The 142747-nt window shown below is 37.1% G+C and overlaps 12 protein-coding genes and 1 long non-coding RNA gene across 16 annotated transcripts; 5 read left to right on the forward strand and 8 right to left on the reverse strand.

The window, feature by feature from the left end:
- Window positions 1-291: 291 nt before the first annotated feature.
- On the reverse strand, window positions 292-3610 carry LOC149690733 (uncharacterized). Its single transcript, XM_089870835.1, has 5 exons — window positions 3371-3610; window positions 3041-3292; window positions 2713-2975; window positions 574-804; window positions 292-507 (listed from the first exon to the last, which is right to left on the reverse strand). Exons 1-5 carry the CDS (start codon window positions 3371-3373, stop codon window positions 327-329), a joined length of 930 nt encoding a protein of 309 aa, XP_089726961.1. The 5' UTR covers window positions 3374-3610; the 3' UTR covers window positions 292-326.
- Window positions 3611-6389: 2779 nt separating this feature from the next.
- On the reverse strand, window positions 6390-12508 carry LOC149690734 (polycystin-2-like protein 1). Its single transcript, XM_089870345.1, has 16 exons — window positions 11015-12508; window positions 10704-10817; window positions 10007-10134; window positions 9694-9944; window positions 9405-9629; window positions 9178-9340; window positions 9046-9111; window positions 8753-8983; window positions 8573-8694; window positions 8385-8505; window positions 8209-8307; window positions 8012-8142; window positions 7713-7943; window positions 7502-7649; window positions 7327-7437; window positions 6390-7273 (listed from the first exon to the last, which is right to left on the reverse strand). Exons 1-16 carry the CDS (start codon window positions 11274-11276, stop codon window positions 7250-7252), a joined length of 2427 nt encoding a protein of 808 aa, XP_089726471.1. The 5' UTR covers window positions 11277-12508; the 3' UTR covers window positions 6390-7249.
- Window positions 12509-12719: 211 nt separating this feature from the next.
- Window positions 12720-18067, forward strand: LOC149690735 (uncharacterized). Of its 2 annotated transcripts, none has more exons than XM_089870343.1 (7): window positions 12720-13014; window positions 14398-14510; window positions 14572-16336; window positions 16400-16574; window positions 16641-16927; window positions 16982-17159; window positions 17219-18067. In XM_089870343.1, the coding sequence occupies exons 1-7, from the start codon at window positions 12872-12874 to the stop codon at window positions 17660-17662; spliced, it is 3105 nt and encodes a 1034-aa protein (XP_089726469.1). In that variant the 5' UTR covers window positions 12720-12871; the 3' UTR covers window positions 17663-18067. The 2 variants fall into 2 exon arrangements, with proteins under 2 accessions (XP_089726469.1, XP_089726470.1); XM_089870344.1 differs by lacking the exon at window positions 12720-13014 and adding an exon at window positions 13408-13697.
- On the reverse strand, window positions 18052-22040 carry LOC149690736 (beta-catenin-like protein 1). Its single transcript, XM_089870346.1, has 13 exons — window positions 21994-22040; window positions 21878-21926; window positions 21268-21617; window positions 20965-21202; window positions 20647-20905; window positions 20502-20560; window positions 20284-20432; window positions 20043-20224; window positions 19889-19986; window positions 18615-18695; window positions 18401-18538; window positions 18271-18343; window positions 18052-18204 (listed from the first exon to the last, which is right to left on the reverse strand). The coding sequence occupies exons 2-13, from the start codon at window positions 21905-21907 to the stop codon at window positions 18116-18118; spliced, it is 1746 nt and encodes a 581-aa protein (XP_089726472.1). The 5' UTR covers window positions 21908-21926; window positions 21994-22040; the 3' UTR covers window positions 18052-18115.
- Window positions 22011-23824, forward strand: LOC149690737 (caspase-1-like). 3 transcript variants are annotated; one of them, XM_089870347.1, is made up of 5 exons: window positions 22011-22137; window positions 22528-22647; window positions 22719-22981; window positions 23053-23352; window positions 23415-23824. In XM_089870347.1, exons 2-5 carry the CDS (start codon window positions 22556-22558, stop codon window positions 23666-23668), a joined length of 909 nt encoding a protein of 302 aa, XP_089726473.1. In that variant the 5' UTR covers window positions 22011-22137; window positions 22528-22555; the 3' UTR covers window positions 23669-23824. The 3 variants fall into 3 exon arrangements, with proteins under 3 accessions (XP_089726473.1, XP_089726475.1, XP_089726474.1); XM_089870349.1 differs by having other exon boundaries at window positions 22012-22137; window positions 23430-23824; XM_089870348.1 differs by having other exon boundaries at window positions 22018-22154.
- A 2523-nt stretch (window positions 23825-26347) lies between these two features.
- Window positions 26348-29778, forward strand: LOC149690738 (plasma kallikrein-like). Its single transcript, XM_089870351.1, has 4 exons — window positions 26348-26638; window positions 27854-28403; window positions 28475-28611; window positions 28672-29778. The coding sequence occupies exons 1-4, from the start codon at window positions 26525-26527 to the stop codon at window positions 29323-29325; spliced, it is 1455 nt and encodes a 484-aa protein (XP_089726477.1). The 5' UTR covers window positions 26348-26524; the 3' UTR covers window positions 29326-29778.
- A 520-nt stretch (window positions 29779-30298) lies between these two features.
- Window positions 30299-32777, reverse strand: LOC149690739 (synaptotagmin-7-like). Its single transcript, XM_089870536.1, has 3 exons — window positions 31887-32777; window positions 30690-30807; window positions 30299-30621 (listed from the first exon to the last, which is right to left on the reverse strand). Exons 1-3 carry the CDS (start codon window positions 32775-32777, stop codon window positions 30299-30301), a joined length of 1332 nt encoding a protein of 443 aa, XP_089726662.1.
- Window positions 32778-34726: 1949 nt separating this feature from the next.
- Window positions 34727-37736, forward strand: LOC149690740 (synaptotagmin-7-like). The gene is made up of 6 exons (XM_089870707.1): window positions 34727-34890; window positions 36048-36221; window positions 36348-36615; window positions 36683-37013; window positions 37089-37236; window positions 37313-37736. Exons 1-6 carry the CDS (start codon window positions 34857-34859, stop codon window positions 37630-37632), a joined length of 1275 nt encoding a protein of 424 aa, XP_089726833.1. The 5' UTR covers window positions 34727-34856; the 3' UTR covers window positions 37633-37736.
- A 30-nt stretch (window positions 37737-37766) lies between these two features.
- LOC149690741 (synaptotagmin-15-like) lies at window positions 37767-58569 on the reverse strand. Its single transcript, XM_089870687.1, has 9 exons — window positions 58168-58569; window positions 44218-44395; window positions 43335-43507; window positions 41661-41877; window positions 40096-40189; window positions 39849-40019; window positions 39653-39773; window positions 38957-39139; window positions 37767-38891 (listed from the first exon to the last, which is right to left on the reverse strand). Exons 1-9 carry the CDS (start codon window positions 58316-58318, stop codon window positions 38767-38769), a joined length of 1413 nt encoding a protein of 470 aa, XP_089726813.1. The 5' UTR covers window positions 58319-58569; the 3' UTR covers window positions 37767-38766.
- Window positions 58570-58865: 296 nt separating this feature from the next.
- Window positions 58866-60993, forward strand: LOC149690742 (NEDD8 ultimate buster 1-like). Its single transcript, XM_089870658.1, has one exon. The coding sequence runs from the start codon at window positions 59034-59036 to the stop codon at window positions 60819-60821; it is 1788 nt and encodes a 595-aa protein (XP_089726784.1). The 5' UTR covers window positions 58866-59033; the 3' UTR covers window positions 60822-60993.
- On the reverse strand, window positions 60976-62609 carry LOC149690743 (uncharacterized). The gene is made up of 2 exons (XM_089870727.1): window positions 62504-62609; window positions 60976-62103 (listed from the first exon to the last, which is right to left on the reverse strand). Exon 2 carries the CDS (start codon window positions 62093-62095, stop codon window positions 61088-61090), a length of 1008 nt encoding a protein of 335 aa, XP_089726853.1. The 5' UTR covers window positions 62096-62103; window positions 62504-62609; the 3' UTR covers window positions 60976-61087.
- An 11292-nt stretch (window positions 62610-73901) lies between these two features.
- LOC149690744 (lewis-type alpha-(1,3)-fucosyltransferase-like) lies at window positions 73902-75346 on the reverse strand. Its single transcript, XM_089870537.1, has 2 exons — window positions 74630-75346; window positions 73902-74398 (listed from the first exon to the last, which is right to left on the reverse strand). The coding sequence occupies exons 1-2, from the start codon at window positions 75344-75346 to the stop codon at window positions 73904-73906; spliced, it is 1212 nt and encodes a 403-aa protein (XP_089726663.1). The 3' UTR covers window positions 73902-73903.
- Window positions 75347-109405: 34059 nt separating this feature from the next.
- On the reverse strand, window positions 109406-112042 carry LOC149690745 (uncharacterized). The gene is made up of 2 exons (XR_016383826.1): window positions 110364-112042; window positions 109406-110288 (listed from the first exon to the last, which is right to left on the reverse strand). It is a non-coding gene; the product is annotated as an uncharacterized LOC149690745 (long non-coding RNA).
- Window positions 112043-142747: the final 30705 nt, after the last annotated feature.

The following is a 142747-nucleotide window of genomic DNA, read 5'->3' on the forward strand; positions in this document are numbered from 1 at the left end:
ATTATTCGCGGTCTGCGAGAATTGATATTCGATAATTTATGTATGGCAAGATGTATTTGACGTATCTTCCAGTGCCTAAAGACTTAAGTACAATTTCCCACGATGGGGAGAAAAATTCCCACGCTTTAACATCTGTCGTTTTCAGAAAACAATATTGTAGGTGTGCATATTAAAAAGACTTAAATAGTACCCTAGCCGTTCGCAACGATTTTATTAGTTTTTTCATTTAAATAATATTTATTTATTTATTTATTATTATAAATAGTTTAAATTTTTAAAAATTCGGTGGTGGTGATGATGAAGCCTTTTTGTTTCTTCTTTGAAGTTTAAACTTTAACCGTGTTGGGAATATGACATACGCAACAAGATGGAAAGATGAACTGCGACATAAATGGACCTTTGTACGGGTTGATGGGGTCAACTACCAATAAAAATTGGGTGTTGTACCGCTGTTGACAAGTGGCGTGGTAACATGGTGGAATGAAATTGCAAAATGCCCCGTCGTACCTTAAGATTTAAATCGATTTATTAATAACGAAGAATAGTACTTAAAGGCTAATTGCATTTCGTTACCTGCAAACAATTTCTGTGACGTATTGTTGGTACTGTTCCGTATTGATTACCACGAGCCATTTTCCATTGGTATTCTTAGCCCAACCGGGCCTAATTACCCTCGTTAATGAATCGCAGACCAAAGTTCCTTGAGATGATTCCGCCATTTTGGGTAGTTTGGACGTTTTTAAGTCGCGAAATAGCTTCTCCAGGGGCCATTTTAAGTACTTGGTCACTTGGGTCACGACGTCCCTGAAAAGAATTGATTTTTAACATCAAACATTTATTTAAATATAAGAGAATAAGATAGAACATTCTACGGTTTTCAAGTTCAAATTGACCTTTAGAATACAGAAATTTAAATATTCCAATCACGTTGGTAGATGCAAAGTGACACAAGATTTTGGCTAAATTTTAATTTATTTTTTCCTGGTATCTATTTGAGCGTGTAGTTGCTAGCATATGGTTAGGCCTAAGTCCGTGACATCTAATAATAATGTTGTTTTTACACCGTGAAGATTGTACTTTTCGCCAGTCGATAAGCCCCAGTTAACGCGCTCGCTTATACGCTTAAAGTCAGCGAGTTACAAGCTTCGATTATTCCAAACACGATTTTTGACGTGCAAGCATTTAGGGTTACGGTTTTGATTTATTCGGAGCAGCCCTAATTAAAGAATTAGAAAATGCATCGTTTTTGATGTTTTTTCTTCTAGTTCTTTCAAAGTCAGAAGGTAAAAGAGGGTTAGATAGTCTCTGAGCGGCGTTGAAAATATAATTTTGGGATAAACCGCTGACTGAGTATATCTATAATCATAAGTTTATAAGTGATATGTTCCTTCCACAAGTATGACACTTCCTATGCTTAGTAATGATAGAGATTTACAGCTCGAGCTAGTTCTAGTAGAAAAGACGGAAGCGAGAATTGAAGTCCTACACTCGGTTAATTAATTTTGCAGTCCATCTCCCCCTATTTAGTATAAGTACTAAGCCTTTGACTGCTATAAAACCAGGCCTCCCTCGCTTTATCTCGAATCTATGACCTACTTCATGCACTTCATAACAAGCTCCAGTTTCTAAGTTACCAGTGACAAACTTATGGAACATATCTTATGCTATAATATATCAAATAATTAAATTATATTTAATCGCTTTTTTGATAGAATTCGCTGAATTAATTATTTTTAATCTGATTATAATCCGTTTATTTATAACTCTTTGGTTATTTTTTTTATTATTATTTTTCTATAAATATAAATATATCGATTAGTTTGGGAAACCGTTTTTCCTAACCCTATTGTTATTATTATTATTACTACTACCAGAAGAAAATATTTTCTTCTGCTACTACTTTTTTCTGAGTATTGTTATCGAAATTCAATAGAGGTATATAAAAACAGAACCGCTTTATAAATAAAATATTTTACATTCCTTAATCATCTGCATGCGGGGAAGGTTTGGCACGCTATTCCCTATACACGTAAACGATTTGACTTGATTGATTTTGCCTTTAGAGTCCGTTCATAACTGACTTCCCGCCCCTTCCCCCGGGCCCCGAAATGAGAAAATTACCTTAAAACTTTCTCAAGAACCTATAGATCTTCATTTTTGAAAATGTCAGAACATTGATAAGAAATAAATTGCAAGAAAAAGAATGAAAAAATACTCTAGAACTAGTTTGCGGTTCGAAATAGCTTTTTTTCGGAATCAGCTGACCATCACGTTCGAACTCTAGCACCGCCCTGGACTATTTTATCAATACCTCTCATGTCATTAGGAGAGAGAGAGAGAGACTTGTTGTTTGCAATTGTCTATCGGTTCCTCGCGGTAAAAATGACTTCAGGAACCGATAGTTCCATTTAGGTATTTGTTTTTGCCAGTAATACATAGAGCTACTAGGAAGCATCACGTAGACATTTTCTCAACGTATCTAGGCGGGTTTATGGGTAACTTTACCTCGCGAATAATCTAACGTTGCACCTTGCGCGCGCGTGACCTCGCGTTGATATCAACTAATGAAATCGCGTCTAGAAAGACGTCAGAGTTGTGAGGCATGACGTGTAGGTCTGTAGCCCGGCCCACAAAACCCGCGTAGATGTTAACTAGGGAGATATGGGGGCACAAATATACCTATTCGATGTATGAATTCTTGGTTTTACTTACTGTGGGTAGTCCTCCTTGTAACTGCAGTAGTACCGCCCTGATTCGGCGCATCTGGGTGGTTTAAACGAACCAGCCGTACTTGATTCCTCCTCGTAGCTATGTTCGGGTGAATCTGGTCCTACTTCTTCACTAGCTAAGGCAGCTGCTTGGGGTAAAGGTAACTGAGGGGGCGGAGGAGGGTTATGCGCTATGCGAGGGACAGTGTACTTTGGTCCTGGACGGCCATTCTGCTCTTCCTCCATCTTGCTGCTCCATTCCGTCACCTAGGGAATGGAAGGAAGAAAGGTCAAGAGGTGATCCCTCAAAATAGTTGTAGGGTCAAATTTACTTTGAATAATTGTTGCTGTTTTCTCTCGTCGACGCTGGTTGGGTGATGGGTTGAACCGGCCGTCCAATGTTCGTCCCAATCGCTGCTACTAATTTTAGGGGAATATACGGTGGCACTTCGGGGCATCATGGTGCCATTTGGGAAGTAATTATGGTTGGGATGGACGCTACGATGTTGTTGTTGACTTTGACCAGGGCTTGAGATTATGGCCACTAAGGAAGCCACCCCGCAAATGAACAAGGGTTGCCGAAACTAATAAGGGAATCATAATTACAACTAATGAACATATAATCTTTAAGATTTACAAATCCCATTTGGGCTATAACTTACCATAACGAAACGTCTTGTGAAAAGTATAAGAAATCCTTAAAAAGCACACGCAATTGAAGTTAAATCCTTTTTTCCAATCAAAACTTTCGCATTTCTTTGACGATAAATATTAATCCAACAGTGTTCCTAAAATACCTCAGATGTAAATTAATAAATCCGACTTGTCGTCCCGAAATCTTCCGGAGAAATGAATCTCGGAACGTCTTCCCTCTCTACCTAAGTACAAACTTATCTTTTCCTTCTATAGAAAACTAGAATTAGTTTTAACTTCCCCATCCCTACCTGTAGGCCCTATAGTTCCGCCTATACCCGTAGTCGCGGTCACGTGACTCTTTAAGAGGAACCACCGTGAATTAACGAGAATTATACAAAACTCCTTGGGCGCTCTCTCGCTTCTCGCATCAGTGGTCACTCAAAAGATTCCCCCGAATGAGATTGATTCGATTTTGAAGGACGGAGAATCACCCTTGATTAATTTTAATGAGGTAGACCGCGTATGAATACCTAAATAAATTTTGTAACGGGCCTCATTCTGAATGGTTATTCAACCGGCAAGTACTGTACTTTTTTAAAGTGTTAGAAAACGGATCTATCCAACGAATTATTCGATTTAATTTTGTAATTCTTCATAATAAATTTATATGGGAAATTAGGACGATTGGAGGTTTTTTTTATATAAAATGGGTTGATTTTAAATATTGTATTATTAAACTTAATTCGTATCCTGAAGTTAATTTTAGTTTAATTTTATTGTATTGAAATAATAACCTCTTGAAGATACTACGATAATTTACTTTATTTGATATAAAATTGGGTGCTATTGAATTTTAAATATTTTTATTAGATAACTTCTGGAAGATTCAGGTATAATTTATTTCTGTTTTTATTATAGGAAGGTCAAAATTATACACATTTTTAAAAACAAAAATGGGTTAGCTATTTTGATTGTTTGTTAACAACTGCTTTTGGATACAATTTTTGATTGTTTATAACAACAATTTTGTTTGCAGTAATTCTATTTATTCAGAAAATATTAGAATACATATTTTTTGTTGTAATAATTAAGTTGTCGTAAATCAAGGTTAGTAGGGCCTTTTTCATTCAAGGTGATTTATTGGTTGATATTCTTCGAGAGAAAACCGAATATGTGCTCTTTAATTTCCTCTTAGATGAAAAACATTGTGGTGGTTCTTTACGAAGGAAGCGGTGCTGCGGGTATCTGTCATATTTCCGTGACCACAGTCCTTTTAAATCATCCTTGCATGTCCCCGCTATTACGAAGACCTTTTCTCTCCTGGTCTAAAACAAAATGGATTTTCAATGACAACCTTGCCCTTAATCTCTTTACGTCTAAGCCCTTCTGTATATCATTACTACGTCTATTTTTATAGACTCAAATTTCATTAATTAGCATGGGTGCGACTCACTTGTGTTTACAGTTTATAGAGTCCCAATTAAGCATTGAATAAAATTGAGGAGTTTCAGGGTTGTAGCCTGGACTATAGGGTTGTATTAAAGCTGGGAGTCCCTGGGTTGTGGGACTGCACGATTGTATAAAAGTTGGTTGGGGGGTCCCAGGTAGGTTGGATTGCAAGATTATTTAAAAGTTGGTTGGGGGTCCCAGGTAGGTTGGATTGCAGGATTGTATAAAAGTTGGTTGGGGGTCCCAGGGATTTAGGACAGCGGGATTGAATTGAAGTTGGGGGTTCCAGGGATTTAGTGCTATAGGATTAAATAAATGTCGGGGGTCCATGGGAATTATTAATTCTGTTGGGGAACTCGTGGGAATAGCTGATTGCGTCAAAGTTTCTCACGTAACTCTATCCTGAATCCCGGCTTGATTTTCTTTAAGGTGTTTTACGATCAACACTTAAAATTACACCTATTCAAGCGTATCATTTAGAATGGGTTAAAGTTGTTAAACTTTTAATTGAGACTAATAGTTTTAAGCGCTAGAAAATTACTTGATATCCGTATACCATAAATAACGAAAATATTTTGTACCAGGAAGAGATCTTATTTTTTAGGTCTAATCCTCGACAAAGATCTAAACTTGAAAGTCAAGCCGATATCGTTTATAGAATTTACAACATGTCAAGTATAAAAATTAAGAACAGGTTTTATCATGGAAAGGCCCGACGTAATTCTTTCAATCTTATTTGGAACTTACTTTTAAAAGCTTAAAAGCCTCGTTTAGATCCTTTCCTAGATTGCGAGTTAGTTTAACTTTAGCTTTAGCATACATAAACGCTTGGCTAAACACTTTAAAATATCAACGTTAAAACAAGTTTATTAGAAAATTAAAACTTTGAAATTAAAAAATAAAAAATAAAAAATAAATTTATTTTTTCAATTAAGTTAAAAAAAAAAGAAATATTTATGGAAATAATGTCCCATATTTAAGTTATATTATTAAATAATAATTTGTTTACTACGCTTAACATAACAAAAGGGTTAAGTATTTGTTAAACGTTAATGTTTTGTTTGTTTGAGTTTTCGATAAATATAGATTTTCGCAAAACAAAAAGAAAATAAAAATTATTTTAGGGGGATGTAAATATTACTCGCGCGCAATTCCAAGTTCCGTTTGGAGGGAATAAACCACTGATTCGTTCCTCCTAAGCGGAACAGTAATTTTCGGTGTTAAGAGATATAAAAAACAATCGCCAAAAATTATTTCTGTGTCAAACGTAACGTAACGCTAACCATCGATTAACAAAGCGTGAAGATGCGGCTGCTAATTTGGGGCTATCGAGAAAGTTTCGTTGAGATCATTTTATTCTCTTAGATTTCACTAAAAAAAATAAGATCGTGTAGTCTTTAAGTAGCTTGATTTGCCCTAAATTAGATACCTTTATAGTCTTTAAGCGGCTTGCAGTTAGCGAGAAAAATAACTTTAAGATCGTGTAGTCTTTAAGTACCTTGGTTTTGCTCTAAATTATTAAATACCTTTATAGTATCTGAGCGGATTGTAGATTCCTAAGAAAAATAACTTACTGAACTTTGAAAGATAAGGCCATTTAATTTTTTTAAGTTTTATTTTTAATTGAATCACACTAATTACATCGTATCTCGAAAAAAAAACTTTAAATTTATGGTGAGATTACATTTACAATATCGGTTGTTTTTAAATTACAATAAATTGTTTTTTTTTTGAAAAAAATAATATAACATTTTTTTTTAAATAGTATCTTTAATGTTAAAAAATATTTGGGTCGAAAATAATGACAATTAGTTTTTTTTTTAATTTTCTTATTGATAGTTATGAGATTCGCAATTTATTTATTTATTTATTTTTATACAACACTAATTTACGTGATATCTAAATCTCGAGATTCCAGTTTTTGATATTCGTTTAAATTCACAAAATATTGTTTAAACAATAAAGAGGATTGATTATAGCAAAATTCTCACGCAAACTTTGAATCAAAAAAATATTAATTTAAAATCAAGTTCGTATTATTGTTTTGTTTTGACTAGCATATAAATATTTCAAACTCGTGACCAAAGTTAATACTTTAATCAAACTCAAAAATATAATATAATATAAAAATAATAAATTACTAAGGACCTAGTTTAAAACAACACAGTGACGTACGGTTTGGTCCCTTCTTAGCTTGCAACGGAGAATATCTCCAAGTGCACGTATTACATATTTCTTTAAGTATTCGCCACATAATATCACGTTTTAGTTATAACTATAGTTTATATTTGAGATTTAACAAGAGAAAAATATCTATATTTGAACCCTTATTTTTAAGCTACCGGTTTAATTTTGTACATTTATTCTACAATTAGCTACTGTAAGGGTTTTGTCTTTAATCTATTTAAGTCTAGCACCAAATTGAATTAATGTTCAACAAATGAATTAGGTTTAGTTTATGTTCCACTGTGAGGGAGTTTCTGAAAAGGGGTTTATTTAGATTTAATCGTTGAAGGTCAAAAGGTTATCTTACCATTAGAGCTTGGGGTGAATTAAGAGATGCCTCCGAATCCCATCTTTGCAACTCCTCTCTGACCCTCTTCTCCATTTCTTGACGTTTCCCCCTGTCATCTAGGCCATTGTTCTGTTACAAAGGTCAAACGGTCAGATTATAAGTCTTATAGATCTAGGGATATTGAGTACTTTACCTGGTTGACGCTATCCAAAATCTTATTCATGTTATCGCGGCGTTTAGTTTTGGCCCTTTCCATGGCTTCCATCTTGACCAGGACGGCGTCAATCTTGGAGACGATACTCCCGATGGAATGTTCCATACGATCCACGCGTCTTGATAAGCTGTTAAAGGATAATTACTTAAACGCAATTACATATCCTTTACGTTTTAATGCCGTTACTTACACGTTGAAATCGTCAAGGGACACTCCGGGTCCGCTATGATGTTCTTCGGCGGCCGAATCGGGTCTGTCGAACTGTCCAGTTCCTTCTTTCTTTATTTCCCAGTCCAGTTTATTGCGTTCGCCTTCCAAATCGGAGAACATTTGTTGCATTTCATTTTCATCCAGTTCCAAATTGCCGTCCAAGTCGTACTTGGCGAAGACCATGTCGATTTCCATGTCCGAAAAGTTTTGCCTGAAATTTAATTTAAAGTAGATTTAAAAAACTCGTGGCATTCTGAGTATGTTGACAGTTTTACTTACTCCTTCAGCTTCTTTCTGACTTCGTCGTAAGTTAGTTTCTTATCACCATCGGAATCAGCCATCTTCAAGGCGTTTTCCATGTTCTTGAGATGGTCTCTTTTGCCCAGTTTCGTCAGAATGTTATTGTATCCCTAAAAATGAATGAAACGAATGACCATCATTAAGTCATACCGGAAATTAATTTATTCAATCAATACCTTCTTGAAATAATCGCCAATTTCGAACTCATTCTTTTGGTTGGCAATCTCTTCTTTGACCTCGGCGTAAGTGTCGTTGATAATTGCCAAGAACATGTTCTACGATTTGAAACAGCCCCCAATGTAATCGTGCTAACCAATTAAAGAATACTAATTTCAGACCTGCCATTACTTACCATCAAAACGAAAAATACGAAGAACACAAAACTAAGGAAATACAAAGGTCCCAAAACTCTGTTGGCCGCTTCCAAATCAGTGAAACTGAAGTCACCCAAGATCAGTCGTAACAGCGTGAAACTGTCGGGTGTAATTGCACGCGATTAGGACAGTTCTCGAGCAGGTATTTTTTGAGTACCATTCTTACATAGTGCGAGTAAATGATCGGTAATCGTTTATTTGGGTCCCGAAGAGCAAGTAGCCCAGTTGGGCAAAGGCGAAGAACACAATGAAGAACATAACGGCGAAACCAGCCACGTCTTTGGAACACTGAAAGGTAATTTAAGTACTTAGTTAATGTTTAAAGCGACTGAAGTAATCGCTTTACCCTGGATAATGTTGAGGAGAGTTGCGTCATAGTTTTGTTGAAACTAATATATTTGAAAATCTTAACCCAAGCGAAGAAAACGGCAATTGCAACCATGTTATTAAATTGCGTTTGCCAAAAACCTAAAAACTCAAAATCAGCGAAAATGTCCGGATTTTCCAGTAAACCCCGAAGTAAGCTATCGACCATCATGGTTCGATAAACGCTAAAACATATGCAGATCAAAGAAATCTAAAAATAGATCATCAAAGGTCAAAGGTGCGTCAGCCTAAAATAACTCTATCAATCCTTACGAAAATAACTGTCAGATCCAAGATATTCCAGACGGATTTAAAGTAGGAACATTTGTTGTTTCTAATCTGGATTAAAATAATGAATTAACTTCGTTTTACCTAGATTGCACTAGAGGGACACTCCCGAGATACCTCAATTGCTTCTTCAATGCAGTAATAAATAATGAACAAAACGAATAGCCCCTCGCAACCCATGACGAAGAAGTCCATGGTGGTGACGTAACGAATTAGTTTAACGGTACGGAATGTCCAAGAGGTTAACATGCCGCCCGTTGCTGGAAACTCGAACAAAATTCTGAAATATCCAAAAAAGGTAATTTTGTTATAAATATCAAATTGTTTTGCTTAATTAAGCGTACTTGACGATGCAAAATAGATTTAAGTTCGCGTTGTAAGTGGTAAAGTCGAGGAAGACGGCCCTGGTAGCTCTGGACACCCATAAATTGTCGTATAATTCTTTCACTCTTTCTTTGGCAACCGCTTTCGTGATTCCCAGGTCCATAAAGGACCCGGCTCCGCTGTAACTGGCTAATAAACCCCAATGGTTCGAGCCGTTCATCTGCTTTTCGGTGTGGTAAAACCATCTAGGGTTGAAGTTACCAGTCTTAGAGTTAGTTCTCCTTACGTTGATACTTGTTTCAATCTTACGCGGAGCCATTCATGAGTCCAAATGGACTCGGGTCTTCAATATGAGGGGAATAGTGATTGTAACACTGGGCGATGGCGCGTTTGAAATCCTCGTGTACTTTGCAAGAATCATTCAGGACCCTAAGTTGTCTCAACCTGGGCGAGCCCAGAAGTCGGTTCTCGAATAGAATGTTCCTGTCGTCCGGGGTAGTTACGTTGCTGTTGTACCAGTGTTCCCAGTATAGCCCGTCCACCATGGCTGATTGGGCGAACTGGTAGGCACGATACGTATAGGTTAATAGAGGTCACGGGTCAAGAGTAAAGTGTCACGTACCCCCCAGAAATCGTTCATTTGCGTCGATGTTTTGACGGATGCGCCGTTCGGAAAGGTTGAATCGAGGAAGAGTTCGCTCAGCACTTTCGTTTGATAGTACATGTTTGGACTTGCCATTCCAAACGTTACTAATTGCATTAAGTTTATTAATTAAAGTTCGAAAGAACATTTCATCAAGTCACTCATAAACTATAATTTATATCTTTTTTAAATATGGAATGGGAATCCATTAAAACCAATTGCATCACAAAATTGGTAAAAGTATTTAAATACGTGACGTACTTAAGGCTAATTAAACTTTCATATTTGGCACAGATTTCGAACTCCATTAGCTAATTATACTTGTGGTCAACAAGCGTGACCGAAACTCTAATCAGTACATTGTTACATTTTCTATATATAGCTAATTTACTTGACCATGGTCAGATTTATTGGGGATAAAACTGACCACACCCAAGTTAATCGCTGACCAAAAATAATGCCAAGGACTACCGTTTGCGCAGTTTTCACGCTCCAGTAGTCTGACCAACGGAGTGGTCACGCTTGGACACGCTAAGCTGAACTTTTAGATATCCCGAAATATCTTCTTCATTAAATTAATTTCTCTTATTTGAGAGATTAATCGAAGAAGTCCATTAATGGAAGTATGATAGGACATAGTTTAATTACGGGATTCTTTGTTGTCGCAAATACTTACGAACGCACAGGATGGTCAGGAACACGGAGTAAACTAGAAGTTCCCTCAGTGTTGTCCTGACTATCCATTCTCTGTCCTCGATTCCTTTTTTCATTTGACGTGTTGACCAGAGCCCTGCGATCATTACAAATACCACCAATTACTCTACAATAAGGTTTCCTAACCTCCAGGGTATTTGTGCCATACAAATTTAGGTGTAGGTACATACAACAATGCGTCAGACTTTTTAAAAAACCACCCCAAGCAATTTTTGAAGGGTATAACCAACCTATTATGGTTTGGGTAGCCTTAAGTAATAAAGACATATTTACCCCGAATTCCTCTGGTGAAAGAGTGCCAACATCCAGATCTTTCTGGTTCGGGTACGACATCAGATTGGGCGTTTGTCGCAAACTGGACATCGTCCCTTTCGAAAGCTTCCAAATCCCTGACGCTACCATCAGGGACATTCTCATCAGCGGTGGTCCAAGCTGTTGGTGTTCTCCTACCCATTTGACTCCCGCGTCCGCTTAAGACGCTGATGGGTCTTCCACTCTGCGCCCGTTCCGCCAAGTTACTCGCTGGGTTACTCATGATAACGACTGACTCGTCAATGAAGTTGTTTTTTTCGTTTTCGTTTAGTTTAATTTCGATTAAATTAAGTAAGGATGAAACTTAAATAGATATACTCGAGAGAGAAACAATGGTTTCAAAAGTCTTTTCAAACTTAAACCCGCATCTTTACTCGCAAGTCGGTTGGTTAATTTCAGGAGTTGTTAGCGGTTTGGTTCCGAAAAACGGAATGACAATCCGCAGCGTTGGGTTTGGTGCCTTTCTGCTCAGAGTCGTAGTGGTGCGGTGTCAAGTTACCCAATGTTCCCGTCCCCTTTCTCCCCCCTTCTCTCTCTGTGTAATATATCCAAGCTCATATCGTTGTATCAATCCCAATTCCAGTATGCAATGAGTACTTGTATTGTCTCCGGCAAAGATATTACGAGGAGTGTTTAGAACAATCTAGGTTGTGTTGAGGGTTCATTATGAGATGGACTCGCTAGAGTATGGGAGTCTAGGGAGATTTCAAGGGAAAGTGACACCAAAGTTTGTTTAATTAATAATATCAGAAGTACTTCCTGAAAATTCTTAAAATTTAATAACAAAATAACAAACAAATTTCCAGTATCTCGGGATCCTATTAATTAATACAGAACATTCTATTCAAGTATTGGTAACGAAAACCCAGTTTTTATACTATCCCTTTAATGGCTATAACACCCACGCATGTTTCCGACCAGAAGTTTTTTAACTTCCCCTTTTATTATGTCCCCCCTTGGTTCCTTCCAGGCGGAACACGAATGTCCCCTACTTAAACTCCGCCCGAATTCTTCGCCGGAACTAACTCTCTCTACAAGTACATACACACACACACACAAATGTCCTCTCAATAATCAGAATAAAATATAAACGCGAGATACATTCACTTTCCATCATCGATTTGCTTCATAAAAGCCTAAATTTTAGGGTCATAGTTTCAGATTTTTCATTTGTTTTCGATACAAATTAAGTACTTGTAAAATACTTCCATCGGAAATATCTAGCGTGTGCCGGAAGTTTCTTGTGTCCGGTTTAAGAAAATCGTTACCCTCCTCCTTAACCCAGGACACTGGTCAAGTACCTGATGACCCGATTGACCTTAATGTTTTTGTTAAACCACAATGGTTTTTTTAAAACGCCCATTGACGTGACTTGAATTTGGTCATTGACCATCGACTAATGACCACTCAGTAATGGGGCGGGAGCAATATTGGCTTCAGGTCGCAACCCCTGGTGAAATAAACGCGCGTTATCACGAGGCTTAATTGATGTGCGCCCACGTGCCTTCGGGCTCTCGTATTACGCAATCTCTTTAAATCTCGCGCGCCAAATTTTTCCACGTGGTATTTGCACGTGGGTTTGTCTTATCTAAAAAATAGTTCCCGCTATGATAGAAAAATATGAAATTTGAATCTTCTTCAATTCAATCTCGTTCAGTGAAGGACGAGTCGCGATTATTAATCGCCGAGCACCGCTTCTATCTGGCGCTGCCGACGAAAGACGGACAAACGACCTTGTTTCAATGTCGATGAAATATTAAACGGACTTTGTATTACTGCCCATAGATTCCCGGGATTTTGTAGCGCCAAGATCGAGTTATGCAAAATGGTACCGAGCCACTTCCTCTTGGAGGAACTGATGGACCAGGTAGTGTCGGTGGTACACCTGTACTGGAACCCTCTTTAAACACCGTTACCACTGAAGGATCAACCATCCTTCCGGAAACTGCCGTCGAAACCAGGTAAAACCAAGTCAGGTTTTTGGCATAAAGATGATTATTGTTATTTTTAGTCTTTTTAACTTTGAACCTCATTTCATCGTGGTTTTCAATGAAAAGTTAAATCTCTATGGGACGGACGGGAACTTATAAATTTATCTACAATTATTTTCGTCTCTTATCATGACCGGATAAAGTGTTCCTTAAGTAGTAAACAACATTTTAGGAACCCGACTTAAGAAAACCTTACCCACCCACCCCCGTTTGTCCCCCCCCCCCAGGCGTTTTCGTTATAAGAACTTCGAGGGGTGCCTAGTTTTTTTCTCTGGAAAATTTGACCTCTTTGACCCCCGATCTCCCTTAGTTCCTCGGGTGTTGGGGTTTCGTGTATTATAACCATAGACGTCAATTCTCTATCAGAACAGTTCTGGCTACTAGACTAGTACAGTGTACATCTAACGGATGGGTTCGTCCTTGACTATACGTTTGAGAAATAAACCGCTATCCAAGGTTCTTTAAGTTGAAAATCGAAGTAAACCATAACGCAAAGAAATGCCGCATGTGTAGCCATGAAACTTTGCTTGAGTTTTGTTTAATGAATTATTTTAAGCAGTTTTTTCGGTTTATTTAGTGTTAATTAGTATTTAAAACACGTGCGAGGTAATTAGACGTACGGAATAACGGGTGATTACAATTTTTATTGAAAGGTAAATTGATTTTCGATTTTTTGAACGCGTAAAAATTGGAGTCACGATGAAATTTTGGGTAAAAGTGCATGGTTATTTAGTTGAAGAAGCCGGTAGAAGATTATAATCTTTAAATTCAATTTATTCCTACCTTTATTTTATTTTTTATGTATACAATTTTAAACTAGAGAGAAAAATACTAAAGTCGATTTAAAAATATAAATATGTCTATTTTAGTCAAGCTAACTTAAATAGGTGTAACATAATATTTATGATAAACGTACCACCACCCTGGCCAATAAGCCTCCAACATTTTGACCTAAAAATGACCTAATAATCACAACTCCCTAATAATTTGTAAAACCCGATAAAAATCCGAGATATATTAATCGAAAAGTACATTCGAACCACCGTTAAAAACTTCTGAAGTGTGTAGTTAATGAAAGAAAAAACGAAGAAAGATAATTTTTTCAAGGCTCATGTTAAAAACATCAATTCTAGATAAGAAAACATTTCTCTCTCGGTCTTTAAGATAAGACCGTTTTTAGAGGGTGGTGCTTTAAAATCGGCCTATCGTCTTCAAGGTTCGGAAAAAAACTATTTAAAATTGATCCGAGAAATAATTTACAAGGCTAATTTTTAATAAGATGTAGTAGATATTACGAAAAACACTGGGCGGCCTTGTTTGCGTCATAATTTTAAGTCGGGTTTCTTTCTTAAGCATGGAAGTTCCCGTCATATCGGCTCCAACTGCGAAAACATCGGCTTCAGTCTCAATTACGTCGAAGGAATCAAGCGCGACAACATCGAAATTGGATGAAAAACGTCTTAATGGTAAGTTGCGCTAAAATCGGGGTAATTGCGAGCTAGGGCTTAAGTTTGTACCATAATGAAGGTCCCCCTAAAAAATCAACCGATGCTATGAGTGACGCGGCCGCTAAAAAATCGTCCAAGGTCAGTTCGAAAAAGGCTTCCCCGAAGAAGAAGTCGGCGCCTTCTACTTCCGGGAAGGATATTGCGGAAGTTATGGATAAAGCGGAAGTTACTAACGCTACTAAAACGGCAGCTAAGACTAATACTACGAAAGATGATCCTAAAGCTACGCGTAAAAGCAAAAAGGACGATCCTAACACCAATTCAAAATCCTCGAAGAAGATCACGGCATCGAAATCAAATGAAGTACCACCACCATCTTCAACCGTCAATAACGTTGCTTCGGTGGCTTCTACGGTCCCCCCAGGGGTGGCGGAGGTCAGGGAATCCCCGCCTAAAGAAGTTTCTGTTACCCCACCTGTCATCGTAGCTGAAAATGCTAAGCCTAAATCGACGTCCCAACCAGTTAGTCCTGCAAAGACGGCTGACCCTTCCGTTCCACTTGTTAACCTGCCAGTAGTTCATCCAATTGAGAAGGGGACCACGTTAAGAATGATGAGGAATCGACAAAGGGTTCCTAGGACAGCCCAACGCGCCATCAGCACTAGTAACAGCGTTCAGAATGTCCTTCAACAAATGGTGGGTGGACCTCAACGTACAGGGGTGCCTTGCGGGCGTTGCGATTGTTGTAAGAGTTTGTTGACTTACGTGACGGTGTTACGTAACTTCATGGACCATATTGTGTCCGGGATGGCTCAAGGCGCGACTGTTGAAGAGGAAGCGGCGAAATTACCACCTCCGCCTTGTACACTGTGCGAAGTTCAACACGTAGAGCACGTGGATCATACGCCCAAGGTCACGGGACAACCAAATCAAGATACTCCGGTTATGGAAAGGCCAGCGACTTTGCAGCAAGTACAACAGGTTCAACAAAACGGGGAAGCTGGACAAGATCAAAGTCCACCAACATCAACACAACTTCAGCAGAAGTCAGGTTACGCTCCCGGTCAAACTCACCAGTTCCCTCATCACAACCAAAACAATTGGCAACAAAATCAAGGTGGGCATCCCCAAAGTCACGGCACTGGGCAACCATCATCTCAAGGTCAATATCAGTCGTCTTCTCAAGGTCAATCTTCGACCCAACAACAACACCAACAAACGCAACAATCTTCACAAGGACAATCTTGGATTCAGCCCCGGTCTCAACCTCAATCAAGCAATGTCCCACAACACGCGCACCAACAAGGTCAGCAACAAGGTCAACATCATCAGTCTTCAACAAGTCCTCAGAATCAACAACAATCTCAAAGTACGGCACCTCCTGTAGGAACTTCTACGAGTAATGGTACTTCTAGCAATGAATCCGTTGAAGCAGTTAATAGTTGGAGCACTTTTACGGACGCGAACGCACCCAAAGTACCTCAACAACCCCAACAACGTCGTCCGAGAAGAATGGAAAATGTGGCTTGGGGCGCGAGTCAAAGACAAACATCCCAAGTGGAAGACAATAATATGAATTCAGAAATGCCAATATCGGAAACAACGCAGTACCCGACTGGTTCTCCAACCAAGGGACACGTTGAACAGTACGAGGAAAGCTACTTTGAGGACGATTATGAGGATGAAGAATACGACGACATTGAAACTAACCATGCCTACGTTACTTTGGCAACTGATAACGAAACCGCCATGCTATGCATGGTACTTGGCAATTCACTTTTGCTTAGTGGAACTACCAAAACCTTGGTTGTACTAGTCACTGAGGATGTTAGTCCACATATGAGGTGAGGTCCTTGTTTCAAGTCAAGTCCGAAATAAGATCTTCAAAATTTTTTCAACTGTTATAGATATTTGTTATCGACAATTTACAACAATGTTGAGAACGTGGACATGATGCAGTCCCCTGGTACTACAAGCTTGGCGCTTTTGGAACAGCCCGATTTAGGAGTGTCTTTCACCAAACTGTTAATTTGGGGAATCGAAAACTTCGATAAAGGTGTTTTCTTGGATCCAAATACTATAGTAAGTTCACGGTCAGCTTCCTCTCTGACGTGATTAGACCTTGAGGAATATGTTGTATTCTTGTAGGTTGTACAAAATTGCGACGAACTCTTTGAAAGGGAAGAACTATCCGCCGTTCCCGATATCGGCTGGCCCGATTGCTTTAACAGCGACGTCTTTGTCTACAAACCATCCATGGAAACTTTCTGGAGTCTGTTAGGTTGCGCCGAAGGCCAGGATAGTTTCGACGGTGGCGAACAAGGAGTTCTTAACATGTACTTTAGAGATTGGTCCCGTAATATTTCCAAGAAACTACCATTCTTGTACAACTTGATGGCTAACGTCAGTTATACTTACAAACCGGCTTTCAAACAGTAAGTAATTGTGTACTTTATCTATACACCAATTTAACAATGATAAATCCATAGATTTGGAAGTCAGGTCAAAATAGTCAATTTCTTCGGTTCCTATAAGCCCCTTAATGTCCAGTTTCATTCTTCCACTGGTCAAATGGCTCCTGATTCCAATGTCCATCCAACTTACGCTCAGTTCGTTTATTATTGGTTGGAAATCTTCACTAAACGCGTCCTACCATTATTCTCTCAGGTTAGTTGATTAATCTTTATGCTTCAACAACAACTGCAACAATCTTTAAACCGAACCAGGAAATCCATGACTTTGTCAACAAACAAGAATACACTTCGGCCAACGACGTCCTGAAATTCTTCCCATCAAACTCGCGCAAGAGGAAGGAATCCTTACCCATGCCTCCGTCATTCCGCGTCTACGCCGACGCCAACCTGGACAGACCGAGGAGAAGGTCCGCTGTCCAGATGAACCCGGATGATTTGGTGATATCTGATGAGCAGGTAGGCTTAGCGACGCATGATCAGATACCGCAAGAGGAAGGGGTCAATCCAACGACTGATAAGGTTGAGGAGGCGGCTCCTGTCGTACCACTAACCATTCCTGGGTCCGAGATTGGTAATTACCAGGATATGAGCGCTTGGGAACATGGTCGCATGGATTATTTGGGGACTCATAGCTCCGATAATATTATGGCTAGGTTATCATATTTTATGAACAAACCTACTGCCCCTAAACCTTAATTAATTAATTAATTATTAATAATTATAGTTAAAAATCCCATGACAAGTATTAGAGAGTTCGGGGAATATAGCTTAATATATTCTAATAAATTAGGCTTAGAAACTTGAAAGCGTGGCTAAGCCTAATTTATGCAATTGCGCAACAATGTTCAATCTTGATATGGGGCGACATTTTCATAGCAAACGATGCTTCTTTATGATAATCAAGACCCTTTTAAGATTGGTCGCAAAACTCTCTATTTAAATAACAGTTAAGACATCGTTTAATATTAACTAAATTAATGTTTCTATTGATTAATTAACACATTTTTTTAACACGTTATGTTTTTTTACTTTCCCTCCCTCCCAAACAAACTGAAATAATTAACATTAAATAAATTAGAATAAAATTTTTCAAATGAAAAACGTCTTTAATTCAAAAAATATACAACACAATTGATTTGGTTTTATTAATTAAAATCTATCAACTAATTGCAAAATGCGCTGCTGCTCTGTTTCCTTTGTTACATCATCTTTGGCGTCACCCAAATTACCGGCGTATTCTATAATTAAAGTTAATTTAAGGACTTATTAACGGAATTAATTAGTTTTATAATTAGTTTAATTACCCCTCATTATGTTTCTAATAGTTTTAATGGAACCTCCGCGCAAATTTAGGATTTGAAGGACGCGTTGTTTAATCTAAAAAGGAATTAGAATTAAATTAAGTTCAATTAAAGTTAAAATTATTAATCTTACTGTTGGTGGTCCTGAACTGCAAACATCTAACATAATAAAATCCACCAATTGCAATGAGAATAATCCATTTTCTAAACGTCTTAAATAATATTCTTCTTCTTGTTCAGGATCAACATCTTGATCATTATCATTAGCTTCCTAAATTAATTAATTAATTAATTAATTTAAAACAAATTAACTTTATTTTAAAGCCAATTAAACTTAATTAACATACAGCTTTTTCTTTCTCAATTTGCATATCAACTAAATGAACTTTCTCCAGATATTTAAAATGAAGTTCCATTAAACGATCAACCTAATTAAATTAATTAATTATTGGGAATTAATTTAATTAATTATTGGGAATTAATTTAATTAATTATTGGGAATTAATTTAATTAATTATTGGGAATTAATTTAATTAATTATTGGGAATTAATTTAATTAATTATTGGGAATTAATTTAATTAATTATTGGGAATTAATTTAATTAATTATTGGGAATTAATTAATTATTGGGAATTAATTTAATTAATTATTGGGAATTAATTTAATTAATTATTGGGAATTAATTTAATTAATTATTGGGAATTAATTTAATTAATTATTGGGAATTAATTTAATTAATTATTGGGAATTAATTTAATTAATTATTGGGAATTAATTTAATTAATTATTGGGAATTAATTTAATTAATTATTGGGAATTAATTTAATTAATTATTGGGAATTAATTTAATTAATTATTGGGAATTAATTTAATTAATTATTGGGAATTAATTTAATTAATTATTGGGAATTAATTTAATTAATTAATTATTGGGAATTAATTTAATTAATTATAAATTGGGAATTAATTTAATTAATTATAAATTGGGAATTAATTTAATTAATTATTAATTGGGAATTAATTTAATTAATTATCAATTGGGAATTAATTTAATTAATTATTAATTGGGAATTAGTAATTAATTTAATTAATTATTAATTGGGAATTAGTAATTAATTTAATTAATTATTAATTGGGAATTAGTAATTAATTTAATTAATTATTAATTGGGAATTAGTAATTAATTTAATTAATTATTAATTGGGAATTAGTAATTAATTTAATTAATTATTAATTGGGAATTAGTAATTAATTTAATTAATTATTAATTGGGAATTAGTAATTAATTTAATTAATTATTAATTGGGAATTAGTAATTAATTTAATTAATTAATTATTGGGAATTAGTAATTAATTTAATTAATTAATTATTGGGAATTAATTTAATTAATTATTAATTGGGAATTAATTTAATTAATTATTAATTGGGAATTAATTTAATTAATTATCAATTGGGAATTAATTTAATTAATTATCAATTGGGAATTAATTTAATTAATTATTAATTGGGAATTAGTAATTAATTTAATTAATTATTAATTGGGAATTAGTAATTAATTTAATTAATTAATTATTAATTGGGAATTAGTAATTAACTTAAAAAATAGATGATTATTTCACCTTCTCATGATCCCCTTCTGTAAATTTATTTAGTAAACGTTGTCTTTGAGTTCCCTTGCAATTTTTAAGCATGGAACCAATAATTGAACAAACATGTTCTAAAGATTGAAGTAATTAGTTTCAATTATATTAATTAAATAGAAATGAATGGAACCTTCGTGTTCTTCAACTGTAATAGTTTTTCTACGATTCTTTTTGGGTGTTTTCATGAACAAAGGGAAAATTGTCCTCAACCCAAGAATATCAACAAATTTGTTGCAATTATCCGTTCCTTCAGGGTTATTTAAGGCGTGATCCAAGACCTTCAAGGCGCCATTACGGGATAATTTCTTTTCCCTGCATTACATACTTCGTATTATAAACTTCTAACAAACATTAAGAGTTGTAGAACACACCTTAACATCAAATTCATCAGTTGAACACCTTCCCCTTTTAAAAACTTCTCTCTATTTGGTGCGTACATCAAAACGGAACACAATGTATCAAATAAATTTTCCATCATTTCTAATTCCTCGGAATCAGAAGGATCATGGCGTTTAAAGTACTAGGGATTAAATATTAAACTTAAATTTAATTTCTTTCCTTAATCTAACTTAAACTAGTTAATAATTACAGCTAATTGTTGTAAAAGTACATCAACTCCTTCTAACTCTCCGAGAAGTTTATGGTTCTCTAATTAAATCAAAATAAAATAAATTAATTAATTAATAGGTACTTAAATTTAATAATATTAATTAATTAATTAATTTAATATTTACCTTCTTGATTTTGTAAAAGAATTGATAAAATCTCGCTGCAATATAATTTATTAGCGTCAAAGGGCATTTTAGCCTTTAATCTTTTAAGGATCCATAACAACAAGCCTTGTTGAGCCGCTTCTACTGATATTTCCGGTTTGAATTCGGTCAAATTTTCAATAATTCCCAATGTATTATGAACCCCTTCACTCTCTTCTTTCACAGTTTCGTCTAAACGTTCCAAATTTTGGACCAAAAGCGCCACAATTTGACCCTCAAGCTAAATCGAAAATTTTTGTAAATTTACCGTTAACTTTTCAAAAAGTCAAGAAATCTTACTAAAGCATCCACTAAGGTATCTGCTCCGTCCTGGCTTTCATTTAAGGTATCAACATCAGTCATTTCTTGTAGTAAATCAACAATTGCAATTGAAATATCAGTGTTTTCGTGGCTAAGTAACCCCAAGATGCTGGTAATTGCGTTTAATTCAACGGCAATGTGATACAAATCAGGTTGGGTTGCAATTATATGGAGTTCTTGTATGGCATCATTTAGTTCTATTTCAGAATCCATGAATCTTAAAATATAATCAATGTTAGTTAAATTAATTATTAGGCTAAATAATTAGTTTAGTTTAATTACTTTTCAGGGGTATCTGTAAACTTAATTCTAAGTTCTTGGTTCTTTAATATCTTCTTTTCAAATGAAAGAATGAGTTTCTTAAGGACTGTTTCGTCTAATACGTCAACTTCAGGGGCTTCAGTTTCTAAGACAAACTCGGGAGTGACTGTTTCAATTGGTTTTTCAACAACAACAACGGGTGATGGTTTTCTGTTGCTTTTCTTTTCATCTGAGAGGATGCTTTTAATTCTTGGTTCTGATTGGGGGACTTTCATGATGCGCTCTCTTTTAGGTTTTGGTTTGGTCAGTCTGGAGGATTCATCTTCTTCATCTTCCTCATCAGAATGAGCTCTTTTTGGTTCCCTCGAAGGCTAGATGTAGGAATAAGCCTTACTTCTTAAAAACTCTCTTTATACTATGAAATAATTATGTACTTTGTAGGAATTAACATCTATATACTGTCTATAATTATTGGAAATTAATTTAAAAGCTTCATAATAACAGTAAACACGTTAATACCATGCTTATTTACAATGTAAACAAACATTTCGAAGTTTACACTTCACACATGTTCTTAAGCCTTGGCTAAAATGATGTAAAATAGATTTAAAAACAATAGGTTTATATTTACCTTGTAGTTTAATAGTTCATCCACATTCATTTTGATCCTGTTTTTAATTCTGCACAAATTTTAAGACAATGCAGCCGTATTTAACATTAATTTTAATCGTTAATTAGGTAACTTACGATCTCTCGGAAAGTGATGTGTAGAATTGTCGTCTGCTTATACCATAATGAACCACGTGACATTTAAAACAAAGGGAAGAGGTAGACTTAACTTCTAAGAAAGAACAAATCGAACGTTTTAAATAAGAATTACGTCAATTTTAAGTAAGATTTAATTTCAATTACACTATAAGTAACAAACAAATATATTTTATTTAAATTTAATGTTCAATAAGCCAAACTTTAAATGGAATAGGAGATTTAATTTTGAAATATGCTAAGCCTTGGCCTCATTAATAACCTAAAAAAAAATATATTTGCGGGAATTTTAAATCGTTTTTCTTATAATTTCTTCAGATAAAATTTATAATAATGTTATATCTAACCCTAATTATGAATAATACAATAATTAATAACCTAATTATTCGCGAGTTAAGATTATAGTGATAAACAGGTGTTTTAGTTGGGTAACTTGGGTTGCTATGGGATGATGTAACAAAGGTACATAAATTTCCGCTTTCTTATCTCTGACAAACAAATTACCTATAATTTTAGCTCGTAAACTAAGCCTTAACGCTCAAAAATGGCTGAAATGGACTTGGATAATGATAATAAACCAAATTCAAGTGATGTTAATGGCTCTGGAGATAAAGTGGATGCTTTAACATTATTTGAGTGAGACTGAGATTAAAAATAATTAAAATATTAACAAGTTATTAACAAAAATCATTAAAATTAACCAATAGCCGAGCATTTGGTAGAACCACTAGATTTATAACAACTAGTCCAGTCTCAAAGGAGAGCAATATTTATTACATGAAACACAAAAATCGGGGAAAATGCTTGATATTTAATCATAAAGAGTTTGACAAACATACTGGCTTGAATGTAAGAAACGGAACTGACTTAGATGCGGAAAAACTGTATCATCGTTTTAGGGAATTAGATTTTGATGTTCATTTGCATTATAACTTGAAAGCCAGTCAGGTTTTGGAAATTGTCAAAGAAGGTAATTAGTTAGGGTTTTAGTTATTTATTTTAATTGAATGTAAATTAAATCAAATCAAATTCTTACTTCAGTTTCGGAAGAAAATCATTCTGATAATGATTGTCTAGTTGTGTGTTTCTTATCACACGGAGAAGAAGGGATTATTTATGCTAGAGATAATAAAATATCGACTGAAATGCTTTTTGGGCCATTCCGAGGGGATGTTTGTCCCACATTAGCTGGAAAACCGAAATTGTTCTTTATCCAAGCTTGTCAAGGTGATAAATTAGACAAAGGACATTATATTAAACACGGAGAAAGAGTTGTCTCTGATTCAGTTTGCAAAATTCCAACACACGCTGATTTTTTTGTGGCTTATTCCACAGTCCCTGGTTAGTTTTTAAATATTAAATAGTAAATACCAATAATTTATGTTAAATTAAATAAATTATAGTAAATTGGATTTCAGGGTTTTATTCTTGGAGAAATACTTCAAATGGTTCCTGGTTTGTTCAGGGTTTATGTCAAGCTTTGGAACAATATGGCGCCTCTTGTGATTTATTGGAAATTATGACCGTTGTTAATAGATTTGTAGCTTATGGCTTTGAATCTTGCGTCCCATCTGACGCCAACATGGATAAAAAGAAACAAGTGCCATATATTACCTATACTTTGACTAGGAAAGTCTATTTTCCACCTAAACCTTGAAAAAAAAAATGTTTTCTACTTTAATTTCATTTCATTTTTCTTTTTTAATTAGTAAATCTTGCCAATTTTTATGATATGATACTATTTTTAATTACTATACTGAAATGTAAATCAAACTTATTTTTGAATAAAATATGAATTTTGTTTTTGAAATAATTTTTTGGGAGGGGTTTATTCATTGCGTCTATATGCGACTACTTGTTTCTTCTCGAGCGGTTTTTTCAAAATATGAAAGGTAAATATCTTAAATGATGCGTAGTTTTTGCCAATAATATAATTATAATGTTAAACGAATTAAAACATATAATTATATATGCTTAAGTACAATTTTTACTAAAAGCTCATTAACTGACCCATAGAGGACTTTGAACTTGTTTCTTAGTTACCCATCCATTCAAGCATTGTACAAGTAGCCACCGCTACAGTAGGAACCATTCCATTTCATTATCTGTACTTTCACCTCCTCTTTTCACTATTCGGGAACCCACTAAGTTGGCCCACCATGGTGGCTCATTCCACGTGGACCGAGCTGTCAACGACTATTCATTATTATTCGATACAGATCTTTTATTCCATACCCCATACGAAGACGACCGTACGTACGTTTCTTTCACCTGTTATAAGAAGCTAGGTAGTGTCCCTGGCCTCACGTGTCAAACCCACGCCACACCCATAGTCTGAGTCCAGAGACTGCTTGGCGCCAAGAAATGGCTCGACCACGTCTATTGACTCCAAAGATAAACTTTCCTTCTACTGGGATAGTCAGATTGGCGCGATGAAAAGTGACATGGTCGAATTATATAAGATTATCCTGACAGAAAGGCGGGAAAACGGTTAGGACTGTCATTTCGCGCCTTATTCTTACGGTAGTTTTTCTAAAGTGGTAGTTGCACGTGGTTTATTCAAGTGATAGTTGCACGTGGTTTATTCAAGTGATAGTTGCACAATATTTCTTCAATTAATAGACATCGTTCACTAAATGGGCTAGATAAATTTTTTTTTTTTTTTTTTTATTAGGAGAGAAAGGCCAATAGGGAAGTATTCCGCGGGCCCGAGCTAGATAAATTTCCTCACCCTTTTCTTAATTAACTTTAACCGCATGCGCTTCATGGTTGCCAGTAAATTGCGGGAGCATCTCCTGCATGTATGGAACTGAATCAAACCGAATTATACAAGATTTTCAGTCTGTTGTAGATAGCGTTTGAATCGCACTCACAAATGACTGGAAGCATTACATAAACATAATTAAGTTGAAACAAAACTTAAAGAATGTCCTTCCAAAATTAAGTCTAAAAATTGGCTTTAAATATAATTAAGAGGACATTTGAAAAATATTTGTTAAGGGGGGGACCATTTTCTTCATGTATTCAGGTGTAGGTATATCTGGGGCTCGTTGTATGTACCTATGGATGTGTAGGTACCATTAAGATATGTTGGTGTACAAAAGCCACGTTTCGACACGTGCACTTTGCTTTTGTGTGAACCGTTAACGCCTCTTTCTTCTTCTTCTCGACTCTCTCGCTGCTCTGCTCTTCGTGGCTTTTCATTTTTATTCCAACTTCTTTTTAAGAGCTTTGGAAGATAGTTTGTTTGCTTACATCCCCTTAGATTTCGAGAAACCTTTTATTCCCATCCCTGGAACATCCAATTCCAATTCTAGATGGAATTTTTTTTATGTTTAAGAATCTTACCAAAAATCTAATATAAATACATTTGTTTTGAAATACAATTTTGTAAACTTTTTTTTTTTTTTGGAGATTTCAGCAGTTTAAGTCTGGCGTATATCAAACTGGTTCATTCTGGATCAGTTATCATTGGTTAAACAAAATTACTGTCGTAATATATTGCGTTAAATTTGATTATATCGAATTGATATCGAATTTCCAGTACGACCTTAACGTCTTAAGGTCATTCTCGTGGAATGCTTCTAAGTTTCAAGTAGTAATTGGTGAGGTGTTTTCCTTATAAATATAAAGATGCATGGTGGATTGTATTGTACTGTTTTCGCACCTGATGGGGGAATAGGGAAGGACAACACTGATTGGTTGATTCGCACGTGTCGCGTATTAATTTTAAAACCTATGAGCAAACATTGAGGAATAGTGTGACCCTTAAAGTGTAAGGACGTGTGATTTCTTCATCCTTGGCTTGTTGATAGTTAGATGCCAATTTGATTTATGGCTATTCCTCCTCCTACATTAGCTTTTTAACTTAAAACATTCCCAAGAAGGCGTCGGACACTTGAAAGGATCAATACTCGTAAGAGGGGTTAGTCACTTATAATTAATAGTCAATTTCTTCGGATGAATTCTTAATTTCTCTAATTACAGTTTTAACACCGATAAATTAACCCTGAAATCTCACAAGATTTTTTCCACGAAATAAACGGTGAACAGCTGATTTCATGGAATTCACCCTAGAGCAAACTTTAACTATTCTTTCCACGGGATTTCACAATACTCAACAAAATCTAAAATTATCTTCCCACTCGTGTCCGATTCCACACATTCCTTTGGTCAAACTTCATCTCTGCATCCACCTGTACAGCGCAAATTCTTAGCGAAAAATCCGATGTATCAAAATGAAATCCCGCCCCAGTCCGTGAAATCTTATGGGAGGAGATTTTTTGGGGCTACATACCCCTTGTAACCCCCTGTCAGGCTCTGTTAGAAGTGTGGCCCATTTTTTCTTCTTGGCCCATCCTTCTTTCTTCAAGAATCAAGATCTTAGACCCGGGGACGGAATAGAGTTAGTTGATGGCATTTCATCTCTTCGTAGTACAGCGCTCTGTCATCTTAAGATAGTCCTCCTCGTTCCAAATTTTTAAATATTAATATTAATATTAATTTAATTATAATGAATCGATCAGTTTTAATTACCATTTTATTAATCGTCTTAATTATAAATATTTCTTTGTGTCAATCGCGTAAGATTAGAGGAAGAAATCATGGGAAAAATAAGAACCGAGAGGTTGGTAGTGTTATAATTATTATTAAATTAAATTTAATTAGAAATATATATAGGCGTAACCGTTTAATTAATTTTTTTTCTTGCGCAATTATTTTATCGTTTTTCTACCGATCGACCATTTTTATTCGATTAAATCTAATCTATAATTTGTTAAATTAATTTAATTACTATAGTCCGTGATTTTAGCCTTCCATAATTGTAACAGAAATGTCCTTTATCCTGAGGATACCCTCATAAATAACATTTTTTCATCTCTTCTTTATCTTTAATCCCGTCTGGATCTTTTCCCATAGCAACCCCCAGTTACACATTTTTGTTGCAAACCATATGACTTCTAAATATGTTATCTCTGCAAGAAAAATATATATATATAGTTTCCCGGATTTCTTTGGACGGGCCATGACACCAAAAGATGTTCAGTATAAGATTATTTTACTATAGTGTCAAAAATAAGTAACTTTATAAAGATAGCCTTTAGAGATACGTCATATTTGCTGTTAGATTTTAGTGGGTTTGTTAATGGCATTTGCAAAATTTTCTGGTTGAGTTTAGTTTAATCAAAGGCAGGGTTCTGCCATCATGTTTATTTTTACGAGGGGCAAATCACTATTCAGTTAATTTAATATTACTTCTTGAGTGATTGTGATACTTTCCCTTTTTTTATTTTCAATCTTATTTCGTGAAATTGCATAAAAATTTCGCGAGATGAAATTGTTTACTGCAAAACTAGGCCTCCAAATATTTCAATTAATTATTTTGTACGCTATAGTGATTTGCCCCGTACTCTTATTTTCCACAAAAACATATTTTTACGCGCTTGTACCGTTAGCGCATGCGTCATAGCAACAGGTGTTTTGGGGATGTGGTAAACACTAGTACCCAAATATTTATTTCTTTACAATACATTTTATTATTATTATGTTTCGTAACTAACTAACAATGGTAACTATTAAGGGGTCAAAAACCTTAATTTTAATGTAATTAGCAACTAAGAATAATCACTACTTGCAAACTTTTAAAGAAAAGAAATATCAACCATATTAAATCAATTTTAAACCTTAATTTGAAAATTACCCATGAGTATCCGTTACTATAGATAAGACCTTACACGCTCGGGATCCAATTGTACAATTTGTCTTGGGTAGCCATGACCGTCACGGATTATATAACACCATACCTCTACGTTTTATTAACAATTTCTTAAATAAATTGCAGTTAAAACGTGATGGTTTGGTCGCTATTGGCGTACCGAAAAAATTGGAAGAAATCGCGCCGTTATCGTCCCATTTGGACCAACGTAATTTGAACAATATCTACGGGGACTGGTCACAATGGGGTCGTTGCACTCGGCGTTGCAAACAAGTACGTTGGCGGCAATGCGTCTCGGAGGTTTGCGGCGAAAGTATACTGAAAGAGGAACGACCATGTCGCGGCGAACGGTGTCCTTTGCAACCCGACCCGGTTATTCTGGAGAACACCTCGGTCGTCATTCAAAAAGGACGGACACCGGCTGACCTTCAAGAGATCTTTAGGATGAGATCCGTTGTTTACAGTTCCTGGTCCGAATGGTCACCTTGCAGTAAGAATTGCCGGACTAAGAGACGCAAGACGTGCGAGTTCGAAGGAATTTGCGGCAATAGTGCCATTGAAGAGGACGCATTTTGTTACGATCGTGGTAGCCAATGCGAAGATATTTTTAACGATAAGAAAAGAAGACCCACTGAGCAGCCATCTCCGAGAAAGCCCAAGTCCGTCAAGTCAGTCGGTAGGTTTACCAATTTTTTTTATATCCAAAAGCCGCTTTTTATTTAATCATAAATTAAATCATTGTTATAGCAAACACCAATACTGATAACTTGGACCCATTGGAACCGTACCATTCCACATGTGGTGTATCATCAATTCCCGATTCTGAAATGTCCTTAAGAATAATTGGTGGACGGGAAACGACAAAGGGACGATGGCCATGGCAGGTACTTATCCACAATCCCTTTCAGTATTTTCTTACTGAACTAACCCATTTATGACCTAAGGTCATCATTCTAAACCGGTACAAGGAAGCCTTTTGCGGTGGCACCATTATCTCTCCCAACTGGATCTTAACCGCTGCCCATTGCGTTAGAAAACGCCTTTTCATTCGCGCCGGTGAACATGACTTGGTCGAAAACGATGGTACCGAGCAAGAAATCCGCGTTGACGAATCCATCCCCCACCCGGACTACGACGCCGATACGGTTGACAACGATATCGCCCTACTTCGCTTGCGTCACCCTTTGACCTTTAATGATTACGTCAAACCGGCTTGTCTACCGGAAACAGGAAGCGAAATGCCCTTACAGACTCGAGCCTTCATCTTAGGATGGGGTAAGCGACGTAACACCGCCTTGTACGGTACCGATGTCCTCCACGAAGCCGAGGTTCCCGTTGTGGATTTGGAAGATTGTAAACAAGTCTACAAGGACTACTTTATCAGTGACAATATGCTGTGTGCCGGATATAAACGAGGTCGGGTTGATTCTTGCGCCGGGGATAGTGGAGGACCGTTGTTATACCGCGAAGACAAGAAGTGGGCCATTTACGGAGTCACCAGTTTCGGGGAAGGTTGCGGGAAGAAAGGTAAATTCGGCATATACGCCAAAGTGTCCAATTTTGTGGATTGGATTCACGAAACGATGGAAACGGAGTGAGGTGATTACTTTGAACAGTGACACTAGAAATGACTTGGAAGTGTTCCTTATTTACCAATGCAATAAGTTAAATGAACACTGAATGGTACGACAGTCAGACCGCACGAGCGTATGACTTCCGGGTCATATACGTCACCGTAATAATAAGCCGCCATTATACTTGGTACTGAAAATCTTGCGTAATTGCGTTTTGCTTGTTGTATGATCGGCTGGGTTGAACGCGACACAAACTAGCGTTGTTAAGTGGGAGTGTATTGCGCATGTGCTGCCCTTCCGTGTACTGTATAAGGGAGTTTACCGAAACCAGTGTACTGAAAACTTATCAAACATATTTTTGTACCGGTTTATGAAATGTTTGCCCAGGAGAAATTTATTTATATATATTAAGTACAACATGGTACAAATTTTATACCAGTAATTATTTGGGAGTAAATATATGCAAAATTAAAAAAATTATAGATGTGAATTTTAGTTTTAAATTCATGGCGAAATAAATTAATTTGAATGGGGTTTTTTCAAGAACAAATGTATTATCATTCGGGTTGGACCAAATTAATTAATGATTTTTATAGGTCATTTGGTATTTGAGCGGGATGGTTTGCCTCAATTGCTCAGGTGTATTTTAGGCCTAAAAATTGACGAATTCAAAGTTTTTAAAAATAGGCAATATTTTTATTTTAATATCTAATAGATTTTTTTTTTTCAATTTATTTTTTCTTCACAATTTCGTATAAAAACTTTTCAGATAGAGTAGAAAATATTATAAATATATATAAATATTAAATTATTGCTTAGAAATAATCTAATTAGGCTTAACTCATTAATTAACACTCCGCCTTTTTCATTAAGATAGGTAAATAACTACCCATCCTCGAATGACAACGATTTAAAAATGAATGCTTGAAACTTCAGTGGCAATTACGTTGGAACAAATTGCCAAGAGTTTCGATATTATTGTTAGGTATCAATCAGTTTATGTCTCTGATAACGCGTGCCATTGAGCCGCTGTACTTTTCAAACTAGCTAACATATCTTGCCAGTGTAATTTCCCCGAATCTTTGGTGCAATCGGCTCCGACTTGGGTACGCCCCAAGACGCGTTTGCCTCCGACACCACGAGCTGTGGTTTTGCCGCATAAGGTCACCACTAAATCAACGTCAGTCAGGGCTGAGGATGGTAAGACAATGTTGAAGGTATCGCCGAATTCCACTTCGGTCGGCAGGTACTTTTTGGGTCCAGTTTTTCTGGTGCGCACAAGTCTTTTACGAACATACAGAGAAACTTTGACGTATAAATCTAATAAAAGAATTAAAATATTAATTAATTAATAAGAATGAAATGGTTAATTAGTTAATTAGACTTACTGTTAATTTTTTCGCCAACTTCCTCGACATTTTTCGCTTTTAAAATGTGTACCGTCAATGTCGTTGACTCTGGGTTGTAGCACAATGAAAATAACAGCTCTCCTTGCCCCGATTTAGCCTTTAAATTAGATTAAAATAATACGAAAAATTAATATGATTTTAATTAGGTACGTATTTCGCAATCGTATGAAATATCCGGAGTATTTACGTCATCATATCACGTTTTTATCACAGATGTTAGTTCGAAACAACGCGCGTTTACAAACACGTGATTTTTAGGCTAGAAATATGTATCCCTCAGCAGAAGTAGATATGTTCTAAATTATCAAACGAATCGTATTTTCTAAGGTATCATTTGTCAACTTTCGTTTAATTCGATGGAGTGGTATTAATCTGAAGCACAACTACAATGGCGTACGTTTTAATGTAGGAAGAAGTCACGTGCCTTTTTGTCATGCGGGAAACATAATTTTCATTTACAATAGTATTGTAATATTTTCCATATATTGTCTACCCTGTTACATGGTTAGATATATTTACTTCGAAACAATGGGTGTTTAGGACGCCGTGCATATAAAATATTCTATTGGCACCACCATGTCTTTAAAATTATAACCTCAACTAATTTCCCAAGTGAACTGTACCATCATTGCATTGAACTAGCGATGCTAAAATATTCTACCATAAATCTAGGCCCAGAGTAGGCATTAAACTAAATACACAAAAACCCGGAAATAGCAGTACAGGCGAACCTATTTAGGGCAACACCGTTAACACCAAAAATTCGAGGGGTAAACCACACCTGTTTTGGGAGTGTACTGTAAATTTAACCGCGACAGAGGATGAACAGAGTGAGGGCCCCCTCGATAACGCTAGCTTATCTAATACTAAATAACTTTAGTATGGGATTAGTGACCCCCCCCCCACAAATAACTATCTCAATCTTAATCCCTTAAAGATTATGTCACGAGTTAATTACGAAATTCAGTTTTAATCATTCTCTTGTCATTAAATTAGAACCCGGGATTAGGTTGTTGGTTTGTTTGTCCTATTTGTTGACCTATTTGCTTTTGAACTAACCAAGTACATGACATGCTTTTGCGTATATGAAAAGTATAGTCGTACTCGAGTCCGTTCAACCACAGTTAGCTTAGGTTTTTTATCAGAAGTAAATAAATAGTGAAGTATATGACTTACATCTTCCATTTCGAGGCTCAAGTCACTCCAGATATCCCCGGTATTTAAATCGTCGAACGTATTCGCGTTGATGCCCGTGTCTTTAAGTTGATATCGGACGTAACCAATCAGGACTTTACGATTAAATTTATCTTGATCGAAAACGCTTATTTTGATCTCTTTTCCGTCTACGGAATCTTTCTTCAACGGGAACGCGAAGACCTCGTTGAACGTTGGGTTGACCGTATGACGCTGTACCTTGGTTAAGAACTTTGGGTTCTTGTCCGGTAGTAATACCACCTTCGCGAAAGGATTGGCGGTATCCTTAGCGAAAGCGCTGGGTAATTGAGTAGCGCCGATTAACCGAACGCATAGTAATTGTCTCTGAACGTTGTAATGAACCGAGAAGCCAACCCGACCGAGTCCGGCCAATAAGGAACGTTTCTTGACCGGTTTCTCTTCTTCTTGGACGTACATTCCCTTCTCGATCTCATCTGGACTTATGAAGAAGTTGACCGAACTTCTCTTCCTAAATCTGGAATCCCTATCTGATCTGTTATAAAGATTGTCCGATTCCGAGACTGATTCCTCGGTGGTCTCCGCGCAGGACATAGTATTGGGTACCACAAACTCAATGGGTTGTTCGGCCAATACCCCGGTTAACCACGGATCGGTCGTTTTGGTACTTAAGACGCTCGTCTTTTTCATCAAAGCGTCATGATGGTTGCGTCGACGTTTCCTGGCCAAACAGGTACATAAAATTACCATGCATAGACTCATGATTGCTAGGATGACTCCGAGAGTTACTGATAGAAAAATTGTCCCTTCTGTACTTGAAGTAATCCAGTTTCGGGTGGTGGTGGTGGTACTGGTGGTAGTGGAAGTATTATTGGAAGATGTCTCGACGTTCATTAGTACACATTGGACATGATTCCTTCAAAGTAATTTGATTCTCTTAAGGAATATGTACCGTTTCTCGGTACTTGGAGCTTTGCTTCGGTACTACCACCCCAGGGAATGAATTCCTGCTGAAGTACTTAACTATGGAATAGTTTACCGGGGTATATATCCCAGTCGTTTCTCGCGTGACGCGTGAAGGGAGGCCACAATACGCGTATAACTCTGCTTTGGAAACGCGTTGGTTTAGCGAGGCCGACTGTGACGTTGGAGTTTGAATACTCGGCTTACCGCTTTTAATTCACCTGTGCCTTAGGTATTTTTGCGCGCTTTATCCCGTACAGGCAAAAACTGTTTATCTAATCCGCGCCTGCGCTGTAAAGGAAGCGTTATAGTAATCCTGGGAAATTTTGCGATAGTATCTTACTAGGATAGAGGTGTAATTTTAATTGTAATTAATTACGCTTTTCCGGGTTAATGTTTTCAAGTACTTGGGGACTTAGTTTAGGGAGCAGTGGAGGTTTTAGAACAAGTAACTATTGAGTTTACTCCACTTGGTCTTAAAGGTTACCAACCCCTCGCGTCATATGGTCTATGGTTACTAGATTAAACCCACCCATAATTTTACTCCAATTTTTCCCAAGTAGATTATTTACAATCTTGGAAGGAGTCAGCTTAACAATGAAAAAGTGATGTTTTAATAAAGAAATTTGAATCATTCTAAGCTCCACTACTGTTGTCATGTATATATGTTATTATTTGTAACATAAACAACTGCCAGAAGTACGTTATTACGGTTAATAAATACACTTGGAATACCCAGCTTAGCAGCTCAAATATCTATACTAAATTACAATAGAGATAAACATTTATTCCAAGCGTAAATATGCATTGGATTTCTAGTCAAATTCATTTATTATTTCACCTGATAATTTGTTCAAATAACCCGTAAAAAAGGAAAGTGATAACCCATATAACCTGTCAGTATTATAAAGCGATTATTTATACTTTGAAATAACTTTGTCTTCAATGCAAAGTAAAACTTGTCGACGTCGTGGTCTATTATTCATTTTACGTAATGAACCGTTTGTATTTTTAGTAAGCAGGTGTGTAAACTGATAAGCCCTCAAAATGGTTAATTTCTAAATATTTTATTTTTCAGTCCTCTGAACAAAGAGACGTATAATAATAATAATAATAATAATAATACAAGATGATGGTTTTATCTACGCGATGCCCAACCTGGTTGTCTTACAATCCGAAGATTTATATAAAGGACCCTTCCTTGGATATCATTCATTTAATTCCTAGGTACGTAGGTAATATTTGACTTATAGCACGTGGCTAAAATTCGTGATGAAACTATAAAGGTATCGACGTCATTCGATACCATTGTCTGAACTGAATTATGATTTAGCTCAACTTTAAATTATTCCAAGGACGTTAATTTACATTTGACAATTTATTTTTCTTTTTTTACATGGAATAATTTTATTGGAGTCGCAATGAATATTTCTCCATGGTGACGGGATTTTCTAGCAGCCAATAGAAAACAGCGTAAGTTTGATTACATATTAATTGTTTTTAATTTATATTTGACCCTAATGACCCCGATTTAAATTACACTTAGCAAATCAACAATCACGTTTGACTTTCTTCCCGAAACAAATATAAAAAAATATGGTAAGTTACTTCAAATTTATTAACTTCTAATTTAAAACAAAATAAATAATCAATATAATACGGGTTTATGCGGGTACTATATCGATGTCTGTCTTTTTTTTTTCAATTGCAAATTTTTTCCGCCGCACAAATATTTGGAGCTACTGTACGGTGTTCAATCCGGTTTGGTGATCATATTCTAAATCGACACGAAATTCAACTCGTTTCCGTTCGTCATTGTCATACGATGATGACTTGATTCATCATAGAACGATGTTAATTAGGATCAAGGTAATCTCCAATTATGTCAAAAGTATAATTAATCCATAACGAGAAAACTCAAATATTTAAACAAACAAAATGGCGGCTTTGAATCCCTTCTGACGTCACATGAAAACGCCTCTTTGAAATTCAACTAAAACCCAATTTGGAATGAATTTCATTCTTTCTACAATATTTAATCAAGGTAAGTTAAGGTAAATACTTTTATTTAGCAAATATCTTTTTTTAAATGTACAGTTTTATAATTTTTACCTATGTATTTATTTCTTAGTATTAAGGTAGATTTTTTTTATTATTATTTGAATTCTTCTCGAATAACGCAACAGGTGTGTTTTATCCGACTAGTTCAGTTTTTCGGCTATAAAATACCGTGTAGTCGTGAACAGCTTGTACAGGCTGATTATTATAAATCATTTTATGATATAAAACCGTTTTTTAACGCATGCGCATAACGCCTTGTTCCCCCCAAGTAACACTACTCAAAGTATTGTACGTTTGTTAAACGCAGGAAATAGAACACCGGCGTTATTTTTTAAATTGAAATTTGATTAGTTTTGAAAATTAAATTAGCAATATTTGAAGGTAAGTTTTCCATTTTTCAATCCCTCGCGACTTACTTTTATCACAAAAATATAAACTTGCTGTAAAAGAATCTTATCTTAAATAATTAAAATTCATGACCTAATTATTCAGATTTTGTTATCTGATCTTGAAAAAGTTATTTATTTATTTATTTATTTATTCCAAATATATTTAATAACACACTCTTCCATATTTCTTTCAGTTCATTTATTTATTATCAATTGTTTAGTTGTTCAGCTGTAAATAATTGAAGGGGTTGGATAATAACAACCGAAAATATCGCCTCCTTTGTCAAAATAATTATATAGTAAAAACCAGAACCAACTTACGAAGTAGTACAATTTATCATAGAAATTTTTTTTTTCATAAAAATTACTAGTTATAAGTTTGAATTATATAGAACTTCCTTTTACCAACAAAATTTTAATTACGGCAACTGTTAGACCCATTGTCTTTGCGTCATGGACTTCGAGGTGAAGTTCAAGCGGGTCATAATTTAATCCTTTAATTTTAAAGGGAATGTCACCAATTATTATTACACGAATCAAAATAGCGAAATACATTTTTGTCAAAGGCCATCTAAAGCTTGCGTGACGATAGACGAATCGCGTATGTTGCCTATACTTGCGTCGTAGTTAAACAACATGCAACGTCATAAATCAGGCTTAGCTTTAAAACAACAGCTTTGGATGGTTGCATTTGCGCGTAACATTTTCAGTTAGATTCCATAAACGTAACGCAATTATTTTTATTGCGTAGGTAAGGTAATAATGTGGTGCTGCAAATGTTGTCAGAACTGTCCTCCTGATAAAACACCCTTAACTTGGACTGAGACCAATGATCACGGTAAACGCGTGGGTAGATTGTCCGAGGACATCGCAGCCAGGGAATTCATCGTACCCAAGTCCAGGAGATCGTCCTTTAAGATGCAAAGTATTTAGCCTTGTTTTCGAATTAACCTTGACCCAAGAAAGAACGGGCCGTTTCCTCTATGTCTTCGGGGTCGTTGGTTTGCATCATTAAGGGGTCAGTTTAGTTCTACAAGTCCTTGTTGTTTAGATTCCTTTGACTTAACGCAAGACGACACGGGGTACCAAAACGAGCGTAAGGAATCAACGTCTTCCATGTTATCAGACGCCTCATCATCGTACGGTCACCACATGTTCGGTGACGTGGCCAGTGTCTTAGAGACACTCCAAGAAGGCGATACCAGTCAAGACGAAGCCCTTGATTCCATACCGGATGATAAGGAACCCGGTGTCCCCGAAAGGGAACCCCACAATGGACATTTGATCTTTTCCTTATCTTACTCGGAAAAAGATTGCAGGCAAGCCAAACTTTATTCTTCATGGAGTTTAAGAGTACTTAATAAGTAGGCCTACTTGTCGCGTTAGGTTTTGCGTCTTTCTGGAGAGAGCCGCGGATTTACCGGTTCGAAGCGCTAAGAAATCTTTTGACAGTTTCGTCAAAGTTTGTTTACTTCCTTCAAAAACCAATCGTCTTTCAAGGACAATTAAAAACGCCAATAATCCTAATTTCCAAGAAGAATTTAGTTTCCAATTTCATAAAAAGAAACAGTTACAGAAAAGGGTTTTGCGACTATCCCTTTACGATTACGAAAGACAAGGGAGACACGATGCGGTTGGACATGTCCTACTTCCGTTAACGGACGTCAAACTGAACGATAATAAAAGATACAATCTTCCATTACTTCCCATGTCCTTGGTAAGTTATTAACTTCCTTTTAAAATTTAATTATTTGATTGTAAATTAATTTGGTTTTAATTAATTGGGATTAAGCCTATTTCAAATTTGGGGAAGATCTTGGTGTCCTTGTTTTATTTGCCCGAGAAGGACAGGTTAACGGTAACCATTTACCGAGCTGTTAATCTCAGATTAGACCAAACCGCTCTGAATCCATTGAAAATACCTATGGCAGTAAACACGGGTAAGTGTATACTCGCGTGCTCGGTACTCCCCGAATACCGAATATTAGTTAACAACAGACTTACGCTACGTCTTAGACAACTTTCAAACGTACGTCAAAATCACGTTAATGTGCAGCGGAGAAAAAGTTAAAACAGAGCGAACTGCCGCCGTTTCTCATTGCCAAACGCCAGTTTATAACCAATCGTACCATTTCATCGTTCCTCAAGCGTATCTTGAAGATACTAGCATCGTAGTGACCGTACTGGCTAAAGGACACTTGAAACAGGACGCTGTCATCGGACGAGTCGTCTCGGGTCCTTATACCGCGTCATATGGCCATGGACAAACCACGCATTGGGGTGAAATGGTTCATGAACGGAAACCAGCTTTAAAATGGAGGACATTGTATCTCTAAGAGGTAAATTGTGTCCCGATGACCATTAGGCTTAAGACTCTTTACTATCTTTTATTTTATTTAATTTATTTAAGTTGTAAGTAGGTAATAAACTTTTAATATTGTAGGATTTTTTTAATTTAAATGTTCAACTATTTTTCAACCTAACATGTATTTATTTATTTATGATTTCATATATTTACAATTCTATTAATTTATAATTGCTGGTTTTTCGATACATGATTTATTACGTTTACAGTCTTCAAATGGTTGAACTTCCATGCAAAAACATTTATTTCTTACCCGGAAATCGGTCCATTTTAAGACTGCAATTATCATTTTATATATTTGATCTATTATAGCTCGTACACAAAATTCTATTTATTTTCTACAACCTTTATTAACGACCCCCCATCTTCATCTTCAACTCTTATCGCACGCTTCCAAATTTTCTAATTAAATCATTACTAATTAATCTAATTACATCATTCTATTAAAATTCCTCAAAATTTAATATTAATTTTGTTTTTTCTAATTTAATTTTTCAATTGGGGTTCCTTAATATATATATGTATATTTTTTTTGGTTTTTGTGTAGACATTTATTTCAAAATATTCTGCCCCCAAATTATTTGGTTTAATTGGTTAATTTTAAATTTTAATTTCGATCATCTCTGATAAATTTCGCAATTACACAAATAGGGTTACATCGAAAATACTTTGATTTTAGGGAGAAATATCATCTAGAAAACCCATTTTTATATATTATTTATATTTTCGTATTGCGCTAGTAGACGAAATTACGTCATAATTTCTCTCCAAAAATTCCTTCTATCTCTTTTAACAGTATCCGTCCGTGTTACGGTCAACGTGGCTCTTTCGCTAAGCCTAACTCGTATCGTGTTCAATTCAAACGTGAAGATCAAGTTTCGCGGATTTAATTACTTTAATCGCGATTATTTAATAGCGATTAAGGTAGCGGCCTGGATTCCTTTTAGAAAACGAAAATTAAAACCAAATGAAAAAATCGGAATCCAAAAAGATGGGTATAAGAAAGCTTTCGTTAAGCCTGGTGACCTTTTTTAATTCAAAATGCATCTCGGTATACGTAATTACGAACGCCGCGTACCCCCCCGAGAGGGTCAAAAGGTCGCGATTACGATAATTTATGCCAATGACGTATTTGACGGTGTCCCGCGGACATGACTTCGTTCCAATGAAAATTGGCCTTCCCGCGTGCGAACATGTAAGAGCCTAGCACCACTCTTCCAAGGACTTTATCTAATAAAGGTAACGGACGGTAATTAATAGGTCATTTGAATAAAATTAGGCTTAGCTACGCGTACCTTTTCCGTTAGCCTTGGCCACAGTGACTTGCAAAATGACGCTGGCATTATGTATGCCATCCGCGGTGACCCGGAAGTTAAATGACTCGTTGTATTTGGGATCGGACCTGCGTTTCGTTACGGCCGTCTTCTTACTCTTGACCGCTTTGTTCTCCATCATGAAGGTCACCTTGACGTACGTATCTGTAAGTACCATCCCACCCTTTTCATTTAAGTACTTAATTAAGAGATCGCGAGCTTGAAAGATAAGAAAATTTTGGTGGGTGACGTATATGATTTATTAGATGACCTAAAAATTTGCGTAAGATATTTGTCAAAGAGATGTCCAATGGACTTTTTTGAATGACGGGGGGATCTTCTTTAAGGGTCTTCTTTGATGTCAATTTATACTTAAAGAAAGTGCTCGAAAAATAAGGTTCCTTCTTTTTGACAGTTATTCGATATCATACTATAGAATGAATTTATTTCACTCAAATTTCTCTATGAATATTGCACTAAACACCACTGCGAAATTTGATAGTTATCCCTTATCATAAATAATAACTACTTATATATTTATTCTGACTTGGAAAACGGGGGGGGGGGCGCTTTGACCTATTGACCCCGACGAAATTCGATAACGTCATAGAATATATTTCTACCTAAGCCTAACTCGATTAAATATGATATTTGTCTTTCGCTCACGGAGTTACTTACCGAGTGGTGGCGTGTTATCAGGAAACCTGAGATGTCTGGCCTCGAAAACGGTGACGGTCAGTCTTTCCAGGTTCTGATTGTAGCACAAACTGACCAGTAGTTCGCCCAGATCGGAGGGAGTCTGCAATAACCAAAAAAAAAAATACATTTTAGTAGGGACTTAAACTTCCAATTATGGCATCTTAGAATAGATTACTTCTTGAACTTCGAACTCCAAATCCCTCCATATATCGATGCTTTCATTGGATGTCAAATCCAAATCTTTAAGAGGGAATAACGCGTGTCCAATGACGTTGTGACGTTTCCCTCTATCGTTGTCGTAAACCGATAGTTTAAGAGTTCGTTCCTCCATAGCTTTGACTGGAATCTTTAGATTAGATTTAAGTAATTAAATCGTGGGTTAATTAATTTTAAACGTCACCTAATGTTGCCCTTAAACTAACCTGAAACACGAATGTTTCGTCAAATTTTGGGTTACAATTCTTTTTCTTCGTTTTAGACTGTAAATAACGTCTTTCGTCGGGAATCAAAGACAACCTGTAGTAAGACAAATAAAATAAGGAATCCAATCCCCTAAATATATTTTAGAAAAGGATCAACTTAAAATAAAATTTCTTCAAGCCCATTCTTAAAGAAAACAGTAAATCTGTTACTTCAAAAAACAACATTACATTGTTGTCCCACTCCCATACTAAATTCATTTTTAATGGATTCAAGGTGCACGTAGAGCTGAGCGTAACTACCTTAGAAACACAGGATTCTAACCCTTTACTCGATGAAATATTTACTCGTTTCAAGATTGAATTTTCTCCTAGACATATATATTTTTTTTAAATTGGATAAAAGGATTCGTAATGTTATGTTTTCTCTCTGGTAAATTTCATCTAATGCGAATTTTATAACGTTGTCTGTCCAGCTAGTAGACAGCGAAATTTGCATACAGAATTAATGCCCCTTAGGTAATTTGAATTTTAAACCTTAACCAATGACCTTTGACACGAAGTTCAACGCCTTTTAAAAGATGTTAATTTTAAAAGTCGTTCCATCTTCTATGGAACAGGAAAGATGAGTGGCCTACATATAGCTATAGAGCATCTTATACTAGTGTCACTTGTCACTACTACCAAAGGCTAGTTAACCCTTTCTTTTCACTGATCGTAGTCTCGGGTACTCGCATACTTTAAGTCGGTGTACCTATCGATCATAGCGTACCGTTAGAGCCCGCTTTTGGCAAGTGTCGAGGACATTTTATCCCACGGAATATCTCTTGAAGCAGCGGCGAGCGCACTCTTAGTTTTATAATAAATTGGAGTAGCCGTTAGCGAGCCTGGCAGTAAAGGGTTATTGTGTTGGGGGCCCCATCGTGACCATCTGTTGAGAATGCGGAAACGCTTGACCGGTAATTGCGTATGAAAAGTGGGAGGGGCTATTGTAATATTTAGCTTGAAGGAGTTTGGCGTTTAGGGTTAAAACTATTAATCTTCGAAAGCAGACCTATTTTTTTCCTTACGTAATTATAGTTTCATAATTAACGAAGCGTAACTTTTTAAACACCCCTTAAAATTATGTCCCCAAGGTTCTAATTAGTTTAAGGGTGTTAATTAGACCTCATTACCACCCTAAAGATGCTTACAAGTATTTTTTAATATTAAATTTTAATATTTATTTTTTTGAGGAACAGAATGACGTCAATACTTAGAGGTTATTTTTAAATACTTTACGTCATACTTTGTACTTATTTCAAACTCTGGAAGGTTCGAAAGAAAGAAACGCGACCATCATTAGGGTTGAAAGAAAAAAGGAGGTCGTTAGGAACTCTATTTAGTTACAATCAGTAAAGAATATATGTTTTGAAGGCTTCCGAATTAGGTTCCTATATGGTTCATCAATAAGGTCAAACCATTGAATTAAAGATGTATTGAAAGCAAATGGAACGAGGGGCAAATCACCCCGAGTCCTTCCGGGAGTTCAAACCGGAAGTGAATTTAAGTATTAGCGTCTTAAATACCTGACGAAAGGATCGCAGTTATTGACTGATCCGCAAGTCCTCGAGGGTAGATTCTTAGCCTTGAAGACCTTAACGGAAAGTCGTTCGGAAGCCGGATCGTAGTGCAAACTGAGCCATAATCGTCCTTTGTGGCCATCCGGAAATGTATTCTCTTCTTCCGGTTCATCCATTCCTACTCTGTACAGTTCCGGGTTAATGCCACCTAAAACGGACAAGCCTCGAAAGCGCGAGACACGAAAGAAAAATTATTTATATTCCGTATAATATATAGTCATCAATAGAGTCTGGCCCTCGTGGGAAGTCCCTGTTGCCAAATACTACATAACACCATAAGTTTATAAGATATCTTCCATAAGTATGCTACTTATGTTAGAGACTTACTGAGAGATAGTTCGGGATCGACAAGCTATAAAATTGAAGTCCTACACTCGGTGTTAATTTTGCAGGACTTCCAGTTTGTAACCAGTGACAAACTTATACGAATATCTTATGAACTTATGATAATACGCTATAGTTTCGTACGTAAACTTGGTTGTCTATCTTTCAGGGATGTTTCTATATAGCTCTTAGTTGCAGGGAGACTAAAGAAGTACGGGTACGTGAGAGGTCATTGTCTGACCAATCTCACCTATTAGGCCTTGGATGGTTTTCTATCTCACTCCCTCAACTCAAGCTCCTTTTTTTGTTGAGGAATTTGATCTAAACTAAATAAGTTGCCCAACTCTTTTTGACCCTGTCTCGAAGACATCCTCGCGATCTTCAACTGTCCTCAATCGAAACGTCTGAAAATAGCTTAAATGGTCAAGGACTCCGGGAACTTTTGAATAATACTTGCAGATATTTATATAACCGTGGGGAAACAAGTATTGGGAAGTAAATTGGTCACTTGTAAGTGACAATATGCGTGGTTTCGTCCTTCCTGTTTCTGTCATTTCATTCGAATGGAATAAATCCAACAAGGAAGGGTCTTTATTACATAATAGAATCCTAATTCTGGGTCGCGTAAACCGAATGTAATTGCGTCCTTTATGGGGAAAAAATCTTTCTTTCTTACGTTTCATTGAGTTTATGTGTTCACTTTATAAGAGATAATTAAAGTACAATTATTGCTATGTCAACATCGTGAATACCCCTTAACACTCAACGCATTCAATCATTGAAGTTGAACAATTTGGGTATTATTGTTATTGTTATCACCAGGAATACATACAGCTACTAGGAATGATTATGTAGCCTTGTATTTTCACTCATCGTATCTAGGCGTATTTAGTTAGCATCATTATGCATAACGAATTTTACCTCGCGAATAATCTATCACGTTGAACCCCTAGCCACCAATCAATGAAATGGCAGTTAGAAAGACCTCAGAATTATGAGACGTGACTGATAGTAAGTTCTCAGGCCCGACCCGCAATGGTTCCTAGTACCTGTATGTATTCCTGTTCTTACTGATGTTTACTCAAAGCTATTGAGAATACGATGGAAATTTATTTTAAATCTATCGCGGTTCAAAGTAGTCTATAAAGTCTTTATTATTAGGTAATAAAAACCGACCAATTCAGAATTGCAATCGTCAGAAGTTTATAAGTTAAAACAACTCCCATTTTGTCATTAAAGCAAGATAGGGAGGGGTCAAGGCAAATTGTCGGGTGTTGATTGCCTTCATTAACTCACCGGGTAGCACGAGCGACGATTGACTTCCGGTATTGTCTAGTAGCGCCAATTTAGCCCATAGCGGGATGTCCGTCGAAGATCCCGATGAAAGTGAGAGGGAATCTTGAGGACTGGAAATGGGCGCCATAGCTGTCTGTATATTGGGCACCACAAAATCGATCACTCGATTTTGCCTGCAAAACCCAGAAACCAAAAATTTTATTTCAAAATTGGTAAGGGAGAAAAAAAGGGGCGTTCCTTCAAAAGTAGGCCTACCGTGGGGCTATTTCCTTATTTCCTTTGAAGAAATATTCTATTCAAGTTTTTCACGTTTAGAAATTCACCTCAAGGCTTCTAAAAAATGCTTTCTTCTTTTTCTTTTCTAAATTTACTGCTATCTCTTGCCCTTTTATCGCGTTTCAATACATTCGGGGTAGAATTAAACCGATTCATGTTGGTGCCGGCTTTTTATGTCATAGGACTATCGCTCTCGTCAAAAAGGATCAGATGTTTTTTTCATTTCATAAGAAGAAAAAAAGATGGTATGAAAGTTATCTTCTTAATGGAGAAAAGATGTTCTAGAGCAACAACTACTTGAACGGCCGTCTTTATACTAAGGTTTTGTTAAGAATTTAGGCTAGTTTTTTATTTTTGTTAGTTCTTAGTGGACCCCTCAAAAGGGTCTTTATTATTTCCCCGGTGATAAAAACGGAACCGCCAAAAGAAATAGCTTCTAAACTTCAAAGGTTTAATATTTCTTTTCTTGTAAAACGAGAGATCTTCGTCTAGGGCTCTAAAGGGTTATCTGTTGCGGCTTTCAATTTCAACGTTTGTCTGTTTATTTTTATGAAACAGAAACAAGTCTGCGTTTGTTGTTGTATACTTCGAGTAATTTTGTACTTACGCGTAGAGCGTTGGGTCATTCGGTTTCATACTGGACTTCCGGCTACGATTTCCTTCCTCTGGTACTTCCTCGTATAGTTTCTTGCGTTTACCGTTGCGTCGATAAGCAACAAAAATTCCGGAACCCAAAATTGCCAATAGAATTGCAGCAACTGCGGCGAAAGCTATCAAAGACTCGCCTGTAGAACGAAAACAACGCCGAAATATTAAAGTTTTAAGTAATATATAGCTTTAATATATGCATTAATTATTTAAATCTTATTCCCCCGTGACCCTGGATCAATAACCCAGGGTGAAAAAAATTAACCCTTTTAAATTAAATTAGGGGTTTTCTGAACCTTTTATCCGGATATTTTGGGACCTCTTCAAATGATAAAGACAAAGAAATCGGATCAGTCGACTTTTAGTTCAACTTATCCCCGTTAATAGTTAACCTCGAGGGAAATGGAAAAACCGGGCGCGGTTAGTATATTAAAATCAATTGAATTATAGCTTCGCACGCGTTAAACTTTATTGATTGAATAAATAAAGCCCTTAAATGAAAATGCACGTGACAGCTTTTGTTCGCGCGCGGAATCATTTTAATTAAGATGCTCTAGCCTAATTTTACTTGTCAGTGAAGTAAAGGGTATAGTGTGGTTATTAACGCGTTGAATTTAGAGTCAAGTGTTAATGTACGTAAAAGTTTGTCCCGGAACAAAAGGATGGCGTCCGAATTTCGGGAGACACTTACTAATTTGAATGAATGCCTTATACCATGCACCCCAATCCGTGAAAAGCGTTGGTCATTTAACTTTACGATTACGTCTATCTTTGTAAGTGTCGTAACTTTGGAATTATATTAATTTGGATTTGCATTTACATAATGATTTCCACTTTATTTGACCCAATTTTTCTTAATTTTTATTCGCAGATGTTTGAAGGATAATTATATTAATTAGTTATGAGAATCTTTCAGTATAATTAGTTTTGTGTTTTGTAAAAGATTTATTTCCGGGGGAATCGTCAAAATATCTTAAGAATTTATAATATTATTTTTACTTCAACAGCGAGTAAAAATAATATTATTCCAGGGCGGGGACGCAAAGAAGCTTTTGATGTTAAAAATTAACGAAGGGACTTTGATTTAGGAGCTTGTTTTCGTAGGACGCTCGTAAATTTAGAACCAAAGCCTTTCACATAAAAGTTGACCCCCGCTTTTTAGAAATGAGAAAATCGCGTTAATTTTTAACTACTTTTCCAACAAGGAAAGTGTTTCAAATTATATAAAAGTTAATTTGATAAACCTAGACGCATACGTAATTTAAAAAATTAATTATAATAGAGTAGGCCTAATGTTTTGAATTTTGAATTCGTGAAAATATTCTTTAAGCCTTTGTTTTTGATTTCTTTAAATTGCACGCGCTTTTTGGAAAATTTATACAATGTCACGTGGTTAGGAAATAGTCTCGCTCGTGAATAATAGATTATTTCTCGCGCTCTTTTGTGAATATTCTTTAAGCCTTTGTTTTTGATTTCTTTAAATTGCACGCGCTTTTGAAATTTTTTGTATAAAATGTCACGTGTTTAGGGAATGGTGTCGCTCGTGAATATTAGATTATTATATCCATAACGTAAATTCGTAAAACAATCTAGGCCTAGCACTCCACACTCCGGCCGGGTTGTTTGAACCCTTGAAGTTCTTCAAGACGGTCTTGGGAATCAAAGTACACCTTTCCTCGCCAGCGCTATAATATTGATCAAAATCCCAGCGAAAAAATCCTGGCTGGGATTGCGAAAAAAAGTTCTGGGATTTTTTTTCTTGATCCTCACTCAGTTTGCGTAGCAAAAATCTTGAGACCCGCACAGAACATCTCTTGGGAAATAGAGAAGGAAAAAAATCCCCTCGCACTTTGGCTATAAGATGACAGTGTAAAAAATATTACCCAGAGTGCACTCAGTGCCTTCCGTAAAAAATTAGAGAAGGTAAATGAAATAGTTTGACAGGTTATGAAAGAATTTCTTATAATTATTTGATTATACTATTAAATTTATTAATTTAATCAAATAAATATATATGATGGGCAGCCCACTTACAGGGGTAAACAACCCCATGTTAATCCTATGGCCCCTGAAGAACCCGCAATACACTGATGTTCAGGGGTGAAGCTAACTTTACTTTTTTTCGAATAATAATTTACAACTGACTCGAAAAAATATATTTAAGCCTTTTTTGAATTTGAAATTTATAATTGCCTCGGGAAATTATTTCTAAAATATGTCTCGTGCTTTGTGAATATATAATTACCCGTTAAGCCTTTGCGTCAATTTATGAACCAGTAATCGCGGGGTAATAAAGTAAACTAGGCATATAGTAATATTAGCTATAACCTTTGACCTTTTGTGTGATTTAATAGCCATCCATAGCGGGGTGGTTAAAGCACTTTTGTTTCCGTTCATAGAAAGAGCTTTCTCCTGCTATGATGACGTACCTTCGTTTTAGGAGGTACCAGAAGGGAATTATAATAATTCCCTTCTGGAGGTACTTATAGTAGATTGGTTGAAAAAAAATAAAGAATGAAAAAAATAAAGGGGACGGCGTGCTTTTGGGAGCCCATCACTTAAGATCGATGGAATCCATCGGTCTTCTCTATAGATACTCGAATGGGAAAAGGCCAAGGCTTAATCTCTAGCCCATTAAGAGGCTAGTATAGAAATTTGTACAAAAGAGGCCGAGTTTTGCTGCCAAATCGCGACCTTCCAATTTCAGCGGATTAATCTTTCAGACGAAACGTCTGTCAATGTGCGGTCAAGTTGATAACAGTTACTTTATTTCGTTTATAATATAAATTAAATTGAATTCCGTGTGGGACGGTTGTTAAGCCTATTTTACAAATTAGTCTTAACGTATTTAAAAGGTCGTACAGAGTCACTCGAATTATAAGTATGTGACCTTTGCCCCCTTAATTAATACAGACCCAAACGGCTCCTAAGCCTATTTGTTCAAACTAGGCTTAGTTCAAAACATTTTAGAATATAAATTATGTAACAAAGTATACAGCAACTTGTATAATGATTAATCATAAATAAACGCGTAACCTTTGACCCCTAAATTAATACAGACCCGTAACGATTCCCTGGGCTCTCCATAACCTGTCAACGTATAGCGGTTATATCATGGGAAGCATCATTTAATGGAAAGGAAGTACAGTTTCCCATTTTCTCATTATGAGGTTTCACCCGGAGATTACAACATAACGCAAAGCTATATTTAGAATATATATATATAAGTTAGGTCTAAATGCATTGCATATTACGATTGAATCGTTCACTGTGAGTGTAGCGCGCGCTGTATAGATGACAACTCGTGTAAGCTCGGTGAAGTCAAGTCCAATTTCCCGCCATAATTTGGCGCCTTTTCTCTTGGAGAGTTTCGGCAGCTGTTGTGTATTTTACCCTTAGAATATACTATTAACCAAGGCGGGAATAGGACCTATTTTAATTATATAAAAAAGACTTGGTTTGCCCAAGCCTTAAAAACAAAACGATAAGAGTTTTTCCAGTTGTCTGAAGCGCGGATATTTTTTTTTTCTATTGAATTTTAAAGACAATCCGTATTTTACTACTCTTTAGAATTTAATTCAATCACCTGATTTTACTGCTAATGGATTAGTTTCCTATAAATTAATTGAAATAAAAAATTACTTATCTCAGATTTTTCAAGAACAGTTCCATTTTCCTGAAACATTTTATCATGAAATTTTTTCTTTTCAATGGAGAACGTACTTTAATTTTCAATTAATATTCTCATTAATAATGTATTATATGCGGTCTTTTCGAATACAAAAGGGGGCTGTATCACCTTTCTTATATTTGATAAACGTGTTCGTTTCTTCTTTAAGCACAGTCACAATTATTCAACTGTGTATATCAGTACTTGTGGGGAAGATTTTAGAATTGTTGGTTGAGTTGCTATTTAGTTGACAACATTATGAAAACTTGATGTGTTTAAAACCTTTTGAAAGGAAAATTTTCGGAAATTAAAAAAGAAAGAGTCAATTAGATTAAATTTACACGATATCCCTCAAAATAATTAATGCATGATAAAATGTTTCAGGAAAATGGAATTGTTGTTGAAAAATCTGAGATAAGTAATTTTTTATTTCAATTAATTTATAGGAAACTAATCCATTAGCAGTAAAATCAGGTGATTGAATTAAATTCTAAAGAGTAGTAAAATACGGATTGTCTTTAAAATTCAATAGAAAAAAAAAATATCCGCGCTTCAGACAACTGGAAAAACTCTTATCGTTTTGTTTTTAAGGCTTGGGCAAACCAAGTCTTTTTTATATAATATCTGTTCCTTCAGCCTTAATTTGTATTAATCTGTTATAAAAATAATAATATGCTTGTCAAACGTCATTAATTCGATGTTCCAGTAAGATGTTCGTGAGCATATTGGCTCACTCCAAGTGCCTCTCTTTGTTTTATGGGAAAGATTAAAATTTTAAATCATTTGGCAGGGGAGTGGTAAATTAATTCACAATTTTTAGGCGGGTGGTTAATTAATTCACCATAGATAGGCGGGTGGTAACTTATTTCATATAAAATGGCGGTTGGTGAATCAATTAAGTTTAGTTGACCTTTTTGTATAGATTTAAAAAAAAAAGTTATTTCTAAACCACGCGCCAGCACGCGCACATTTCATTGAAAGTTTGTTATTTAAGAATTTTCCCTTATATATACTAAGATTCTTCATCAAAAATAGATAACGAGCTTTCCAAGACTCGAACCTGCAATGTTTTGCCTCGAATGCAAACGCGTCATCCATTACGCCACAAGCCCGGACTTCTAACAAAAAATTATCCAAACGTTGTATTTATAGGATTATTTCATTTATGTTGAATAAAAGATCTGTAAAAATGAACACCGAGCTTGCCAGGACTCGAACCTGCAATCTTCTGCTACATAGGCAGACGCGTTATCCTATGCGCCACAAACCCGATGGAGGCTGAACAAAATGCTATGAAAACAGTGTAATATATGTAACGGTTTTACCATGATTTATAAATTAATTAAAATAAAATACTTAGACTAAATTGTTCTTAATCAAACTTCAGAAGTTCAACATTCAATAGTTGCTTGATAATTCAAAAGTGTTCCGAACCTTAACTTCGCAGTGGTTTCTGAGTTATTCGATGGAGTGGACCACCAAAAATCCTATGCTTTTTCTATGGGAAGCTAAGCCTAAAATCTGTGAATTATTTCTTTAACATTACGGGAGGGTGTGGGTTCTTATCTAGAAGGGCCTACCGGCCCTCTAGAATAGAAGGGCCTACCGGCCCTCTAGAATTATACCGGGTACTTTTTTAAAGTTAAAAAAAATCACGAGACAATAATTTTTACCCGTAGGACTACAACAGAAAAAAGTGTAAGATTTTCTTAGCTTAATCCGCTTTTTAATTCTGTCCCTAAGAACTTTAAGTAAAGGCGCGGTGATTGTACGATTAATGAATACATTCTATAAACATCTTAGCGGTCAGTTTAATAGTTTCACCGTCCCTTTGAAAATTTCTTAATACTTTTTCGCCTTCTTATTTAGCCTTGGGGATGAACACGGACCAAGGCTTACCTTAGTATGTTCAAGTAATTATTTTTACTTCCAAATATTTCCTTCCTCTAAGAAATCCAAGAAGTAGTTCTTGAGGGGCTTGGTTTCCCGTTGAAAACGGCGTTTTTTAAGGCTACTTTCGATGCAAACTAAACCCCTCAAATACTATAATGTAGCGCATCTGTGAAGAAAGATGAGGAGGAGAGGGAGAGGTGGGGGAGGGGAGAAAAGGTAACTTGATGAGTTTATCCACATTTTTTCGGGGGTGGACCATCGATTTTCTTTTGCAAGGGTTATTTTAGCTCTGGGAACATCTTTTTTTTCTTCTTTCTTTTATCTACCTTAAGCCTAAACCTTTTTGAAAGACTATTCATTTCTTTTTTGAGAGATTGTTGTCTCATTATTTCGTATTCTCGTTAAATTAGAATAATAGCTATATTGTTATAAATCGTTAAATAGTTTTTGGGGTTGGTTTTTGCAATGGAAAACGTATAAAAAGCGCATTTAAATTATAATAAGTGCCCATTTATTATGTTACATAAAAATATATTAGTTAAATAAATAAATAAATAATTGGAAAACGGATCAGATAGCTGCAGAGGAGGTTTTTAATAGGATTAATAATGTTTCTGTATGCGAAGTAACAAAAATGCATACAGCTACTAGGAATAATTGTGTAGTTGTTTTTCTCAATTTATCTGGGCGGATTTTATGGGAGGAGCTATCTAGAGTAATCATGTATGACGAATTTTACGTCGCGAATAATTTATCTTGCTGCGCGTGGAACCTAGCTACCAAGAAACACGTCAGAATTATGACTCGTAAGTTCTTAAGCCCCGCCCACAAAGTATTTCTGATACTAAGAAATTTTTTAGTACCATTGTTTAGAATTTCTTTAGATAATTTGGGGGTTCCTTTAACAACTCCAAATTCGAACAGTTGGTCCTCCCTGAACCCGCCGGAATCGATCTAGCAAATATATACATTGGATCGATGTTTCTAACCAGGGACTAGTCCAGCTGACTGCAAAGTGACTGATTTCGATTGTGTATCCTTCCCATGGAATTATACCTTAGGATTCAAGGGATTTAAGACAGCTTTTTCTATCCATGAAACTATTACACATCACTCAATGGCTGGAAAATAATTTTCCCTGAGTAGAACAGTACATTGTGGCGGAAGGTTACAGTTACACATAACAGATCCGCGGTTTCTTTATTTTTGTCTTTACCTCATATAGAAAAATAGAATTAGTTTCTCTAGAAATCGATATATAATACCATGGAATGTCTCCCAGAATTCCTTGGGCCAATCTGTTCTGTTCTGTTCTGTTATATAAGAGGAATGTGAAATCTCAGCTCAAGAATTTTCTCTGGGTTTCATTTCATTTGAAATCCATAACATGATGAACAAAAATAGTCCCTTTCTTTCTAATACAACCTCAGTATTTAATAAAAATTACATAAAATAATACATCTGGTTATGAACTTCCGTTGCAATTACTTTTTTAAAACCGTGAGAAAAAAAAGAATATAAGTTATTTAATTTGAGAAACTTTGCCAATTTATTTGACAGACCTGGAATAAATACAGCTAAAAGGAATCGTTTTGTGCCCCCATATATCTCTTGTTAGCTTCTACGCTTGAGAACTTACTATCCTTCACGCTTTGTAATTCTCGCGTCTTTTTAACTGCAATTTCATTGGCCGATAGCAACGCGAGGTCTAAACACAAAATCCCCCATAGATATGTTGAGAAAATGGCCATACGCAATGATTCCAATTATCTGTATGTATTCCTAGACAAACTTTATATAAAAAATCCCTGAAGAATTTTATTTGAAACCAGCTGTAAAATAAAATCTAATTTAAAATTAACGAACGATTGAATTTATTGCGAAATTCAACGTTTTATAAAAAAGAAACACGGCCCTTTTTGCGTCGAAATTTCTTCTTCGATATCGACAAAATTCAGTTACCGAATATTTTTTTCCAGTTTGATTAAATGGAAAAATTATACCATATTGGAAAACGATAATATAAGAAATTCAGTAGCTGAATTCTTTGGACGTAATCTAAGAAGGAACCACCAAATCTAAAGTAGAAAACCATATACTGCGCATGCACTATTCCTCCAATTTATTTAGTTGGTTTGTGTTTCCCATGGGTTCCTTCCTAGGTGTCCCTAGTCCAGGCAAAAGAGATATATTACTCCCGTAGGCGAGTGAGTATCCAGAAACTCTTATTCTTATAGCGATTGATGACGCGCAGGCGCACAATGGTTAATTATTTCCCTGACGTCATTTAGTAATAGGGGGAAAGAAAAGTTGATCTCGTTTGGGGCCATACCCAATCCCATAGAAAGAAACTATGCGTTTCGCGCCTTTTTCTGACCGCCGAGTAAATTCTTTTATTCAGTAGTTTAGTTCTGCCCCTATTATGTTTGGTTTCGAATAATAGAAACGTGCCGAGGACAGATTGTACGATTGGGGCTGTTACAATCTAAGAAGCGTTAGACTTCTAACGTGTTTTCTATTGAAATTTTGCTCCATTCTCGGGTTGATTTCTCTTATATACAATCAAAAGAAGCGCGAAGAATGCCTTGATTAATAATTAAAATCTAGTTTCCTATATTGGATCGTGCACGAATCGAACAAAAGTCCCAGCCCCCTCCTCCCCCCTCCCATCTCTCTAGGGAACCAATGAGACTTAGATAAGTTGATCTGAATATTTCATTCATCTTTCTTTTCGAACGAGTGCGTGAGGTTAATGAAAGAATCAGATATGAGATTTCAAATTAAAATCCAATTTCGATAAGTAAAATTAATATTAATATAATAATAAAAAATATAGGTTGCTTTGTGACCTTGTGGGTCGCAGTTTCAACGAAAATAAACTTTGGTATTTTAAATACTCTCTAGTCCTTTTAAGAACTACAAAGTCCATGATTTAAATATGGTTAAGTAGTAATGCGAATCATTAAATGTATGTATTACGAGTTAGTGGAAACCATCACAAAGGTTTTAGTGATCGTATTGTAGTCCATCAAAATTGTTTGAAAGCGTTCCTAATGACTTCCTTTGGTACTTACGATATATATATCCTAATGACACTATTGTTTTACATAATGTATACACAATACCCTTCCTGCAACTTTCTTGTAATTAGTAATTCGTATCGTTAAGGGAAGCCATAATACTCGAACTTAGTTACAAACCTTACGGAAAACTGGGTTAGGTCTGGTTTTACTAAATTTACCCTTTGTGTCGTAATCTTAGAGGAAAGAGGCGAGATGGAGTAGAAATCTACATAATTATAATACGTAGTTTGTAAACCCCCATCTACGGAACGGCAACCGAGTACTCCCAGGATCCACAGGGGGTTTTGGTAAACGTCGACGATGCCACCTGTGTCTTAAAAATAGCGGCTAATTCGTAAGAACTACCTTAGGATTTTTAAATGGCACTAGGTGGCAGCTCTCTCTCTCTCTCTCGGGGAGATCTTCATCGCCGTGCGTGTCTCATGAAGAAATCTACTCCATCTCGTCTCTTCTCCAAGGTGTAATTTTGAAAGTGTTCATACCACCTTTTCGCTTTGAAATTTTTGGGTCCTATTCTTAGGGCTAAACAAATCCCAAAAACTCCTACGCAGACGTTCTCTTTTGTAAGATAAATAGGCTTAGTAAATATGGTCTGAAAGAAATAAAGGAACCACCAAATATAAACCCAACCTAGATTTAGGTATTTTTTTTTTTTTTGCTCCAAAAGACCAAAACCAATACCGATATCTTGAAGAAACAGAGCCGCTGTTGTACGGCATGTGTCACGCTTGTAAAACGTATATTAACTTACATGCTGCATTCAGGCGGTGTTAGAAAAGACCATCGTGCATTGCGACGGCGATATTTTGATCCAATACGTAATTTTACGCGTGTAAGAATGGGAAACTAAAAACTAGAGTTTCTAGAATTTTAAAATACCTTATTTAAACAATGAGAAAACGGAATTTAAATTTCGTAAAATTGTGGAACAGGGGCCAAAATACACACTATCTTATGTAAATACAGTCTGGTTGCTTCCCACTCGTTAGCCCTTCGTCATATACAATATTTGCCGATGCGAAAACGAATTTCTTTACTCAAATTAAAAAGTTTAACTACCAGTTCAGTCCCTGTTTTGTATAAATGACCTTTTTTGACCTACGCCTTCATCATCAACGCAGCAATTAAGAATTGTACTAAGTATAAATATGATCTAGAATAATGTTACTCTCATCTTATAGAGAAAGTACATTATTAGAAGGATTTACTTTCCTGTACTAATGAGTAGAAACTTAGCGTTTCTGGTTTAACTTCCGACTTACTCTTTTCCTTAAGATCAAGGTAATATAAGATCTCCTTTTCTAGAAGCTAGATTCTTTCTTAGCTAACGGTAAGTGGAAATTAGGGTTTTAAGAAGCTAAGCCTAACTTTATTCTCCTTAAGAAGATCTCGGGTTCTTTCTAAAAAAAAGACAAAAAACATTTGCAGAATCGTGTTTCCTCCCTTGAATTAAGTGTTCCCCCCTTTTAGAAAGGGTGCTAGTGGCAATTAACATTTCCTTGCAGCTTTTATCTTACTTAAAAACAGTACAAATTCTCTTTACCCTAATTTAAGCCTTGGCCTTGTAAATTTTACAACCTTAACCCTTAGTTTAATTTACACCTCGAAATAATTGAGTTTAAATAATTTATTTTCCAATCAAGTTTCCTCTTCATTAAGAAAAACGTAAAAATTTTTTTAGGAAATTTATTATCTTTCAAATCTTGGTTAATTCTTCGGTCTTTTATGTTATAAACAAGGAGATTTAAGTATGGAGTGATATTACTAGAGTTGAAGCTTTCGATTAATTTTGCAACCCTTTTTTTGCGCGTCTTTTCGTTTGTTAAGCAATTCTGTCAACCCTTCTGTCACCAGGCTCGGACTTAATTAAGGAAATCTTTGTTTAGCTGCGCTTCTGATTATTAAAAAAAAGTAGGTCTTGTCAACGCGGCATCAAATGAAAGAAAAATAAATAATAAAAAAAAATGAAACGCGATTTAACGATTTAACAATGAAGTAAATAAACAAACAAACCTTGCCCCCAACTAAATCTGACATACTTATGATAAGTCTTATATGTTTAAATAACCCCGATTAATATTAATATCATTTATATTTCATGAATTATCTGGGTATATTTGGGGAAAACCAAGCCGCTCAAGGACTATAGTTTAATTTATATTATAATTAAGTTCCTGGTGAATATTATCGAGATAAAATTAAATTATTATTATAGACTTGAAGTTAATATATCAAAATTTAATTAACTGTTCCTAATTTGAATTTTCTTTGAAGTTCCGTCTGAAACCTTTATCTTTGTTATTTTTCATTTTTCGTTTAAACCAAATTTGAATTTAAAATTGGAAACACCTAAGCGGATAATAAAACACCTTTTTCACTCTCCCAAAATTTAGGAATTCGCGGTATGAACCAGTTTAAACAATTTGTAAATCCCCTCTGAAACTTTAGAGATAAACAAACGTCTTAGGAATATTAAAACCGTCTGGAAAATAAAGGAAACGTTCTAAAAGTGTTTAAAACTTTAAGACAATCTTCCCATAATACCTCGCGAGATAGGAGTATTCTTTAAACGAAGTATATAAAAGAAGAAATAGTGTTTATTATTTAACTTAGTAAGGAATCAAATATTAGCAAGGGTATTATTAATTTAGTAAAGTAAGATTAAGATTTCATAAGTTTTTTCTGGACTTTATTTAAGCTATACTAGGGTGTTGAAACTTGGTGCGATTACTCAATGGAATATCTGCTTTCTTACGATACTATTGAAATTGATGTACAGTATCAGATATAAAAGTTATTTTGAGATATCGAAGAGGTCATATCATATTGGGGGGGGGGGGGTCATCCAATAATAAATTCTGGAGATGAAATATATTCCTTCTTGCGCAAAGTAACTTACATCCTAAGATCTTGCTTGGCAATAACGATAAAATTGTAATAATGTTTTATGTAATCTCATCCTCCCCCTTCGCCCCCCATTCCGGAAATAGTTGAACAACTAGAACAGTTTTATTATTCTACTGAGAAGTGCAATGTCCTTTGAACATAAAGACCCAAAAAAGAGCTACTCTATCTGATGTTGTCTATAGTTTTCTTAGAATCACTTGTATTTTTTTTTTTAGTGTTATGTTTTAGGGACCTACTTGATTTACAACCCTTTCTGATGCCCATTGTTGTTTATAAAAGCTTTTTATCTTCTCCTTCTTCTTCTTCGTTTTAAATACATTTAGAAAATAGTCCTTCTTCCCTCAAAAACCAAAGCCTTTTTCGAAATCAAAAACCGCACATAAAAAAAAGATTCTTGAAATTTATTCCTAAGTAAATCTTGGAAATGTTTGTCAAACTATTTTATTTCTATTTTTATTTTTTATTGATCAATCCCGGAAGACTGTATCTAATAGCACGGGTCTTCTTGGGTTATATCCCTGGCGCCAAAAAGCCCCACTAGAGGGAAGTGGCGGGAGTTGGCTTGCTTCCCGCCGAGTGTAGTGGAACTTGGGCTCCGTTTGGCGTTGTCTCTTGGCATCAGGGAAATAACGAAAGACCAACATGGTCTATTGTACTAACCAACTCAAGCTGATTACAAAAACGTATGCAATGTTAGTTGGTTCGTCTTTAACGAGGCTTAATTCAAAATCCTTTTTTCCCAAGTCGCTGTAAAATCATCGGAGACTTATAGGATGATATCATTGACTTATGCTTACAAGTAGTACATTATTATTATTTCTCCATCACTTTCAATAAGTTTTCTTGTCGTGAAACCCTTAGGATGTTCTCGACCACCATACTTCTCGAAAAGATGGGGTTTAAATTTTAAAAAGATACCGCGTCTCTGTCAGGACCGAAACGAACTCAGGATGTCAGGGACTTGAAATTTACTTGACAGTTCCGTTGCATTCTCCCCACTTCCCCCCCTCTCTTATACCCAAAGGGGGCCTTCCCCCTAGCTGGTACCCCTCTCTAGATATACTTTTAAAATGAGGCTAATTGGGATAGTAGTGTCGTGTTCTCCCCAACTCGGAAATCCCGTATGGTTTCAACGCAATCAGTGATTGCCTCTCTCTCTCGCTTCAACGGTTCAACCCGGGACTTGAAATTAAATTTACCCAACAAATTTGTTGCTTTTATAGACTTACTAACGTGTCAAAATAGGCTAGGTCAATTTTGATTTTGGTATCATGTTGTGAATTAACTGTACCGTATCAATTTCGTCCCCAATACCTTATTGGTTTATCTCGCGAAACTCGTGAATCAATCAATGAGTTATTTGGAGTAAATGACAAATATGCAAGTTCAATTAATACGCAAAGCCAGTTTTGAAGTGCTTTTACTACTTAACAAGAATTATTAAAGCTTAGACTTACGTTGGATGGATTCAGTTGTACACGAATATTAACTTTAAAGAGTAAATACAGTACTAACTAGAAAGTTTTGCGACTCCCAAAATATTATACCAACCTTAACCTACAAAAAGTCATCAAAGTTTGCATGGTCCAACAGAACTCATGGATGGGTGGTAGGCCTACATGTACATAATAACCTTCATTTATATTTACATAAACAACAAAACCTTGAGCTTTCATGAACCTAACCTCGCCTTACTTAAAGTTTATTAGTATTTGTATCATAAGTAAATTATACATATAAGTATACGCGCCGCATTGAAACCTCGAAGAATAACCTAGAATAACCAGCATACGCGTTATTTCAACTCCCTTATGTTTTTAGTCTACGTTAAGCCTAATGAATGGTTTCATGGTTTTCCAATGGCATTTGACGTAATAATAACGGGTATATAGCGTGATACCGGTACATATATCATAACTCGGTCATATCCAATTGACTTCACTCCGAAAAGTTTAACCTAAATATCGTATACCAACCACTACCTTTTTAAACAGCTCGGCATTTTCGACAACACAACATGGTATTTCAAATATATTTTTTGAAATAGAAACAATACAGTCTAAGGCTAAAGTATTTATTATAATGGTTTATATTAGGGTTTTATGCCTTCCCTCTGTTGTTTCTAAATCAGTAAACAGTAAGGGTACAAAATCCCGAATACACTCCCGCTTGTTCATGGTTTGCATTTTCACTTTACTGCGTTATAATTAAGTTCAAACCACAATGTTGACTGACTTTCTGCGTCTAACAAGACATTCAAAGACTATGTTTCCAGTATAATCATGAATTTAACCTTTAACCCCCTTTCATATACTTAAAAGCCAAAAAGACGCAGATCAACAAGCGAAGTACTTACTTGAAATGGAGTGCAGAGATGGAAAGGTACTGACTTCATCTTGAGTAGTTCCTCCCGCTCCTCCGTCGGGCGACGAGACCAATCTGTCATAATTATGCTTAGTGGAAGATGCCCGTTTGTTGTTATTTATTTCCTTGTCCGAATTTTGCATTTTTAATTTTTATATATTGAGAACGATTTTGATTGATTATTGTTTTGGCGAAACACGTTTTTTTTATTTTATGTTTTTCTTAAGCGTAGAACAACATCTCTATTTTTTATCCAGACCACTTCCGTGTCTGTAAGATACTTGTTATAATTAATTAGTACTTAAGTAAAGTACTTGGAAGTGTTGAATAGCGCGGAGTAAATAATTCAGTGTACCTATCGCGGCTCTCTCTACACCGCTTGTGAGAATGAGCTCGCAGCCAATACGCGAACTACGTTAGTTTTCCAATACTCCCCCTCGTTTTCTGGGATCAAATTCTGTCCATGGATTTTGCGCTTCTGTTTCTAGACTTGCGCTTTGATGCTGGGATCTACGTTTCATCTTCCCTTAGCGATTTCTCCAATAATCCTAACAAAAAACACCGCTGGTAGGCCTAAAATTGTATAAAAACAGTTGTTAAGGCCTATCTCTCGTTTGAATTTCGCGGTTTTCCTTAGTTCAAAAATTTCCTAGTAGATGTCGCGATATAACATCAGTGTTTATTTCCGCTCTCGTTTCCCACCATGGAACCTACTCGAAACAGCTGATAATGACAAGCGAAATGTTGCGTCCAAACTTGAAATAGGTTGAGTTGACGGCTTGACACGTTCGGAGACGGTTCTTGCTAAATTTTAATGTTAAAGTTAGGGTCAAAAATTAGTTTTAATATACATTAAATATGACGGATCTGAATTTAAACGAAGATTACTCGATTCAAGAAGCGATTATTACCCTAGTTCGAAACAAACTTAATGAAGAGAAGATTAAACTATGGTTACTACCTTACACTGATCAAGAAAGTTCTCAGGATGTTGGTAATTACCCTGATGACTTGGTAAATAGATTTCACGTAGAGTTGGGAATTCAAGAAGAAACTGTCAGGAAAGCCTTTGAACAGCTAAGAAGACACGCCTTGCATAAGTTAGCAGCTAGACGAAATTCAACTCCATTAACGTCTCCCACTGGCTTAGTCCTTGTAAAATTGAAATTCGTTGGGTTAACTAAGAAGAACAGCGAGCATGTCTTGGAAATTGACGTATCATCAAAGGGGAGAGATTTGAAGCAAAAGGCATCGCAGATTTTGTCAACAGAGACACTGTCCGAAGAGGTTGATACATCCGGAATCAAATTGATACACAAGGGCAGTTTGATATCGGACACGGATGTGTTGTTCCAAGTACAAATCAAAGCGGGATCCACCATTTTGGTCCTCAATTCTGAGAAAACTGCAACAATGGCTGTAGACGCTTTGACCACCAATTTGCAGCAGACCAAGGATGATGCCGAATTATTGTCTTCCATAGATAGTGATGACGTCGATGGTGGTCATTACCTACAAATCGCCGATCAGCAAGGACGTCCTATTAAAATCCCAGCTGTTGAACGTAAGGCCTTGGCTGTAGCTATGACGCTACATGAACGAGGTCGTTCAGCTATGAAATCAAAGAAATACAACGATGCCTTACCATTCTTCTTGGAAGCCGACAGAGAATTTTCCAAATGCAATTCAACCATACTAACCAGCGTGGATAACTACGCCTTGTTGAATCTGGATATCGTTTGGTGCTACCTCTGTCTCGGGAGCGTCACTGACCTACCTGACGCTGAAAGAAGGCTTAGCGTTTGCCGTGACTGTTTCGTCAAAAGTTACGGACCCAACATGGAAAGATTAGAAGCCATTAAAGGCGGACACGCCCAAGAGTCGGCTCTCATTGCCAGATTGCATTTACTGCAAGGAATATGCGCCTTTCATCAACGACGGACAACCGAAGCCAAGAACATTTTAAAGAACGTCTCGTCAGAGCTGGAATCCTTGAAAGTGGATGACGAGAAGTTAGCCGAGATAATTTCATTTGGTTATTCGACCGCCGAAGCTCGTTTGGCCTTGAGGAATGCTAATGGAAATATAGAAAACGCAGTCTATCATATCCTGAAACGCAGAGAGGAAAAGAAACGAATTAGGCTTAAAGAAAGAATGGAACGCGAGGAAAACCGTAAACGACACCTTCTTGGAAAGACTATCAATGGAGATTGGGTACAACCCAATCTACACCAGCAGTTATTAACCATGGGATACAACCATAACAGGGCGCGGGATGCCTTGGCCCAAGCGGACAACAGTATCTCATTGGCCGTCCAAATTCTCCAGGACCAGCAAGAACTCTTGGCACCAGTTGACGATGAACAAGTGGCCATCCTGTTGAGCATGGGCTTTGATCAGAACAAATCCGAGGACGCTTTGAGGGCGCATAATGGAGTTCTAGCTGAGGCCCAAGAAGCCTTAGTGGCTGGCTTGGCCCTGGATCCAGTTATTCCATCAACCTCGCGTGTCGAACAGAGGGAGAAGTTAAGGGACGCGGTGGACAGACTTCACGACGACATACCGGAAGAAGAGGAAGAATATTTGGATTTGGATATGCAAGAAGAAACAGAGTTTCTTAATGAATATCTAGCCTTGCTGAAATGATAGTTTGGGTTTTGCTACTAATGACCGAAGATCCTGCAATCAAGAAATACTAATGTTTCTGTATTATTTTGTTTAGTCGGTTCATTTAATTAATGTTCAATTTAAACCTAAAGTTATCGAAAACACTTCTGCTGACTATGAAAATAAAATGGAATTTTAATCTTTCAAAGAACTTTGTGATATTTTTATTGCAAATATGCATTACACAAAAGCATCCCTTCCAAGCCTGTTTGAGTAGTTTTACAATTAGAAAAATTATACACGAATTATTTCTCTTTATGATCCAACATATGCAGGGCGTAATCTGTCCGCCTCCCAAAACCAACATCACATAATGTGCATGTAAATTTATTATTTTTGTTGTGTGTCTTTGTATGACGGTACATGTCCTCTTTCCTCCCAAATTTCTTGACGCAATAAGGACAATGGAAAGGTTTAACACCCATGTGTATTTTTAAATGACGTTGCATGTCCCCTTTACGTCCAAAACGGTCGCTGCATTCTGGACATTCAAAAGGCCTTGTATCTTCTTGTCTAGTTTTCTTGTCATCGATGTTTTGAGACTTTTGAGATGTTTTAAAGGTTGTCTTGGGTTTATGATCTAATTTTTCAGTGTTGTTGTTGTCATTGGAAGCTGATGAACTGCTTTCTGTATTATCATACCTATTATCTGATTCTATAGTTTTTAATTTTACGATGCTGGCAACTGTTAAAAATTCAGGATGTGTTTCTTTTATGTGTTTATTCAAATCCATTTTACGTTTGAAACTTAATTCGCATTCGGGACATCCGTGATTATTAACTATGGGGGTAAAATGGTCATCATGGTGTCCCTTGCCAACTGTTCGATGCGAAAATGGGCAGCCACAAGTTGGACACCCACGAGCTTTGACACCAGCATGAACTAATAAGTGTTTGACCATGTCATATTTTCTACTGAATTTTTTTTGACAAACAGGACATTCGTGGGGTTTTATGCCATTATGAGTTTTCACGTGACGCGTCATGTCATCCTTCCTCCTAAATTCGTCACCACACTCGGTGCATTTGAATGGTTTTTCACCAGTATGTTTACGGTAATGTCTAAGCATGTCACCATTCCTGGTGAAAGTTTGTTTGCAAATTGGGCAACTAAATGGACTACAATTACCACGATTATTGACAGTTTGTTCAGGATTAGGCGAAATATGATGAATAGGTGAATAATTTGAGTCATCAACACAGTCAACTTCAAAGTCCATTGAAAATACACTGTCTTCATCTAAATTAGACATTCTACCGCCTGTAAAATGTTTCAATATATTTCGGTACCAATTTAAAAAGCTAATAATATTTAATAATTTAACATAATTGATTGAAAAACAAAATTTACAAAAAATAATAAAAAAATAGCCTAAGCCTTGGCTATTTAGTAAAGTTAGCAATTTAGCAGACGACTCGTCAGAGACGAGTCTTTTCTGGAGTTCAATTCGGTTCAGATCTTTATCAAAGAACTGAAGAACAATGAAAGCGGCCTTTGCCAAAACGATCGACACCATCTATTGTTGAATTAAGTTATAATTCGCGAAATTATAACTTAAAATTTAACTTAATTAAACTGGTGAAACCTTCGACACATCTTAAGCCATCATCAAAAATTAACACGCCCCATTAATTAATTAAGAACGAATTAACTAAACAACCTGTTGATCCTCGCCAAATTCGCCCACGTGTATTTGAGGCTTTTAAAAGAGAGGCGCTGGCAACGTTATACTCGTAGATGGAAAAAGTTCTCACTTTTACGGTATGAATTTTTACAGACTCCCGCCCGCTATATTACTTACCATAGCATAGTATCTGGCCAGCCGTGTAGAAGTTCTAGGAAAAGTACTAGTTTTTGAAATAATAAAAAAAAAATCCTCTCGGTGTAGTTTAGTTGGTTCCTGTTGCTGGCCATAGAAGTTGTTATACGCAAATGGATGCGTTTCCCGCGTTATGAATTAAGTTACCAAAAGGGTTTCGGGTATAAGTGATTCTTCAAGATCAGGTTATAAGTGTGCCACTCTTCGTCGAGTTACAAGTTGTTCTTAAAGTGACTTAATCGTGAAGTTCCGTTCGCGATGGCCGTACTGGAAGGTGTGGTCCAAAATGGTGATGCTGTTAGCTATGATCAACAGACCGACGATGAGATCCAGGTGATGCAGGCTCAGGTAAAAAATATATATTGCCTTACCTGGATATGTTTTGTTAACCTGGTCGGCCGTCTGGGAAGGCAATTTTTAGGGAATGTTAGATGCGGTTATGGCCGCGCTAAAAAAACGCCGGCTCTGTTACTTAGAAGCCGGTTCTTTAATATGCACGTGTATTTTGAAATTAGTGACGTATTATTAAACTCAAATTTATAATTGTTGTTATTATTATTTATTACTTTAATTGGGTGATTTTTTAATTGACCCTGTGGGTCTAATGGTGAAATAATTCGGAATTGTATAATGAATGACGTCACTATAGTGACATCACGCCACAAAATAGCACTTTAGATCATGTCTAGTCTATAGTCTACTAAAACAATTAATTAAAAAAAAACCCAACAAACTTCAAAACATAAATGATCCAATAAATCCATAGCTATAGCACTCTCCGCCTTTTATAGTATCAAATTATATCATATGGAATAGGGGGATGTCACAAGTCTATACAGTATATGCAACAATAGACTAAACAAGAAAGCGTGGGTTATGGTTATATTTTGTTAGACAAAATAATCAAAAAATATGACAAGCATGGCTAAATATTAATCCAATAAATCTAACAAATATTGCGGTAGTAATTTCCATCTTCTACTCTGTACGAATTGAATGTTGTTGTCCTAAATCGCCTTTGAACCAGTATAGAATTTCGCTGGTGTTTTGAGGCGTGGGTGTCGTTAACCGCTCTCTCTCGCTCTCTCTTTGAAAAGGGACCCAACCAATTCTTCCATCATTATATCATAGAATAAAATAGCACAGTAGCATACTCCATATATCTTATATCGTCATGCCAAAACTTATAAATATGCTCTCATCATCGTAGCTTGACTAATATATCTTTAGAAAAACAACTTTCCCTGAGTAACAAAAAGAAAAAATGTTAAATTACTAAACTAGATTCATCTGGATCTGGATTTGGGGGTAAAACACTACGAAACGATTATTATATGTACCCTTTCAGTATCGTGAACCGCCCCTCGTTTATTAAAGAATCGATTTCTTCCTTATCTGAATTACAATCTAATATTAATTAGGCCTAGTGGAAGTAATTATTTTTTCTCGTTCATTTATTTATTAGACAGTGAATTTAATTATTTAATTATGGACTTCATTTCATTATTATTTTTGGGGAAATAATTTTTTATTCTTTCTGGGTTTTTGAAAGTCAACTAGACGGGGGCGATAAGGCTTATCAAGTGTTATAAAATTGCGTAAAATTCCCTTTTCGAGCTTGTTATAACTTCTAGAAGAATAGTATACGTTGTTGGAATTTATTTTCTTAGATTGTATTATATTAATTTATAAAGTGGGTGTCGTAAAATAATAAGGTGTTTATTTTACCCGATAAGGCTTAGTTTTGTAACCGAGAGGGAAGATTTCTATATAGAAACCTTTTAACTCTTCTTAGACAGGAAGTACACTATATTATATTATATTGTATTTCATAAATTCATCCCCGGTTGACCTAGTAATAATAGTTGAACGTTTTTTTTAGGTTTAGCGTTTAGTTATTAAGGGCTTGTGTTGTTGCGTAATTGGGGATTATTTATTTTAAACGAGGTTACGTTAGAAATTAAATTCTTATAAATTAATTTAGTATATTTAGGAATACATACAAATACTGGGAATCATTGTGTTGCCTTTTTATACGTATCTAGGCGGATTTCAAAGGAGGAGCTAGACTATGACGAATTATATAAGGTTTCTACCAACCAATGAAATTGTGGTTAGAAAGACGTCAAAATTATGAAGGCGCAATGATTCCTATTGGCTGTGTGTGTATTCCTAGTGTATTGTATACATTCTTTCATAACCTTTAAGAGCTCTAATTCACCCCGATAGTCAAACCGACCAAGATACTCAATGTCTGTTAATAACCCTCAATTGTTCTCAGAAATAATTTTAATATTTAGAGCGAAACAAATAAACAATGAATGACCCCAATTTGACCCCCCAAATATAAATAATTATAATTAATTATCCAATCTAAATAGTTGATCTAAATATATATGCATATTTAAATAATCTATTGTATTTGGGTCATGATCGTGTATGATGATGTATACTCTAGATATTTTAATTTGATCTTATTTTATAATGACACATTCTTAAGCAATTAATTAAGAAATGGGAGCGGAATTTGAACCCTCCCATGACCTTTTTTAGAAGAATTAAATATTAATTTATTTATATATTATATAGCAATATAAAGTGGTCAACTCAATTTCAGTTATTTTGAACGCATTATAATTCGAGTTATATTGCGTGTTATAATTTATTTATGAGCAAGCAACCGTTCCGTTATTATGTCCTTTAATGGTCGGAATGTTTCGTGCAACAGCTAGGCTAGGGTGTATCTCTAAAAAGAATGTTTTATCGGGGTCCGGAACTATGGTAGAGTGATTTTTCCAACTAAGTTGAATGAAGCCAGCTTTTTACACCATTTTTTTTTTGTTTCTAGCTTAGATGGTGGTATAGTGATGGTTATATGATCCGTCAACTGAACTTTTTCTATTGTTCTATGAACTATTGAGTAATTTTCACTCTTATTTTTGCCGCACAACAGGGAGGTTTTGAGTACTTTTTATATTAACCAAGGGGAAAATCACTTAGTTTAATTAATTAAGTCGTTTAATTTGGCCAGCAAAGAAATTAGTTTTGGGGGAATTTTTAAGTGTATTTCCGGAGATCATTTCATTAAATTTCAAGTGATTTTTCACGTGTATTTCGTGTGATAATCTCCACAAATTTATAGCTATTTTTCACGTGCATTTCGTGAAGTTATCTCTTCAAATTTACAGCGATTTTTCACGTGCATTTCGTGAGATAATCCCCTCAAATTTATAACGATTTTTCACGTGAATTTTATAAGATAATCTCCTCAAATTTCGCGAGATTTTTCACGTGCATTTCGTGAGATAATCTTCTCAAATTTCTCGACATTTTACACGTGCATTTCGTAGGATAATTGCACGAGGATCCCCTTAAATATCACGAGGAAGTCACCTAAAAACCACGTGAAATAAGGTCCAACACATTTCTTTACTTTCTAGGCCTACTCCCACTTTCGTTAGTTAATTACCCCTCGTTTTTTTAATAGTGTAGTACTCAGTCTACCTTGAATTATTAAAAAATGCCTCCTGGCGGGCGACTACGTATTCGTGACTAATATAGAAATAAATTTCGAATTTTTTTCTCTCCTCTCTCGTTATTTTAATTTTTCCTCTTTGTAATTTATACCAAATGTACGTGGATTTTTATCTCTACTTATTGTTATACATTTTAAATACATGGGTGCGTCTAAAATATGCAAATTGCTTAAATACAATTAAAGGGAGGATGTAATGCTGTAAACAAATATTGTCCCATTTTGAGGCATTCATTCATTATCCCTCCTCGGGACGAGTTTAGGTAATATTGACCCTTTTGCGGTAGAAATTTGCGAGCTTAACCGATTCCAAATGAAAGTCAAATATTTGAATAACCTAAAGTAAATTTTTGACAAGTGGATTGAAAAGGGGGGGGGGTGTAGACCGCGGTTTTCGTCATTATTTACTTAATAAATTGATGTTTAAGCCTTTTCGATTTAAATAATACATGTTTAATTTAATTTCTCTCTCTCCTTTTTAAGTTAAATTAGAATGAAAAAAATTATAAAGAAATTTATGCAAAAGTAATTAAATTATTTTGATACCTGAACGATAAATCGGTTGCACTCTTAAAATAGACTGTTTTTATTTGTACAAATGATGATTTATCAGTTGCTTTTATGCAAAAGTAATTAAATTATTTTGATACCTGAACGATAAATCGGTTGCACTCTTAAAATAGACTGTTTTTATTTGTACAAATGATGATTTATCAGTTGCTACCAAGAGTGAAAGTACCCATTCCCGCGATTAAAATGATAAGAGTGTCTTCCCGGATGTAAATTCACGCGACATATAAAACAAGCTAATATAAATTCTTGAATTCGAAAGTAGCTCTTTCGTTTTACTTTTATGTCTGGAATGAAAAAGAAAAATCCCTTTTAACTTTATCTAGAAAAATATTTTATAGCCAAGCGAAGCAACCGGTTTTAATAGAACCTAAATTTAAAGAGCGAGCTCGCTTTTTCATGTTAACACAATCCTGTCTGATGCATATTAATTCTTAAGGTTTTCTACCACCCTCTGCATGCGTGCGATCATGGCATTACATAATATCTTCCAAAATATAAATATATAGTTATATATGCATTCTTTAAAATTTGCTATTATAATTAAAATAATTTAAAGTAATTAAAAAATACTGGAGCTAATTAAGTATATAAACACAACAATTTAATTTTATGACTAACAAAATATACTACTTGAGCTGCTAAGCTAAGAGTGTTTCTCATAATATCATTTCATTTCCTTTAAATTATTTCCAAGGAACTAATAGACTATGTTATTATTTTTTATTTTCTTTTATTTTTACCAAGAACGATCTAAATATTTGTTTATCTAATTAGAACTATTACAGCGTGAAGCTGAATTTCCTGAAATTCTTATAGGCATTATATACATTACTTTAAACATCCCCTACAAGGTTTATAAGTCGTTAAATTATTAGTCTCGGAAGCGTTAATTAGAAGACGTCCCGAATATCACACTTAAGCATAAACTCCCACGAGTCTCTTTCTCCTCTCCACTCGTAATTATTATGATTATAAAGTCCAGTTAGTTTATCTTTCATTATATTTAGCCCGTCTTTGGGGAGCCCCTCTCTCGTGTCGTTTAAAACAATTTATATTCTTGCCTTGACATACTTATAAAAACCCATAGCGAATTTTATTGCTGTACATAAGTTAACATGTTCAGTTGTGTTACTTATGTAGTACTTTGGTAAATGCATCCTTATAGACACAGACCCTGCTCAAAAGTCGGGGGGTGAAATGGAGCTTGGTGTGTTGAGCAGCTTGTTTCCTAGAGACGAAATACATGTGGATGGACAACATGATGTAACTTCCAAACAATACGGACATTGGTGCAGAACTGGTAGCATCCTTGTGTCCAGATATCGTCATTGTTGTTTAAAAATTAAATTGGAGGGGGGGAGGGGTCAGTGTTCCACGGGACCACTAAGAAAATTTAAGGGTAACCGAAGTCCAGACATAAATTCAAATATTTTAGTTATCCATTTCTTTAGTTTAGCAGACGACGTGCTCTGATCCTTGGTCATGGACCAGTTTATTCATTCCAGGCCAGGAGGTCTCTGGCCTAATGTCCAGTTTAAAAAAAATCCTTTTTTATTTCCCACCCTGCATGGTTCAGATGCCCCATCTCAAACAGACGATAAGTACTCTGCCCCCCCCTTTTGAAAAGGGTCTCTTGCGCAGATCTATTGCGCATTATGTATTGTTTAATACTTAAAGTGGAGTTACATAAAACAAAGTGCTTTACCTCTTATTTGAAAATTCGAAAAAATAAATTCTCGTTTTGATATTTGGAGCGAGTACTCGAAATCGTTTACATTTTGTTTACTTCCAAATGGTTTCACTATTGATCCGTCGGAAGTAGATTATATTTATTCGGAAATGAGATCGCGCGCAGTGCACTTTACAGTCATCGTATAAAAATATGTATCGAGCTTAAATCCCCTTATCGAAATAAATCCCATAAGAAAAATAGGTCAAATTAAGTAGACCTAAAAAAAACCGCATCAACACGTACGTGATCATTTAATCCTTATAAAGTTAGGCTGGGCTTGACCAGCGCAATATTATAGTCTTAGATGTAATTTATATGAAGAATTAAGGGTCGGGTTCTTCTTCGCTTTTCTCCCCCAAATTAGTAATACCCTGGGGTTTAACCCCCGGACCATTAGTGTCACAGGACTATAGATAAGCTTCCCAAGAACTCCAATGAGGGGTCGAACATTATATTACTCTGTATAGTTCGTTATAACTGGGGATAATATAGAAAAAGGCAATTATCCAACACTCTCCAGGGTTCTTCATCAAGGGATAGGGTGTTACTGAAAGCTCCGAATACGTCACCTCATTCTTATAAAGAACTATTTTCTTTTCTGTCATATTTTAACATTAGGTATTCCTACGCCTTTATTTTACTCACGTACATACATGTACGTTTTTAATGGGAGTACGAAACTGTAGCATCCTTTCGGATACTAATTTATTTCGATATAGGCTAATGGCACCCCGTGTTATTTCCTCATGAGATTAATACAGTGCAAAGGTAATGGGCTGCCATTACTCTATAGTAGATACCAACATCCTTAGAAGGGATAGAGTTTAAGATTAAAAAAAAGCGTTTTTCTATGGGAAATTTGACCCTTTCTTATGTTGATTCCGACTATTTATTCTCAAGATCACGTTTGTTCTGGATTGACGTGCTCTGAAAAATAAAACTCGCTCGGGTTTTTGTTTTTAGTGTAGAACTAAACAAGGAATGACTCTTAAAGGGACAGTGAAAGCTGCACGATTAACTTTGTTCAAGAGGTAGTATGATCCTTCCATAATATAGTGGTTTTCCTCCTACCTTAAAACTATTTCCTATCTAAAAACATTTTCCTATACTTAAGAAGGAAATAACCAAAATATTAATTGAATCCTACCACCAAACACTTCCGGGAAAAAAGAAAAACCAGCCCCTTTATCTATTTCAGTTTCACTTGAGGGGAAAGATGCATTTACTACCAACGTAGCTTGTCGCTTAGCTTGTAATTTCTCCAATGGATGGAGAATGGCAGAGTCTGGTTGCCATGACAACGTGGAATTTCTCTCCCCCCCTTTCCGTGGAATAGCTTTTAAAAAGCTACCTTCCCCACGTTGCAACTTATTCGGATTTCGATAAAAATTCTTTCGAATTTGTCTTAATTAATTTATTTGGTCTATTTCACTGGAAAAATAGGCCTAATTTATTAGCTAGGGAATTTGGCTATTTTAAATTCAAATTGTTTCGTATTTAATTCTTATCCTCATTTATCAGACTTGGAAGGGTTTGGGTTTTTTACCTCTCCGTGTGACGTAGTCCAGGAGAGGTTCTGTAACGGCCGTGTCTGTGTGTGTGTGTGTGTGTGTGTGTCTGTCTGTCTGTCTGTCTGTCCGTTGTCACACCCACGTGACCGCGTTCGCAGTTTGCGTATCGGAGCAAACGTGTTCGCCATTTCCGAACTGCTTTCACAGACACGGAAATGGCTCCTCTACTTGAGTTCTCACACCACCATCTTTTCGTCTTTGTCCATCCCACACGGACACCAGTCTGTACTTACTGGCTTCTAATCACCACCTTTTTTTGGTCTTCGTCCATTCCACTTGGACACCAGTCTGTACATACTGGCTTCTAATCACCACCATCTTCTGGTCTTTATCCATCCCACTTGGACACCAGTCTGTACATACTGGCTTCTAATCACCACCATCTTCTGGTCTTTATCCATCCCACTTGGACACCAGTCTGTACGTACTGGCTTCTAATCACCACCATCTTCTGGTCTTTGTCCATCCCACTTGGACACCAGTCTGTACATACTGGCTTCTAAACACCACCAACCTTCTTCCGTCTATTCCACATAGACACCAATCTGTATCATTGGCTTCTACTCCATTTTCATCGTTTGGTTTTAGGATATACGCGGCGATCAGCTAGGGTTACGAGAAACGTCTAGCCTCCCTAAGGTGGGATCGCCACCAAAGGTTTTCGCAATTGCGCTTTTTCCTTACTATTATAATGGAAACGAATAGTATATATACCCCAAAATCTGAAGGAAGCGGGCAGGAGGGGTACCCTTCACTTTAAACGTCAATATTAGCAAAGTATGAGATAATAATAGGTATAACTTTATTTTAAACGATGTAACTATTATTAATGTTAATTATTGAAGATTAAAATAATTAAAAATAATTATATTTATTTAAATATTAAAGATAAACCTCTCGTGCAAAGAGAGAGAGATTAAATCATGCCTCCAATATCTACCAAGGCCCGTGAATGCGATATATTTCCTTCATTGCCTCCTATATCTATCAAGGCCCGTGCATTGTGATATATTTCATTCAATGCCTCCTATATCTATCAAGGCCCGTGCATTGTGATATATTTCATTCATTGCCTCCTATATATATCAAGGCCCGTGCATTGCGATATATTTTTCAAAACAACAACCAAAATGGGAAGCTCCTCTCAGAAACATAATAATTTCTTTTCTCTGTATATGAATTGAAAATATGGATAATATTGCGCTCCTTCTTTAATGGTATGAATCCTTGCCTGTCTATTAATATTTTACGTAGGAGTAATACGTTCGTTTTGTTTTGATGTGTAAAGTCATCCTACAGAACTATAATATTCCCTTTATCCATAATATAAAGTGAATATGTGGAAATATTTTTCGTAATTATGATGCATTTTGTAGTTTTGTAGCTTTAAAGCTCTGTTTCATTTAAATATTCCAAGGATAGTTTTTAATATTATTATTTGAAATGGCTGTTTATATATTACTTGAGCTATACTACATCTGTATATAGAATAATCCTTGATCTAATGATTTCGTGAAGAAGGCTAAGGTCTGGACTCTGTCGGGTAAATCAAGTATTATCCGCTATAGGCGTAGTGAACCAAAGAGTAAATAATTGAGACCTGAGGTGTAGTAAACTTTGGGTTTTGATGTTCGTGTCTGTAATGAAGGACATTAACGGTTCAGAGTGAGCCGAAAGTTAAATACACGTTTAAATAATCAGGTTTAAATTTTATAATAGAAGAAAGCATCATGGTAGAAATTAGATCACAAAGAAAGGGCTAATCGTAATCGGGTTATAGCTTTGAAGTTTTATTCTTGTTATGGAGCGCATTGACTTCTTGACACGGAGAGGTAATATTTTGGTTTTCCCAACTTGTTTGTTCTTTTTTTGGGGAAATTTCGTTTGTGATGTAAAACGGCTGGTATGGAAACGAAACAGCTTGTGTTCATTTTAGAGAACAAATTCCGGGGTATTTTGTGGGTAAAAAGACAATAAAGAGATCTTAGGGGAAAGGAAGATACAGGCTAGACTCTGGCACTTTTAAAAAATAAACTCATTACCTTTGTAGGTATTAACTGAATAACTTCGAATAAAGAATAATTTTTTCTTTTTAAGTTTTATTGCAATTTGTTTTATTTTTTCAAGCTTTTTTGAGAAGTGTTGTTTTTATTAAAAAAAAAAAAAAAAACACCATCCGTGAAATTGTACATCTGTTAAAAAACTTCCTATATATTCAAGACGTACAAATATACACAGAAGTGGCAAATTAATTTTATATAATATTTAATTAATATAATTACAGAGGTACATTTAATTCAAATTGGGTTAATGTAGTGGTTTACCCTTCGAAATAGATTAATTTTATTATTTATTTAAACATTAGTCTATATAATAATATTAAACCATTTCCGCATCACGCACATTGACATAAGCGGGTAAACATGTAAACATAACCGAAAAAAACGCCATTATTGAAACGAAAGGTTTGAGTTTCGTTTTGTGTCGCATGCGATTTATTTTTGCCGATAATCCTAACAGACCAACGGACCAATCATTAACCTAGTACGTAAAATCCCAGACTTTAGCATTGCCCTCATTGCATTCTCCGTATGATTTGATCCTTTTCGTATATCTGATTCCCATCTTAACCGTGGGAACGACGCAGATTCTACTTTCATTGAACTATCAATTTAACCTGTCGCGTTTCTTATTATATCGCATTGTATTGAAAGTGTTTGGGCTTTCTTCTAGGGATGAATACAACGACGAGTTAAGGTGTTAGCGGGTTGGAAAAAGGGGGTGCGTATGAACAGGGCTCTCTTATTATAATCCTTAGGCGCAGGGGCAAAAGAGAAAGAGAGAGGAGGGATTCTTAGAGGCAGTGAGAGGAGGAAACCTTCCTCCAAAATGGATGGGAAAATTCGTAGACGGGATTGTTAAGGTGTATCGATTATATTTGCGATACCTTTGCCCTTGTTGTTCTAACCCCAAGTATTAAGTATTATTTGAAAGAGGATTATTATGGCTGCACTTATACAAATAGTTTCCCTGAACCAGTTACAATTGGGGCAGAAACCGAATTGATTTTCGTTACCTAAACTACCTCATCTGCATTGAGGCGTGCTCTTGGGCTTCCGATCAGAGAAGAGTATGTTTGAGTCAGTCAGAGGGTCCCCGGCTTTGGTATTAGACTGACGTTCGCTCGGTCACGGGTTTTTTCCTTGGGTTAGAAGCCCCATTTTGAAAATACAAAACGACGTACGTACGTATCCTTGTCCCCTTAACGTATATATATATTTCCATGTTAAATATCGCTTAATCGCTTTGCCCGGTTTTATGCTCCATATCAGTATCGATAAATAAATGGTCAGCGGTTAAGTAATAATAATTTTGGACACCCCAAGTTTAAATTAAAATTAAAAATTAAAAATGACTCAATTTGTATCTCATATTCCGGTGGACGTGGCGTCAGTCCGAATGGCAGCACCACCTAACCGACCCCATCACATCGAAATTAAAGAACAGCACCATCATCATCCCCATAAACAGGTAACCTTTCACCTTTGACACAAGTTTAAAATCTCGCGCAAAGTTATTTCTGGTATTTTTTCTTCGTTAATTTCAATTATTTTGCGATGGTCGCGTGAATTTTTATTGGTTATTTAAAAGTGTGTTACGTGGTTTAAAATTGACCTTTGACTTATTAAAATAAGATAAATTATTTTAGAAAAATATTTTATTTGATAAATGACCAGTCAAGATAAATTATTTAAAAAGATATATTTTAAATTTAATAATTCACCTTCACTCTTAGCACTAGGTGGTGAAGCTAAATAATTATTTTTTAATTATAATTCATCTATAAATTCGCCAGCGTGATTGGCAACCATCTGATCGTATTCTGATTGCTCATACTGTCCGGTGACGGTCTTAACAAATTTCTGAGTATTTCTGTACCATTTGAAACAAGGGTTGATGTAATACCACCACCATACGTGATTTCTTTTGACCCTGGTGACCTTTTTTTGATCGCGTAAATAGTCGCAAACTTTTCTAACCGTATCCATGCCCGGATTGGCGCTCACGTGCAATTTGTGGGTCCTTTTCCATCCTTGAAACTTTCTGAGCTCGTTAGGGTTAGCTAATAAGTATTTCAAGTACGTGCCCAAATCGTGAGGGTTTTCGAAGTCCATCGCGTTGATGTACGAGTTCTCGGGAAGCAGCGAGACGTTGTAGCCACCGAAGATGATAGGAATCATACCGACGTGATAAGCGAAGAACAACTTCTCTGTTCCGTAGTCCTTGCAAATTGAGTTTTCCATTGAGAGATAGAATGTGTAGTTCTGTTTGAGAAAATTCATTTTATAATTAATTAGTTAATTTACGCGTAAGGAAGAAGTAGCTATAAAAAATATAAGTGGTCCACCCCTCGAACAGGAAAAAAACAAGATGGCCTCGGCCATAACACAGTTTTGCTTGGTCAAATTGGTCACACTGGGAAAAGGCGCCCAGCCGCAAGAGGAGGGAACAATAATTTTTCCAGCCCTAAAGAGCACAAAACTAAAACAACGTACCTTCAATTCCCGGTAACATTTAAGTATATTTTCGTAACATCGTCCGCAATTCGGAACCGTTTTCTTATTGCAAGCTCCGATTTGATCAATTTGAATAGTTTCGTTTAATTTCCTGACGTAGTATTCGCGTTTTCCTTCGGTGTAACAATGGGAGACCATCCAAATGATCGTACCATTCTTATTAAGTTCATCGTGGTCATTTTCAATGACCTCCGTGTTCGTCCGTATCTTTTCGAAGTGACCATAAGGCGATGGTATGTCATCGTCCAATCTGTAGGAACTCGTGAAATTAATTTGTTCCTCTAGCTCTTCCAGGATGGCTATTTGAGTGTAACACGGTGATTCTCCGGTAAATAGAACCCAAGTTTGATTGGTCGGTCTGGTATGACGTAACGGAATGTCATTTATTTCCACGTAAATCCAATTGAAAATGACCACATCGGCTATGTGGTAGTAACTACTTCTGTCAAACGTGAAAAAGCAATCTGGGTGTAGACCGGGGGTGTCGTTCTCGAGTAGATTACCGCTTAACCAAGGGTAACCGAAACCGAGTACGTCATTCCATGATAGAATTACGTATTTTGCTGGCTTGCTTGGAGTAGGTTTTATGAAGAAATAGTAAAGAATGGTTAAGGTTAGGACGATTATAACAAGTCGAAATATTTTTGACCCGGGGTTTTTCCAATATTGGCGAAACATTTGGATGTACCACGCCATTTATACTTGTCTTCATAAATTATCGTTGAATATCTGGGTAATTAAATGTTGAATATCTTGGTAATTTAATGTTTAATATCTGGGTAATTTATCGTTGAAAATCTTGGTAATTTATCGTTTAATATCTTGGTGATTTAACCTTCAATATCTTGGTAATTTAACTTTGAATATCTTGGTGATTTAACCATGAATATCGAGGTAATTTAACTTTGAATATCGCGGTAATTTAACATTGAAAATTTCAGTAATTAACCGTTTAAATTTCGGAGCAATTTAGGTCTAATTCTACCATTAAATTTAAGTCCGTTCCTCTATGCAATTAGGGACCTTTGAATCCCGTATATTTATGTAATCTTAAATCGCCTGTTAACACCGAAATTCCAAGATCCTTTCACTATATAATTACGCGTTTTTAGCAGCTTTGTATTGAGCGTGTTTTACATCCAAAGGAATAACTGCGTGTAAAGAAAGACGCCTCGCCGTGTTTGGTATCCCCCTTTTTTAGACATATCGCTCTCGAAAATTGTAAGTCTTGCGTTTCGTCGAAAACAAAAAGAATAATAGAGGTAGACGCGCTGTGATTGGTCACTCGGAAACTTCAAAGCCTCAAGTCTATTATGCCTTTTATTTATTCTTTTTAACTTCTGTTATTCCACATGGAACGAAATCGATATCCAGACATGCGGATGAGGTTGATAAAATTCTCCCAAACCAAGAAATGTAAAGTTATCAAATATGAAACGCAGCAGTCATTAAATGGACTACTTATATAGACAGTCAAGGGTGAGGGGACGCGTTTGATAACTTCTGTATAATTTACTTTTAACATTTAGTGTTAAGCTGATTATAATGGACTCTCTTTACTTCGCACACGCAAATCGTGATGTTAAAATGTCAAACGTCAAAAATGCTTGTATGTTTTGAAACTTCTCTTAATTTAATCAAAACACTTTCTAGACTAAATCGACTTTTCAATTAGTTTCTATGGGAACCAGTTGTTAATATTAAATTTTAATCAACACTATACAGGCAAACCTTACTTTAATAATATAACGCATCGAAACGTGTTGTGTTAGACGCTTCAATTGATTTACTTCCGTTTTTACTTTCCGCGCTTTCTCCGGAAGTACCCTTCTCTCGCTTCCTCTGACCCATCGTTAAGAGGACCTCGATGAGATTCGGGGAAGAGTGTGGGGGGGGGGGGGGTTTGTTTCAGGTTTAATTTCGCTTTCAAGTTAACTTGTCGTCGTGGGGTTCTCTCTGATCGATCCATGTTCCTTTTTAGCTATGGGGTTATCTCCCCCAACGAAGCCCCTTAAAGTTCCCCTATAATGGTCCCCACATTTTGGGGGGGGGGGGTAACAAATGATTTAGAGTCTTTGATATGACGCCAGAAAAAGATTTGTTTAAATTATTCTTTTGGTTTAGAATTGTTATTATTTTTTTTTACCAAGTTTGTAATATCCTTTTTGTTAAGGTATTTTGTTTTTATTGCAGAATTTTTTTAGGGTGGTTAATTATTTCACATTCTTTGTCTGTCAAATCTTTAATATTACAGTATAGTTCCATAGCGGATTGTGCTGGCTTCTAAGTTCTTCCCAAGCTACTCAAATAATATAGAACTCTAGTAATATAAATCATCACGATATGTCAAAACCAAATTCAGTACCACAAAAAATATATTTTTTTTCCTTAGAAACATTTCGACAAAGACGTTAGGTGTGAAAGCTATCTATAGTAAGTTACAAGCTTGAATTGGATATAAATTTCAATAGAAAAAAGTATTTTTTCAATAGAAAATTGACCACTTTTAAGATTATAACGGAGAAACTCTGTCCTTTCACTAAAAGCAACCCAAAAAACGATTCGTATCTATTTGAAAATGTCAGTCGGAATAAGGTCGAGCGAAGAGAAATGAACCTTTTTTTCCCTAAAGGTCAAAGGGTCATCGGTGTCCATTAATAGGGATTTTTTTATCCTTTGACTATCTAGAGCTACGTACCCCACACGTCACGGTTTTTTGGGGGCCTTTACTACGTTCGATAATGTTGGTTTTATCTCTATATAATATTAAAAGACAGACAGACAGACATCAAGACCAGTTTTTTCCCTGTCTTTTAAATTCATTTGGTTAAAATAGATGGCGACTTCTTCTTGCTTGCTCTTCGAGCGCGCCTTAAAAACCCTTATATTTCTTAATATTATTAATTCGTCTACACCCAAGAATATGTCCCTAATCTCGACCCCCCCCCCCAAATTCTCAAATTTATTTTTAAAATTACTTTCGCTATCAAAATCACAAATAATGTCTGGAGACCATATGATCCGAAGTTGAGATTGCATCAAGGTTTAATACTGTATTTCCCATATATTTTCAAATACATTGGAATAAGGTTAGACCTTTAGTGTCAACTTAACCTAAAAATTGCTATCGGGTCTCGCACCCCTTTTTTTCTTGGGTCTTAAAGAGTGATTGAGTGGGGAAAGAAACTTCGCGGAGTGTTTGCTTTTGAAAGATCCAATTTCTAGATTCATTTTAAAGTTGCAATGAAATCGATTAAGTCTTAGGGTTGAAAATACATTAGGGGGGTACCTTTGCGCTTATTGCAATTTCCTTGTGGAATGAAATTGACTTAGGAAAGGAATTTGATCATTGATATTACATTATTTTGATTGTTAACATAAGATATTTGAGTATCAATACTGGTTTAAAAATGTCTCCTTCAAAAACAATTCTTATTTTAAGCCATAAAAATATATTTATGTGTTCTTTCTTCCGGTGTCCTCTTGAAAAAGGTCCTTCATCCGGTTAAGGACTTTAGTCTCCCTAATACCATCCATTGTGTCTCCTACTCTCCTTTAACAATTACAGTTTTATCCTCCACCACAAGGAAAGAGGGGGGGGGGGTTGGACCTCAAGTGTCCAGACAACAAACATATTAAGGATCATGATAATCTTATGGCGCGGTTTCTTTCATCTGAATAAATACTCTAATCTTGTAATATAGACAATTGATTCCCGTTTTTATTATTATTTAGGGGAAATGGCAGATCCCTATTATACACAATGGAAAGATAACGTTAAGTGCCAATACCCCCTAATAATTTTTTGGTAAAAACAGTTACTTTCAATTCTATAGGAAAAAAGGAAGGAAGTACCATGATTTTAGTCACAGAGTGTGTCTAGAAAATCTAAATATAGTTGACTATTTTCGTCCGCCGTTTCTTATCACTCGACGCGATGCTCTCTCTTCTCTCTCTCTCTCTCTCTCTCTCTCTCTCTCTCTCTCTCTCTCTCTCTCTCTCTCTCTCTCTCTCTCTCTCTCTCTCTCTCTCTCTCTCTCTCTCTCTCTCTCTCTCTCTCTCTCTCTCTCTCTCTCTCTCTCTCTCTCTCTCTCTCTCTCTCTCTCTCTCTCTCTCTCTCTCTCTCTCTCTCTCCTCCCCCCTCTAACAAATTCCAACCCCCCCTCTCTGAAATTTTCAAGAGTTTGTATTCCATCGTATGCCTTTGAACAAGCATCACACCCACTTAATATTTGAATTTTCTAATCCTCCGCTATGGGTGTATGGCGCTAACCCCATCTGGAAATTGGGATGATGCTTGCTTACTCGCTTGCTCTTGAGCTTCCTCTTTTCTAGTTCCGTCTCTCTATATTACTTCCCATTTTCTAGTTCCGTCTATTTATCTATACGTTCACACTTGAATCTAATCTATTGAAAATGTACTTGAATTTATTTCGTTGAATTTATCTAACGACCCGGTTTTATTCGTGATCATCATGATTTGAGTTAGGCTTAAGTTTTTGATCGTTTTGTGATCACGTGGTTTGGGTTATTTTTTATTTGATTCAGAATTTTTGAAATATGATAATACACCCGCATGGGATGATGGGATGCTATTCGAGAAGACTATTGTGTTTTTTTTCGTCTGCTTAAATTTCAATTCATATTTTTTTTATAAAAGATTAAGAAGCTCTATTCGCACTAGAAGTTAAAGGATTAAATTTCATAATTTTTTGGGGGCAGTATTAAATTACAAGGAGATTTTAATTCATACATATTTAACTTTAATCACGAATATTTTTTTATGGATTTGTTTCTACTGAATTAATATTTTTATGGTCCAATCATAGAAGGTGGTTTTTGGTTTTATTTTATTTTTTTTTTAAATTTTTCTTTTAAACGTGAGCGTGGTTTACCAAAATGGTGGAAGGTCAATTTCCTCGGGAAGGGAAAGTTTTCGTGATCGTAAACCTGAATTTTGTTTAGTTTGGGATCAACAGGTTATATTTAGGATTTATAGTTAGCCTAGTACGAACGCGACCTTTATCTACTACACAACTACAAACTGTGTGCATCCTCTAAAAATCCTTCTGGCAAGAGTGCACGAGAACACAACTACATTGGTTGGAGGAAAACGTTGTAGATGAGATGGTTAAGGCTGCGATAATTTCTTAATGAAAATTTTTGTATTTGGGTAGCCATAACTTTGTCAATTTTAGTCCGATTTGGACCTTATTTGGCTTGATTTGTAGCGTGAATCCAGCTCTATTTACATACCCTACTATTCAATATCTATTCCATTTACGAAATTAAATTTGAACCATTTTAATTAAAATCAGATATAATTTCCAATGACAATTATACTTTAAACCCAAATAACTCTACAAATTTCCAGCCGATTTTGACCGTTTTTGTCTTAATTAGTAGCTTTCAACCTCATCTATACAAATACCTACCTAACTAATACAATATCTTATACCAATTTGAACTATAACCTCCTAAATCACCTCAACCCTTGACAGGAGATGATTGCAAATTAAACATAATTTCTCAATTATCTCATCTGAAAAATCCAATGCTTACGTACCCTAAACATTTTTGCCGCTAGTTCAGTACTTAGTTGAGGCCCGAAATAAGGGTTGCAGGTGGGGCTTATAGTTTGAAAAAAAAAGAAAAAAAGATCGTGAAAAATTTTTTGGTGGAAGCTTAAAGCAAGTCACATAAAACTTTTAGAAGCGAATTCGAATTCGACCGCGTTTGCCAAAAGTTTAAAAATTGAGGAGGGCTTGGTTAAAATTTAATATTAAAATTCATAATTTTTGCAAAAATAAAAAGAAAAATAAAACTTTTGCAAACGCGAGGAAAAATCATATTTATTATAATTTATGCAAAGAGATAGAAGTAAATGAAAAAAAATATAATCCAGCCTCCTTAATCTAAAGTCGTTTTATAATTAAAATATATTAATATTTAATTTAATATTAATTTATTTATTTATTTATTCGTTTAATTATTTTGTAAATATATTTATTAAATTAAGCGGCGGTGAATTCGCGTATCAAAGTGTGCACGGTGTTTAAAAGAAATCCGTTAAAAAATTAGGAATTATTGGATATAAAGAAAAATATTCCATTTCTTTTGGAATATAATTCATTTACTAAAAGACAATTGTGTGTGTCATGTTTTGCTTATAGGAAGTTGTTCCTACCGCGACCAAAGATATGGGTGCTGCTCAGCATAAGCATAAGGTGAGTCTTATAATCACTTAAATGTGTCACGTGAGCCTGATTAAGATATGTTATTTTAATTAGTTTAATTACTGGCGTGTCTTCTTCGTCTTCTTTGGTTGTTTATGATCGTAATCAATATATTTGTTTAATTAATATTCATGGGATGAATTATTTATTACGAATTTGATATAGATTTCAGTAGTAATTTTATTATACTGTTATAGTCTTTTAGCGGCTTGCTTTTCTTTAAATATCAGATTATTCTTTATAAAAAATCAAGCCTCAAAATTGTAGGTTAATTTTTCTATGGAGAATGTTTCTATGAATTAGATATAGTTACAATAGAGTAACATAGTCTTTTTACGGCTTGTAATTTTTCGGCCAAATTGGCATTGATTTTTATTTTTTTATTTTATTTTGGGATAACCAAGCCACTCAAAAGTTATTTTTTATTTAATTATTTAAATTGGTAATCAACTGATGACTGTTTATTTTATTGGGGTTAAGGCGAGGCTCATTTAGTCGAAAGCCTTGATTATATAATATTCTTAGAAGTTACGTAAAAGTGTATGTCCAGACAAGTCTAATTCAATATTACACATCCAAGTGCAATCCGTGTTAACATCCTATGATTTATTGATCCCTTTCGTGGAATGGCGTACTTCGTAATTCCGTATTCAATTCTCGTATGTAAATTAGAATCGTAATTTTGGCCCCCGAATCGGAAACTTCCCAGCTTTGTTCCGCGCTAGATATTTATAGATTGAACTTCAGTGCATTGCCATCTTAAAGTGTCCTTTATAAAACTCTATTCAAACGCGTGCGACAAGTTAAGCGCGAAGTAACGTTGTCCCTTGCGAAATGTTTTCAATTTCCTTACTCCGTATGTTCCCCTAAGATGAGATAGTTGCGGTGAAAGAGAATCTCTATTTTTTTTATAAAGTTAATTGGAATATTTAATTTTATAATACTTCGCAGTTCGAATTACGAGGGTTGAGTGATAATGAAGGGATTATAGCGCTGGTTAGATGGTATAATTGTGTTTAAAAATTAGGTTTAATAGTCCCCAACCATCTCATTTACACTTGGCAAAATCCTCGCGCTATTCCGCGTGCTCCGAGTTCATTTTCATCCATTTTTCTCTTGGCTGGGAGCCCGGTTGCCATGGAAACGTATCCTCTCCCGATTTCTCCTACGGATGACGTTTCGCGAATTTTCCCAAATGGCGGACGTTCTGGTTCTACTGCCCTTAGGGGCCTCTCAGGGAAATCGTTGACTGCCCTTATTATTATCGAGACACTCTATACTAATTGAGTTTTTAAATGATAATTAAGGTCATTTGGAAAGATGCATCCATCCATCCTAGGCTTCATTTATTTGCCTAGGAATGAAGATCGATTTTTGAATTATCATCTAAACCTAATTTAATTATCTTTTCTGGGGATTTTTCGCGGGCCTTAAGGGAATTAAGGCATTTTTACCTCGTTAAGGGGTAGTTACGCGAGATAATATTTAAAGGGCTAGTGTCACTAAAGAAAATAAATCAAATCCATATCGAAAATATTAAAATTTTAGAGTTAATTTATAAAATAAATAAATTTAATAATTATTATAAATGGGAAATTAATTAAATAACTACAAAATTAATATCACAAAGTTTGAAAATAATATACTGAAACTAACTTTATAGATGGCGGTAACGTTTCGACTCATTTTAGACCCAATTCTATTGATCCAAACCTACCACTGAAAAATAAAAAAATCCCTTAAAATTGCGTTCAATATGTTACAAAATTCGCAGCGGTCCCCTATTAAAAGTACTTAAAAACTCTTTTCATAGAAAAATTCCACGATCTCTTTTAATAACAGCGAATTCAGCTCGATAAACCGACACGCTCCTTAAGTTTTATTTCTGGCTCAGTTTCGTGAGGGTTTTAAGGGTATTTCCTGCCCTTTTTAACGCTGACAAGTAATATTGTAAAAGGCCCTTTAAATAGTATAGCTGGGAAGAAAAAAAAACGGAGCTATAAGTACTGGCAGGCTGCAAGAAGTCAATAAAGGTTCGTCTAGTCGGCGACAATTTCACCTTGTACATTAGAAACCCCTGTTTGTGGGCTTGCCGAAAAGTACAGGTGTAATGCGGGAAAGTTCCACATATTACTTAAAGGGGTTTTTGGGTGTGGACTTTAATTAACCATAATTAAACATATAATATCAATTAAATACATCTTTTAATTAAGGAAAAACATCGTGAAATGTTTTTAAATTAGAAAATTTCGTTTTTTGGTAACCCTGAATTAATATTATAGTTAATTTTTGAGTCTAGAAGCCAAATTATTTTTTTATTGACAAATGACAAAAGCGGAAATCGCGAATCATTTGGGCATCTTGTACAGGTCATAAACCCCGCCCCTTTTTTGGGAAAGAGAGAGAGAGAGAGAGATCTCAGAGATCAACTTTCCGTGAAGTAACTTGTTTACAGAAAAAAGAAAAAAAAATACCTGAGATAAGATAGCGATACCTTAACTTGAGATACAAATTATTTTATGTAAATAAATAACTTGGCTTCGAAATCTGGATTATTTTATATCCATCAGAGATGAATTCCTGCAGGTTTTTTGACCCAATGGGAAGCAAATACAGAGTTTGAACGTGAAATATAAAAATTATATATGATCCATGTATTTTGATTAAAATAATAATAAAAAAATATGGTCACGATCTCGGCTGGAAACAACATCCAAAAATTTTAACAAAGTTTGATATCTCACAGAATTTTATTATCTTGATGAAGTAGTTTCATAGTTACATGGATATCGTTAAGTATTTATAGGTATGTATAGGTTGGGGGATTCTATTATAGTATTTGAGCGGCTTGACAAAAAATTCAGGACCGAATTTAGTAACTTCACGTAATAACAATCGAGGGGTGAACCACTTCTTTTGAGTTTCCAAAATGATTTACAATCACTTTACATTATTATATTTATAACTTTTACATCGTTGTAACTAGATTTTAGTCGGAAAATTGCTCGTAAAAAGAACTGGGTAAGGAAGGGCCTCGGCTAGCTGATACCCTAAACGAGAAGAGGACAGCATCTGGTAGCACGCGGGAAATATGTCTCGTATACTTGTACTGGTACAAGTGAGGCCCCAGCCGGTGGAGAAAAAGCGAGCCAACACACATTTCGTGTACACTATAGAGAAACCCATATAGGCCTAGAAAGAAAAAAAAATTCATAGGAACCAAGGCTTAGGTCATGAAAACTGCTACACTACTATACTATAGGGTAGGGAAGATCTCGAGTATCTCGAGATAAGGCCAACGTATTCCATCCCTTGGCAAGTTTATTATGCATTGAAAAAGTCTGTAGCGTGACTCGGGAGGGGAGAAAAGTACGGTACAAGACTTGTTTGTAAAAAGCTTGGCTCACGAGCGAAGCCACTCTCTCAACTCATTGGGGTTTGTTGGTTACTATCTTGGGTCCCAGTTGTCTGTCAGAATTGCTCGTTGGTTTGGCGGACACGATGCTCGTGGTCTTCTCCCATACGGAGGATAGTTAGTTCCTAATTAAACATTTCCGGATTTTAAATGATATTAATTTTAGTGATTATTTAAGTGTTAAGAGTGAGTGTTTACTTTAATTGTTAACGGTTGTGCTATAAGAAAATACAGAATGGTTTCTGGGGATGTTTTGGTGAGTTTTTTTTTGGTTTATAAACATCTTTATGTATTTGGTTTTTGGAATTTAATTGTTTAAGGTTAGTTGGGGGGAAAACGTTAATTTTTAATCTTAATTTGGTTACAATTTCGCTGTAATTTCCATGGAAATTTATATACCTTTAAGCTTGCTAATGAATATGTTGGTTTTATTGAAATTGAAATTAGAGGGGTAGATTTAATCATGCTTGTACTTGAAGGTGGTGAGATTCCCCTCGGTAATTACTCTATGACGTATAGTCCATCTTTGTCAGTACATATCCGTTGCCAGGGTACATTTTTATATCATTTCCTAAGATTAATTAGCCTTATCGGGTTTATTGACAGTTAACCCCTTTCGGTGTAAGAGATAAGTACCTCCATAAGTTCGAGGAAGTCTACCCAACCTTATCTTAGATTATTATTTGAAAGGAAACGTGTACCTTTTCAAGGTGTGAACGGTAATAATAGATTACCTACCGATTACAGCCCACATTAAATTTTCAACGTTATCAGTGTAGACATGTAGAGGTTGTAAAACGTTATGGAGAGCTTTGCTTTGTCAGAGGAGTTATAAGTGTTAATGGACCCCAAGAATGTGGTTAGATTTAAAATGATTAGACCAGTCTTGACCCCATGGTCAGCCCTCGAACGTCTTATCATGAAGGATGGTAACGTTTGACCATAGTATCTAAAAATGTATAAATTCATAAGCTTAAATTCAAGCTTGACTCTCGGCTGGACCTTGCTTGGTCAGATCTTAAGGTGATTCTATAACATGTCAAAGGTTAATCGAAGCCCCGTATTACTGGAACCTCGCCCCTTTTTTTCAAGCCATAAATGCAACACGTACTAAGTTAACAACCTCATTTAAAATTACACCTTATATCCTTAAATAATAATGCAAATTTAAACTGGGATGAAATATATTGTCGTCATAGCAGTCTTTATCTCAAATAACATTAAATCCTATACGGTGTTAATATTACACGCCATCCTTGTCTTTTATGAAACACCATAAAAATACGGACAAAGCTACAAAGAAGCCATAAAATCTTCGATACCTTTCTTTCGTCTATACATATATAGCCGTGACCTCTTGACCTATGTCGTTATGGTTAACACCCAAATTTAACTAACATTAAATATTTATTGAAATTCATAAATTCATTCACGAAAATCGTTTAATAATAAAAAATAAATAAATTAAGATACATGTTTTTTCAATTGCAGCTGCCACTGTCATTTGAGCAAGGGTTTAATTTAAACTTAAAGTTAAAATTTATTAATTTTATTTTTTCTTGATTTTGGAAACATTAACAGTACTTACCGTTGTTTGCAATTAGAGGGGGTATTAACTATCTAACTTCAATACTCAAGGATATAGGGCTTTTAAAGATTAGGGCAGAGTGTCTGACCCCTCGAATGTAGTGGAACCATTTAACTTTGGAAAGTAAAATTCAAACAATTGGACTTGAATTATTTTAAAACCCAGGACAAATTCCGAGACGGGTTCTTTAAAATAAGTCAACTTAAACGTAGAGTATAATTTAAGTAAGATTGTATCGTGATAATATTAACAATTAACTTTAATCTTACATTGTAACTAAAATTAAACACATTTTGTTTCTGCACCTGGCATACTGGTTTCGATTCGCTTTTTCGCCATCGTGATTTTTTTTGCCTCAGGGCCGGTAAGACCATTGACTATTAGTCAATCTTACCTGGGGTTACCTCTAAAGGATAACGAACCCCTTGTATCCCTTTCTACTTAACGTCAACTTAAACTGACTATTCTTAGTTTTGATTGAGCACACCTGCCGTACAGGTAACGAACTAACTGTTCATCCCACTATATTTCGGCACGCTTTCGCCTTCACCCGGTTCATTTGATTGTGACGTCACTGACTGGGTCGGCGGGTTTTATTGTAGTCACGGGAGGGTTATGATATGACAGCTATCAATCAGTCTTTACTAAATTATAATCTCAAAATTCTTAAACTCATGTAAACATTTTTAGAGCACTTGAATTCTGTTGTACAATACAGAATTTATGCTTCGTTATTTAAACTTAAGGAAATAATTAATTAAAGCAATTAACATGTTTATTATTTCATCCTCTTTTAAAGTAATTAGAGAAATTAATCTTCATTAAATTCATCCTTGATTTTAATTTGTTTTGTAATTTCTTCCGTATCCAACATTTTTTTTTAAATTCCTGAACAGAAAAAAAAGAAGAATTTTTTTAAAAATATTTTTTGTGGAGTTTGAGCTTTAACTATGTAATTATTCATGGGTGAATGAGTTGGACCTGAAGGGTGAATGAGTTGGACCTGAAGATGCATATCCCATACTAGGCCTCCTTCAATAAAAAACTTTATTTTCATTCACAACCCTCTCTATTCCATTGTTATCATAGCTCTAAACTTAACTTGAAAAAAACGGGATACATAATTTATTTTTCCCCGGAAGTATTCCATGTTCATTTTTTATATCACTATAACTTCAAACAAAGTCAGTCAAGATAGAATTATTTTTTTGGGGTGGTTTACAGTTTTTTCGTGGTTTTATTTATTTATTTGTTTACCAGTAAACATAAAGTTTCTTGAACTTATCTTCATTGTTTGTATCTTAAATGTTTAACATCTTTTCCCCACGTGATCACAATTTTGTTTTTATTTATTAACGCCACGTGACTTTAGGATTCATGATTATTAGGAACTGTAGAATGTGTCAAATTCTTTGTTTTTTAAGATATGTTAATTATTGTATGCTTAATTACGTGCTACGTTAATTGAAGGACGCGGAAAACTGTGTAATTAGAAGCGGCGACGTCCTTGACAAGGTTTTTAAAAATTTAGCGCTTTTTAAAGCGAACGTGAAATACTTCAAAATTACGAATTAGAAATTTAATACAATTTAAATGTACGTTCCAACTCAATTCATTTCAGTCTTAACTCGGAATCTCTTAACAGATCTAAGAAAATCTATTATTTCTAGGCTTTTGGCAAAGCTTTGAAGGACACTTCTCCTCCCATCGCTAAGTAATTACTTAGTAGTAGACCTCATACTACGAAACTAAAAATAGACATTGCGTATAGACAGTGACGTCAGATAGACTGTCATTTAGTCAAATTTTGTTCCACCTAAATCGTTCGCTACTCGCCAACCAAATAGCGATGAAGTGATTTGCCCCTCGGTCATCGCGTTTCCCGTTTTAAATGTAGGAAGCCCCAAAGAAACTTCTTCTATCCATTACCAGCTGGAGTGCGCCGCTTTACGATTCCAGTCTTGGACTGTTCCCTAGCTGGTACTTCTGTCCTTTTTTTTTTGTAGTTGAAAATATTTTGGTGGGCTCTTTGCCAAATGTGGCGAACGATTGTGGAATACAGGAAGATCTATGGTTAAATGGAATGGGGAATCGTTTTCCTGTCTGTGATGCTTTTTCCCCAAAGGTCATATGCCATCATACCCAAGGCCCAACCCTAGAGTAGAAGAAATATTATCAAAATATATCCTTTAAAGAGTTTGGGGCATTTCCGTGTTGTCCTTTTCTCAAGATTAATGGATGCGAGCAAACCTTTTGTATATGAGCTTAACCGTGCACCTTCTTAATTTCACTTCCTCACCTCTTGACCTTATGGTGCTAATTATTTTGACCCTTAATTACGTCTATTTTTTTTAAGCCTACAGTTTGTCAACCGTTCATGTTTAAATAAAAATATGACTTGCACCGAACCAAATTCATCAATGACTTATAACCATTTAAAGTCACTTAATTGAATCATCCCTTAACCATCTGGTTCTTTTCCGTTTTCAACACCCTTATGGACCCTTCCAATATGGCTGTTTAAACAACCGAGGCTTAGAGAGCTAGCTAGTCATTTATGATATATCATAATCAATATAAAATTCAATCAAAATGGTGCTAAAAATGGGTAAGGGGAATATATAAATTGATTAGTAGGTACTTTCCTCGTCACTGTTAAGCACCTACCAATAAAAATAAAGAGACCCTGATGCACCCCTCTTCTATATATTTGTTCCTGATCATGCTGGTAGTATGAATGCAGTGGGTTATACAACAGTTAAGTTATATAAGCACTGCAGCATGGGTTTAAACGCTGCAAAACTTGGGTTTGGTGGCTCTGGGTGCATACATGCATATCCGTCCCATATATTCTAAGCACAATCCCACCCTAACCTCCCTTTGATACGTTCCCCCTTACATAAAAGTCCGCCGGAACAATGGCGCCAAAATTTTGCCTCTTTTTGATATCGTAGCTTCGTCCACGTTTGCGTCATTATAACATGAATATTCAATAGAGTTTTTATTAGTTTCCGCTCTTAACCTCCTAAGACTGTTATGTAAGTCACTCGATATTGTTCATGTTTTGATTGAATTAATTCATTTAGGTTAAAGGGGACCGCGCGCGCCGCATTGCCTTTTAAACGCGCGTGCGTCGTTTCGCGAAGTACAAAAAAAATTAGGCCTAAAATCGATATTGGCGTCTGCGAAATGCAATGCTGGGTAACTGGCAATCCCATATCATACAACACTGTTGTACAGAACGCGACAGATCTCCGGATCTTTCAGAGTTTCCCAAAAATACTTAACATAAAACTGAGAGTTTAAACTCCAAATTTTTGTCATAATAGTTGGATTTTAACGACAACTTCGGTTCTAGTGTAGAATCTCTCTCCCTTTCTGTCTTCTTCGTCTCCTCCTTTGAGTTGCATTGTAGACAGAATAGTTTAAATAAATTTAATAAAAATAATAATAGAAACCGGCCGGTGACTAAGGCTTAACAGAACTCTTTCCTATTCAGGCTCGGTAATTGTCCTGATTAATCTAAATTAAATTTAAACGGGGAATGATAACTAGACCCTTGTCATGGTCGCTGAAGAGGAACCTAAACCGCAGGTAAAAATCTCTTTCAATTTAGGCTTCACGAACGCTTCTTTTTCATTTGTTAAAAATTAGGCTTGGTAGATTTCTCCATTGATATATAATACGGTTGTCATGGCAACCCGTAAGAAGACAATGTTTACTCTCTTCTATCTTTTGGTTGGCTTTTTATTATTATTTGATAATGCTTACTATTTTAAAATAGGCTTAACGCTTTTTATTTAGAATTAGGCTTAGTATGTCAATTTCTCCATTGATAATATACGGTTGTCATGGCAACCGTGTGGTTATTTTTGACATTGGATAATAGGCGTAGGCTTTGTTCACTCTTTTTGAAATAAGATACCGTATATGATATGGTTGGTGTTCATCGCGAGATTTTAGGGGTTTTTATTTCAGGGTGTATTCGAGATTGGTGTAGGTGTACAGTTGCTTGGCTTTGATCTATTTATAAATCTAGGATAATATCGATCCGCGGATTAAAATTTACTGCGGTGCTACGCCATCAATTTTATCCCTGTCTTGATTTTTGGTCCCATCTGGTTGCGTACAATTTAATCCGTATATAAGGTTTCTATACGCTGTAATATCAAATAATTCAGTTCGATGTTTGAAATTGCAAAAGAGTGAGCCACACCTTGGGCCTTGGCAATGTATTAGAAAGGGTTCCTAAGGAACATATGTAACGTGCCCATTTCAAGCTTGCAATCGATTACACTCTTATCACGTGACCTCTCAGTTCCAAGTATTACGCAATACTCCCTTATAAATATACGTGGAAATTACTTTAGAATTTAAATACGTTTATTTAAGATGACACTCCCTGTTTTGGTTACACGTACGCGTACGCGTTAATAATATTCAAAGAAATTTCTTTGAAAATACATTGAGTTAAGTGACACTCCCTGTTTAATCTACACTTTCGTGTACATGTTAAAAATCCATGGAAATTTCCTTGAAAATACATTGATTTATATGACACTCCTTGTTCTACTTATACGTATGCGTACACGTTTATGGAAGACCCCTTTGAAATCCCATAGAATTCCTTCCACTTTACCTTTGGTAGAATTTTTTAGGGTAAGGTTTAAAAAACATAAAAAAATTTAGTTGAAAAATATTGTTTTAAAAAAAATAGAAAATCGATTTAACGGTTTCATCCTTTGAAGCAAATCGAGGGGTCTAACACTTTCAAAAATTATCCAGCCCTTATTACAGAAAATCAAACTAAATCCACGCGCGTGACATTCCCCTTGCAAAACATAAAACTCCAACGCAAAAATTTAATTATGCAAATTGGAAATTATGGGAAACTGGGAAGAACCCCTTTTTTAAAAAAAATAAAAAAAAATTCCCTGAAAAAATTCTACTGAAGCGTCTAATGATTAGGAACCTCTTATGTATATTGTTGTGTTGTTTATGTTTACATCTGAAAAGGAAAAAAAATAAATAAACAAGCTGTCCCATGCATATATCTTTAAAGTAATTTAGAAAAAAACTATCCAAGGCGTAGATACGAATGTAAGGGTAGAGTTTACTATTTTTACTCTGTCAGAAAGGATTCAGGGTGTGGTCAAGAGACTAAGAGAGGAGAGAGTGTGTGCTAGCTGGCGCCCTTTTCTAACATTAGCGCTCGTTGATTCAAAATCGATAGACCTCGATTCCTTTCCTTCAAGAGAATCTACCCTTAGAATAAAGAATGATGACGTATTGCCAGGTTTTTTTTTTGCAGCTAACTAACTCTATGGGAGTTCTTGTTGACAGCTCTATTGAATTTAGATTTATTTCCAATTTTTTTATTTACTCCTTTTTTGTTTTTCAAATGTTATTTACTTGAGGTGTAAAGTTATTGGTACTGTCGCGTATAGTGGGGTTATTTTACTGATGATTTTAATTTAACTTCTTAAGGCACATCTTGAGTAGTTACTTATCAATTTAAAAGTATTTCGAAACGTAACTTCGTTGTACTTTTTAAGTTATTCGAAATAGTAAACTTCCAAACACTACATGCTTTTTCTATGGGGTGCTAAGCCTAAAAAGTATATGAATTTTTTGTTTCATTTACCGGCCCTATAGAATAAAATATCATAGATTGGTTTGACCTTAGCTTTGAAATGTGAGTGGTTCTGCCCTTCCAAATTTAGTCTACAAATTAATTTATTTAGTTCATAGGTGTAGTGTTATCTAGCTTCAACCGGTGTATTATTTTATTTATTTAAGTGATATTTAGGTCAAAATATGAATATTCGGCATTGAAACCTATAACTAGTGTACACGCGACACCTTGTTGATGTACCCATCTACACTTATAACAGTATAAATTAAATATAGATGATTTATTCCGTGTTTAGATTACAGAAATCAATTTAAACCGAACCCTTATATTATTCAATAATCGCTTGTAAAATCTACTTTACACTTACACGATTTTACTCTCGCGTAATCATCCGCCTAGTTTTGAGGTACGCTCCTAATTGAACTGAACTGATAAATACTACATTTATCGATGAACTAATTCCACAGTATTATTCTACCTTATCAATTGACAACTAATATAACATTGCTAAACACATTAGTAACAGCTTAGATAACTACATCTTATCTATCTCTTCGCGGTCGAACTTCAGTTTATGATATAAATAATTTTGATTCTTTTTTTATACCGATGAATTCATTATACGGAATGAATTTCAAACGCCCAAAATTAGAAAGCTCCTATTGTTTAGAAGCGTTTTTGAAAAGCGTATCGGTTTTTAAATCTAATCTCGCCTATGTATATGCAGTTGTTTAACTGAACCCACGATCTAATCTACCTAACCTTTTTAGATGCTAATCTACTCGTTTTGTACCGAAAGCGATAGTCGTGTTAAAGGTAGTGTTCAGGTGCGGGTGATGCGTTCTCATTTTCGTCTTTGGTTTCATCATAATACGCCACGGGTGCATGCAAGACTCATTTTGGATTAATTCTCAGTGCAGTGTTCTTTAAAATGTTAAACGGATATCGCGGCCCCCGTCAAAATGTTTTATTGGCATCGAACTGTCATCCTTTGATTTGAAAATTTATATCTGTAGCTCGTGTCGTGCGGGTTGTAGTTTAATTTATTTTTAAAGTGGCTCGTGCAGATTTATCTTTTGATTTAACTGTCATCAAGCACGTGCAAGTTTATCGTTTATCTTGTCTTCCAGCGCGAGCGCTGTCTTCTAGCGCGTGCAGGTTTATCTTTTGATTAATTTGTCTTCTAGATCGTGCAGCTCTATTGATTAATTTGGGTTTAACGTTGCTAAAACTACTCGCGTAGTAGCGTAGCTTTTCGAATCTCAAAATGGAGATTATTTTAATTATTGTAGAATTCTTTTTGAGTTGTTTTCTAGACAAGGTCCGTTTATTATTTTGGCGTTTTTCGTGTTACTTAATTGCGCTTGCGTCTATTTGGTCGTGAACTACATTCAGAGTGGACCGCGGAATAATAACCTGAATGTTGAAAATCAGAACGTAATTGATGACAATGTTCATCATCAGGTCCGTGAGATACCTGTACTAGTTAAACGGAATGTTCAAGTAGAAAATATTGAAAATACTATTGAGATTTTTGAGGTTCGCGAGACACCCGTGGTGGGGGCAAAGGTGGAGAAACCAGATTTGGTAAGCTTGTATCTATAGGATTCCCTCAAAACGTTTTTATCCTTATTTTGAGTCTCATCTTTGGGATGAGCTGCGAAGAGCCCCAAGTCGTTTTATTTTTTGTCTATGTGGGTGTGTTTACAAGGTCGAAGGTTAAATCTCGTAGGAAGTAAAACTATTTGTTTGGGTAGTACTGTTCTTTGTTAATATCGTGATTCAACTTTTAAGTGATTGAGTATATGCTAGAAAAATATTTTTAAAACTATTTTGAATTTTTTTTTCTTGTTAAATCAGACTGATGGCAACGCGAGTTTTTTGCGAGCAGCCCGAGCAGGCAATTTGGATAAAGTTCTCGAATACTTGAAGGGGAGCATTGATATCAACACCAGTAACGCTGTAAGTACTTTAATTACAATTGACAGGTCCCTGAATCAACGATTATGACGCGACTTAATGGGTTTGGGGACACGGACATTATTTTAGAATGGGTTGAATGCTCTACATTTGGCATCGAAAGAAGGCCACGTGGCCGTCGTGAGTGAATTATTGAAACGAGGAGCCAACGTCAATGCGGCCACCAAGAAGGGGAACACTGCCCTCCATATCGCTTCACTCGCTGGACAAGAAGAAGTGGTCAAGATTCTGGTTCAAAATGGCGCCAATGTCAATGTCCAATCTCAGAACGGATTTACTCCACTGTATATGGCGGCCCAAGAAAACCACGACACCGTTGTCCGTTTTCTATTGGTCAACGGAGCTAATCAGAGCTTGGCCACCGAGGACGGTTTCACGCCATTGGCTGTGGCTTTGCAACAAGGACACGATAAAGTCGTCGCCGTCCTCCTCGAGAACGACGCCAAAGGAAGGGTTCGACTGCCCGCACTACATATAGCCGCCAAAAAGGACGATTGCAAGGCGGCTGCCCTCTTACTACAAAATGACCACAACCCGGACGTCACCTCCAAGAGCGGATTCACACCTCTGCATATCGCCGCTCATTACGGAAACGAAAATATCGCTACCATACTTTTGGAAAAGGGAGCTGATTGCAACTTTGCCGCCAAGGTAGAAACCATTCGTATTGTCGTTACTTAACTTCTCAGCAAAGTTCGAAGGATGAGGTTAGATATCAGGGGTTTTTTTTTATTAGCACCAAATTACTCCGTTACACGTCGCGGCCAAATGGGGAAAATCGAACATGGTTAATCTCCTGGTTCAGAAGAATGCTAAGATCGACGCTTCTACCAGGGACGGTCTTACGCCTTTGCACTGCGCCGCTCGCAGTGGACACGACCAAGTCGTTGACTTGCTTCTAGAAAGGGGGGCGCCAATTACCGCTAAAACTAAGAACGGTTTGGCTCCCTTACACATGGCTTCGCAAGGCGATCACGTTGATAGCGCCCGAATCCTGCTCTATCATAAGGCGCCCGTTGATGACGTCACAGTTGATTATCTGACAGCGTTACACGTTGCCGCTCATTGCGGTCACGTTCGCGTCGCCAAGTTACTCTTGGATCGTAAGGCCGACCCTAATGCTCGTGCTTTGAACGGATTTACTCCGTTACACATTGCTTGCAAGAAAAACCGTATCAAGGTCATTGAATTGCTACTCAAGCACGGAGCTTCCATCGAAGCAACTACCGAAGTACGTCTCACGCCTATACTTCACGTTCGTATACTTCTGATTCTCATTTTAAAATAAATTTAACAAATTTGTAGTCTGGATTGACACCATTGCACGTGGCTTCATTCATGGGATGCATGAATATCGTCATATTTTTGATTCAACACGGGGCTAACCCGGATGTCCCGACAGTCAGGGGTGAAACCCCGTTACATTTGGCCGCTCGAGCCAATCAAACTGACATCATAAGGATTTTGCTCAGAAACGGAGCACATGTGGATGCTAGAGCCAGGGTAAGTGTCTTTTACGCACTTTTCGTGGGTCAAGGGTTAAAGGTTAAGTTAATACGTTCATTACAGGAGGAGCAAACTCCCTTGCATATTGCGGCCCGACTTGGGAACGTAGATATTGTCGGGTTGCTATTGCAACACGGAGCCGCCGTGGATGCGACCACCAAGGATATGTATACCGCATTGCATATTGCCGCTAAAGAGGGGCAAGAAGAGGTCGCTTCAGTCCTTTTGGACCATGGAGCCTCGCTTACAGCCACCACTAAGGTAAGTCTACAGCTCCCGCGCATTTTTAAACCTATTTTTTTTAAATGGTGGATCTATTTGTTGCGGTTATACAATGGGGTATTTGTTTTACGTTTAATTGCAGAAAGGATTCACTCCTTTGCATTTGGCTGCAAAATACGGCAACATCAAAGTGGCCAGGTTGCTCTTGCAAAAAGATGCGCCAGTTGATGCCCAAGGAAAGGTGAGTCCATTGCTCCTATCTTAACTTAAAGCTTGAATTATTATTATTATTAACTTGAAGCCGAATTATTATTATTATTAACTTGAAGCCGAATTATTTTTCTTAAGCCTAACCAGTATAGCATCGTGTGTATTTTTTTCTCTCTTTTAATTAGAATGGCGTCACTCCATTACACGTGGCTGCCCACTACGACCACGTCAACGTTGCTCTACTCTTATTGGACAAAGGAGCTTCGCCTCACGCTGTAGCCAAGAATGGTTACACCCCTCTACATATTTCGGCTAAAAAGAACCAAATGGACATCGCTACCACACTCTTGGAATATGGCGCCAAGGCTAATGCCGAATCTAAGGCCGGGTTCACCCCGTTACACTTGGCGGCCCAAGAAGGACATACTGATATTACCACACTTCTAATTGAACATCATGCCGACGTCAATGCCAAAGCGAAGGTAAGAACTTAAAGTTTACTCCATTCTTTATTACTCCGTGGTTTTGATATATTTAAAAAAGTTAGTAGCGCGTTCGTATTAGTCTTTCTCAACCATTTCGATATGCGCCTGAAGCGTGATCTTGTCCTACTTTGATAGTGTTAAAATTGAGCTAGATGAAAGCGCCGTTAAGAAAGAGGGAGCTCGCGCTTTAAGTTCATTATCGGAAAGGACTATTCCAAAAAATACTTCGTGTACTTGCAGAATGGCTTGACTCCGTTACATTTATGCGCGCAAGAAGATCGTGTCAACGTGGCGGCCATTTTGGTCAAGAACAGCGCGGAAACCGACCCTCCGACCAAGGCGGGCTACACGCCTTTACACGTGGCTTGTCATTTTGGTCAATTGAACATGATCCGATTCCTGTTGCAACACGGCGCTGATGTCAACTCGACCAATTCCCACGGTTACACCCCATTGCATCAAGCTGCCCAACAGGGACATACACTCATCGTTAATCTACTCCTGGAACACAGAGCTTCACCCAACGCTACTACTAATGTAAGTACCAATTCAATGTCTCGTAGTGATTACATAATCCGCGATATTGTATACTTAAATCTTGAATCAATTACCGTGAGGGTAATTTAGCCCGGGGATAATGATAATTGGAGGGATTACTCTACTGATTGTGTAGTTTCTCGTGGTACCTTCAGATTTTGTCTAAATGCTATAGAACCAAAGTTACATCGTGTTTAAGTTACGTTCCCTGACTTGAATGTCCTTGGTATTTCAGCAAGGACAAACTGCCTTGTCGATCGCCCAGCGTTTGGGTTACATTTCCGTTGTCGAAACATTGAAGGTCGTCACTGAGACCATCGTCACCACAACCACGACAACCATAACTGAGGAAAAGTACCGCGTTGTGGCTCCCGAAACGATGCAAGAGACATTCATGAGCGATTCCGAAGACGAAGGAGGTACTGTAATCTTGATTCCATATTTCACCTTCGACCACCGCTTTAGATATTATAGTATCAGGCGAAGAAAAGCTCCAGGTTTATTAGGACAATTAGGCAATCTCACGACCACCACTACCTCTACCTTATTACGCGCTTAAAATATATTTAAATTCTATTATTTTTCTCTTAATTTTAATTAATTTAATTAACCAAGAGAATTATTACTTATTTTTAACATTCCATTTTAGAATTAGTACGGCGTCTATGACAATCTTATATTGCATTTAATCCATAATTAATTTCAATAATTAACGGATATCATAGACGCCTTAATTAGTCCTATTTTATTTATTATTTTATTTAGTTATTGTTTAGTACTAGTTTTTGTAACTAGTTTTTAAACAATAAATATTTATTATTTTTTACTAACAAAAAATCAGGAATTTTTTTCTGTTTTAATTTTATTATTTTTATCCGGTTAGATTTAATTAATATTAATATAAATTAGACTAGAATTCTGTTCATTGTTTTAGAAATTAGTTAAACGCAGTGCACTTAGTGTAGTTTCATTTTTGCATATGCACCGCATTACCTCGTTTTAGTGCACTGTAATTATGAGAAAGTAGATCTTGCGCTTTGGCCTATAAAAACAATTTACCCGATTGAATGAACAGAGTATAGTCCAATTTTTTTTTGGTGTGATGAATTTAGGCTTACCAATTTTTAAGAAACTGAAGTTTTCCTTGGGTCTCCATTACTCTGCATCAATCAAAACAAAATTTTCCTCTAATTTTTCTTTCCATTTTCCGAGTTATTTTCTGTCTTATTATTTAAAGCACTTTTAATTTTGAAGTCTTTTAATTTGACCCCCAAATTCATTATCACAAATGGAAATAATTAAAATATAAAGTAGGTATTCTAATTAGTTTATTTTATAATTAACGCCTCGGCTGTTTAGCTCTAACAAAGAAATCTATCGCTAATATAGCTTCTTGCTGTTTAAATTTAAACGAAAATTTAGAAGTGAATAACAACTCGGTAATTAGGGGCGTAATTAGGGCAATTAATTAGGAATATATGGGTTGCTTAAACTATTTCAACTTAGCTTTACCTTGATTCGCCCTACGTTCTTAAATTACGTCTTAGCTTTTCGCTGATTGGCCAGAGGTTCTTAAATTTCGTATTAGCTTTCCCCTGATTGGCCGGAGGTTTTTATACGAATGAAGATGATTGGCTAGCATGGGACGACCTTTATTTACCAAACTATTTGGAGTCTTAGCTTTTCCCCGATTGGTCCTAGGTTCTTATACGAATGAATATGATTGGCCGGGCATTATAAAGGGATGTTATTTATCTAATGGTGGGTACTATCTGATGCGATGTCCTCTGTTATACCGTGTGTGTAGGTGAGGACTTTGAAGAATCCGCTCTCTTTGGGAAACCTACTCACGCGACGCATGTCTATCTACCATATTACGAGGGCCACTTGCAGTCCCACCGTAAGTTAAAACGTCCAAGATCAATTAACAAAACAATTAAACCAACGAAACAAACAAATCAATCAAACAATTAGTTTAATTAATAATCAAGTTAATTATGAGAATCCACCGCTGCATCCGCTAGCTTTTTGGCTTTTTTCTTTCAATTCTTTTTTGATCCTCTTTTTGGGTTTTATTGTTTTTATAATCTCTGTCTCCGATTTTTGCATTACTTACACTTTCACTTTACCTTCACTATTATCTTTCACTATCACTTGTAACACTTCCATCCTTTGTGTGTTTAGTTAGTCGTAGTGGTATGTAGAGTGATAATAATTGATGTTCACTTTTGAACGAACGAGACACTTCTAGAAGCACGTTTTGAGGGTTTTTAGGGTCCTAACGCGTACGTATACGTCTAAGTTACTATGTTACATAGTTAACCTACACGTAATACGTTTTACGTTAAGAGTTCTTGCCCGAATAGACGAGGAAAGTGTACTACTTGAAGACACGCCATTTTAACTTACGTAGACCCAATAAAATGCCATATTGTCCCCTGACGTCATAGTTCTCTGAAATCTGATTGGTTTTCTATATCTATTCGGGCTGTACCTTTTGTCTTTTCTTAAAAGAATTCTTCTATAGGTGATTGGGTGAACTTTAACCTGTGTTAGCTTAGCTTACAAAGCAAAAGTTCATAACTATTACCACCCCAGAAGTAATTAACAACTTTGGAAAATATAGTTATAAATTTTTGCAATTAAAATTAATTATAGAAAAAAAATAAATGTAGAAAATAAATACGATAACACGAAGCTTGGAACGAAATTTAATATGGTTTGAAATAATCAATATCGGTATCTTAAAAGACTAATTAACGATATCGTATGTGTTGGATTTATTTTTGTCTGAATCTATTTTGGCTTATGAGTTTGTTATGATTGCGTGCGGCTCCGTGTTATTTGCGTTAATCGTTAATTAAGGGTTTAATTAGTCTAATTAATTAATTAAATAATTAAACGAGTGTTAATTAAGTTTAGTTAATTGTTGACCGGTACGCAGGTGAAGATACAATTATGGGTGATCAGTCATTCCGATACTTGAGCGCTGACGAAGTTAAATCACTCGGTGATGATTCGCTACCTATTGACGTCACCAAAGATGAAAGAGCGCATGATCATGGCAGAGATGATGTTGGTACGTATCTTTATTAATATATATACTCTTTGAGGTGCTTGGAGAAACCAAGAACTTTCTTAAATTGAAAGACGCTTAAACACTATCGCGATCTCCAAACTTATAAAACTTTGGAGTGTTATATCTCTGGTCCTATAAGAGATACGGGAAAATCCTTTGAATATGTCATAGCCCTATTTTTCCCCTTTCCAACAGTACTAAGTACTTGGGGTTACAATAATCAGGGCCCGAGTAATTAAGCAAAATGTTCATAAACGATGTCTATGAAAATCCCCAATAAATTTTACAATAGTTATAAAATGTGACATATCATTTTGACAGCACCCCTGACGGAGGAAGAAGAGCATTTATCTCCTCAACATGCCCACAATTACGAATCTGGATTTTCATCAAATTACGCTACTGACAACATTGACATTTCAAGAGCTCCGGTCCATGCTGGGTAAGCTTTCAAAGTTGAAACCCTCTAAATTATCTTTCAATGCATTTTGGATTTATTATTGTTTCTGAGTGAGACACCGAAATTTGAATTTAGCATTATTTATAACCACACAATGACATCTTGAGAGTGAAGTATGACATTTCAGTTAGGTTCAGTTCAAAAAGACACATAAGAATAAAGAAAAATTGTACTTTAAGCATGTCTGATATCACTTGTGTGTTTTTGATCTGGGTCACGTGGTTTATTTTTGAAATCAGGTATAAGGAAGTCGCGTTCGCATTGTTCCGAATCCGCCCCGGAGATATTTTGTTATCAATTATTATGATTTTTGAAAGGCCCCTCCCCCATTTTTGATTTAGCAAACTATTTTATCGAGGAACTCCTTTGATTTGCGGTTCTAAACTTTCGAGTAAACTGTTGCGAGGTCAAATCTTCCGGGCATTGCCATACAAAGCTTATATGGGAATGTGGCGCTACAGGTTACGTACCAGCGTGTAGTACCAATTATGTCTCTCTCTGTCTATACTTCATAGATTTAGTTTCAAAATTCTTAAAATACGTCTTCACATTTGTGAAGTGAAATTCTTTAAGTTATGGCCTTTTTGATATATACGCGTAGCGCTTAAAAAAGCATAGCCTTTTAGAGAGAAAAGCAAGTATCTTACGGCTATTTTTAGATAATTGAATTTGGCTTTAAGATATTTGTATTTTTATAAATGGCTGCCACATACCTATCCATACTTTTCAATATAAGTGTTAAATTAGGTTGCATTGCGTTGTTTTGAATTTTGAAAAAAAGCATGAGTGTTGTTGTTTTGCATTATTGATTTGATTCACAGTGAAATTTGCAATATTTGCTTTGCAAATATACAATTTGAGTGCCAGTTTTACCTAAATTATCTAGTGTTGATTTTGTATTAAGCCATGATAGTTAACATTTAGGACATGCCACGTGGTTACGTAATTTCAGATTTGAATAATTGGCTACAAAATGAGACCAGTTAGGTCAAAATCGACCGATAAATATTAAAGTTACAAGCCCTGTAACGTTTGACTTAACTTCTTTATTTCTGTTCCGATATTACCTACTTGGTCTCATTCTGTAGGTCTTAATGTATTGAACTCGAATCTGATATTACCTTTAACCCCGGGCTGGTCCATTAACCAAAAATATCTTCAAGAACTGCCAAATTGATAGAAGATAAAACAAACTTTTAAATTTCTCTCTAAAAAAAGAGTTAAACATTGGCTGAAGATTGTGTTTATTTATTTACTGAACTAACTTCTAATCTTGTGGCCCTTGTTTTTCCCCTTCTTTCCCCCAAAACAAACAAACAAACAAACAAATGCACGCTGGATTTCTCCCTCTCAAATTACTAGCAAGTTAAAATGGAAGACGTAAGTTTCTACCCTTTTTATCATCATAATTACCATAAATCCCAATGATAAAACGAAACCTATTTAGGCCTATAACCATTTAGTAATTAGTAATCACTCGCTATGTCATCTGAAAAATAATCCATTTGAATTAACATCTGGTTTGGATTCCAAAAATACGTTTTCACAAAACCTAACCACTCATCCTATAACTGTAATAAATTTACACAAAGTTAAAACATTTTTCACGCTATAAGTGTATTACAAAAACATATTTCGCAAATCTGTGTAAACATTTACACAAAGTTTTTACAACTCACAATTTTCGCTGCGCAGACAAAACTCTTTAAATAACTGTTGCTATACTCGCTTTTGATGTTGAAAATTCTCAATTTTTAACTTCCGGAGCCAACAAAGGGAAAGTGTACCAGTTAGTTAATTGGAGGGAAAACTGACCATTTTAGGATGGGTGGTACTGGTTATTCAGTACCTCTCGACTAACCAATTCCAGCATGTTTCTTTACTAACAATTAAACTTTTTAAGTTCAACATTCAAGACTTCTTTGTAGCGTCTTAAGGGATTAAAATGTGGTTATTGTTCATGTTTGGATGATTAGTTTCCTGGTGAGCTTTATGGTGGACGCTCGCGGTGGAGCGATGAGAGGATGCCGTCACTCCGGTGTCCGAGTGATCATCCCGCCGCGTAAAGCCGCCATGCCCATGAGAATCACTTGCCGATATCTGCGTAAGGAGAAGCTAATTCATCCTCCTCCATTGATGGAGGGAGAGGCTTGCGCTTCTCGTATCTTGGAGGTTGGACCAGCTGGAGCCAAGTTCCTCGGGTAATTACCGTTCATCTATTTCATCTAACTTGTATCGATTTGTACCGATGTTCCTCTGCCCTCCTACTTGTATCGATGTCCCTCTGCCATCGCACTTGAACCGATTTTCCTCTGTCCTCGTACTTGTACCGATGTTCCTTTGTCCTCGTACTTGTACCGATGTCCCGGTATTCTTTTGCTAATGCAATCGGTTGTGTTTCATTAATTACAGGCCAGTTATAATTGAGGTTCCTCATTTCGCGTCCTTGCGTGGAAAAGAGCGAGAGATTACTATTTTACGGAGTGATAATGGCGAAAATTGGCGGGAACACACTCTAGAAGCTTCCGAAGAAGCTGTCCAGGATGTGCTAAATGAAAGTTTCGAAGGCGAAGGTAAAAACACTTGTTCATTTCAACCTAAAGTTAATTCATTCGTCAACTGTACATAAACACACAAATAACGAACATTTTCTTCGTGTCCTTTTTGCTTATTTCAGATCTGAATGCTTTGGACGATCTGAACACGAATCGCATCACGCGTATTTTGACGACGGATTTCCCTCAATATTTCGCCATCGTGACGCGTATTCGACAAGAAGTTCACGCCATAGGACCCGAAGGAGGAATGGTCAGTTCTACGGTGGTACCTCAAGTGCAAGCCATCTTCCCCGAGGCTGCCTTGACCAAGAAGATCAAAGTCGGACTTCAGGTAAACAATCATTGCTCCAATAACAACAATTCGCATAATGTCAATAACAACCCCATGGCCCACGCTAACAGCATAGAACACTTAGGGACCACCGCGGTAGATTCCCCAAATAACCCTAATAATCATAACAACCACAATAGGAACCCGAAATTCCTAAAAAAGTTATTCGGTCGAAAGCAGAAAAAAGTGCCCAAACCCAAAAGATCCGGTGGCTTTTTTGCAGATTTAGTTAGCAGGACATGGCCCAAGGCTAATCTTTTTTCCTTCATGTGAAATATTACATAAACATTCGTAACCATAAGTAACATTAGAACATTAAGTATGACACTCGCGGTAATTCTAAGATTCCGAAAAAATTGAGGCTTGTTCACATTGGGGCTTTGGTTTAGAACTAGAACATTACTTCTTGGTGTTGCTCAGTGTTATACTTCTTGTTGATACGTTATTTATGGTCAAACATGTAATTAATGATCTAACACGTGACGTGTATCGTCCAATCAGTACATAAATTATAAATACCGGTAAATAAATACATAATCATTACTCGGGGTAAATAATTAAAATTAACGTTTAATTATTTTAAAACCCTTTAATTAAAGTACAAGAAAAACCGTCTGAACGTAGAATTAAATAAGTAATATTTCAAATGAATTTGGGGGAAAAAATGAGTGCCTACAATAATTATATAATTAAAAATATCATTATTTAGTTTTAGACGTAGTGTTAGTTAGTGATAGTTTTGAATTGGGTTTGTTTAATTAAGCGTGTTTATGTGAGTAACACTAGTTAGGTTTTAGCTGACAGACAAATACATAAACCCAGATGCCTTGTCATATAATAAGTATTAACGATTCGTGATTAGTTTAATTAAAAATTCGATAATTAGTTAAACGTAAAAAAAAGTGCCATACATCATATTCAATATCATTGGGAGAGAATAGTTCTAGTCAGAAAATTAATAATTAAATTATGGTTGTTAATTAAATTAAATGTGATAATTAGATTTAATTATTTAACCCCCCATGGAGCTTAAAATTTGAGGAAAATTAGTTCAGTTCATTTTGCAAGCTAGCTAGATATCTTCGTGTAAATATAGATATATTACCTTTAGTTTTAAACTGAGGTCAAAAGGTCATGTGCCATTAAATTTAATTTAAGGCTAATTATGATCCTTTTTCGTAGATTGATTTAAATTTAAATAAAAAGGGAATCTTTGATTTTTATCATGATTATTTTTACATGAATTCAAATGATTTCTTTAATTACGATAGAATTTTAATTAGATTTAATTATATTTATTTTAAAAACAAATATTTATATTTTTGCCATACCCAGTATTTTCTTAAACTATGCATACATTTTATTTAAGAAACAAAAGGTGTTGCCAGTTCATATTACTAATTTATTAATTATCATTGTGTCGTGATTAACATAATTTAAATTATCATGATATTAGTATTTATTTATTTATTTATTTCACTTCAGTATTATTTAACAGGGTAAATATTTATAATATAAATTAACACACATTCGCGGCGCGGAGTTGATGTAAATAAGTGTAATTGTAAATAGATATATACATAACATAACATAACATTCGCTAATTTCAATTAACTAAGGTTTTCAAGGAATTTATAGTCGCGTTAACTAATCAACTTTTGCGGTAAATAATTAATTGCCTCTGAAATTAGAAAAATAAGTCCATTTTAATAATCATTTCGAGTTATGAAAAAAGAAATTTACCGGTCCAAATTAACTTCTAGTTTATGAACTTCTGCTGATTAGAATTTGCAAATTTTGATATTTAATTTGGTGTTTGTTTTTCCTTGAAAACCTTAATTTAATTTGAAGTAAACGATTAAAACATTTCGTGTGGGAGTGTGCATGAGTGTGCAGGGTCCAGGGTGTCTTTCTCGTAGGTTTAATTAACTCTAATTAATTTTAATTAAGTCATATCCATTAACGAGTCCATTTAGCTGAAATTTACGAAAAACAATAACATGAAAATGTGTATTTTTAATACTATGGGAAGAAACCTTCCTGGAGCCATTTACATTAAATGCACACTAATTAATTTAATTAATTATTTATTTATTTAATCACTCTTTCTCTTAATCCCCCACTAATTGCTTAAAAAACTAATCACTAACTTTGTTAATTAACGCTTTTTAAATATTTTGTGATACCATATTCATAACCGTATTCATTCTGATGACACCTCGTGCTAATTCTACCATAGTTATACCGCTGTTAATGCCATAAAACTGCCCATTCTCTCTATATTTGTCAAAGTTTAAAATTGACAAATATAGTTCCCATGTTAAATCCCATATCCTAAACTTATCCCAATTTCACAACCTCCCTAACCACGTGACAATATAGAGATAATCAGGGCCCCGTGACTCAGGAACCTTTCCTTCTCCTTCATTTAACCTTTTGACCCCAATTTAACCATAATTCTACCTTCCAAACCCCTTTAAGTCACGCTACATTCTCTCATTAGGATGAACTAAAACATTCCCTCCTTTCGCTTTACATAAATTTAACTTTCATTTCAGAATGAGTATGGTATGTACAAATCTCACTTTTTGCTTTTGCCAGCCAATTTTATGCAAAAATCATTTGTACATTTCCAAGCCGGGGTCCTTTAAATTCAATTTATAATTAAGAGGGCCCATGCTTGGCGATATAATAAATTTCCCGTAATATTTTTGCATAAAATCTGGGCTAAAATATTTTCTTTCAAAAACGAAAACCAAAAAAAAAAAATCCTAAATGAAAAGAAACTAACCCTAAAATAAATTAAAAATAAATTAAGAAAAAACTCAAAAGTGGTTTTGACAAAAGTAGCCAGCAATCAAGGAGGGAACGAAGCTTTTGATATGAAAATTAATTTAAAATTAATTTATTTTATGGCTAGTCCAAAAAATAAGTATTTTTGATCTTTCTTTTAAAATAACGTACGACGAACTGGCGTTTTTTGTTAGCCAAAATTTTTGTATTTAAAGAAAAAACAATCTCGGAAAAAAAAACAAAAGGAATTCTTGTAGTAAAAACAATTAAATAAAGGCTTCTTCCTGAAATCTAACAAATCTGTCTGAGTCTTGCTTCTTTCTCCTTGAATGCTCGCTCGCTGCTCCAGCCACTTAATTAACTACAATCAATTAATTAACATTCTTAACACTTAACGCCCTGCGTGGATCATTTTATTTATTTATTCTATTTGCTTAATTTCTTGGTTTATTTTCTGATTCTGAATTTCACCACCGCCTTATTGGTTTCTTATTATCATCATTTCATTATTATTCTAATTTTCGGTTAATAATTATTAGTTAATTTTAATTTATATTTAAACGTGGTTGGTTAGGCTTACTTAACCTAAACGACACTAAACGAATTAAGGTACGTGGATTGTTGCGTTTGGTTTGTGAATTATTGCCGTTTTTGTTACTTTTAAAATCTTTTTGTAAATTTGAAACTTCCTTAGAACCAGTTGAATTCTGTAGGTATTTTTTGGTTCTAAGGTTGAACCAGCTCCTTGGGTCAATTTTAAAGTTGAACAATTCTCAAAGCATGAAATATTAAATTTATATTGTTTGTATTTTACAATTTTAAAGCGTGGTTTTCACTGTTTCTTACCATGTTTTTTCGTTTTGCCATTTTTTTATCTTTTTTTCTAAACGGGTGTTTAGGCGCAACCGATATCTCCAGATTTGGTGGCCAAATTGCTGGGCAATCGCGTAGCGGTCAGCCCGATCGTGACGGTGGAACCACGCCGTCGTAAATTCCATAAACCAATTACTTTGACGATCCCGGTTCCTCAAGCCGCTACAAAAGGAATGATAAACCAATATAGTGGTGACGCTCCAACCTTGAGGTTGTTGTGTAGCATAACAGGTATTACAAAGTCAGGTTTGTCTCTCACTTTCTAACTTCTTTTTCTTCAAACTTTTTTATTCTTTTCGTGTATTCTTTCTTTCGCTTCACACCCCCCCTCGTCTGTCTCCCGTCTTTTAGTAACACCCTGTACATAATCCTTTCACTATCCCGCTCGCTTGTTGATTGGTCGTTTCGTATCGCTACGTGGTAGCTTGGAAATTAGTTAGTTTGTAAGGGATTAGTTAGTTAACCGTTAGAATTAGGCCCCTTTGTCGTTGTTAAGAGACTCTGTTCACGCTGAACCAAACAAATAGACCTATTCGCTATTCAACAAGTAGCGAATGTGTTCCTCAAGTGTGAACGGAGTTTTACCCAATTCAAAAGCCCTTAGTGTTCTTATTCAGGGTTGCCACAAGTCTGGGAATGTCACAAAAATACCAGAGAGTTTATTTTAGTTGGGAAAATGTCTTTGGTTTGTTTGAAAACATGGCAACTTTTGACCTCGGATAAAGGTCACGGGAAATAGACCCTGGTAATGTCATGGAATTTGAATTGTGGCAACCCTTGCTGCTATTTGCTGTCTAGAGTAACTTAGGTTTATATGGTTAGAAATTCCGTAATATCTCCGTTGTAATTAAGTAGCTTGTAGAGAGCTTGCTTGAGTCATTGTCTAGCTCAGAATTGGTGTTTTTTTATAGGATAGGGATTGCTTGGTCAGAAAACGTAAGCACTAACTGCAAGCGCACTTGATAACTTAGGCAATAACTATATAATTCCATTTTATCAAGTGCACTTGTCAAAGAAAAGATTTTAAATGAATTAAACTCGCACAAGACAGACTAATTAATAACTTAAAAGTTTCTAATGAACTCAGCGCTTTTGTGCTTGGTTGATTTAAATCAAAGTGTGTTGCAATAATTGCCGCCGTCTTGCTATGCTCACTAATTACTTGCCGCCGCAAGCAACAGCAGCAGCTTTATAAGAGGCTCTTTTCGTTTTTCTCTTCTATCTGTTAAAATTCTTTCTATTATATGATTTTCTTTAATTCCGTTTTTCGCCAATAACTTTTAAATTCTTATTGGTAAGTACAAATTTAATCATTTTAATTTTACGACGAATATCTAATATTTAGCGTAAGCGATTCAGTTTGGTCGGCAATTAAACTTTTAATTACGTACGCTAATCGGTTTCTGACCAAACAATTGAAAATTAATTTAGATCAATTGAAATATATTTCATTTTGTTATTTATACGGAGCAAATGATGGGATTGGTGGTAATGTTGGACGAGGATCAGGTTTAATTAGAACTAGTTCTTTAATTAATTGGGTTAATCGCGATTAAGCAATTGCGCTATTTGCCGTTTTTAGTTTGCTGATTTTCGCTGACACACTCGCAAACCTTTTCTTTACATTTAAATTTCCCATCAAATTATTGCACAATTATGTTTAAATTCAATCAAAATTACTATATATATTCAGCAAGCTAAAATCAGTTTATTAAAATATATAAATGCTGTTTTTTGATTATATTAAATTTTTTGATAATTAACGTCGGTCAAACTAGTACGTTTATTAATGATATGTTTTTGTTGGTGCTTGCATTTCAGGAGGAACAACGAAAGCGCAATGGGAGGACGTCACGGGATCGACCCCGCTGACCTTTGTCAACGATTGCGTTTCATTCACCACAACAGTCTCAGCCAGGTAATACACCACTTCGACATTCTGTTGCGCGCATGCCCGATGCCCCGCGCTCGAAGCGCCGCAAGGGGAAAGACTGGAAACTGCTCTTTGTTACCCCTACTAGCAAAAGCGCAACCCCACGCGGTTTTTTTCCCTGCCCATCTTAATAAGTACTAGTTCGCAGTAGCCCGCTGTGGCGCCCTAGGTAATGCCAAAGTGGTGTATTGTCGCGTTTAAACTGACCATTCAGTAGAGAAGGCTGCAGAGGCTAATACAACGGGCGCTAATGTACGATTAGATTCTGGTTGATGGACTGTCGACAAGTAAACGAAGCCACGAAATACGCGACGGAATTGTACAAAGAAGCTATTCACGTCCCGTTCATGGCCAAATTTGTAGTCTTCTCGAAACGACCCGATCCGATGGAAGCCGAACTTCGAGTCTTCTGCATGACGGATGACAAAGAAGATAAAACGCTAGAACACCAGGAACATTTCACGGAAGTCGCCAAGAGTCGAGACGTCGAAGTGAGTACTTCTTCGATACTGTCCCCCATCATCGAAACGTAATCTCCAATGTCCCCAATAAGGTCCTGGAAAGCAAAACGCAATTCCTCGAGTTTGCCGGTAACCTGATACCCGTCACGAAGTCAGGGGATCAACTAAAACTGAGCTTCCAAGCCTTTAGAGAGAATAGGTTACCATTTACAATACGCGTCAAAGACCCGCACCAAGATCCATTAGGAAGGATAGCCTTCATGAGGGAACCCAAAGTCGGCAGAGGCGAACCACCACAAATACCTATTTGCAACCTTAACATCGTATTACCAGAAGTCTGCAAGGTACGTGTCCTTGTACTTGTTGGCTAATATTGGTTTACATTCTGGTGTTGATATGAGATATAATTTCTTTCGTGACAGGCGGATGGTACGGCAGTATTGACCTCTGAACTAATCACCTTAGAAAAGAAATACGGTTTCGTGGAAGAAACGGGTCTAGCCAAACCGGAACTAATCCACAGAGCCGATTTGAGGTTATCCGACATTGCCCGAGAGTTAGGCAACGATTGGGTTCCATTAGCCTTACAATTAGATATCAAAGAAACGGATATTAAACAAATTAAGGCCGAATGTCCCGATGATCCAACGCAACAAGCTCTCGTTATGCTCAGGATATGGATGCAGAGAGCGGGCACAAAGGGAACCGGTAAGTACTTGCGCATAATCATCTCATATTATAGAAAAGAGGCCAGCAATTCTTTTCTCCAACAGGCAATAACTTAGACAAGGCTCTGAGAAAAATTAATAGAGAGGATATTGTAAATAAATGCATGTTCAACGTTCAACTTTTCACTGACGAAGTTGAGAAAGCGGTTGCCAAAGTCAGACTAGATCAGTCTGGTAAGTAATTGAACTATTACTATTTTCGTTCACTTTCGAAATTGTAGATATGTTTATTTTGATTCATTCGCGTCATGGTTTCTGTTCTCTCTTTTGTTCAGGATTTGACGCATTCAAAGAGGAATTGGGTCCATCACGAGACGCTTCTCTTAGACGAGATGTAACCCTCGATGTCTCGTACGATGAACAGGACATGACGAAGGTGCGAACCACAAAAGTAATTACCATTCTTTATCTTTAATAATTTAATTAACAATATTACTTAAATCAAACAATTACGCGGCAACCAAACTCCTTATTGATTAGCAAATACGAATAATTTTAATTGAGATTGATTAGTTTAATTCAAGTTAATGCCTAAATAATCCTCCCTTCTTTTACTTGTACCACCAATTTTCAATTTTACCAGAGGCTGAATGACGTTGAGGTAGGTTCTAACAATTCCAAAAAGAAATAGCATGGTTGGATTATCTCCCTGTGGCAATTATCCAATTATCCAAAAAACTTACCATCTCCCCCAATTACTTTATCCACTTATACCAATCCAGTTTAGTCAGTGTTCAGTAGAGTTTGGTGACTGCGCTGTAATATAGTTTAGATGTCTATGTGCACTGTTGCATTCTTATAAGGGATCGTTTTCCCAGACTGCAACAGCGTATATTTAACGCTTATAGCGAATTTTATAATTCACGCTTAGTGTAATGATCTTTAATCGTAATTAATTTTAATTTCGGTAATTAGGAAGCGGAATCCGCTGCGGAAACAAGCAGCGAATCCGGCTCACTTCACGGCAAAGATCTTCCAGATTCAGTTGAAATTAAATCCAAAGGTAAAGTGACACTACTTTTCTATTCTGTGGTTTTTTTGGGGCATAACTAACCATTTGAAAAAATGCCGGAATTTTTCAATATAAACGGGGATCGCTTATTGGTGCAAAACTGCGGGAGTTATATAAACGTTGTTCAAAATGTCCAAAAACTAACCATTAACATTTTGCCCGAATGTCCGAGTACTTATTCTTAATATAACCCTCAACATTTCCTTCAATAACAACTTCAGTTTGTGTCCTGCTTTAAAACGTATCTTCATTCAATGTTAATTTTTGTTAACACAAAGACTCCAGAAAGATTTTTGATTGTATTTTGAAGGGGTTTGATTTTTTGGCTGTAAAATTCTTTTAATGACCTATTTAACAAACAATATTGGACATTTACGCAATCATGGACACGATATGACGTCGTCTTTGATTGCTAAATCGTCATCTACTTGGTAACTATCTTCTTTGGCCGCGTGGTTTTATCTTCAAACGTATTAACAGCATGGGCTCAGCGAATTTTTTAACCCTTTGTTGACGTAATGGTACAAGATACCGTAAGGTTAATTACTTACCCCCAATTAAAGGCAAAAGCAAACGAAAATCTAAGAAAGGCGACGCCCCACAAGCAATTGCGGAAAAATCAACTGATAGTTTCATCATTTTACCATCTTACGATATAAAATCCGAAGAACCAGTACCACCCCAACAACAACCCCCGGAAGTTGTTGAAAAATTCGCGTCAGATAAACCCGAAACCGAAGATAAGGATAGTCCCATTGAAACGATAACCAGTAGCCAAGTCTTAGACGCGGATGACACGCTACCCAGCAATACCAAACTGTCGGATTTGATTCCGAGCGAACTTTTAGACTTCATATCCGATAGAAATGAAAAAGACCACGATGACGTCATTGGGGATATTGAAGAGACGACAAAGACTGAGGAAGAAGTTACCAGACGTCCTAAAACTAATGGTAACCTCGATGACAGCAAGGATGTTGATGGTGGTACGAAAAAGGCCCGACTCAGATCCTCGAAAGAAATCTCTAGTTTGTTGAAATCTTTGGAAGAAACCGAGGATTCCGTCCCTCAAGTTGACATTAACGAACTGTTAAACGAGCCAATTGAAAGTGACGAAGGACGGGTCAGTTTCCCCGTCTCGGACAGTGAACTGGAACAGAATGATTTCGTTCAGAAGTCATCAGCCACTTCCGCGGTTAGGGAAGATGACATCAAGAAATTGGTCTCCTTGTTGGATGACGCGACACCTCCCCAAGAATCTCAGAGTTTAAAACTTGATGGTAACGATGGTAGACAAGATAATCCTAGCCCTATTCCTATCGTTGAGGAACCAGATGACGTGCTCCAAGGTAAATTAGATGACAGAGGCTTACGAAATTAATTAGGCTTAAGGGTGGTATACCGCTTTTCTCTATGGTGGTGATTGATATGTTCGGTTATATATTTGACAATGTCACTGGTCTCTAATGGGGTTCGTGGACTCTTACTCTGTGTATCCTTCTGTTTAATGACAGGAGAAGCACGGATCTTAAAGGGATTAAAGACTCCTCCCCCTTCTCCGGCAGAAAGAGACGATAAAGGTACAAAAGAAATCGCACTCTTTTGTCACCCCCGTACTCTTTTTGCTTCATTTTAAACGTAATTTCATCAACCCTTTAACCAAGTTCCCTAATATCAACCCAAAGCCTGTTATTACTATGCACGAGACTTTGTCAGGTCATCGGGTTCAAATAAAAGAAGGAATTTAAGGAAATCATCCTAACCAATCATATGCTCGAATTTAAACTTTCCCTTAAGTGTGCATGCGCATAATTAAGTTCATATCCCAGCTCGTGTGGGTTTCAAAAGTGTCAATTAGAGGTCATTTTATGGTAACGCAGAACCAAGCGGTGGCTATCCACCGCCGGAAGGCGTCCACGCCACTCGGGTTGAAACTAGAGAAGTCATGGATGACGGCTCAGTCAGAAAAGTCGTCACCGTCACTAAAACGGCGACTCTTATTCAAGGTTAGTTTCGTACTTCTAAACCGATATTATTTACTTCGGTGTATGTTAAAACTTGGAAATCGTTTGAAGGTCGAGTTTTATTTACTCTTTGAACTTTGATCGTTCGTAACCTTTTTAATTTTGGTCCGATTTTGACCTACTTGGTCTCATTTTAAAGCCCAGAATTTACTCTATTTAAGTACACGATCGCTTTAATTCGACCTTCAAAATTTAGGCCTATTTTTGGCCAATTATTCAAATGAGGCATTTTTCACCGTAGAAGGCGATGGTACCCAAGATTTCCGCGACCAACTAGTGAAACAATTAGAGTCGGAAACTTGGCCATCAGCCGAGATGGATACCAGTCAAGTATCCGTCTCTAGTCTACCGGAAGACGAGAAAACGGAACCAACTACGGCCAACCTTTCTAGCACAATTACTACGGATATGAAATCAAGCGATTTTAATCAACCCCAAGTCAAGACGCACTCGGACGAAGCAGGTAAACAAATGAATCTTTGATAGAAAACATCAAAAAAATCAATCGGGAAAAAAAACCTCCGTACTTTTAGCTTACTGCCTGATTATAAGGCCATATTTAATTTAATTTTAATTAAATCAATTTAAATATATAAAATTATTTCGGAAAGAGCTGAACGTAAAGCGGCAGTGTTTTAACCACCTTATCATTATAAAATTCATAAATAACTTTTGACTGATAAATGAAACAAACCATTTTTTTAAATATCTATAACATTTCACGTACCCTTTAAAACGCCCAAAAAAACTTATACATTTGTAAAGGTACAACGGTCTTTAATAATTGGATTAGGGTCTCGTGAACGAACCCATAGTAATATAATAATTTCGATCCCATTTTTGTCTTGGACTAATTTAGTAGGCTAAGGTTATTTTTCTCCCAACAAAAACACATCTAGAACTTTAGACCAATTAAATTATTTTCGCGGACCATCTTAGAGAATTAACCTATAAGGTAAGAAGACGTTTCATTTAATTTAATTTTAATTAAGATAAATCTTTAAAAAAATCGGCCTCCGAAAACTTCTGGTCGTATTTGATATTTTCCCTCGGGAAAAAGCAATTAATATCGCGATTATTTTAATTCATTAATGGTTTGTTTCTGAAATCAGTTAAGAGTTAAAAGTTTCAAGTATAAAATGAAACTGCAGAGTGCATGGTTGGATTTTGAGAGCGCCTGACACTCTTAACAAAGCTTTGAATATCTTTTTTTATTCTTCAAATTTTTATTCCAACTCCATCCTTACACATTTTTAATTTTTTTTATTTCCTCTGGCTTTTTTCTCTTACGCAAATTTAAAAAAACCAAAATTTAATTATTTTTTTTTCCCCATGGAATTTTTTATGAAATTTCCGTGTAACAAGCTTTCTGCCAACCCTGGACTTTTCTCCGTAACATAAATAATTTTTTTTTTACAATTTCTTTTTTTTTTGGGCTAAGAAATTGCTGCTTTTTGCGCTAAGCTTTTTTCTCTCACTTGAAAATTCCCTTTTTTCTATCACACTATCTCTCTCTTTGTTGATTTACTCTTGCCACCACCCGAATGGATGTTTTAAAATTTACTACTTTTTTTGGGTGTGTGTGTGTGTGTCTGCGCGAAAGTTTCATCATTACTTCGATTGATAGACTTTCATTGAAACACTTTAAAAGTTAGGGAAAAATATTTACTCTCCTTTAGTACAATATATTTGTGCTTTTTTCTATTTCAAGAGTGATTTTATTTATTATTTTATTGACCCCTGGCGTTGTTATATTCCAATGGTCAGAAATTGGACAACGCAGCAATTAATAGACGCGTTATATTATGAACAATTGGAAAAGTCGAAATTTATGGATTACTATTTTTAGGCTTAGGGATGTTATTATTTCAAATTGGCCTTAAATAGGTCAGTATTTTAGATTAGGCTTAGCGATGGTAAAGTTTAAAGTTAGGTTTAGTGGGGGTAAAGTTTGAGATTAGGCTTAGCGAGGGTAAAGTTTGAGATTAGGCTTAGTGAGGGTAAAGTTTCAGATTAGGCTTAGCGAGGGTAAAGTTTCAAATTAGGCTTAGCGAGGGTAAAGTTTCAAATTAGGCTTAGCGAGGGTAAAGTTTCAAATTAGGCTTAGTGAGGGTAAAGTTTCAGATTAGGCTTAGCGAGGGCAAAGTTTAAGATTAGGCTTAGTGAGGGTAAAGTTTCAGATTAGGCTTAGCGAGGGTAAATCAATATTTCTGTTGAACAAAACCGTTCTTAAAATTAAAATTAAACTTGATTTCAAGTTTTCGACTAATTTCACCGTTCATTTTATAATCGCGTCTATAATTAGGGGTGCTGTTTTTTAATTTAATTAACTCTAATTAGATTTGACCGCAAGGTAAGTGTTGTCCTAAACATATCAATACGAGCTCTTTCGCTTCAAGTTGTAGCATGCCGCTTTAAGTTGCTCTTTATTATTTTAGTAGAGAAATTATTTCTTCTTATATACGTATGCCTTTTTACTTTCTCGCTTATATGGCTGTAATCGATGTCTGTCAGTAGAAAAAAATCTGTTCGAAGTTATAATTCTTGTGCTTTAAGTGGGGGTTTTCACTGCCAAAATTAGTAATTAAAATTAATTAATATAAATTGTCAGGGATATTAGTTAAGACGTATAAACTGACAGTCAGATCTATCTTCTAAAAAATAATTAACTTTCAATTTAAATTTAAACTAATCATGTTAAATCTATCGCTAAAAAATACTTTTTGTAACATTTTTCTCTCTCTCTCTATGTAATAATTCTACGCTTATTTATTTATATATATAACCCACTTCTAGCACATAAAATAAATCATTATTGATTCATGGTCTCATTATAAAATTTATTTGGTAAAAATATATATCTGTATTTTCGACAATCATGAAGTTAAATATTTAATTCATGAATATACTATATATATTAATGCTTGATCCGTATACGGTAGTAAGATATACATGACTCATGAACTCGTGGATGTTGTCAGAAAAATTACCATAGCGTATGGACCAAAAAACCCCTTCGTGTAAATATATTATTTGATACCATTCGTATGTTGTTAGGGGATTTTAAAGACAATAAGAAACCAAAGACACTGCATGGCATTACTTGTGTTTGTATAGCTCCTAATATGGAAACCGTTGAGTTTTTATAGTCGCATTTTTTAACTATGTTAATTAATCGTAGATTAATTTGGAATGATTATTTTGTTGGTTATATTATACCAAATTATTTATTAGTGGCTCGAAAACGTTTTTCATAATAATTTGAGAAGACGCCGTCCGAAGTCTATTAATAGACTAACTGAACTTACGTTATTTAAGTTGTTTAAGAGTTAATTAAGGTTTACCTTTAGAAGGTGGGACAATGTCTCGCTTTAGAAGAAGGAGACGGGTCCCTGGGGTATGTCTGTTTATGAATGACGTTATTTTGGTTGGTACGATTGAAATACAAAAGTAATTGAAGCATCCGTGGTGGCGCCCAATTGTTCGGGTATCTATTTAAAAATGATACTGTTGATGTTATGGCCTTTCCCCTTCTCTAAAACGGATGATCAGTAGCTGGACCCAGTACTTCCGCCGGAACCTATCCGTCTACCAGCTTCGTAGGGAAACCTCCACCTACTTCTTTTAAAGAAGATCTTCATCATGGCGAAGAAAGATTAAAAAATAGTCGTATTATCGCCTCCCAAGAGGACTTTACCATTTCGCAGTCGCCAAAAGATACTAGTCAAGATGTAACGCCTTCTAGTCAATGGACCACCACGTTACCCGTATCCGTAGAACAGTCAAGTTCCTCGAGCGAAACGCGTACGGATAGCCAAAGAGTCGATGTGGGTTTGAGTCCAATTTCAGTCATTGAACCCACGAGTACGAGTACGCAAAAGGTAGTCACCTTCAGAGATACGCCTTCAGTGTCCGATATGTCCGAGCCATCAACGTCCAAGCAATTAGAGTTTGTAATTGAAAGTAGAATCGAAGGCGAAGGTGTCAATCAAATCAAAGCCTCGGAGAACAAGTTTATTGTACCCGATCCGGGCGATGGTAAAACCCTGGACTTATACTTTAAAACGGAATCGACCGTCAAAGTATCCTACAGTAGTACCAAAGAAATTGAGGCCGAGCTATCAGAGAGTCACCAAGAAGTGTCAGTTCAAAGTCCTTTGCCGTTATCGGGAGAAGATAACGTATCCACGTCATTCGAAACCACGTCCAAAAGCCACGACGAGAGCTACGCCAAAGAACAAGAAGTTGGCGGAGCGCAATTCCGGGATCGTAAACTGAACTTAATCTCGTCCGACTTTGACGATTTTTCGGAACGTACCAGCGTCACGGTCAGTCCAATCAGAGACCAAGTCGTCGACGCCAAAGCTAGCAGGAGTTCCGAATCGGGGGAGATATTGGACAAGGATGTCAAACGGGTATTCATCCAGGACACGGCCAAAATTACGGATACCGCCACCAGTCCCATTAGGGTTAGCGAACTAACGGAAACCGCGACCGAAACTGAGGTGAAAGAAACGACAGATACGGCCAGTAGTCCTATAGAAACGGATGATACCAATACTGCCAGAGAAATGGATCCTCATTCAACTACGAGCGATTCGGCCACTAGTCCATTAGAATCGGGGATACCTCCGTTAAAAGTCGATACCGCCAGCAGTCCATTAGATTTGGGTCTCAAAGGCTTACCTATCGCTACGTCCCAAGATAATTTCGCGACCAATAAAACGGAAACGAGCGAAGGGGTCTTCAGCCCCTATTCGGACGCGACTTTAGAACCCGGGGGCTTAACCGATTTCTCGGATATCGCTGACCTCGTGACCCCTACCGATAAACAACCCCCGAGTCCCGATTTAGGCTCAGCAACGTCCAGACCGGATTCTCTCTTCAGGTTGACCAAAGACAGCGAAGAATTTTCAGATTCCAGACCAAAATCGGTCAGTTTTGACGAGTCATTCGACAGAGGAGAAGTTTTCTTAAAGTCCACGTCTAGTCTCAAGGATAAAGTCGACGAGAGTGACTTCTCCAAAAGTGGTACCAGCGGAATTAGTCCGGATTACGGAGGTGACGACTTACTCTACTCCGTTGACGCTTCACTGACCGAGGATGCCAAACCAAGTAGCCTACCAACGCAACCTATTGTAGTACAGCTCGGTATTGGATCCAATGATTTTTCCGACGGGACCCCGAGCGTTCTGAGTCCAGAAATCCAAGAACAAGTCGAGTATCTTCGTCTAACCATTGAAACGGCCAGACTGGACCATCAATCCGACATCCAAATAGAAGAGGATAGAGTTAGTCCTCTTTTCGATAAGTCCTCCAAGGAAGTCATACAAGAATTGGAAAGGGAATTGTCCCCATTACGCGACATCCAAGTAAAACTTCATTCCAAAACGGCTATCGTTTTAGATATTGATATTGCCAATGGTAGCCCGCCCGAGATGGCACCATCGGGAAAGAGTCAGAGTTTAAACGGTCATTCAGATACGAATACTTTCCCGGAATATACGCCACGTGACTCAACGGAGGATAAAGAGGATATCCTTATAGTGGTACGCGAAACTAAACCCAGAGGAGATGGTAGCCGAGAAGGTACTTTGGACGAGTCATCCAGTCGGACAACGACCGAAAGATTTTTCTCTTTAGAAGATTCGGATACGGGTAGCTATAAATCGGCCGATAGTTGCCGAACTGGTTCTAAATCCCCGAAAGATCCAATCAAAATGACCCAGAGTCTAGAGCGACTCAAGCATCAATACGAGAAATTGAACACGGCCCTAGTCACTGGCAATTACCAAACCGTGGGTGCCGCCACTGAAGATGAGATTGTCTTCATGATGGATCAAGTTGAGTCCGAAATGACCACCTGGGAACTTGAAATTATCGACTACGAAGAGAAAGTCCTTAAAACGGAAAGAGTAACGGTGATACCAAGTAAGACAACATCCGCGGAAAACACGTTGACGAAATTAAGTCCTCAAGAAGGAGTACAAGGTAGTATAATCGCAACCACCCCTAGTATTTTAGAGAATAACGAATCTTTGGGCGCCGAATTACCACTGCCGACTTTAGTCACTCGATCGGAGGTTCGAGCCGATGTCAGGGTCAGTCCTGATGAGGCTTTCGAACCGGAAACGAAGGAAGAGCACCTTAAGGAAGACCTTGCCCGCATTCTAATTACAGATAGAACCACCGCCCCGGATTCTCAACGTACCACCATCGACGAACCGGAAGAAGAAGACGAAACCCTGAGTAAAGACGAGGAAGTCTCCAAACCAACGGGAACACTAACCAAAATGATGTCGAGCGACTTGGAATCCGAAGAAAAGGGTGAATTTGTCGAAGATTTGGATTCGACTCAGCGAAAACTGAAAAGCAAATCCAGTCGAGATCAGTATCGAATGAAGAAAGCTGTTCCGCAAGTCACCTTCGATTTCGCTAGCGATCATAGTAGCAGTACTGATGACGATGACTTCCGACCCAATGTCGAAGAGATATGTTCCAGTCGCGAAAGTTTGGTCGAAGCGGGACTGGAGAAAGTTAAAGAGGAGGAAACGTTAGACGAAACAACACCAACCCCGGCTCAGGTTGAGACTGACAAAGAGAGCGGAAAAGTCTCGAAACCCCCTGTCGTACCGGAAGTGGTTTTAAAGTCGATCTCGCCCAGTTTAAAATCTGAACCGGAATATTCGGAGAGCGACACTGAAATATCGCAAGATAGTATCGTACCAGTCGGCTCTTCGCCTTTAAAAACATCGTCGTTAGCCGAAACTAAAGAGGAAGTAGATCCAGCGGAAGTCGTTGAGACATCAGAAACAGGGAAAGGTAAGATACCTAATGTCGAACGCGAGAATGTTGTCGAGAGTCGAAGGCTCTCGGACGTCCCCGTCTCCGGTACACGAATCTTAGTAGATAAGCTGGTTGAGCTTTCCAATCATATGCTGAATATCAGCGAGGTAATATCCTCACCCGATACGCGCCCCCTTCCCTTAGAAGGAGAGAGTCAATCTTCTCAAAGTAGGCCTATTACGGAAGTTGTTAAAAAGACGAGCAAAGATAACACATGTAATGCCATGACTTACGAACTGACCGATCGTAGTATCGCTATGTTAAGGTTAAGAGCTTCGCAACAAGTACTTCCTTCTACCCACGCGTTTGGGTTGCATATGAAACTTCCCCTCGATTTAAATCAACCAGTTGCACAAACAACAGGCTTTCACCTCCCTTCTCCCCTTTCCGCCATTTCGGATACCAATTTTAGTATCTCGATATCGGGTAGTAGTAGTGCCGAAAGCGACTTCGAAGAAATATCCTTAAACGCAAAACCAGAAGTTTCGGAGGTGAAAACTCCCATCCCCGAATCGGATATGTCCTTTACCAATACTTCAATTTCAGAATCACAAACTTCTACCGAACGGAACACCACCACCACCTCAACTCCAAATACCCAACAAGAATAAGTTCATCACCGTTCCAACCCTTCAATCAATCAGTTTGTTCGTTAGCTTTGTATACTGTATATACGTTTAGTTTTTTGAAATATGGCCACTAACATCAACGATGATCAATTACACTTGGTCGATGAGGCGGGTGAGACGAGCAATCCACCAATAATATCTAGTAGAAAAGATTTCGAGGCTCGGACCTCGTTTGGACAGTTACTGGATGTTCAAGATCAAAACAACGATGGCTTGACGGATTGCGAAGATATGGATGCTAGCGATTCGGATGAAGATAAACCAACCACGTATAGTCATAAGGATGTACTCGTCTTGGATCTCGATTTTGATTGCAAAATAAACAAGGAATCTTCGGACTTTAAAGACCACGATGCGGAGGTACCCGAGGACGATGAGTGTAAAACTGATAACGAAGAGTTCCAAGCGTCTAGCGACGAAGAAGACCACGGACAATATACATCCCCCGTTTGGAAAAGACCACTCGTAATCAACACTGACCAAAGCTCTTCAGTCGTCTCTTCGTCAAAACTTACAACTAAGAAATTCATAGCTGCGCAAAACGTAGCCAGGGTTGTTGTATCCAGACCGAAAACCTCGACTATCATTAAGAAACGGTCCGCCTTGAAGAGACTCAGAGCGCTCGACGAAACCGAGCCCACTATCTTGGGTGCGAGTCCCCCAAATACTGACGTTGTGGGATCCGATGATACCGTGAAACAGGATGTAGGTGGTGAGACCGTTGAAATTGTTGATATCAGTAGCGAATCGGAGGACACCGATCACGAAGCGCTTTCCGACGTCGAGGGAGACAATCTCAGACCTAAGATACAAAGACCGAATATAGTCAATAGAGATATGCTGTACGTCGATGTCCCCGAGGAAGGACCCGAAACCGAAGAAGAGGATGAAGTCTTCCTCGCTGAAGGAGAGAATCCGGAGTCGGACGTTGATACAGATTTTATAGTAGTTAGCGATTCCGAGGCCCAAGCTCCCGGGTTTACCCGTAACCCCCAACGTCTTCGAAGTCAATCCTTACCCAACGCGAACCAGTTACGTTTGGAACCCGAAGTGGATGAAGGTTTAACCGACATCGAGAATATATCAGGTGGAAGCGATGATGAAGACAATTTGGTAATTGACGTGGAATTGGCCGATTATCCTTCCTTCAACGAAAATGTCAGCGCCAAAGAACTGGATAAGGTCAAATCGGTCGACGAAGAAGCTCCGCCCACCGACGAAGAGGAAGCTTCTGCTACGGATAACGAAACTGCTGTCGAACAACGTCAAGTTATTGTAAACGAAATGGAACCGGAAGAGAATGTTGTCAAGGCTGGGGAAGCGTATGGACAGAATCACGCCTTGAGCCAGTTGAGCAAAATTCAACCCAGAATCATTCTGAACAGTCCAGATATTCTCAGCAATCCTGAAGTAGCCGAAGACGAAGGCAATCACACTGATGTTGAAGAAATGATGACCGCTACCGGTGCAGAAAGTTTAGTCGAGTTTATGGAAGCGACAAGGGACACTGGCCTTCAACAAGCGCTGACAGATACGGAATACTTCACTGGGTCCGAGGAAGAAGGCGAATTACTATCTCTTCAAGAGTTTTTGGCCTCAAACGGCGACCGCTGGGTTGTCCCGATGAAGAAGGAAAAGAACACGTCATCAGGCAAACGACGCAGGAAGTTGAAGCCACGTCCCAGCAAGTGCAGCACTGGCAAGCGTATGTATATTTCAGCAAACCCCTAATCCAATGATTTTGTTCCCTGAAGTAATACCCCATTAGCATGGAAAGCTGCTGTTTTTTTGTGCAACTGGTTTCAATCAAACCCAAAATTCCATAGAAATATCCTCCCATACATTTTTTTGCATTGTGAAATAAATATTTAGGTTTCTAATAAGCCTACACGGTATTTTCAAGATATTTACGAAGCTGTGTATAAATGCGTACCATCAAACCGGCGCGGTTTCCAATTCAAATCCTTAAAAAGGAAATCAGCCAATCAAAGCTAGGAATTCTCTGACGTCTGATCGCGAAATTCAACAATGTCGCGTTATCGTGGCGGGTCAAGACGCGTCGCGTTTTCGCGAGTTTTTGCCAAGTAATTAAAAGTAATCAAGTACTTTGGTAATTTTGACACTTTTAAACCTTAGTTCCTTTCCTAAATAACCGCTTTTTGACTAACCATTAACAATCTTTTTTAAATAATTGGTTAAATTATTCTGATTACAATAGTACGAACCAAGGCTTAACTTTTAACCATTATCTCCTCACGAACAGAATGGACTGAAACTGATGAAACTGGAATGGTCAGACACGTCAAACAGAAGACCACGAGGACCAGTATTAAGTACCAGGACGGAGGAGATGGTGTCACAGGTAATGGAATATTTCAATTACCTATTCATATTTAATTTATTGTTAGATGTTTTCCGTATTTTAAATATTTCAATCATTTTATCAGAGTTTTGAGTTCGCGTTCGTGAATCTAGTCACAAATTCTCAGAAATATAATAAATTAAAAACGATTATAATTTAAGAATCATGGGAATTAATGATTAAATTCACGACTAGTCAATCAACCTTAATTAAAAATCAGACCCAATTAATTTGGTTGATGTTGTGAAATTAGTACCGTTCAATTAGTTTTGACCGCATGCAAAAAAAATGTAGCGGTAATTTAGGCGGTTAATTTTTGGTAACTTAACCAAATGTTTGATACTTGTATCTTGAATTACAACTATCAAATAACACACAAAATCCCCGAAAACAAAATATCTTGTTCACGCATGAAAGTCAACTTTTTACCAACGTTAGTATTTTTTTAAAAAAAATCGTTATAAGCATGTTGTTTGAATTATCATAAATATTTTTGAGTATCATCACCGTATTAAATATTAGGCACATTGAACGGTTAATTTTTTATTCTATATATTTATCTCTTCTACATTTATTTTATCTTCATCTATTGCATTTCGTTATATATTTTTTAAATCAAATGTCGCAAATTGAGATATCGAAAAAGAAATTGTTCGGTAAAACCGGATTTTATTTTTTGTGGTACAATTTTTTGCTTCGGTTTTATTTTTACAAAAATTACCAAAGAATATATATATTTTTTTGTAAAATCACCTTACGTAAGATATCAGAAAATTTTGTGCGTACTTTTTTGCGGCTTGCTATGCCTAATCGTTAACCCACATGAGACCAACAGTTTTTTGAAAATATCCCAATGAAAATTTGTTTAATTAAACTAAGAATTGTAATTTAATGAAAATCCGAAAGAAAAATTGGTGGTATATATAAATAAATATATAATGCGCAACTTATATAGCAGGGCAAGTTTGCATGGGATCAGCTAGCCTATACCTAGCTTAAACGCGACGCCTTATTTATATATTTAATATTAATCGATTATTTTAAACTCTTAATCGATTATTCGATTAGAATCGTAATTAATTTTACGATTTAATCGATGTAAAGCTTTATTTTGATTATGTTTTTAAATCGCGTTCGTATATTTTACGTTGCCATCGAAAAATACGTTTCACACGACACAATTACATTCACGTAGCATGGAATTATAACAATAATAATCCTGAATATTATAAATTTATTTTTGCTGTTCCTTACGTTGCCTCTAATATATTTTTGTAAAGAGCTTCGAATGCTGAATATTGATTGAATAACGTTACCACGTAGCTTTTGTTTTAATATGATTTTAACCAAAAGCGAAGAAAACCCAGTTTGATTTTGAACTTGGTTTGTTTGATAACCCGATTATTATCGAAAACGACGATCGTCTATTACCAAAATTGAGCTTGAAGAATTTTATGTTGGTTTGCTGAAGATTTGATTTTGATTTTTGATTTTCAAGTTTCAATTGCGCAATGGCCAGCATGTTTTGATACGAAATTTTGATTTTATATAAAATACAAGAACATCCATCTATGAAAGAACTAAAGTCATACTTCCCTCCAAACTTCAGTAGTTGACGACTTGTAGAGTTCTAGGTCACCCCATAGCTATTTAGAATTAGTTGGGACAGAGCTTTACGACAGGGTTGCTACAGGAATCATTCAGGACTTTGATATTCTTAGCGTAATTGGCCACCCAAGGTCTAGGAGCCCTTATTATACATTTTCCCAGGGTTTAATTCAAGTTAGGTCATGGGGAAGGTAATTGATTCTATTCTAAATAGAACTGAATCATCTTCGGCTTAGATGTGTACTTTGTAGCAACCCTGAGGTCAGGATCCTCTGAAGGGGAAGGAAGTTTTAAAACCTGAATCCAAACAAAAAAACCCTCTTAAACCTCAGGTGCAGTTAAACTCCGCCAAAAGAAGCCACGCGAAGACTCGGACCAACTAACACCCGAAGAAGAACTTAGTTTCGCCGAAAAGAAAAACTTCTTCCAAAGACTTTCCATAGATTCCCCGGTACCCGTCGTACAGCCCGTCGTCTCAACTACCACCAAAACAACGCGTACTAGCGTAGATTACGAAAATGGTCAAGTAGTGGAGGAATCCTTGAGTTTCCAAGATCGTTTGAAGAAATTCCAAAAGGACAGTACTTCGGACGAAAGCGAAACTGGCGCTTCGGACTTGAGGACTGACTCGAAGGAAAGCAGTCCCAAACGTAGCGAAACCGAAGAGACAAGTACTTTCACGACGGTTACGAGAGAGGATAAACCGGAATTATGGAAAGAATTAGATCAAGACATCCAACAGGCGAAAAAGACAATGGAAATCATGGAGAAAGAGTTGAAGGAAGTTGAGGTCAGACAGCAGCCAACGGGTGATGAGGGTACTACTCGCGTTCCGACAGTTTCCGGGAAAGTTATCGCAACCACCATCACTGAAAAGGGTAAAGAATCGGTGGACATTCGAACTGTTAAGGGATACGACGAAGATAGTCCGGATAAGAGCGAGATAGCACGCGTGCTAGTCAGGTCTTCGGGACCCGAACAACGAATCGAAGATTTTGTTGACATATCATCGGTATCTACAACTCACATCCAACAAACCACGACCAAAGAACAAAAGGGTAAGCAAAAGGACGCGTCCTCAAAGATCAGCGACAAAAAACCCACCAAAATCACAGCCGAAACTACGTTAACTTCCGCCATGGCCGGAGTTAGTAAGGACGTCGATGATTGGGATATTATTGACGATCACGAGATCGCGGAGGCCAGGGATACTCGAGGTCCTCAAGGGTTAGGCCTAAGTAGTCGCGATCAACGATTTGAAACTTCGACCGGGGATGAATCTTGGATCGTTGTCGATGGGTCAACGACGACCAAACGGGTGGTCACGTCAACAACAAAGGTCATGGGTAGATCGGATGAGTCCCAAAAGGTTGTTAAAGAAACCGTTGTCACAAGTAGGGTTAAGGATAGTCAGAGAGTTGGGGAAAGGGGTAAACTACCGAAAGAGGAAGGGAAGGTTTTGGATGAAACTAAACCCAGTAGGCCTACTGAATTAATTTACACTAAAGACGAGGAGCCATCTGCTCGGAAAACTACTACAGTTACTACGGTGACTAAGGAAACCAAAACGGGGTCTTACGATGAAATGGAACCGCGTAGGTCAATAACCACCGCGGAAGAAGCTAGCATTAGGGTTGAGATGGAAAGACAAGCTATTGACGCGAGACAACAAGCTAGGAAAAAGACCGACCATCATGACGAGCTAGAAATATTTGAAATGGAGATGGAAGAAGGTCACGAAGAACGCGTCCACGAGGTGTCCTTGAAGGACAGTCCATCCATCTCCATGGATGATAGAACGGTTGACTTAGAACCGGAGGAAATTGACGCTGTTTTAGTCGATGAGGAACTAGTTGATAAGAAGGGGAAAGTAGCTAAGATTGAGGATTATGATATACCGGATGATGAGGAAATAACTATGTCCAAAGTTGAGACCAAAGGGTACGTTGTTGTCGATAAGGAGTCCCTTAAACGAGCCAAATCGAGCAGTCCCATTGAGGTAGTCGACATGGATTTGGAATCTCATCCAGAAGTAGTCGATGAAACCAGAACGGTAACTAAAAAGATTACCACCGTTGTTAAAGGATCTGATGTTATACCGACGAGAGTAGTTGAAGAAATTAAACCAATTGGTCCTGGTCAATTAGCTAAAACCAAAGTTGTTAGCAGAAAGGGTGTACCGGTAGACGAACCCGATTATGAAACCAAAGATTTTGAGGAAAGAGCTAAAGAGTTGAAAGAACGTATGACCAAAGATTTAGGTGAAACCATGGTGACCACAGTCCGTAAGACAGTGACCAAGACACTGTCCGGACCTGATATGGAACCTACTACAATCACCGAGGAAACAAAACCAGATGAAAGCGGAGTTATCAGAACAACTCGCACTATTATTAAAAAGGGTGTGCCAGAGACTATCACAACTGAAGAACCTGATGATATTACAAAAGAATTTGAAGAACATGAGAGAAGAATGAGGGATCGATTGTCAAAGACCGAAGATGTAGATTCCAGTGATGAAACAGTCACTAGAGTACGTCGCGTCACCAAGATAGTCTCTGGTAGCGTTCTAGAACCTACCACAGTCACCAAGACTGTAGTTAAGAAGGACTTTTCAGATGAAAGTGATATAGAAACTGAGGAACCGAAGGAAATAATCGAAGATAAACCAGATCAAACTGGCGTCTATAAAATAACAAAAACTGTCATCAGACGCACCGATGACGAGACTGAAGACCAATTTAAAGAGTTGGAAGATAGGTTTAGGGCCCTTAAGAGCAGAGTAGATGAATCCGTCACTGAAGAAACTAAGGAGGACAGATCAGGAGTCACTCGAATCACCAGAACCATCATCAAGAAATTACCAGGCGAACCTCAAGAGGCTCTTAAAGACTTTGAGGAAAGGGCTAAAGAAATGCGTCAACGTATGACTCAACATGGTGACGAAGAAACTGGGGAAGGATTTGAGGATATAAAAACAACAACCCAAAAAGTTACTAGAATAGGGAGGGATCTAGAACCAGGCGAGGTTACTAGTTTCGAATCGGCTCCTGAAACTGTGTTCACTAGTGAAACTAGAGTTGTTGAGGATACTGAACCATGGAAGATAGTTGAGGGAACTAAAATGGTCGTTCAGAAAGTTACCCAGCTTGTATCCAAACCTTCCGATGAAACTAAAGCACCCTTTAAAACTGTTGAAAAAACAACAACGAAGGTGAAAGCTACAACAGAATCAGTTGCTGAGCGAGCCGAGCGTGCCATGGAAGAATTTGAAAAGATGCCATTGAAGGAAAAGATCGCCAGAGATTTGTCTCGTAAAGCGACAGAAGACGAGGATGATGACCTCGACTTTGATGACGCACGAAGCGAGAAATCGCTGGAAGGCGAAGAGCAAATAATGAGGGAACTGACGGAAGACTTCTCAGGTATCTCAGGTATGGGTTCGCGAGAGAGTCGTCAAGTAACTGTGTCTCGCACTTCGACTGTCACTTCCACCACCGTTGTCGGGGAGATCGAAGACCAGGAGGTAGATCAGTTTGGGTTTAGGAAGAGGCCATCCATCCCTAGATCCGAGGATGAGGATATTAAGATGTTAGCTACCTCCAAAGACGATCAACCTTCGAAAGTAGTTGAACGCGTTGTAGAGGACGCTCCCAAGTCCACCTCTACCAAGCCCATCGAAAAGAAACGTAGCTTGTTAGACATCGCGGCGACTTTAGACACGAAAGACCTATCCCCGGTTGTTGAGGAGACTTCCAGTCCCGAATCAGTTAAGAGCCCAACTGAAAAAGTCCCAACCAAAAAAGTTAAAAGCCCAAGTGAAAAGATCAGTTCTAAATTCACCACAACCACCACTACCCAAAAGAAACAGTCCTTGGTAGAAAAGTCCCCGATAGAGGTAACCGAGCAATCTCCCACTTCCGAAACCCATCCCAAACAAATCCAAAGTACGGAACCATCCCGAGCCCCTAGCGCCATGTCGGTCGACTCTTTAACAGAAGTCTCAACCCTGGAATCGCGTCAAACCGAACAGGATGTAGTTGTATTTAGGGAAAGCGGGTTCCAAGAGACATTCGTCTCTTGTTTCGAGCCATCGAGTCGTGAGTTAACTAAGACAACTAAGGCGGAATTAGACCAGTTGATAAGGGAAAAGGATGAGAGGGTTAAGGATGGGTCATCCTCCCCTAGAGATCTTGAGGAACCAGAGGAATTAGAGGAGGTTAAGCCTAGCGATTCGTCCAAAGATGGAAGCCCTACCAGCGACTATTTTACTGAGGATTCGAGAGCGGATGCTAATGTAGAGAAAGTTATTGTTAAGTCAACCGCGGATGAAGTTGAGGAATTACCGAAACATATTAAAAAAGTAGTTACGGCCGGGTTTGGCGACGATCCTGATAAAATCTTGCGCGAAATGAGTCAAACTTACAAAGAAATCTCGTCATCCGATGACGATGATAGGTCTGATAAAATAATAACGCGTCGTACCGTAGTTTCTAAAACCACACCCGTCTCCGAAGTAACACAAACTGTAGTTCGTAGAATCACTAAGACAATTACCGAAACTGATGGCACCACAAGTACCGTCACTGAGGAAACTAAACCTGACCAGACTGGAAAGTTAATTACCTATAGAACAATTACCTCCAAAGGTGGGGTTTCTCGAGTTGAAGCCTTCCCGGCTGATGAAGGGTCACCCGATGACATTAGTAAAGAGTTAGATCAAAAATTTAAACCTACCACTGATGAGACGACAGACCAGCCACAAGAAACAACAACTAGGATTTTGAGGAAAATTAGAAAGGTTACTAAAACAATGATAGATAGCGATGGGAAAGAGACAGTTGTTACCGAGGAAACTAAACCTGATGAGGATGGGAATATGGTAACTTATCGTACCACAGTTAGGGACGGTGTACCATTTACCGAGGTAGTTGATGAGGTTCTAGACACTGAGGAAATTATGGAGGAATTTGATAAGAAGGGTAAAGAGTTTATTTCCAAAACTAAAGAAGATTTTGAGAAAATCGTTCCAAAAACTGAACACATTTATCGAACTGGTACCAGAACTATTATGGTAGATGGAAAACCTACACAGGTTACCGAAGAAACTAAACCGGATGAAAACGGTCGCTTGATAACGTATCGTACCATTGTAAGGGATGGCGTAGAAGAAACAGAATATTTCCCGTCGGAGGACGTTGAAGAAGAACCAGAGGAAATGGACCAAATTACACGTACCACGACGCGTAGAGTTACCAGGACAATCATAGTCGATGGTAAACCAACCACAGTCACGGAAGAAACCAAACCAGATGAACAAGGACGTTTGATTGTCTACCGAACCACGATTAAAGATGGTAAGGAACATACGGAATCGTTCCCAGCTGGGCAAGAACCCGAGGAATCTTTACCGGAAGAATTTAAACGAACCACGGTCCGTCGCATTACTAGAACCATCTTCGTAGATGGTAAACCTACAGAGGTAACCGAAGAAACTAAACCGGATGAACTGGGTCGATTGATGACTTACAGAACGACGGTTAAAGACGGTGTTTCTCGCACTGAGTCTCTACCCGCGGTAGAGAGAGTTGTTGAGGAACAAGATTCAAGAACCGTCACCAAAACGGTAATTGTAGACGGTAGACCTACTACAGTGACGGAAGAAACTAGACCAGACGATAAGGGACACTTAGTTACTTATCGAACTGGTTTAGCTTTCCCTGGGGAAGAAAGCGAACCTGTTAGACTTACAAGTAGAACAGTTCGCCGCGCTACCAGAACCGTTATTATCGATGGTAAACCTGTCAAAGTAATGGAAGAAACGAAACCGGATGAGCACGGGCGATTAATTACCTACCGAACTACGATAATAGATGGAGTTGAAAGTACCGAAACTTTCCCAGTTGATGAAGTGCCGGAAGAACCGAAGAAGCTTGAACGCAAGCCAACGGTAGACAAAAAACTGGATCAGTTGGTCAAGACTGATAAATTGCCGAAGAAAGCAAAAACTCAACCGCAACAACCCGTAGACCAAAAAGAACCCCAGATTCTCCGCAAAGTTATTAAAGTTGTTCAAATTGACGGGAAACCAACTACCGTTACAGAGGAAACGAAACCAGACGAGCAAGGCCGTATGATGACTTATCGTACAATCTTCAAAGACGGTGTTGAACGTGTGGAATCTTTTCCCGCTGAGGTAATTGAGATTAAGCAACCCGTTGAAAAAACTAGACGCGTGGTGAGAACCATTATGATTGAAGGTAAACCCACTGAAGTCACCGATGAAATCGAAGAAGACGACTTTGGTCGCTTTGTAACCAAACGAACCATCGTCAAAGATGGCGTCAAACATACGGAGACCTTTGTGACCGAGGAACCTCCCAGCGAGGAAGCTTCAGATTTTTCAGAACCAGAGGAAGCCGAATCTGAACCGGAACCCGAACCACAAATGACTAGAACTACTGTCAGAAGGGTTACAAAAACGGTAGTAATTGATGGAAAACCAACTACAATCTACGAGGAAACTCGTCCAAATGAGCGAGGTCAATTAATTACCTACAGAACTACCTTTATTGACGGTAAAGAACTTACAGAATCATTCCCAGCTGATGAAGCGCCCGATGATGAATTACCCGATGTGACGCGTCATGTATTCCAAAAAAGTACCAAAACCGTCATGGTTGATGGCAAGCCTTCGCAAGTCACTGAAGAAACTAAGCCAGATGAGCATGGTCGATTGATGACGTATCGGACCACTATATTTGAAGGTGTTGAACACACGGAAGCCTTTCCAGCTGAGGAGGTGAAAGAGGAGACCGACGAGAGACGCGTTACTAGGTCAATTGTCCGTAGGATCACAAAGACCATAATGGTGGATGGGAAACCAACCAAAGTAATTGAAGAAACTAAACCAGATGATGAAGGTCGTATGATTACTTATCGCACTACAATTATCGATGGTGAAGAACGCGCAGAGTTCTTTCCCGCTGAGGACATTGAAGGAGAACCTGATGACGTCGTCACCACCAAAACTACAACTCGAAAAGTGACTCGAACCACCATTATTGATGGTAAACCAACAACGATTACTGATGAAACCAGACCAGATGAATCAGGAAGGTCTATTATTTACCGCACTACAGTAACTGATGGAGTTGAACATACGGAATCCTTCCCAGAAGGTGAAGAATCTGCGGATCCTAGGAAACCAACCGAAATACGAAAAGCTGTTCCCAAAGAACAACCCAAAGTTGCTAAGCCTATAAAAGACGATTTAACTTCGTTCTTGCAATCATTTGAGGTTGAAAAACCGAAAGAAAAGCCAATTCAGAAAACTCCTAAGCCTAAAGCCGAACCCGAGACAACACCAGTATCTCGTAAGGTGTTTAAAGTCGTTCAAATTGACGGGAAACCGACTACCGTTACAGAGGAAACTAAACTCGACGATCAAGGCCGTTTAATGACCTATCGTACCATATTCAAAGACGGCGTTGAAAGTATCGAGGCGTTTCCGGCTGAGGAAGACGTTGAACCGGAAGAGGAAGACGGTGTCAAGAAAGTTGTGAAGACTGAAATGGTTGATGGTAAACCGACTGAAATAATTGAGGAAACCAAACCGGATGACTTTGGAAGGATGAGGACTTGCAGGACAATCACCAGAGATGGCGTAAAGCGAACTGAATCTTTCCTAGTTGAGGAACCTGAAATGGAGCCACAACCAGAGCCAGAAGAGATAATCGAACCAGAACCGATAGAAGTACTTGAATCTAAACCAAAATTAAAACCCGAACCGATAGAAGTACTTGAATCTATACCAAAATTAAAACCCGAGCCAATTAAATTGCTAGCTGAGCCCGACTTTGAGGATACTACTAGTAGAATCATCAAAACCATCATGGTTGATGGGAAATCCGTCACCGTGACGAAAGAAACTAAACCTGATGACCAAGGTCGTTTGATGACGTACCAAACAACTATTATTGGTGGAGTCGAACGAACTGAGGTCTTCCCTGCTGAGGAACCGGACGATGAAGAATTCGAAGAAGCTCCTGAAGAATTCGATGATGAGTTCATGGAGGCGCCCGAGGAGCTTGAGGAAGAACCTGAAGTTATTACCAAGCGATCCGTTGTTAGAAGAATAATTAGAACAATCATAATTGATGGAAAACCAACTGAAGTAGTAGATGAAACAAAACCTGATGAACAGGGCCGTTTAATTACATATAAAACCACAGTTAAGGATGGTAAGGAGGTTACCGAGGCCATTCCAGCTGAAGACCTTGAAAACTATGACCAGCCTGGTATAGATCAAACAACTGTTATTCGTCGTATAATTAAGAGAATAATTATTGACGGTAAACCAACGGAAGTAATTGAAGAAACTAAACCAGATGACCAAGGTAGACTAATGACATACAGAACTACCGTAAAAGACGGCAAGGAGGTCACCGAGTCCTTCCCAGCCGATGAAACACAACCACAAGATGAATTTGAAACTCAAACTACTACCAGAACTAAAACTACAACTCGCAGGATTGTTAGATCTGTCATTATCGATGGTAAACCAACTACCGTTACTGAAGAGACGAAACCTGATGATCAAGGTCGTTTAATTACCTACAGAACATCTGTTAAAGATGGCAAGGAACATACAGAATCTTTCCCAGCCGAGGAAACACCAGAAGAGGTTCAGCCAATTACAAAAACAATCCGCAAAACTGTTAAGGAATTTTTTGAACCAACTGAAAAATCAGAGGTATTTAGCGAAAAGTCTTCTCCAGATGAACAAGAGACAACAGATCTACAAAAATCTCAAACTGAACACCACGTGACTAGGACAACGACTCGTCGACTCGTCAGAACGATTATTATTGATGGTATACCAACTACAATAACTGATGAAACCAAACCCGATGAACATGGCCGTCTAATTACGTATCGCACCACCGTTGCGGATGGTAAAGAGGTGACCGAAGAATTCCCAGCTGATGAAGTACCAGAATTCGATATGCCCGAGACAATTACACGCTCTATTGTCCGTAGAACTATTAGGACCATCATTGTTGACGGTAAACCAACTGAAGTAGTTGAAGAAACGAAACCAGATGACGAGGGGCGGTTAATTACCTACAGAACTACAATGAAGGATGGCAAGGAACATACAGAATCTTTCCCAGCCGAGGAAACACCAGAAGAGGTTCAGCCAATTACAAAAACAATCCGCAAAACTGTTAAGGAATTTTTTGAACCAACTGAAAAATCAGAGGTACTTAGTGAAAAGTCTTCTCCGGATGAACAAGAGACAACAGATCTACAAAAATCTCAAACTGAACACCACGTGACTAGGACAACGACTCGTCGACTCGTCAGAACGATTATTATTGATGGTATACCAACTACAATAACTGATGAAACCAAACCCGATGAACATGGCCGTCTAATTACGTATCGCACCACCGCCAAGGACGGTAAGGAGGTGACCGAAGAATTCCCAGCTGATGAAGTACCAGAATTCGAGATGCCCGAGACAATTACACGCACTGTTGTCCGTAGAATTATTAGGACTATCATTGTTGACGGTAAACCAACTGAGGTAGTTGAAGAAACGAAACCAGATGACGAGGGGCGGTTAATTACCTACAGAACTACAATGAAGGATGGCAAGGAACATACAGAATCTTTCCCGGCTGAAGAAATCGAGGAAGAACCTGAAAGTTCTGTCGTTGATAAAATTTCCAGCTTACAGTCGTCACCGGATGTCATTCCATCCGCGCCGGAATTATACGAAATTTCTGATCCATCTGATTCTAGTAAACCTGAAACCAAAAAATCTGTTGTTTCAACAGTTAAAACTACCGTTTCTGAAACAGAAACACAACTAACCCGCGAAAAATCTGCAGTTGGTGAACCAACGTCTAGCAGGGATACATCGCCTGAACCGAAAGTTCCCGGAGATATTGACGGAACTAAGACCGTTAGCTCTAAATCTAGTCCTGAAGGTGAAAAACGTGGTTTGCTTGATAGATTAAAGGACACTGTGACCGAAACAGGAACTGAGATTGTACATAAGATAAAGGACACATTTGGTGATAAACCTGAAGATAAACTTGATCTTGAAAAGGAGGTAAAATCGGTTATCTCCAGCGGTAAAACCACTCCAGAGAAAGAGCCGGGCACTAAGTCTAAATCTATTGAATCTAGTGGTAAAACGTCCCCTGTAGGAACCCCATCGTATATCTCCAGCGGTAAAACGTCTCCTGATAAGGATAAACCCAAAGATAGTACTGGTACAGATAAAGATCAGGACAGCGTACTTGATAAATTAAAGGAAACTGTAATAGATAAACCCAAGGAGATAATTGAGAAGGTAAAAGATGTTTTATCTTCGGAAAAACCTGAGGAAGTCGTTGCGGAAGTTGAGAAGGAAATTAAATCTGTCACAACTAGTGGTAAAACTACCCCAGAAAAAGATAAACCCGAAGTTTTTGAAAAGGCCCAGTCGGTTATTTCTAGTGGTAAAATTAGCCCCGTTAAGTCTGTTTCTGGTAAAACATCACCCGATAAGGACGTTGAGAAACCCGAGTCTGTTATCTCTAGCGGTAAAACTACTCCAGATAAAGATAAAATCGTAGAAATAGAAAAGGTTGAGAATGAGAAGGACACTGTCCTTGAGAAATTATTAGATAAACCTAAGGAGCTAATTGAGAAGGTTAAAGATGCTTTATCTTCGGATAAACCCGAGGATCTCGTTGAAGAAGTTGAAAAGGTCGAGTCCGTCGTCTCTAGTGGTAAAGTTAGTCCCGATAAATCGGTTTCTGGTAAAACATCACCTGATAAAGACGCTGAGAAACCCGAATCTCTCATTTCTAGTGGTAAAACGTCACCAGATAAGGATAAGGACACTGTCCTCGAGAAATTATTAGATAAACCTAAGGAGCTAATTGAGAAGGTTAAAGATGCTTTATCTTCGGATAAACCCGAGGATCTCGTTGTAGAAGTTGAAAAGGTCGAGTCCGTCGTCTCTAGTGGTAAAGTTAGTCCCGATAAATCGGTTTCTGGTAAAACATCACCTGATAAGGACGCTGGGAAACCCGAATCTCTAATTTCTAGTGGTAAAACGTCACCAGATAAGGATAAGGACCCTGTCCTTGAGAAATTATTAGATAAACCTAAGGAGGTAATAGAGAAGGTTAAAGATGTTTTATCTTCGAATAAACCCGAGGAACTCGTTGCCGAAATTGAAAAGGCAAAGTCTGTTGTCTCTAGTGGTAAAATTAGTCCTGATAAGTCAGTTTCTGGTAAAACATCACCCGATAAAGAGGTTGAGAAACCGGAGTCTCTAATTTCTAGTGGTAAAACTTCACCTGATAAAGATAAAATCGTAGAAATTGAAAAGATTGGGAAAGATAAGGACACTGTCCTTGAGAAATTATTAGATAAACCTAAGGAGCTAATTGAGAAGGTTAAAGATGCTTTATCTTCGGATAAACCCGAGGAACTCGTTGCCGACATTGAAAAGGCCGAGTCTGTTGTCTCTAGTGGTAAAATTAGTCCTGATAAGTCAGTTTCTGGTAAAACATCACCCGATAAAGAGGTTGAGAAACCGGAGTCTCTAATTTCTAGTGGTAAAACTTCACCTGATAAAGATAAAATCGTAGAAATTGAAAAGATTGGGAAAGATAAGGACACTGTCCTTGAGAAATTATTAGATAAACCTAAGGAGCTAATTGAGAAGGTTAAAGATGCTTTATCTTCGGATAAACCCGAGGAACTCGTTGCCGACATTGAAAAGGCAGAGTCTGTTGTCTCTAGTGGTAAAATTAGTCCTGATAAGTCAGTTTCTGGCAAAACATCACCCGATAAAGAGGTTGAGAAACCGGAGTCTCTAATTTCTAGTGGTAAAACTTCACCCGATAAAGATAAAATCGTAGAAATTGAAAAGATTGGGAAAGATAAGGACACTGTTCTTGAGAAATTATTAGATAAACCTAAGGAGCTAATTGAGAAGGTTAAAGATGCTTTATCTACGGATAAACCCGAGGAACTCGTTGCCGAAATTGAAAAGGCTGAGTCTGTTGTCTCTAGTGGTAAAGTTAGTCCTGATAAGTCAGTTTCTGGTAAAACATCACCCGATAAAGAGGCTGAGAAACCGGGATCAGTTATATCTAGTGGTAAATTTACTCCGGATAAAGTTAAACCCGATGAAGTTGACGAGAGAGAGGCGGAGGAGGACACTGTCATTGATAAGTTAAAGGAAACAATTGTAGATAAACCCAAAGAAATGATTGAGAAGGTAAAAGAGGCCTTATCTTCAGAAAAACCTGAAAAAATTGTTAGCGAAATTGGAAAGGCAGATTCAGTTATCGCTAGTGGTAAAACTAGCCCCGATAAATTAGCTTCTGGTATAACTTCGCCAGAGAAAGAGACCGAAACCAAGTCTATTATCTCCAGCGGTAAAACATCACCGGATAGAGAAATTGAAAAAATGGAACCCGTTCCTTCTAGTGGTAAAACCAGCCCTAAAATATCAATCGCTAGTCCAACAGAACCCAAAGAAAGTGTCCTTGATAAAATTCTGGATAAACCCAAGGAGATGGTTGAAAAGATAAAGGAGGTCTTGTCTTCAGAGAAACCCAAAGATCTTGGAGTTGAGGAGGACCAGAAACCCGCTATCGATGACAAGGCCTCGCCAGAAACCACACCATCTAGTCCAAAATCTACCACTCCGGAAGGGAAAGTACTGTACAAACCCGAATCGGTAATTTCCAGCGGCAAATCCAGCCCGGAACTAGTTACACCCAAAGATAAAGATAAACCCGAGTCAATTAAAACTACAATGGTGGTTGAACCTGAGGAGGGGGTCGTGGATAAATTAAGAGAGAACTTAATTGAGAAACCAAAAGAATTATTTGAGAAATTAATATCGGACAAACCAAAAGATGAGGAACCTAAAATAGAAAAGGCCAAATCGATAAGCCCCGTGGAGGAAAGTGGCAAAAGCACTCCCGAAACTGCACCGGAAGTAATTAAGACTACTTCCACCACTCCGAGTGGCAAATCTAGTCTAGTAGACGAAGATATTGCCACCAAGCCCAAACAGGAACCCGTTGATGTTGTCGATGTTGTGTCTAGCGGAAAAAGCACACCCGATTTTGCACCGGATAAACCGAGTGCGAAATCGAGCCGCACTAGCACTCCAGAGCTTGACGCACCCGCTAAAACCGACGCGGTTGATGTTGTAACCACCACTTCCACTTCTGAACAAAAAGTGATAAAAACAATTATTGTAGATGGCAAGTCTAGAGTCGTAGTTGAAGACACCAAACCGGACGAAACATCTCGTTTGACTACCACTTATAGAACGAGCGTCCAAGAAGAACCGGAGGAATTTACTCGCACAGTTACCAGGAGAATTATCCGTAAGGTAATTGTAGATGGTAAACCAACGGAAGTAACTGAGGAAACTAAACCAGATGACAGTGGACGGCTAGTCACCTACCGAACTCTAATAAAGGATGGTAAAGAGGTAACTGAATCATTCCCGGCTGAACACACGGAACAGTTTACCAGTACAACCACAAGTTCAACAACTCGAAGGATGACGAGAACCACCATTATCGATGGTAAACCAGCAACGGTTACTGAAGTTACTAAACCAGATGACGAAGGACGTTTGATGACTTATCGTACGACTACCAGAGATGACGTTGAGTTCACCGAAACATTCCCGGCCGATGAAATGGAAGATGAGGAAGTACTTGACAAACAACCGGAAAGAGTTAAACGAACCGTGGTTAGAAGGATCGTAAAGACTATTATAATTGATGGAAAACCGACTGAAGTCGTTGAGGAAACGAAACCAGATGACCAAGGACGAATGGTCACTTACAGAACCACGATTAAAGATGGTCAAGAACATACTGAAACTTTCCCAGCCGATGAAGTACCGGAAGATGAAGAAGAACCGGAAACTATTCGAAGAATTGTCACTCGTCGCGTCATTAAAACTGTTATTGTAGATGGAAAACCGACTGAAGCCGTCGAGGAAACTAAACCTGACGAGAAAGGTAGGCTAATTACATACAGGACTGTAATTAAGGATGGTAAAGAACACACTGAGTCATTCCCGGCTGAAGAGGTTGAGGAAGAACGGGAAGATACTGAGGACAAACCGGGAGCTGCCCAAACTACAACTAAAGCCGAGAAGGAAGAAGACGAACCAGATTCCAAACCTAAACCAATGTCTCAGAAAGAGACCAAAGAAACCAAGGAGGTTAAACCAAGCGAGAAACCAAAGGATTTGCCTGAAAAATTGGGAAAGACTAAAAAATCAATTGGAAAAACCGTAAAATCTTTCTTCAAACGAGGAAGTTCAAAAGAGAGGTCTGAAAGTTCATCACCTGAAAGATCTCAACCAGAATCAGCCACTAGTAGCCCAAGGTCCTCACCCGAAAAATCAAAACCAGGATCTGTCGCTACTAGCAAAAGAACGTCACCTGATAAGGCTAAACCAGGAGCTATTACTACTAGTCAGAAACCTGAAAAACCCACACCTCAGTCGGTGATCAGTAGAGAAATACCGGAACCAAAGGAAACCACGAGTGAATTCACGACCTCCAGTAGGACCACTACTCGTAGGGTTACTAAAACCATTATAGTCGACGGAAAACCTACTTCAGTCACCGAGGAAACTAAGCCGGATGACGAAGGTCGCATGGTCACTTACCGAACCGTCATCAAAGACGGTAAAGAACATACTGAATCCTTCCCGGCCGACGAAGTCCCGAAGGAGGATGACCAAGAGGTTTTAGAAACTACCACGTCAACTCGTAGATTTGTAAGAACCATTGTAATTGACGGCAAACCCGTAACCGTAACCGATGAAACTAAACCAGACGATAAGGGCAATCAGGTTATTTATAGAACAATAGTTAAGGACGGCAAGGAAACCACTGAGATAGTAGAGTCTGAGGAATTTGACATAGATGAGTTTGTTAAGCAATTCGATGATAGAAAATCCTCTACAACTACCCATGTTACACGTAAATCCACCAGAACTGTCACTGACAGTGATGGTAAATCGGTAACTATTGAGGATGAAACTAAACCAGATGAGGAAGGTCATATGATAACTTATCGAAAGACAATTAAGGATGGGGTTGAGCAGGTAGAATCATTCCCCGCGGGTGACGAACCTGAATTAGAAAGCTTTGAGGATATAGAGAATAAGTTTACGCGTAAAGTCGAAGAAAGGTTAGATTCCTTATCAAGTATACATAAAGAACAACCAGAAACTAGTCGAAGAGTTGTAACTCGTCGTGTCGTGAAAACCATAATTGTTGATGGTAAACCTACTGAAGTCGTCTCGGAAACCAAGCCAGACGATAAAGGTCAAATGATCACGTATCGAACCACTATTAAAGATGGAAAGGAAGTGACTGAATCATTCCTGGCAGAGGAGGTCGAGGAAGAACCAGAGGGTACTGAGGACAAACAGGAAGATTCCGAAGCTGAATCTAAGAAAGATACTAAAGAAACAACGGAAGTTAAACCAAGTGAGAAACCAAAGGATTTGCCCGAAAAACTGGAAAAGGCCAAAAAATCAATTGGTAAAACTGTAAAATCCTTCTTCAAACGAGGAAGTTCTAAGGAGAGGTCTGAAAGTTCATCACCAGAAAGGCAACCTGAATCAGCCACTAGTAGCCCAAGGTCCTCACCCGAAAAATCAAAGCCAGGATCTGTTGCTACTAGCCAAAAGTCGCCACCTGAGTCGAAATCAGTATCAGTTGTTAGTAGTGAAAAATCATCCCCTGAAAAACAAGAGCCAAAGAAATCTAGTAGTGAAGTCACCACCTCCAGTAGGACCACTACTCGTAGGGTTACTAAAACCATTATAGTCGACGGAAAACCTACTTCAGTCACCGAGGAAACTAAGCCGGATGACGAAGGTCGCATGGTCACTTACCGAACCGTCATCAAAGACGGTAAAGAACATACTGAATCCTTCCCGGCCGACGAAGTCCCGGAGGAGGATGGCCAAGAGGTTTTAGAAACTACCACTTCAACTCGTAGATTTGTAAGAACCATTGTAATTGACGGCAAACCTGTAACCGTGACTGATGAAACTAAACCAGACGATAAGGGCAATCAGGTTATTTATAGAACAATAGTTAAGGACGGCAAGGAAACCACTGAGATAGTGGAGTCTGAGGAATTTGACGTAGATGAGTTTGTTAAGCAATTCGGTGATTGGAAATTCACCACAACTACCCAAGTTATTCGTAAATCTACCAGAACTGTCACTGACAGTGATGGTAAATCGGTAACTATTGAGGATGAGACTAAGCCAGATGAGGAAGGTCATATGATAACTTATAGAAAGACAATTAAGGATGGGGTTGAGAAAGTGGAATCATTCCCAGAGGGTGAGGAACCCAAATTAGAAAGCTTTGAGGACTTAGAAGATAAGTTAACGCGTAAGGTCGAAGAAACGTTAGATTCCTTGTCAAGTATACATAAAGAACAGCCAGAAACTAGTCGAAGAGTTGTAACTCGTCGTGTCGTGAAAACCATAATTGTTGATGGTAAACCTACTGAAGTCGTCTCGGAAACCAAACCAGACGATAAAGGTCAAATGATCACGTATCGAACCACTATTAAAGATGGAAAGGAAGTGACTGAATCATTCCCGGCAGAGGAGGTCGAGGAAGAACCAGAGGGTACTGAGGACAAACAGGAAGATTCCGAAGCTGAATCTAAGAAAGATACTAAAGAAACAACGGAAGTTAAACCAAGTGAGAAACCAAAGGATTTGCCCGAAAAACTGGAAAAGGCCAAAAAATCAATTGGTAAAACTGTAAAATCCTTCTTCAAGCGAGGAAGTTCTAAGGAGAGGTCTGAAAGTTCATCACCAGAAAGGCAACCTGAATCAGCCACTAGTAGCCCAAGGTCCTCACCCGAAAAATCAAAGCCAGGATCTGTCGCTACTAGCCAAAAGTCGACACCTGATAAGTCGAAACCAGTGTCAGTTGTTAGTACTGAAAAATCATCTCCCAAAAAACAGGAGCCAAAGAAATCTACCAGTGAAGTCACCACCTCCAGTAGGATCACTACTCGTAGGGTTACTAAAACCATTATAGTCGATGGCAAACCTACTTCAGTCACCGAGGAAACTAAACCGGATGGCGAAGGTCGTATGGTCACTTACCGAACCGTCATCAAAGACGGTAAAGAACACACTGAATCCTTCCCGGCCGACGAAGTCCCGGAGGAGGATGACCAAGAGGTTTTAGAAACAACCACGTCAACTCGTAGATTTGTAAGAACCATTGTAATTGACGGCAAACCCGTAACCGTGACTGATGAAACTAAACCAGACGATAAGGGCAATCAGGTTATTTATAGAACAATAGTTAAGGACGGCAAGGAAACCACTGAGATTGTAGAGTCTGAGGAATTTGACGTAGATGAATTTGTTAAGCAATTCGGTGATAGGAAATCCACCACAACTACCCATGTTACACGTAAATCCACCAGGACTGTCCGTGACAGTGATGGTAAATCTATAACTATTGAGGATGAGACTAAACCTGATGAGGAAGGTCGTATGATAACTTATAGAAAGACAATTAAAGATGGGGTTGAGAAAGTGGAATCATTCCCAGAGGGTGAGGAACCCGACTTAGACGGGTTTGAGGACTTAGATACTAAGATGACGCGTAGAATCGAAGAACAGTTTGACTCATTCCCATCTGAAGAAGTAGACGAGGAACAGAAAAATCAACGAGTAATCCGAACCACAACGCGAAGGGTGGTTAGGACAGTAATTGTCGATGGTAAGCCTACTACGGTTACTGAGGAAACAAAGCCAGACGATGAAGGTAACATGATCACGTATCGAACCACTGTTAAAGATGGAAAGGAAGAGACGGAGTCATTCCCGGCTGAAGAGCTTGAGGAGCAACCAGAAGATACAGAGGAAGAACCATTAGATCCAAAAACTTCAATCAAAATTAAGAAAGATATCGTAGAAACTGTGAAAAAGACAGAAGATTCGAAGCTTGATGACGAATCTATGGAAGATACCATAGTCGCCAAGAAAGTTAAACCAAAGGATTTGCCAGAAAAGTTGGAAAAGACTAAAAAATCAATTGGCAAAACTGTGAAATCTTTCTTCAGACGAGGAAGTTCAAAGGAGCGGTCGGAAAGTTCATCACCAGAAAGGCAACCCGAATCGGCCACTAGTAGCCCAAGGTCCTCACCCGAAAAATCAAAACCAGGATCTGTCTCTACTAGCCAAAAGTCGCCACCTGAGGCGAAACCAGTGTCAGTTGTTAGTACTGAAAAATCATCCCCCGAAAAACAGGAGCCAAAGAAATCTACCAGTGAAGTCACCACCTCCAGTAGGATCACTACTCGTAGGGTTACTAAAACCATTATAGTCGATGGCAAACCTACTTCAGTCACCGAGGAAACTAAACCGGATGGCGAAGGTCGTATGGTCACTTACCGAACCGTCATCAAAGACGGTAAAGAACACACTGAATCCTTCCCGGCCGACGAAGTCCCGGAGGAGGATGACCAAGAG

The sequence above is a fragment of the Phalangium opilio genome, unplaced genomic scaffold (assembly GCF_054372755.1).
Source record: "Phalangium opilio isolate 3A_F unplaced genomic scaffold, DU_Popi_V2 ptg000031l_1, whole genome shotgun sequence".
NCBI classification, from domain to species: Eukaryota; Metazoa; Arthropoda; class Arachnida; order Opiliones; family Phalangiidae; genus Phalangium; species Phalangium opilio.

Excerpts from the sequence above, each read along its gene's own strand:
- LOC149690744 (XM_089870537.1), bottom strand. The coding sequence starts at position 75,346 with ATGGCGTGGTACATCCAAATGTTTCGCCAATATTGGAAAAACCCCGGG. Across the intron at positions 74,399-74,629 it reads AATGTTACCGGGAATTGAAG|AACTACACATTCTATCTCTC; the intron begins GTACGTTGTTTT and ends TTTCTCAAACAG.
- LOC149690739 (XM_089870536.1), bottom strand. The coding sequence starts at position 32,777 with ATGAACGTCGAGACATCTTCCAATAATACTTCCACTACCACCAGTACC. Across the intron at positions 30,808-31,886 it reads TGAGCCTCGAAATGGAAGAT|GCTAAATCGGGGCAAGGAGA; the intron begins GTAAGTCATATA and ends TCTAATTTAAAG. Across the intron at positions 30,622-30,689 it reads AGTTGGCGAAAAAATTAACA|ATTTATACGTCAAAGTTTCT; the intron begins GTAAGTCTAATT and ends TTCTTTTATTAG.
- LOC149690737 (XM_089870347.1), top strand. The coding sequence starts at position 22,556 with ATGGCTGAAATGGACTTGGATAATGATAATAAACCAAATTCAAGTGAT. Across the intron at positions 22,648-22,718 it reads GATGCTTTAACATTATTTGA|CCGAGCATTTGGTAGAACCA; the intron begins GTGAGACTGAGA and ends ATTAACCAATAG. Across the intron at positions 23,353-23,414 it reads GGCTTATTCCACAGTCCCTG|TAAATTGGATTTCAGGGTTT; the intron begins GTTAGTTTTTAA and ends AATAAATTATAG.
- LOC149690743 (XM_089870727.1), bottom strand. The coding sequence starts at position 62,095 with ATGTCTAATTTAGATGAAGACAGTGTATTTTCAATGGACTTTGAAGTT.
- LOC149690735 (XM_089870343.1), top strand. The coding sequence starts at position 12,872 with ATGCAAAATGGTACCGAGCCACTTCCTCTTGGAGGAACTGATGGACCA. Across the intron at positions 13,015-14,397 it reads GAAACTGCCGTCGAAACCAG|CATGGAAGTTCCCGTCATAT; the intron begins GTAAAACCAAGT and ends TTCTTTCTTAAG. Across the intron at positions 17,160-17,218 it reads TCCTACCATTATTCTCTCAG|GAAATCCATGACTTTGTCAA; the intron begins GTTAGTTGATTA and ends AAACCGAACCAG.
- LOC149690741 (XM_089870687.1), bottom strand. The coding sequence starts at position 58,318 with ATGCAAAATTCGGACAAGGAAATAAATAACAACAAACGGGCATCTTCC. Across the intron at positions 44,396-58,167 it reads ATCTCTGCACTCCATTTCAA|GCGAGTCTTTGATAGCTTTC; the intron begins GTAAGTACTTCG and ends TTCGTTCTACAG. Across the intron at positions 40,190-41,660 it reads AACTGCGATCCTTTCGTCAG|GTTGTCTTTGATTCCCGACG; the intron begins GTATTTAAGACG and ends GTCTTACTACAG.
- LOC149690734 (XM_089870345.1), bottom strand. The coding sequence starts at position 11,276 with ATGAGTAACCCAGCGAGTAACTTGGCGGAACGGGCGCAGAGTGGAAGA. Across the intron at positions 9,112-9,177 it reads GCATTGAAGAAGCAATTGAG|ATTAGAAACAACAAATGTTC; the intron begins GTATCTCGGGAG and ends ATTTTAATCCAG. Across the intron at positions 8,984-9,045 it reads TGGATCTGACAGTTATTTTC|ATTTCTTTGATCTGCATATG; the intron begins GTAAGGATTGAT and ends ATCTATTTTTAG.
- LOC149690740 (XM_089870707.1), top strand. The coding sequence starts at position 34,857 with ATGAATTTCATTCTTTCTACAATATTTAATCAAG. Across the intron at positions 36,616-36,682 it reads TACTCGGAAAAAGATTGCAG|GTTTTGCGTCTTTCTGGAGA; the intron begins GCAAGCCAAACT and ends TTGTCGCGTTAG. Across the intron at positions 37,237-37,312 it reads ACCTATGGCAGTAAACACGG|ACAACTTTCAAACGTACGTC; the intron begins GTAAGTGTATAC and ends GCTACGTCTTAG.
- LOC149690736 (XM_089870346.1), bottom strand. The coding sequence starts at position 21,907 with ATGAATGTGGATGAACTATTAAACTACAAG. Across the intron at positions 20,225-20,283 it reads CTGATGAATTTGATGTTAAG|GGAAAAGAAATTATCCCGTA; the intron begins GTGTGTTCTACA and ends TATGTAATGCAG. Across the intron at positions 18,344-18,400 it reads GCAGTTCAGGACCACCAACA|ATTAAACAACGCGTCCTTCA; the intron begins GTAAGATTAATA and ends ATTCCTTTTTAG.
- LOC149690733 (XM_089870835.1), bottom strand. Across the intron at positions 2,976-3,040 it reads AACAGCAACAATTATTCAAA|GTGACGGAATGGAGCAGCAA; the intron begins GTAAATTTGACC and ends TCCATTCCCTAG. Across the intron at positions 508-573 it reads GTCACAGAAATTGTTTGCAG|GTACGACGGGGCATTTTGCA; the intron begins GTAACGAAATGC and ends TTAAATCTTAAG.
- LOC149690738 (XM_089870351.1), top strand. The coding sequence starts at position 26,525 with ATGAATCGATCAGTTTTAATTACCATTTTATTAATCGTCTTAATTATA. Across the intron at positions 26,639-27,853 it reads GGAAAAATAAGAACCGAGAG|TTAAAACGTGATGGTTTGGT; the intron begins GTTGGTAGTGTT and ends AATAAATTGCAG. Across the intron at positions 28,612-28,671 it reads AGGGACGATGGCCATGGCAG|GTCATCATTCTAAACCGGTA; the intron begins GTACTTATCCAC and ends TTATGACCTAAG.
- LOC149690742 (XM_089870658.1), top strand. The coding sequence starts at position 59,034 with ATGACGGATCTGAATTTAAACGAAGATTACTCGATTCAAGAAGCGATT.